The sequence below is a fragment of the Lissotriton vulgaris genome, chromosome 1_1 (genome assembly GCF_964263255.1).
Source record: "Lissotriton vulgaris chromosome 1_1, aLisVul1.2, whole genome shotgun sequence".
In the NCBI taxonomy this organism is placed as follows: domain Eukaryota; kingdom Metazoa; phylum Chordata; class Amphibia; order Caudata; family Salamandridae; genus Lissotriton; species Lissotriton vulgaris.
This window is the reverse complement of record NC_141685.1, coordinates 1650382242-1650526420: the sequence shown is the minus strand read 5'-3', so window position 1 is coordinate 1650526420 and position 144179 is coordinate 1650382242. Positions and strand designations below refer to the sequence as shown.

Sequence of the window (144179 nt, the reverse complement as noted above, 5' to 3'; positions counted from 1 at the left end):
CTTGGGGAGAGGTGACTGGTTCATCAACCCTGAGCTGACTAACAAGAAGGACTTGAATTGTAATAAGGTGGCTTTTTTTAAGCAGCAAGCAATGGCCAGGCAAGAGATGGATCTTTGGAAACCCAGTGTACGTCGTTTCATTTTGTTAAGAACCACTTTTTTGGTGGAGCTGTACTTACTGAGTTTTGTTAACTCATCTGATCGTTTCCTACTGACAAGGTTTCAGTTTGATCTTTCCCATCTCCTTCTCGCTAATCTAAGGGGGCAGTATAAGGACCAGAGTCAGCCACTCTGTGTCTGTGATGGTAATTCCCCAAAGGCTATCCATTCACGCCGCCTGAGGACGTCGAGCCAGACGAGGAGCTGTGTTGTGCACTCAGTGCTTACGAAAACTCTACGACGGTTTAACTCTGGATGGACCCGCCAATCTACTTTGAAGTTTTGTACCTGGGTTACTATTGTCAGCTATTCTCATAGCGTTTTAGGACGTTTGTTGTCCCGCGATCTGCTGGGGCATTTACTTCATCTTCAATCTCACTTTGGATACGTCTGTGATAGGTTCTGGCATTACACCTACCAAGATTTAGTTTTCAGGATTACGGTACCCAGTAAGACCAGTCTGTGTGGTACAAGCCTTTAAACTCTATATATTTTTGGATGGTAGCGAAACACATGATGATATTATCATGTTTGATACAAATTCAAGATTGAGCCCCCTTGTTGTTATTCGACTATTTGATTTATTTCGCAATACTTAAAGGACAAGTTACGTAATATAAGAACTTTATCTACTGCGCCCTGACAAAGGAACTGTGGACATGGATCCTTTTCCGAAACGCGCGTTGGCACCTTCCTTTTGATGTTATGTTGTATGTGTAAAATGTATGTAATTTTTCAATGTTAGGTTTTGTCTTAATTGTTTCACTGTGGTTTAGTTGTGCTTGGTAGTTGTGGATGAATGCTTGGATGCTTGGTGTGATTAGATGAATGAATGATATTTTTGCTTATTCTGTTTGGGGGTTATTGTATATACTATATTTGTATATTTGAAAATATTGTACATAGAGAATGAGTATATTGATAACATTACTGTGCTATGATTATACTTTTCATGTCAGAAAATGACTACAATAAAAAAGAGAATATGTTTTTCAAATAAGTTTTGCTGTGGGACAAAGTTAATATATATTCAATGAAGGATATATTACCAATATATTGATGTGATACCTAGGAAAGGTTTGTTCTTGTTCTTCTAGGTAATTCCCCAAAGGACATGGTTCATTTTATGACATTTTGCAGTTTTTACAAGAAACACCCAGAAAGACCTTTTTAGTTCGAATCCTGAAAAAAGGCAAATTTTAGTCAAGTGCAACCCGCTTTTATTTTTTTACAAATGCTCATGGGTAGCACTGTCTTTTACGTGCTTACTTTTTTTTATCTACTGTTAGGCTTATTTGCGATTAATTACACTGTACTTATAGTATGTCCATGGTTTTGTTTATCCTTGATCGGCAAATGTCTTTATCATTTGTCTTAATGTTAATATGAGCGTTTCTTTATTAGTTGGTTCTATCTGTGACACTTGGTGGCAGTTGATTTTGTATTTTTTGTGTTGGCTTAGGGTATTTTGTTTGGTTTTATGTGAAGTGTGTTTTATCTCATTTTATGTGTGCTTTAATGGTTTTATCTTTTGAAACTGAATACAGATTATCCTGACTCTTTTCAGACAGTGAGACTGAGGTACACCTGGACCAGTATCTTCTCAGTTTGAAGCATCTTTCTCATTGCTGCACTAATTAGGTAAAATAATTTGTGGGAGTGATATGAGTGTTGCACTGCAGCATGTCTTACAGTACATTTAACTGCATGCCTCATAGCACGTGAGTTAAAAACCTGAAATTTGGCAGGAAGGGATGTCATGCTACTAATAAAGAGCACAGAGAACAAATATCCTGAGACACTAGAGTACCACTTCGAAAGGTGGAAAGTACCCACCCTCAGGGCAGCTCTTTCATGCCCACCATGATTGTCTTTTCCCTGAAGTTCTACTGCATTTTGACCTTTTGAACAAAGCTTGTCAGCCCATGGTGCCACTTAATGCTTCAAACTGCACATCTGGTGCTATACATGGACATCATTGGTGTGCCTAAGATTGAGATCACCCTCCACTAATCTCCTCAACCTGCAGTTTGAGGGGCCAGCCCGCCCTACCTCTCCTGCACAAGCCCCGCCTGGTGGCAGCATTACACTGTTGTGTTGTCGCAGCTGCACCCAAAGGTGTTACGTCTGGAGCCCCCACCTCTGAAATAAGTCCATCTTCACATTTGATACTTTTCAATGAAGGTGAATGTTCATATGGATTATTTTAATTTAAATATAAATAGAATTTATATTGCACAGATCAAGTCATAAGGGCTAAAAGCGCTTTACTTACAACTAGAAAACTAATCCAGTGTCATCATTCCTTTACAAATCTGTTGCACCCACAAACAATGTCTGTTCAGAAAAAAACTCATACCTGCTATTTCAGCTCGCTTAGTCTCCGGGCCTTACAGTGCCAGGATGCCCTATGAGTAGCAGTAGCATTATTAAATCTAATTTAATTCAAGAGAACATGCAGCAGACATTGAAGAGATGGATGAATCCGATTATATATGGAATAAACAGTGTGAAGTAATGGGATTTTCGGTGCTTGTGGAAGAGATTTAGGTTCATTCTGATATGATTAAGGATGTAAATTCACATTCTAGGGGCTAGGTTTCCGCAAAAATGATATTCAATAATGAATGGTTTCTGCACTAATGTACATTAACGTTGTAAAATGAGTGCACCACAAATATTTCATAATCGTTTTTGTGCCCCGGTCATTAGAGTGAACATCTTTTTGTATGAAATGATGAGGTCAGGATGAAGGATGGCTGCTGTTCACAAAGAAATTAAAACAGCCCCAATCCACAGGTCTTCTACTTCTTCTGCCTATGTTGTCTCCAAGGTCTGTCTGAGGGTAATGCAAAGATTACCTATCAAAAGATGCCCATATAGTTTATACATGGCTAGTTGCACACAAACACGGGCCATCACAGTAGATTCTGGAAAGAAGGCAAGAGGTGCCACTCCCAGAAGCCCTCTAAAAAGAAAGAAACCTCCCCAAAACTAGTTGATTAATTGTATTTTGAAAACTGAAGAAGTGCTCTGACACTGCTTAACTACCAACAATTGAACGTTGTAGCTAACATTGAATAGACCTGCATGGACTCTACTTTGATGTTTCCAGATCCTTCAGTTGCATGTTGTCAGTTTCCTCTAATATTGAAAGAAATTTGAAGGCCCCACCCTGGCCCGCCCTGCTGCTTCTGACTGACTTCCCTTCATGGAAGACTCTGCCAGCCCAAAAGGCTCACGGTGACAGAATGAATCTCATTCTTCATCAGAATTCAGAGGAGGACTGCAACATTTGATAAACAGCCTCAAGTGCAGGTCACCTGAGTGGTGACTTCATAACTTATTTTGTAAAAGGAAGGATGCCAGTGCCAGAAACTGCTCAGAAGATGGCGACCAGTGCGATTAAATGTCTGTTCACAGAATTCCAGGGTAACCTTAAATTCAGCTCATATCTCTTTGAACTACTAACTGTGCACAGAATTCCAAAGTAGCCTTACAGTCAGCTCATATCTCTTTAACCCACTAAAACACACTTGTTGCCCCTTTATCTAACTTTTGCAGGTTCTTGCTTTCTCCCTTTGTGACTAATTTTCCATCATTCTCTTGCTCAATATTTTAGATTTGTGTATATTTCCATTACATCCTGTCTGCAAATATCTGATAGGGTCAAACAAGTGGCAGTCCCTAATAATATATGCCAGCAACCGCTGACTCTAGTTGAGCACTGGGTGACTCTGTCAAGCACACCCCCTCCCAACGTCACTGCTTCTTGTTTATGTCATTCTCTGATCCGGCAATTGTGTGCCGTGGTCCAGCACCTGGATGGTCTGGGTGCTAGCCAGGTCAATAAAGGCCTGAGTGATTCCAGTAAGTGACTCATATAATGTGGATATGTACCCTATTGTGCCCTCTGGTCAGACTGTTGTCTTCGTCCTTTCATCACTGAGGTTTGCCCCCAAACCCCTCCCTGAGAGTAGAGGTGCTGACACAGACCTTCTATAACCCTTTGGTGACAAGATATCTACATTGAAAGGGACTGACCATCACAAATTATAAACAAGAGATAAGCTAATCTTCCCACTCACTATAGTTCGGGAGAACTCTGCAACACTATTGGTTACCTTTGTATAGTAATGGTGTCACATGTGTATGACTTGCCACCAAGTATCTTTGGTTTTACTTGTTTTTGGTGCTTTTGGCCATTACTGTATAAGATGCTGATGCTAGACCAATACAAAGTAACCAGGTTTGTGTGTGAGGATTGCAAACCTACATCTCACCACACACAGGGGCATATTATCAAGGGGGTTTATCTCCGCTTTTTTGGCTTTAAAAGCCAAGAAAGCGGAGATAAAATTATCTCCCTATTACCTAGCTGTCGCTAACACCAGTTAGCGACAGCTAGTAGGAGATAGCGTCCATCTTGGGCCCCACTTTGCATGTCAGTGATATTTATCACTAATGACATGCAAAGTGGGCGTGCCAAGATGTTAGCGACTGAAAACAGTCGCTAACATCGCTATCTCCTATTACCAACTTTTGGAGATATTCGCGCTAAGCGCCAATGTCTCCAAAAGCTAACACCTGCCCTGAGCAGTTCTTACCCATGTTATCCAATGGGAGGTGGATAACATGGCTAAGAGCATTAGCTCGATAATGCATGAATATCGCTGACTTGAAGAAATAGAGATTTTATGTGGCCAATGTGTCCCCTACATGCACCCTATATATGTACATGTACCCTATGTATGTCCATGTCACCATGCACTTCCCCTCTCATGCCTGTAATAATAATGCCTCTGCATTTCCGTCCAATGTTAGCATGTCAGTTACCAAGCCCTCCATGAAAGAAACGTTAGTTCTGCACTGAGGCCTATGTTGCCAATGTATTTGCATGGTGCACGTTTAAAAGACGAGATTAACCCATTTTGTGGCTCAGCCGAGCCAGAACCCGAATTCAGGCTCCATGCCTCCTGACACTCTGAAAGCTGCAGTTTAGCTATGTATCCCTGACCTCTCACATACTTCCTGCTCAGCCGAGAGGTGCCCAGCCCGGCCTGCCAAGACAGTATTTTGCTTACAGTTATCTGTTCTGCTCCACAGAAATACATTCCTGCTTAATGAAGAAGGTAAACATAACCCGCCTGCAGAAGATAGGGCCTAGCCTTTCTGTCTCCATTCAAGTGATTTACAGAACTCGCATCCATAGAAGGCCCATGGCCCCACGCAATACACGAAGAAATATATGCATACACTAACATTTAGTGATAAACAACCTTTGCTCGAGCGACCTTTAATTCAGATAATACATCTTCCAAACTCAAGATATCAGATAATACCAGAAGTGCAGGTCGTTCTGACATCCAAGGTTTCTCTACTAGCACGAAAGTCAGCTCCCTCCAGCTTCCCCCAGTTACACGTCAATTCCACGTCATGACCAAGTTGCGCACACAAGTAGGGTAAAGGTTCCTGCTGACCATGTAGACCCCCCTCCATGTATCCACCCACCTATGACACACCTATGACTCCTCAAGTGAACACCCACGTGTACGCCTTCTTACACGCCCTTTTCACGCCCATGTGCTCTTATCTCTCTCTTTCGCTTGCTCCGCCTGGAGCGCTCCGCCTTCTCTATGCAAGTTAATGTATGTTTAAAGTATAAATCATGTACTCTGTGAATAAAGTTCAGATGACGATCCTTCCTGATCCTTAGTGGTGATGGAACCCGATTCTCCCTTAACTCGAGTTACTGAATTAAAGCCCTTTTGAATCGGACACCACGGACTCTGCCTCTCATTATATGCATGACCTTTTGGTTAAGTATAGAAATTCCGACAGGGTAATATTTTTATTTACCACATAATCTGGCGCCCGAATAGGGACCAGTCCCCTTCCCCACGCGCCGGAGATGTAGGTCCAGCCCCTGCCCCCTTCTACAGCCGTGACGGACTTCAAGTGTACACGACAGCGGGACTTCCTGCCTACTCCCTCAGGCCCATGGAGGAGACGGAGACTGCGACCAGGCATCCACACGAGGCGGTGAGGATTGCGGACCATCCCAACCAGAGCCCAAGCCGTGAGAGAGCAAGGTCCGAGGTATCCCGAGGCCCACCTGTTCCGAGGCGCATGCGCAGTAGCAGTAGCAGCACCACAGTCACGCAGTATCGAGTTTCCGAGGCCTTCAAGTTCTGCTTCCCGGTGAGTACCGTTTTTGGGAACGCATAAAGACGGGTTAATTTATTTGAGCTCGGTAAAGACGTGTCTGGGTACACAGGCACGGTAAAGACGTGTCCCTTTCGGTGGGCACGGTAAAGACGTGTCTCTTTATGAGACCGGTATGGTTGTACTGTAGTGCAGTACATAAAGTTAACAGTTTTCAAGTTCATGTTTTTCCCCATGTACTAGTTAAAATGTATCTGTTTTTAATGTTTTTAGTGTTGTAGTGTGAATGGTTGTTTTCAGTCTATTTTTTGTGTATATTGTGTTTTCGTTAAGTTAGTTCCAACATGCCACTGTTTTCGAAATTACGTCAGATAGGGACCAGGAAAGGGATACTCGAAGAGGCAGTTCCCGTCCCGCCTAGAGACACACCTGGTCATTTTATGTATCAGAAACACGGTCTAGATGCCATACTGTTTTTAGACTTATGGGTAGATTACACGAAGGATCTAGAAGAGAAGTATAGATGGCCTGCCTCAGGAACATGGAATACTGAATGCATTATGAAAGTAGAGGAAGCACTATGGAAAAAGAAAGTTAGACCGTCTCAGAAAGATGCCATTGAGTTATGGCGTAAAGAAGCGCATAGGAGAGCAGAGAAAGAATTCCACAAAGCAGAGAGAAGTAAGCAAGCAGCGGAAAAAGCCAGAGAAAAAGAGCTACAGGAAGAGGGGGAACGGGTCAAGGCAGAACAAGCAGATAGAGAAAGAAATGCCCTCATTGCAAGTATTTATCCCGTCCACACAGAAGAACTAGCTAAAGCGACCCCCTCAGAAGTACCCAGTAAGTTGCCACCACCACTAGTACCCTTTAGAGTACGTAGACAGAAGCCGACAGAAGCTGAGGCTTTTATTGCCTCCTATCTAGAAGAGCCCGCTCCGGACTATGTAAACGCAGAATTCCCTCCCTTCCCTCCGCCCCATCACAGGATCTGCTTCTACAAATGCGGCTTCCGCAGGTCGTGAAAGACGACGTAGGACAAGGGGCAGTGGGAGGGGGGCCACCAACAACGCCACGAACACCGCCAGCAACACGAGCACTGCTGGGGTTAGGGCTACCACGAACGCCACAAATGACAGCATCACCTTTTAAGCATAATGTAACTATTTCACGTTGTATATACGATCCAGTACCAGGTGAGGGTGCAATGCTCGTGTACTCACTAAGATTAAGACACGCTGTAGACTATTTGATCACACTACCAGGCATGAAGGAAAATTTAGATAAAATATACCATTTCATTAGAACGGGGGAGGGACCCGAGAGTATAGAAGAGGCCATGGAACAAAGAAAAGTGGAGGTTAAATGCATGATTTTACGTTTTTTGATTAACTGTCTGATCAGGGAACAAGACCAACCAGACAAAGGAGTAAAGAGAGGTCTGACTGATTGGAGTGACAACATAGCTACCGGTCGGCATGACAAACAGGGACAGACAGAATGTATGTACAGGAAAATACGAAAAGAGATCTTAAAGTTACACAGGAAAGAGTCTGACGGGAAAGATGAGTCACCATCAGAAGATGCTGAGCACGAAACCGAGGAAATGGATAAAATAAATTATGTAGGCAAAGCACGACAGTTTGACAGGCCCAAGTGCCTCGACTACCACAAACATTGACCTCCTATAAAAGAAAGATATTCCCTCGAAAATTTATTCCAAGCTACTGAGAACGCACTGAAAAGAAGGGTAGAGTGCGATAGACCCCACACCCCACACGAACAGGAATTAGCCCGGTCAGCCGTTCAATGGGTGTCTAATTCTAACATCTATAACAGTGATGTAGTGGCTCAGACCTTTTTGAGCCTTCCGCCGAACGAACAGCGTTTGGCTGGTATTTACATGGTTCAACATTTGATAACGTTGTACGAGAGTCAATATTCTGATCCCGGTCCCTTGTATAAATTACTGGACGATATACTTCTAGATAGATGGATAGACCTAGGTACTGAATTAATTAATGTCATTCTGGACCAACGACATAAGTACTTGACTTTTCTGACCACGTGCATGATTCCTGCCCCACACCACAACAGAAAGAGCTTACACATAGACAGACAGAACCCCCTACGAGAGGTACATCCCGTCAAAAATGCAGCGGGTAACCTTCAGCGAGTATACGTTTACACACCCTTGACGAAACTAGAAATACTGGAAATGAAAAAGATGTTGCCCTGCCATGATAAAGACCCGGGGGGGTTCCACCGTGAATTAAAAGACATTCTCCGCATAGGGGATTACACGTACGCTGACATTATAAAATTATTGAAAGTACTGTTGCCTGCTGGTATTTACGAAAAGCTTAAAGAGAAAGACTGGGAGGTGGGGGAGAAAAAGTTAAGTTGAGCAGAATTGGAAGCCGAGGATAAAGACAGGCACCCTGGTGTTGGTCTTGGGGACAAAGCTAAAGCCCTACCTGAACTCCTGATACAGGTTCTGCCGAGATTATTGATTACTAAAAAGGAAGATTGGGATGCTATTTCGGCCTGTAAACAGAAACAAGACGAGGACACCAGTGATTTTTATTCTAGATTCGAGAAATGTTTTTCTATTAATAGTGGCCTTAAGCCAAGTAGTGAATCATATCCACATCTTTTTGTGAGCAAATTAGTAGAGAATTCCTTACCCCCGATCAAGAATAGAGTACTGAAGGTTGAGAGTACCTGGCAAGCAAATAGCCCTTCCCAAATGTTGCAAATGTTACAATATCACCAGAACAGAATTAGAGAGGAACAGGATCATGAAAAGAGACGCTTGAAAGATACGAAAATGAAAGTGCTGGTTGCACAATCGGTACCAGCTAATGCAAATAAAAAGGGCACGACACCTGGTAAAGGGAACTGTAATTATTGCAAGCAACCAGGTCACTATGTAAATGAATGTGCTGTCCTGAAACACAATATAGCTACAGGCAAGACAAAAGAACGACCGCATCCTCCTAGACAGAATAGCACCCCACAGAACACGCAACAGACAGTAGCGACTTTTCCACCCCCACCACCAACTGCCACACAACAAGCCACACAACAGATGTACCAGTACACACAGTCGGACTATCCAGAATACCAACAGTTCTCATGAAACAGCCTAGAGAGGGAGGTTGGCTTGCCCCTTATTGAGGTTCCTGTAGATCAAGAGGGTCCCTATGTACATAGTCGTGTATTGGGAAAAGACAGAAAATTTTTGATTGACACAGGGGCAAGCAGAACTACCATCAGCCATGACGAGGCTCCAGGGGCACCCCTCTCAGGCTCACAGAATGTTTCCCTGGGATTTTCAGGAAAGCCTATTGTTAACGAAGTGGCTAGTTGCACACACACACGGGCCATCACAGTAGATTCTGGAAAGAAGGCAAGAGGTGCCACTCCCAGAAGCCCTCTAAAAAGAAAGAAACCTCCCCAAAACTAGTTGATTTATTGTATTTTGAAAACTGAAGAAGTGCTCTGACACTGCTTAACTACCAACAATTGAACGTTGTAGCTAACATTGAATAGACCTGCATGGACTCTACTTTGATGTTTCCAGATCCTTCAGTTACATGTTGTCAGTTTCCTCTAATATTGAAAGAAACTTGAAGGCCCCACCCTGGCCCGCCCTGCTGCTTCTGACTGACTTCCCTTCATGGAAGACTCTGCCAGCCCAAAAGGCTCACGGTGACAGAATGAATCTCATTCTTCATCAGAATTCAGAAGAGGAATGCAACATTTATTAAACAGCCTCAAGTGCAGGTCACCTGAGTGGTGACTTCATAACTTATTTTGTAAAAGAAAGGATGCCAGTGCCAGAAACTGCTCAGAAGCTGGCGATCAGTGCGATTAAATGTCTGTTCACAGAATTCCAGGGTAACCTTAAATTCAGCTCATATCTCTTTGAACTACTAACTGTGCACAGAATTCCAAAGTAGCCTTACAGTCAGCTCATATCTCTTTAACCCACTAAAACACACTTGTTGCCCCTTTATCTAACTTTTGCAGGTTCTTGCTTTCTCCCTTTGTGACTAATTTTCAATCATTCTCTTGCTCAATATTTTAGATTTGTGTATATTTCCATTACATCCTGTCTGCAAATATCTGATAGGGTCAAACAAGTGGCAGTCCCTAATAATATATGCCAGCAACCGCTGACTCTAGTTGAGCACTGGGTGACTCTGTCAAGCACACCCCCTCCCAACGTCACTGCTTCTTGTTTATGTAATTCTCTGATCCGGCAATTGTGTGCCGTGGTCCAGCACCTGGATGGTCTGGGTGCTAGCCAGGTCAATAAAGTCCTGAGTGATTCCAGTAAGTGACTTATATAATGTGGATATGTACCCTATTGTGCCCTCTGGTCAGACTGTTGTCTTCATCCTTTCATCACTGAGGTTTGCCCCCAAACCCCTCCCTGAGAGTAGAGGTGCTGACCAAGAGCTTCTCTAACCCTTTGGTGACAAGATATCTACATTGAAAGGGACTGACATCACAAAGTATAAACAAGAGATAGGCTAATCTTCCCACTCACCATAGTTCAGGAGAACTCTGCAACACTATTGGTTACCTTTGTATAGTAATGGTGTCACATGTGTATGACTTGCCACCAAGTATCTTTGGTTTTACTTGTTTTTGGTGGTTTTGACCATTACTGTATAAGATGCTGATGCTAGACCAATACAAAGTAACCAGGTTTGTGTGTGAGGATTGCAAACCTACATCTCACCACACACAGTTTCCACAGTTAGCTAGCAGTCACAAACGATATATATTTGTAAGAAATTACAATTGTGTTAAATTATTTCCTTTTGTTCACAGTGACTGAGTTACATGACATTTGTATTTGTTTTCATGTGTGTTAGAGTATTCACTATTTTCTAAGAATCTTAAACATTATACAATGTGTGCATCCAGAGACGCCATTGTCTATCTGTTTTTTAAGAATATTACTTTTTTATTGAATATTTAATTCATTTGCATGTTGCTTTTTGGACTTGTAGGAAATTGGGTCTATGATGGAGGGTGAAGACCCTTTTCAACATCAACCACAACCCCTGTCACTGTGAACCACAAAAGTCACTAAATTAACCTGTGGTTAATTCCCTGATAGCTTGGCATGAAAGCTGTCAGGCTTAATTTAGAGGCACTGTTTTAGGTATTTAGGCAGCACAAAAATAATAATAAAGTTAAAGCACAACATAAGAAAAATCCCACACCAACTTAGAAAAATAGAGGAAGATGTAATAAAAAATTGACATCACAATGAACCATATGAATTTTTTACGTTTTAAGTAAAAAATAACACCTAAAAGATAAAAGCTCAAACTGCAGGTATATAGTCGTGCGAGACTGGGGAGGAGAAAAAAGTTAAGGCTCACTGCATTGGTTAAGCTACATGTGGTGGATTGAGCTTGGTCTCGACGTAACTTTGGATGAGTAGAATTTAGAAGAAACGTCCCTGAAAAAGTAAAGTTCAGTTGGGCAAGGCAGCCTGTGGTGTCAAAGAAGAAGGCATCGTTGTTGGGGAGACGCTGGATGTAGTTGCAGTGAAGATTTCCAAGTTCGGACGATGCTACTTTTGGAAGTCAAAAATCTCAAGCGAGAGGAGGCTCAAGGCTGCACGAGGTCAGATGCCTTCAGTGAGAGATCCCACTGAAAAGGATTTTCTGCTGCGGAACATAGCAGGAGCAACCTCAGAGTCTGGCCAACTGACGAGCAGGTAGGTTGCAGTCTTCTGTCACTTATCAGGCTATTTTGGGGAGAAAATGATTTAATTCCCAGCTTTTAGGGTTAGTCAAGAGCAGCACCTTCAGCACCACCCTCAAGGATCCAGGACTGGAGAGGCACCCCTTGGGAGGTCAGGACTCACTCCAGCAGAGGCCAGCTATAGGATTCAATGTCTCTGGAGGTTGATATTTCCCTGTAGCTTACACTGGAGGCCTACCAACTAGCAATTGAAGTCATTTAGGTAGCCTGGGATGAAGAGAGCAGGTCCAGTCTTCATTCGTAGCATGCAGGTTCTGGAAAGCTCCTCCGTTCCCTGCCCAGGTTCCAAGTTCTCTGGGGTGACAAAAGACTGGTGTCATGTTCCTTTGGGAGTGTGCTGGAGGCAGCCTTTTGAAATGTAAGTGGGGCAGGGAATAGCTCCACCCCTCCGATCCTTGCAGGCTGGCCCATCCTGCCAACACTTTGGCCCCCTTTGATTCCTTGTTTAGGAGGAAAACACAAAGGCCAACTGCCAAGTTATTCACAACCATGTGACCCGAAACACAGGCTGCAGGCACCAAATGGTAAGGATAAGAAAATGACAACTTTCCAAAAGTGGAACTTTCAGATTTGTGACTTAAAATCCTACTTTACCATTAAAGAGGATTTTAAATTACATTGCATTTTAGACCAAACATGGTATTCCTAACTGTCCCCAATCAAAGGTTAGCACTTATTAAATAGAATAGGTTAACTCAATGTTTTTTTATGATAGAGATAGAGCTTACAGATGTGGGAGTTTTGCAGTACAAGGATATGTAACATGTAAAGCTTAAAAAAAACATGTCCTACTTTTTAAATCCAATGCATCCTACCCTGTGGGCTGTTTAGGGCCTACCTTATGGGTGAATTAAATGTATTAGAAAGGAAGGTTTAGGCTTGGCAAAAGGCTTATTGTGCCAGGTTAAATTGGCAGTTTAAAACTGCAAAAAGGCAGCAATGGCAGGCCATGAGACGGCGGGTGGCACAATAAGTGCTACAGTCCGACTAGCAGATTTAATTTACAAGCACTGGGTACATGTGGTACCACTTTAATAGGGAGTTAAAAGTAAATTAAATGTGCCCATTGGGTGTAAGACACTTTTACCAGATTTAAAGGAGAGAGCACAAACACTGTGGGGGAATACCACATCAAGGATGTCAGGTCTAACAGACCTTAATTCTTAATCTACATGTATTTATTGGTTTACCAATATTATTACGTATTGTATCATTACAAGACTCACAACCCTGGCTAGCCAGCAACATTTTTATTGCAACTATGATAAGTGTGCTGTGCTTTACCATGTCTCAGCCTCACAACACTTTGTATTAGCTACGCGTTGCCTGTTCTTTCAAGGTTCCCAGACAATCAAGGAGGCTTGAGTAGCCACCTTTCCATCTTTGAGGGAGCACCCATTGTTGTGCTGATGGGAAGCACCAGAACAATTCAGGGAAAATGCTTGACATTGGTGGCTCAGAGTTTGATCTCATTCTGAGCTTCAGGCGTATGCTATTGTAAAACAATAACATGAGGTTTTTACTATCTCCTACCTTCATATTTGATCAAGTAGCAGAAATCAATGAGAATGTGTTTGGTGTTATTAGACTTCATGTATTGAAAGCCCAATACTTCCAGTCAATCTCTTTACTCGATCTCTTGTCAAAAACAGTCCATAAAAGCAGCAATTCATCAGATAGGTCATAACACAATCCCATAAAAATCCATAAGAGAAGAAAGAAAGAAGAAAACCGCAATTTTAAAACATTTTAAATCATTACAAGTCATTAGTTTCACAAATGGGCTCTGCCAATAAAATGTATATTTAAACTTGTATATGGGAACAGCCAAACACCGTAGACTGTTCTAGTAACTAAGATCTCCATCATTAAGAAGCAGTCAATGTATCCCAGAATTTACAACAGTTTAAATCAGGGGAACCCGGTTCTTCCTCCTTCTCGTGCATGCCTACAAAAAATGTGCCACAGAGAGGCAAACAAAGGGTCATAGAGAGCCTTTAGGAAATACAGTGCCACCCTACATTTGGTGAAATTGTGTTGCCTTAAAATCAGGAAGATAAAAGCTTTCCTTTCGGAGTGATAAAACTATGTGTAAGTCTGATTGGGGAGAGTGGTTATCGAAGGGCAGGGAAGCAGATCTGAATGTTTAAACTTCCTCCCTGGGTGCGCTTGCATCAGAGGGATGTTATTCAGGTGGAAACGCCGTAGGATAAATCTGTGTTGAGTGTAACTAATACACGAGAGATAAGAAAATCCGTCACCCAGTCTTGGAGGAATATGATCATATGCAGACGTCGACCATTTTTTGTGTTTTTTTTTCCCTCCGAAGAAAACTCGCCCTTTGGAGATGCAGCTCGATGATTTGCCTCTTTGATACCTTCCCACACAATGAGGGATCCTTAAATAGATCTCCCTGCCCAATTGCGGTCAGTTCAGCCTCTACATAGTTAAGTTCAATACAAATTGAGATAACTATAAACAAATGTCTCACGCCTGAACAGTTAGAGTCCTGTATCTATAAGATTAGATCTTGTTTTAAAGAATGTAATGCATATGGCAACTCAAACCTCTACTGGTTCAGGGACTGAACTGGCCAATCCTCGATTCCCCTCAGGCAAGCACTTTTAGAGGTGAAAGCCCAGGATAAGTCTGGGCTAATACTTTGGCTCATGTATATGAAAACTTGGATCATAAATTGGGGCTACATCAAGCCTAGGATAATCCAGAGGAGAATAAGAAAGAAATATTGGGTATGCTGAAGACTAGATATTGGAATCAGATTAAAGATAAACGGCTGTCCAAGCCAGATCTGGACGGTTTCTTGATTTCAAATGTGATCTGGGATTTGAGTTGTGTCTGGGTAGAACTGAACCACCTCTAGCTAGATCCATGTTTTTAAAATTCAGGTACAGAATCCTGCCAGTAAACAAATATTGAAGTAATCATCATCATCGCTAATTATTATTATTATTATTTTATCAATTTATAGGGCGCAACAGCTACCCAAAAAGGGTTTCCCGGCGCCTAGACACAGCTAGAATGAGGACAGAAAAGGGAGGTGACTGTTAAGCGGTTATTGTTCATACAGCCAGGTCTTTACAAGCTTTCTGAACCTACAATAGTTTTCTTCCTTCCGGATACCTGGGGGAAGCGTGTTCCACAGGGAGGGTCCAAGATAGGCAAAAGATCTGCCCCCTGTTCTTGCACGTTTAAACCTTGGTATGCAGAAGCAAGCTGCTGTCTGAGACCGGAGGTTTCTCTTGGGCGTATAGAGGCAGGCAAGGGATTGGAGGTATTTTGGTGCTACTCCTGTTTTTATTCTGAACATGTAGTTCAGGGCCTTGAAACGAATTCTGCTCTCTATCCTAAGCCAATGAAGATCCCGACGATGGTTCGAGACTCCAGAGTTCTTTGGGATCTTGCATAGGAGTCTGACCGCAGCGTTTTGCGCTACCTGCAGTCGTCCGATGACAGATTTATTTGCGCCCAGATAGAGGATGTTGCCGTAGTCAAGCCTTGATGTGATAAGGGCATTGACTACGGTCTTTTGTGTTGACATTGGCAACATCCACAGGATCTTCCTCAACCATTTAGCTATGGTGAGACACAGGCCAGTTACTTTACTGGCCTGTTTGTCCATGGATAAGGCATTGTCCAATACAAAGCCCAGATTTCGAGCATGGGGCACCGGGGCAGGAAAAGTGCCCATCTGGTCCGGCCAATGCGCAGGGTTCCAGAGAGCTTTGTCCTTTCCCAAAATCAGTATTTCCGTCTTGTCGCCGTTCAGTTTTAACTGGTTTGTTGTCATCCAGTTCAGTATTTTTAATAGTCCTTCCTTGAGTGACGACGGGGAGTGGGGACAAGATTCAGATAGGGAAAAAATGATTTGGGTGTCATCGGCATAGTTCATAAGCGTTAGACCTAGCTTTTCAACAAGTTCTGCCAGAGGTTTGAGATAGATATTAAAAAACAGAGGGCTCAGGATGGACCCCTGAGGCACTCCATGAGATGCCGGTAGGGTGTCTGACACGGCTTGTGCAGATGCGATCTGAAAGGTTCTGTTTGCCAGGAAGGATTTGATCCAATCCAGAGCCTTTCCTCTTACACGATTTGTGTATAGCTCTTTAATAAGCGTTTCATGAGAGATGGTGTCGAACGCCGCACTTAGGTCCAATAACACAAGTGCGACCGTCTGGCCTTGGTCAAGAAGTTTTCTGATATGTTCAGTGACATCTAATAGGGCGGTTTCCGTCGAGAAACCAGCCCTAAAGCCAGATTGCGAAGGATGGAGTAAGGAGTTTTCTTCTGCAAAAGTGGCTAAAGTAGAGTGTACGTGTCTCTCAAGACACTTTGAAAAAGCAGGAAGTAGAGATATGGGTCTATAATTGGCCAATATTTCTGGGTTTGCATTTGGCTTTTTCAAAAGGGGTGTCACCATGGCATGCTTCCATAAGGCTGGGACAGTGGCGAGATCGAGGGATGAGTTTAAGAGATTGGCAATGATATCCAGAGACTGGTCATCCAATTTTTTAATAATTTTAATAGGGATGGGGTCCCTAGGGGAGCCGGATTTGACAGTTTTTAGGATTCCTTTCAAATTCTCTAATGAAAGAGTCGGCCAGGATTCCAGTAAGCTTTCACACAAAGCAGTGGGTTGAGGCAGAATAGGGTCAGAAGGAGGGGGTGGGTCGGAAACAGAAATTTTAGTCTTGATGTCTGAGATAATTTTATCGATTTTCTCAGTAAAGAAACAAGCTAACGCCTGACATTGTTGAGTGCTTAGGGGGGGTGCAGCAGCTGTGGTATGTGCGCCCGCCAATTCCTTAACTTTGGAGAAAAGAGTTTTAGGCATGTTAGTTGCTTCGATAATGGTTTTTGAGACGAAAGCAGCTCTTGCTTTTGTACAAGCAGCATGATAATGATTTCTGGCTTCATGATAGCTTTTTTTGGCATTGAGGTCGTACTTTTTACGCCATTTGCGTTCTAGTACTTTGCATTTTGATTTTTCAATTTTAAGGCTGTCGTTAAACCATGGGGCCGGAGGACGATGCCTACTCCCTTTGGTGCGAGTAGAGGGCAGACAGTTATTTGCTGCATTTGTTAGCCAGTTTTGTGTTTCAATTGCTACGTGGTCCATGTTGGAGTTAAGGCTTGGAGGGTTTTGTTTAAGTGCCGCATTTAAAGCATCGATGTCGACTGACTTCCAATTTTTTCTGTAAGTGGCATCAGTATTTTGTTTCACACTGGGGGAGGGAGGGAAAGTAATGCTAAAATTAATGAGATGATGGTCGGACCAGCCAGAAGGTACGGTGGCGATGTACGTGAGTTCCCTGATGTTAGATATTATGGGGTCCAGCAAATGGCCCGCTATGTGAGTAGGGCTAGAGTTTATTATGGGCAAATTTAGTGCAGCTAGGTCTTCCAACAGATTATAACATGAGGGGATGGTGGGATCTTCAAGGTGTAGATTTAGATCACCCAACAGGGAGAAATTGCTAGATGACATATAGTAGGGAGTGATAAGATTTGCAAAGTTTGATACCCATTGAGAAGGGTTACCTGGAGGTCGATAAATCAGAAGGCCTGACATTGTAAAGTTGGGGTTCAAAGAGATTTTGAAAAGACCCGCTTCACAGTCTGGAATTGGTACAGATTCCAAAGTACATTTGAATTCTCTGTTAAAAATGATAGCTATCCCGCCCCCTACCTGTTTTTCCCTGTCTATTCTGACAATGGCGTAGTTATCGGGGAGGGCAGTGGCAACATCAGGGCCGGCGCTGTCATGTAGCCATGTCTCGGTTAAGAAGACAGCGCTAGGACATTCTTCAGTAAGGAGATTAAAAATATCATGCTTATGCTTAGGCAATGATCGACAGTTAGTGCTGTAAAATACATATATTGGCTGCAAGTTTTTACGTAATATTTTGCATTTCCTGTGTCTCCTAGATGGGTTGGGGTGGGGTTGATATACGGTGGTAGATAGTTTACATTCGGAGCAAACATGAGTTCCGACTTTGTGAAGGTTGGACAGAGAGCAATTCGGATTGGGGGTAGGGCGCAACGCTTTCAGAGCGGATGATGTTCTTACCAGCCTGGGAGGAGCAGTGGGAGTGAGAGCCTCAGCCTCGTGCCCCGTCCTGGCACGGACGGGCACAGACGGGCTAGTCTTTGGCGTGTCTTCGGCGTGCTGAAGGTGTGCCCGCTGCGCTCGACCGCTGCGCTGTCGAGTAGTGAGCATAGTAATAGAGGGAGAGAGGAGTGGGCGTGGCTACGTGGGTGGGCGTGTCCCGGAGTCACGTGGTGCAGCTAATGAGATGCAAAGTAGGCGTTCCTCACATAACTTCATGGGAACACATCTCTAACGCAGCTTCGTGATATTTACAACAATGCCACGAAACCACATAGTGACAATTAAAATCGCGCTAAGCCCCCATTAATGCTGGAATCTAACTTCTGAAAAATTCCTGACTTAGCTATGTTATCCTATGGGAGGTGGATTGTTAGGCTAAGTGCACCATGTCCTATCATCAAGGAATTATCTATCGCTGAGTTTTTATCGCTGGACTTCATGTGATATTCCTGCATTTTCCCGCTATCGCTGGATTTATTATCGCCTTGGAGATAAGCGTTGATAATAACGCGCTATCTCAGTGATAACATTCAGGGATGGCCAGCAATAAGAAAAAACGCCCTAAACGCGCTTAGCGATAATCATGGCTGTTTGTTGATAATATGCTCCTTTGTAATTGCTTTGCTTGATGCGACAAATATTAACTCTTATTTTTATTGCACATGCACTTTGAAAAATGTTGACTGAAACTTTTCAATGACAAATTAATTTTTCTTTTTAAAATGACATCAAAACACTGTTATGATTATGGCTCATTTACTTTGTCTGTGAGCAGCTACTGATTATTTCATTCCAAATAGTTATCATGTACATGTATATTCATTATTGCACTTACAATGCTGATTGAATCTGCTTCATGTTTCATTCACTTCATATTATTAATTATAGCAAGTTGCTATGCACTTCTAAATATATTTATTGTTGTTTATATAAGTATGTTATGTACTTTTTGTGTTTCATTGCTAAAACCGAATAAAGGATTCTAATATTACTACTACTTTAAGATTCATATATTGAAAGACCAATCCCAATTGTGACCACTATAAACAAATGTCTCAAGCCTGAGCAGCTACAGTCCATGTTAGTGCGCCAGACTTTGCGTCACTGGGGAGAGCCCTCCTCCGACAGAACAGGTCACTGATGCTTCTGTGTCCTGCTCATAACTCCATCCCAGTCCCATGATCACTAGTCCCCAGATGCCAGATCAAATACATGAAACACAAGGTAGAAAAACAAGGTAGCGAAGGGAGAGAGCGAGAGCGAGGGTCTAAGACAAAAGATTAAAGAGAGACAGAGGCAGAGTGTTTGTAGACTGAGACTCTACCCATTTCCCTGCTTCAGTAGCTCTCACACCAGGTAATCCTTTCTCTCCTTACATGTGCATCATTAAGGACTTAGTGGAAATTTAATCAGTAAGCCAGAATATGCTAGCATTTTATTAATGTATTTGTGAAGCCTTCCAGAGGAAGTAGCAGCAAGTTCACTAAGCCATTTACCTCTCACTGAATTTGGGTGAAATATATATGGAAGCACGAAAGAGGTTTTCATTAGGTAGTTTGGAAAAATGCCTGTCCTATACAGGTATGGCAAGGTATGCAGAAGAAGATGGTAAAAGGATATATTTAAATGTATTTGAAGAGTATTGGCCCATTTGTGAGCTGGCGGTAGGGAATGTGTTGGCTAGATCATTGTTATCTTTTGCATGTTGAAACATTCAAAATGGTTGGCAAGGGGATGTGATCAACGGTTATATTCACTTGATACTCTATTTCGGTAATTAGCTTATTTTCTGAAGTGAACTTCCAGTTAATTACAGAGTTCCTAATAGTGGCCGGTACAGTTAACAGTACAGCCTGGGTCACAGAATTCAGAGATAATTTTGGTAGGACAAGATGAATTTCAAGGTATGTTAGGAGTACTGAGATATCTTGGCTTGATTGTTGGCTTCTTTGTAGATTCTATATTATCACTGGTGCTGGTTTTTCAATTTGCGATCATGCGTTTTTCTCCAGTGGTTTTGTGGGTTCTAGTTTTTTTTTACTGTGCATCCAGATTTAGTAAGCCAGTCATCCAGCTGGGTTGTTAATGTCATGATGATTTGAGAGGAACCAATTCGAAAACAGTCACCAAGAGGCATGGGTTGAGTCTATTTACATCATCAGTGTGTCCAGTGGCAGCGGTAGTAGAGTTCTGATCAAAAGAATTCAAGATAGAAATTCTTCTATTGCCTGGTTAACACATATGGTTCAAGGCTGTTTGAGTGGGGGTGTGAAATGGAGCTAAAGGATGAAGATAAAGATGAGGTAGTCACTCCAGGTGATGGTATTAGTTTCTTTAATTGAGATACATGCTAGCATCAAGAATATAGTCAGCACTGTGTGTGGACCTAGCAATTAGTTGCTGGAAATATTAATAAGGAACAATGAAGTTTGGCACATTTTAGGCTTGTCACACTGACCCGAACTGAGCAGCTAAAGCTGGGACATCTATTGAAAAGTCGAGCAGAAGGGCCAGACAGGACATAATTTTACAGAATGACTTTGTCCATTGTAACATAAGGACTAACAATCTTGGACCTTGCAAGCAGACTCGGATTTAAGGGTAATGAAGAAAAGAAAAATCAATGCCTCTTGTTAAAAACAATACTACACCCAATACAGGCACGTCCAAGACCTGATGAAATGTTAGGCACAACAGAGGACCAGGAAGGATTACCAGACAAAAGCCTCAACTATGAAAATAAATTGATCCAACTGATAACATACAATAAAGCACACCCCCTCTATTACCTAAGGAACATCTTTGGCTGGTATGAAACAGCTTAAGAAAGGAAGAAAGAGAGGCTGAAAGCCTACATACAAAGATCAGCTTAAGAACACCTCAGCTAGGCAGACCCCTTATGGAGATTTTCCATCGCAGCCCTGAACTCGATGGTACTACCTTCATACAGCAGTATCGGTCTGCTGGGCTGATATTGAATTAGAATCTCAAGCTGGTAAAGTAACAGACAAAGCAGACACAGCAAGACACAAACAAAAATCTACCTTCAGGATGGGGGTCCTGAGCCACCACCAGCTCAACCGCAGAATATTGGGAAAAAAGATAATCTGGAGTCTGAATCACAACATCCCAAAAAATAACGACATCAGAAGGGGTGTTATCATACCCAGCAATAGTGATGGTTACATCATAGGACAAGTAGGATAACCAATTTGAAATAATATGGGCAGCTGTATTCTGGGCACATGACAGATAAGCACAGTGACTATAAGCACAGAGTAGTGCCCTAGGGCAAATTCAAATCTTCAGTGAGGTCACCCCCAGCCATAGGATTCCCCTATTACTAGAAACACAGACATTATCATCCCCAAGGAATTCCCCAGACAAAACACAGCTTGGAAGCAGCAAAGCACAACACTATGAATGGAGAGGACACCAGAGTGCCTGGCACTGAACAAGAGGAAACACCAACACAAATTATCATTAGTAAGACATGCCTACCAAGAGTGTGTACAAATGATGGAAGCAAACTCACTTGGAAATTAGACAGATATGCAAAGCCTGTAGGAAGGAGAACCATTTTGTAACGGTTTGCAAAGCGGAGGAAAAAGTGCATCATAGCGCAAAGACAAAATGGCTGCCTGAATTTTCCAGATGCAACATTCGATGCACATCCAAAAGGCCAAGCAGGTACATCAGTTGAGGCAAATTGACACTGAGCAAAGTTGATCATTGTCTAAATCATCATCAAACAGTACTTCCACACAAAGTGAAAGTGAAGATGGTTGTGCCATGTTGATGTTTGCCTCAGAAAAGAGTCTGTATGTTGGACTGGCCGCATGTGAAGAGAAATGTCAGTCAAAGAAACGTCAACATATCAAAGCACAGGAGTCCTTCAAACATTGCCCGGAGATTACAGTGAAGAAAATGGTTGTTTGATGCCTTTTAATATTGACAATGGTGCATCGATAAACATTATGCCTGAAGAGAAATACAATGAATTGTTTACATCACCCTAACTTACGCCACTGAAAACTAAAGTGTATATCTGGGCCACATCAATACTGTTAAAAAGTCAAGGTTCATTTGTAGGGACAATTAAATATAAGAAAACGAAAGTGGAAGCACCCATGCATGTCCTTCAAGGTACAGTGTCAAGTGTCTGTTTACTCAGCATCAGTGGAGCTGCTGATATGGGGCTGATCTGTGTGAACTACAGTATGAATACTCACCATGAATTAGCAAGTCAGTTCCCTTCTTTTTTTGTGGTTTGGAAAAGCTTAATACTATGAAAGTAAAGTTGCAAATTAATGAGGATGTCGGTCATGTCACTCAAAGACACAGACTAATGGCTTTTCATTTACAAGTAGCTGTTGAAACTAAACTTGAATCGCTAATCAAGCAAGAGGTCATTGAGCGTTCCACTGGTCCAACACCATGTGTTTCTCTCATAGTGGTAGTGCCCATAAGGACAGTGAAGAAGCTGTACACATACGCGCTGACATGCATCGTTCCAAACAAGGCAAGGGAACGAGAACGACATCCAGGTTCACACATTGCTGGCATGATAATACAATTCAATGGTGCAAATGTTTTCTCTCACCTTGATTTGAATAAAGGTTATTGTTAGTTGGAACTCAAAGAATATTTCATGTACATTGAACCTTTTTATACATGTTGGTCTGTTTTGATGCAAAAGACTAAGGTGCTCATTAGGATGGCGGATGGACCTGCGTCCGTCCGCCACCCCAGAGGAGGAGGGACTGTCCACAGGGGCAGCGGCGGTCCCTCCAGTGCAATTAGGATGTGACCGCCACCCTGGCGGTCACATCCTCAATATTTAACATTGCGGCGGGTGCTGCTTGAAGCAGCACCCACAGCAAGGTTAAATATGCATGCTTCGCATTTGCATGCACAAAGCGGCAGGCACCGCGTGGTGCCTGCCACTTCATACACGCAAATGCAGGGAGGTACCATAGGTACCCCCATGTGCACCCCCCACCTTCCATCACCCTAGGGGCCCGCAACGGGACCCCAGAGAAATCACCGTATGCCTTTCCACGGCGGAGAAGCCACCGCGGAAAGGCATCTGTTTTCCCCCTTCCTAATATGGCTGGCGGTGTCTGTTAGACACCGCCTCCATATTAGAGCTTTTCCGCCGCGGTCGTAAGGCGACCGCGGCGGAAAAGCTGCGGACACTCTTCCTGACCCCCCAGCCCTCCTAATCTGGTGGGGGGTCTTTGAAGCCTCCGCAGCGCTTTTTACGCATCCTCGGGCCGGCGGACACTTCCGCCGGACCGGAGGATGCGGAAAAACTGCAATCCTAATGACCCCCAAAGTTTTGGTGTGTCATCAGCTGCAGAACTTTTTCAAGGCGTCGTCTAACGTATCATTCAGCCTGACAGGATTGCGTTGTATTAAAGCGATGACATATTGGTTTTCAAAGCTACACAAAAGGAGTGCAATAAAGCTCAAACACAAGTATGTTGTTTACTTGCTGATGCAGGTTTCACTTTGAATGCAGGTAAGTGTGAGTTCCAGAAGACAAAGCTACAATTATTTGGCCATATCTTTTCTGGTGTGGCTATGACACCTGATCCTGCTAAAGTACAAGCACTGTCAAATGGTGTTTTCCCACAAGATGTTTCTATGGTGCATTCATTTCTTGGCATGACCAGTTACTGTTCCAGGTACATACAAGACTATGCTACTGTAAGTGCTCTGTTAGACTTGATGAAAAAGAATGTTTCATTTCATTGATCACATGAATGCGTGAAATGTTTTAAGAAAGTCAAACAAGACTTTGAGAATGCTAATGAAATGGCATACTTCAATCCGCAGCTTCATACAGAAGTTGTTTTTGACGGTAGCGCAATCGGGTTAGCTGTTATCCTTGCACAGCACAGCGGACACCCGAATGCTCAAATGTGGCATATGCAATTAGAAGTTTGTCCCAAACAGAACTTGCTTGTTCAGAACCTGAAAAAAAAGCATAGCTGTGAAATGGGATTGTGCACATTTCCATGAATTTCTATACGGAAAGCTTTTTACTCTGGTAACTGATCATAAAGCTTTACTGACTATATTTGGCAAGCCAAAGGTCAAAATGCCTCCTTGCATTGGACGATGGAGACTACGATTACAAGAGCACAATTACATTTTTCCTAGTCCAGGGAGAGATCAGAACCCTGATGACTACTTTTCCAGAGTGCCTATTACAAGTTCATGATACTCCATCCAAGATGGCTGAAGCCAATGTTAATTTCATAGTAAAATCAAACAAAACAGCTGCTGTTTGATTTCCCCAAACTATCACTGCCATGAACCATGAGAGTGGCCTGCTAAAGTTGAAGGATATTACACTTTAGTCATGGAACCAACACACTCGACCACTCACCAGTGATGGTGAATATCAAAAGTACAAAAGTGTCAAAGATGAACTGTCCACAACTCAGGAAGGAGCTATACTGCAAGAGTCGAGAATACTGATTCCGGAGAGCTTGCAACAAAAAAAAATTTAAGTGGCCCATGAAGGACATTGTGGAATTGTTGCCACAAAACGAGCTCTGAGAGAGTGAGTCAGGTTTCCTTATCTCGATGAGAGGGTTGAAAAAGGATTAACTGCCTGTCATTTATGAAACTGCCTTTCTACAAAAACTACTCACCATACATTAAACATGCAGAACTCCCGAAGCATGCATGGGAGAGAGTAGCCATTCACGTTTTCGGCCCACTCGACAATGGTCATCACCTGATGAGTGTTGTGGACAAATGCTCATGATTTCCATTAATTGAAGATCTCTCATCTACCACTCAAGACCGAGTCATTGAGAGACTAGATGGCATATTTACGACATCAGGCGGTCCAGCCATAGTGAAATCTTCAATAGTCGAGAGTGCAAAGACTTTTTAGAGCACCAGAATATAAAGCATCAGACGACCACACCTCTGTGGCAGCAGGCCAATGGACTTGTTGAACACTTTATGAGTAAGCTAAAGAAAGTAGTGCAGCATGCTAATCTTGAGAAGCTCAATTTAAAAACTGTGAAACTCTATGTTAAGAGCTTATTATACAATACCTCACTCAACCACAGGTGAAGACCCTGCAATATTGATATTCGGCAGAGCCATGACAACCAAGTTGCCTCAATGTACCAACCAAAGAAAGAAAACACAATTTGTGAGAAAGACTTGGTGAATAAACAAAAGATGAAACCATATGCTGACGAAAGACGACGTGTGAAGAACCTCATATTTAGGAAAGGAGATCAAGTGCTTGCATGCCAAATGTAGAAATGAAAATCAGATGTTCCATTTGATGCAGAATCCATTCAAGTAGTATCTACAAAGGAACACATGGTGACTGCCTAGTGCCCTTGGAAGTCTATCATCAAATATGCTACTCATTGTAGGAATTTGGCTCATTGTTCATCCGAACTAGATGCTGAAAAATAGATTGGTTCTGTAGTCTCTGACACTGCTGTTGCTCCTACACTGTCAACACAGATCCTAACGGTGACAGTCCCCAGTTTCCAGTCACACAATACTGTTGAACAACTTGAGTGCCAATAAAATTGATTGAGGAGCTTTAATAATACATATCTATATATATTTTGAAAAAACATATATATTTTTTTATTTACCAGAGGGTGAATATGTAGTGTCTTGTGAGTTAACAATGATGGAACCCTTTTTGTTCCTGATGGCCTCCAGAACTGGAATGCATATGTTAGAAGGGAATGCACTAAAGGCTGGTTTAGAATGTTGAGTTTGCAGTTACACGAAGATGCTACAGGACCCAAAATCAAAGTAAAGGCTACGTAAATCTGCAAAACAGAGTGACCAAATCAATGAACAAACAAGTGCTTACAAACATCTCGGATCGACGGTGGCCAATCAGCTCGCCTGAGAAAATCACTTGGACGATGCCTTAGGAAAAGCACTAGGTGTGGTAAAAGGCATCATAAAATGTGTGAGGAGACCCAGCAATGTGGAGTTATGAAGCCTGTGAACAGTTGTTCAGGTCAAAGTTGGAGACATTTCGTTCTATGGAGCAGAAATCTCAGAAGCTGCAATTGACCTATCAGGAAGTGTACCATGACGTGAGAGGAGTATGTGCAAAAATAACAATCACTTCCCCACAATCGCCAACTGCTGCACTAGAAATAGACCAAGGGTTTGTGTCAATCGTAGAAAGAGCCACAAACGACCTACTCTGTATGCCATTATGTGTGTGTTTAGTGCATCAAACCACATGATTGGCAGAGCATGGAAGAAGCCATTAACTCCAGTAAACCAATTATGCTCAACATTCACAACGTCCTCTCAAGATTGTACAAAGAACAACCTCTAGGCCAACCGGTAAAAAAAGCAGCACCTACAAGACAGAAGAGTGCCACTAACCCTTCTACGGATAGAAGCAATGAACACTTATGATTATCTAACTGTGAACATCGCAAAAAAATTGCTTTTCATGGTACAGAGCCATACCGAACCACTTTATAAACATCTGGCCAGGGGACAGCAATTGATTCAGTGACGTACCAGCTGCAGTTAACACTTAGCCAAGGAGACATCAATTCGCTGACACACGGAACCGTTCATTCATTCTGTACTCTTATGAAGAACATGTCCTCATGTGCGCAAAAGGTCAATATGGCCACTGCTGAAGAACTGTGACTTGCAGAACATCATACCAGCAACGATCTTCCTTCTGTCTGAGAACTTAGAGGACATCATATTCCTTGTAAATTCACTTCCATTTTGATCTGTCATTTTATATTCTATCTCAGGGAAGGCCAATGACCCAAAAGTGTTCAATAAAAAAGTATATCACTGCATGCTTTCAGAACACCGTAAAAGAGAGGCATTCATGAAAAACGACACATGGGCTTCCCGGCCTTCAGGAATAAACAATTATGACCTCAGCACAGACCAGCATGCACGACACACGGGGCTGGGACCTGTTAGACCCTGCAGCAGCTAGAAACTCGTCGAATAGCAAACAAGTACTCCCTCGGGCGCCAGTGGAGGGAAGTGACCTGGGTACACAAGTTGTGCCATGGCTGCCATCTTATGAAACACCTGACCACATTTGTTTAGCAAAAACATCACGTGGGCATTACCCCCATAGATTCCTCTAAAGAGACTGGTGCCTCTGAGAAGGCCACATAATCGTCGATCATCACATGACTTTTAGCCCTGACGGGTTGTGAAAGGCAGCTCCCAACCCCCACATTATTACCTTTTGATTTAACGGGTAGTAATTACAAACCACGTCACAGGCGCAAATAAAATCCATTTGACATCATCCTCGATCTCCCGGGGGAAGCAAGGAGGAGAACGGCGTCGTATTCAGTCGTTTAATCATGGCCGGGATTCGATGTAGAACGATATTCCCCGCTGGGAATGGCTTGGGCCAATTAAAGATGCTGTTTAGAATGAAAAGATAACAGAAGCTTGACACAACACAGCCTGGGGACCATTAACTTTTATTCTTTTTTATGAGGAGAAAAAACGTAATTGGATTTTGTTTTCCCCGACACAAGGTCTAATCTAAACCTTGAAAGGGATCCGGTTGCAGATCTCTCTCTCTCTCTTTTCTCCCCTCGCCCCTCCCTCCATCTTCTGATTTCCCACCTTTTTCTGGTGTGATGGCAGACAGCGTGGCCGTAGCAGACAACAGTGTCTGTGCATCTTGCAGGTAGCATGTTTTTATTCCTGCAGATGAATATTAGCTTCTTGTAGATGCTTTAGGATTAGGTACAAGAGCACCGTGTGTGGTGCATTCTCCACTGCTGGGCCCTGTTTGCCACTATTTCTAATTTAATTTGCTGTGAAAAGTGCTCAGCAGCAGAGCTCTAAAAGGTTACAGCTGTCCTCCATCTTGCTCTTCAGGGATGGGGAACCTGTGCCATCCCAACATACAATCAATACCTTATTGGCTGATCTGTGTTCTCGCGAGATTAGGGCTATTGGGTGTCATTTCTGATCTCATGAGAAACCAAGAAAATAGAAAATTGTCGAGAAGAGCTCAATGACTTAACAAGATGGCTGAACTATATGTAGTTTTTAAAGCTACCTACTTTATAAACAAAATGAATGAAATACTTCAGTTTCAGGTAATTATATTTATGAATAGACTCTTCTCTAAGTCCTCAATCCATCTTGTGCCTAGTATAGCTTCTCACCTAGCGTGTCCCTGGTCGCTGGCATTTGAGAGATCTAAATGATGGGTGTATGGCTATATGGGAGCGGATGAGTCCCAGGCCCTTTGTTATAGGGATGCTGTTGGGATGCTGTGAGTACAGATTTTGTAGGCAGCTACTTTGGGATGAGGGCTGCTGTTGCACGAGGCATCGAGAGAGTCAACAAGGTGGATCTTAAGGTAGTGTGGTCGCTCCTGAACAATATTTAGGAGCAGTCTGCGGGACCAGAGACGTCTTACGGCATGGGTAAAGTGGGCTCTGGCCAGGGCCCTAGCCTTTGAGGGTACCCCCTGACAGTGCTGGCTCTGTTTTGTAGAGCATCGCCCTGATGACCTTGAATAATTCTTAAACAGATTGTTTTAAATACCGTTTTCCTTTCATTTGTTTTTAATGTGGGTGATGTGTGAGAGTCTATTACATACATTTTACAGAGAAATGTTGTCTTTATGGTTCATGCAACATCCATAAAAAAGTTTCTTTTAGATCACAATAGGACCTCACATGTAACAAATGGGAGGGTGTCACTGAGATTATTTGCAATAACAATAATATAAACTGTAGGGCAGGGAACACCTCCTACTCGTCGTTTGCCTAAGCACCGGGACACTCTCGCAGTAACTGTCAGGCTAAAAAAAAGCTTAATTCATTCATAATATTAGTGAGCTGCTGCTGTGTTACAATATTGAAAACACATGTCACTATCTGTGAACATTAGATGTAAACACATTTAGAATTTGGAGGAAAGAGCTGAAATTGAATCATAAATTCAAAGCTGTTCCACAGCGGGACTGAGGAGAATCAAATGACAGCACATAAAAAAAATATTTTATAAATAAGCTCTTGTTAAAGTTAGGGTTTGGTTTTTTAAATAACTAGGGGACCCAAGGCTTTCATAAGAGTCTGGTACCAACATTACATAATGCTGGAGTTGCTGAACTATAATACTGCAAGGCTTAATTTGAGCCAGTGTTAGCAGTTTGGGCGCACTCGATACTCATTTTTGGAATTTGTTAATTCATTAGACTTTGACGCATAGCAAGGGCGAGAAAGGCAGATGAGGGGGATAGAAGGAGGAACAGAACGACGAAAAAACAGTGACAAAGAAAGAATGCAGGGATGAAAAAGAACCTGCAAGAGAGAGATAAAGAGGCAGCAAGTGCATGGTGGTGGGTGGATGAGGAATAAAATGGAATAAAGACTAGACTTGTTATTCAAACCCTGACAGAGAGCAGCGCAGGTGCCGCCTTCTGAGATAAAGTTTAGACCCCAGCACTTACTCTTTTACAAATTAAGCTGGCAGGGCTGCTCAGTGTTCATTACTTCTACATGCTCAAGTCCTCGTTCCACTTCATTACTTATGACTTGAAGGCCTCTCATGAGACAGAAAAGAGAACAGAAAATGCCAGTACTTCCTAGAAAGTAGCCTTTAAGAGTACACAGTACCCAGCATTCCTCCTATCCGCTTTTTTGTCTTTTGATAGGTGACAGAAGACGCTAGGTCCTCTTTCACACAAGGGTAGCTGCTGCTTTGGGGATTGTTCTCTGAGGGTTCTCTGGATAGTTCTGGATCCTACAGGAAGGCAGTGAATGGCGCGCTTTTCAGCATTGCTGCTGGGGGGCTTGGGCCGTGTCAGTGATATGCATCATTTGGATGAGGGTGGAGCCGGGCATCCCAGGACTGCCTCTAGGACGGTGCGATCGGTGCCACCGCTCCACGTGCTGACTTCAGGGGGCGCAGATGTTGCAAGTTTATATTAGTTTTAAAAGCACCTGCTGCCACATTTCTGTACTCCAACCATTTCCAGGCAACGATAAAAATGTCAAGATAACTCCTGTGATTAATCTTCTTTCTGGAGAGAGATTGGCGTTTTGTCTAGTTGAGGTTTTGACTCACTGTAAGGTAGGACAGAAGGTTAATATGCCTGCTGCAATGAACGTGTACTATGCAGATCACAAAGTGCATATAATGTAAACAGGTCAGTGGGTTCCTGCTTTTCTAAGACACATCCTTTTGTTACTTGCTGTTTAAAAGTTGAAATCCTTAGAACAGTAAATTAACTGTCATCAATGAACTGCATGCACACACACTTCAAAGTATCGATTAGAACACAGATTAATGTTAAAAAAGTGTTAATTAAGTAGAAATCGATTCTTCTTATTATAGAGAAAACCCAATTCATGATGTTCCATTTTCAATTCTAAGTTTCTGCTTCTCCAGACCAAGCACACTTAAACCATTCTTGTACACTGATTTACACATGTATGAGTGATTGTCTCTGTAATGTGTGTGTGATGCAAAATGTTCTGACAATCTACACTCATATGAGTGACACTATATAACTAATTAAATGCATCTGAAAGAGAGTGGTTATGGAGACTTGAAGGTCACTGTTAAAAGGTGGTGGTGAGGGAATCTGTGGTGGAGTTGGTCACCAACTCCACCACAGATGGGGGGCGACAACAAACATTATCACACCGGAAGCCAACAGTGCTAAAGCTGGCCCTGGTGCGTCCATCCGCAGAGGGGCTGGTGATGGTCTCCTGCTGGGAGCATGCACGGAGCACAGAGAAGGACAGTTATGGCCCACATAGGCTCATCTACTTCCCAGTAACCCTGGGTGAAGTACTACGCTACATCTGCGTAGTTTGTGTAGTTTGCGCTACTTCACACTACGCAAATTGCACTTAGCACAGTGCAAACACGCGTAGCATAGCGGTCATTTTTTGCTTGCTCGCGGTCCTCAACGTCAAGTTGGCGATCGCAAGCGAGCAAAATGACATTCCGGCGAGACTTTTTCCTCGTTCACAATCAGCAACATCAAGTTGGCGATCGCGAGCGTGGAAAATAAACCTCCCAATGAGATTCTCAACGCGGGGAGGTCTGGTTTCTCATTGCGAGTGGTCGCATATGCTCGCGGCCCCTCGTGATGAGAAACTACCAATCCGCATTGAGAAAGCTGCTGCTCAAGTAGAGAACTACTCGAGCAGCAGAAAACGACCTTTTGCACTGTGCAAAATGCGGTTTGCACTGATTGCATAGTGCGGACAAGCATCCGGCACTGTGCAATCAGTGCGAACAGCATTTTGCACAGTGCACTACGCAGCTTGCGTAGCTCGCGTAGTTCAAAGTGCACTTCACGTAGCGCTACTGCGCAAACTACGCCCAGGGTTACTTCCTAGAAGAATGGAAAAAAGACAGGAGAGTATTTAGAGCAAGGCTGGAGAGAGGTAACTCCGCTTAGCAGATTGCATTTACTATTTGGCCACTTGTTCATGATAGGGAAAACCTCTCAAAAGGGCAGGCATTTGGAGTTCTATTTTTCCTCTTCAGATTCTTCTGCCTCCCCTCCTCCCAAGAAGGTTGCTAATGAGGGGGAGGATGAATGGGTGATGAGGCTGATTAAGGATCCCTTGCCGGAATTCCAGGTGGTGAAGTCTCCTGCTAAACCAGGATGGAGAGATGCCTCTCCAGATTATTCTTCTCTCTGGGAAGAAGAGCAAGGTCATTGCTGGAGGAGCAAAATGGGAAATACATTGTGATGGATTTTGCTGCCTGAGCAGCTGACACATGTTAAACACAATATGGGGTTTCAGTAGGACAAGCAAATAGTCATTCAGCAGGGAATCTAGACTTTGTCACTGAATGAGGTGATCTGGGAAGTTTCTCTGGCTTCCTGGAGTATGGGGTTTTATTCCATCATCTTCTTATTTATGAAGGCAACAGGAGGGTGTTGCCTTGCCTGGTTCTGGATCTCATAAGTCTGGACAGATTTGTGCAGACCCTTCCTTTCAAGATGAAAACCCAGCAACAGATAATCCCATTGGCATGCATAGAGCATTGGATGGTAACCCTGGATCTACAGGATGCTTATTAAACCCGTCCTAACAAGTTGCTGTGTTTTTGCATCAAGAAACATCACTTCCAATTTAATGTTCTCCCGTTTTGCCTCAAGACTGCTCCATGGATGGCCACCAAAGTTGTGGCCCCACTTGAAGCTTCTATACATCTGCAAGGCATTCGTCTATATCCTTACATGGATGATTGGTTTCTTCTTGCTCCCTTATACCAGCAGTTTCTCAGGGAATTGGAGGTAGTCCTGTCTCAGGTTCAGTATCATGGGTTTTCGTTGAATTGAGTGAAGTGCAAGCTGGAACCCATGCAGGACATGATATACATTGGAGCAAGATTCAGGACAGACGTCAAATGAGCTTTTCTTCCAGAGGCTGAGATGTTGACTCCGCTCAGGCATTACGAGCTCAGGGGCTTATTCATGGGATTTTATTGTACAGCAGTACAGCAAGACACCTTGCTGAATTGCCCTACACCAAAGTGAAAGGACAGAAATGCACTGTATATAAGCAATGTGGTGCATTCCTGTCCTTTCTCCCAGCGCTGATGCCGTTTCGGAGGCTTACCTCCAATGTAGGCAGCCTTGCATCATAGTGCAAGGGTGCCCCCGTTGCATGTAGGATCATTTTTGTACAGGAAGGAACACTATCCTGCACATAAACAATCCCAAGAGGTGCTTTCGTCTTTCTATGTGTGCTGCAGAATGCAGCACACATAGAAAGTAGAAAAACTAGAGGTAATAAACACATATTTCTCCCCTTTACGCCTCACCTCGGGATGTTTATGGATTTGGGGCTTCCCCAAGTTTACGTGTATTTGTTTATCTGGGGCAGTTTCAAATTCCCTGGGTGTTGTGTGGAAAAACCCATTGCAGCACCCATGGAATGCCTTCCGGGCACAGAGTAAGGCGATGCAGCATTTTGTCTTCTTACTCATGATTTATGAGGCTACCCAAAGCCATGCAGGGTGGCTTTGGGTGGCTTATAAATTGGATTGATAGACCTTTATGTGGTGCAAAAGTGACTCAGGGCTCTCATGAATAAGCCCATCAGTTTCTATCTGTACAGAAGTGGTTGAAGCTCCAGGGTCACAAGGTGGCTGTAGGCCTTAAAGTTCCTTGGGCCAGATTGAACCTTTATCACCTTTTGGGGCATATCTTTGTCGTTTGGGAACCAAAGTCAAAAAAGTTCTAGCAGTTGGTCCCAGTCTCTTCTTCAAACAAACATAAGCTCAATTGGTGGTGTCTTCCCAAGTCTCTGACCAGAGGAGTGGAACTCCGACCAAACTCTCCAAAAGTGTTAACAATGGATGCAAGTTCATTTGGATAGGGAGTTACTCTGGGCACTCTTTCCATGCTGGCTAGATGGAACTTACAGGAAAGCAGGCAATCCTTCAATTGGAGGGAGCTCTATGCTATCCTGAAGGCAATGCTGCATTTCCATGTGCCTACCTGAACAGTCAGAGGGGCACCAGGTCATAGTCTTTGAATATGATACCCAACTGCTGAATTGGGTGGAACCACCATCTCATGTCTCTTACATCTAGTTACATTAAGGGACGGACAATGTGATGACAGATTCCCTGAGGCAGGTATTTCCATCATCACAAGAAATGTCTCTGTTAATCCCAAATTTCCAGGAAATCTGCAAGATGTTTGGGGTTCCATTTCTGAATCTTTTTGCCACCAGGGGGAATGCCCAGGTCCAACGGTTTTGTTCCAGGACAGAGCAGGAGGGAGCTGCTTGGAGGCCGGATGCCCTGGCAGTCAGTTGGCCCAACCAGCTATTGTATGTTCCCCTCCTTTCCTCTGATCCCCAGACTTGTAACCAGTCTTCAGGGCAAGGACAGGGTGATGGTGGTGGCAGTTTGTTTATGGTCCAGGAGAGTGTGGGTCCCACTTCTCTTTTCTAATGCATTATTAACTGTTGTTCAATTGGCCAAAATACATTTTAACAGTTGCTTAATTTGCCTAAATTGTATTTTGAAAAAGAGAATTGGTATTTGGGGGCTATCAGTAGAAGGCGCATTTTAGAACGGGGAGTTGGGAGCAGCTAATAAACATAGTGGTAGAAGACCGCACAGCCATGTTTAGTCCCTTTGGACAGCTAGAGATGACATTTTCGGGCAGTGCAAGCTCTAGTGGTTACAGGGAGGATGTTTAAAAGGGAGCATGCTGCACGGATGCACGCAGCAGGTGTGCTGCTGGTGTGCTGAAGGCGCGGCTAAAGCAAGCCTGTCTACATCTTGAAGAGTCCCGTAGGACTCCAGTGCCAGTCGTGCAGGTCATCCCTCTCTAGCAGGTAATACACTCCAGTATTATAGTATAGATGTTTTATGTAGTCTCGCAGTGGCAGTTAAATGTGGAGCTCTACCATTTACAGTCTCTGACAAGACCAACTATACTTGCCTCCAAGGTAATCTGCACTGGACACAACCTCACTACTACAGAGAGCTAGCAAGCCCATTTACATACACAAGGAGGCTAAGACTTGTGTCCACTTCCAAATAATGCTGACCATATGTTTGATCTGCTGGAAGGGGGAGTCTTTTGACCTACTTTTTCTGGCAGAAACATGGTTAATCGATACCTCGTACCGAACCCTTGCCACGGCATCTCTAATGGTTTTAAGATTTATTAGAAAGACTAACCCACAGGAAGGGAGAAGGATTATCTTTGGTTGTAAATGAAGAATGGGATTGCCAAAACTTTGAAATTGAGGGCTTTGTCGAAGCAGAGGCAATGGGCTCCTGCATCACGTTATCCCATCAGCAATCAGTCACAGGTGTTCTAATTTATAGACCTCCCGGATCAGTTGGACCTTTAGCAGATTGCTAGAGATGGCACTAACTCGAGTAGCGGTGATATATACATATGGACAAAGTGAAAGCCGATGTGACAAGGGAGTTTTAGAGATATTATGGTCTTTCTGGATCTTAGCCAATTTATATTTAAACCTACACGCCAGGCTGAACATGTACTAGACCAAGTGTTCTCTAATAGATGGCTATTCACGGAGGATCCTATACCTATGGTCTTGATTGAACATTATCTTATCAAATTTTCATTGCAGGCTCAAAATAGAATTCATAGCTTGGATGTTAATTTAGAGGTAACAGATTGAGCATTCAATGTATACAGTCATGGGAACTGCCTTGGAAGCATCCTCTCCTTCTCTTTAAAGTAAGTTAGAGAAGGACGTAGAATTGGTTGACAATTGGATTAGGCGCGCCATTAATAAAGTGGCCCCATTGTTCTATGTCAGAACTAGCAGGAGTAGCTATCTTGTCCAAGGTTCTCAGACAGCCTTAATACTGAGGAAAAAAAGATTTAAAATTCTAGAAAGGCAGTGGAGAAAAGAGTTTAATTCAAATGCTCAAGAAATATATAATTCAGCCCTCAAGAAATATTATGCATAAATATGAGTAACTAACAAGTCTACTGAGAAATCAAAATTGAGAATGCAAAAAAGAAATCTGAAGAATGTTTGCTATTGTCAAACATTTTAAGTCACCAACGGCGAGCATTGGGATCCACGATCCTTCTATAGAATGGTGTGAACAACTACCCAGATATTTACGGACAAAAATGTAGCACATACAAACTAGTATGCACAATGGATCAAGGGCAGGTGCAGAAATAATTGACAAACTTCAGGCAAAATGGAGCCACTCAGCTAGTGTTACACTGTCTAACCTAGACCCGATAACTGTGGGGAGCTCGCTCCAAGTTCTGAGCACTTTAAAATCAGGCTCACCTTGAGATCCTGGTACACCTAAATTATTAGATGAGGGTCGTCCCTAATTAATCTTCTGGTAAACGGGATACTTAACATGTCCTTAACAACCACAACGGTACCCGCTTCCTGGAAGCAAGCATAGATTTACCCCTGATAAAAAAATGTTGGCTGTCCCCTGCACTCCCTCAAACTATAGGCGTATGTCCTTACTTCCAGCCGTTTTTAAGATTCTGGAAAAGCATGTACACCATCAGCTCTCAGGCTATTTGGAAGCCTATAATCTACTCCATTCTAGCCAGGCAGGCTTTTAGGTCTGGCTTTAGTAGAGAAACTGCGCTAGTGGAGGTTGCAGAATACATAAAAAGCATCCTTGACAAGGGGGAGCAAGGCGGTGCTGATAATACTATGTTAGATTTGTCTGCCACCTTTGACACGGTTCCTCATTCAAAACTTCTAGAACGTTTGCAAGTCATTGGGGTACATGACGAGTCTTGGATTGGTTTACTTCCTTTTTGGCCGGCTGGAAGTCAAAAATGTGGATCGCGCCGTACTCATCAAAACCATGTGCATTGTCAGTTGGAGTTCGTCAGGGCTCAGCCTTAAGTCCCACCTTATTTAATTTGTATTTGACTCCTTTAGCCTAGATTGCGGAAGCCCTTTGGGCAAAAATCATATTATACGCATATTTACACACAGTTGTTGTTTTCATGTGGTCAAGGCGAAGAATTATCAGGGGCTCAGAATAAAACTTAGTTGTCCTCTGCCTTCCAGTGGATGGCTACTCACCAGCTCAAGAATAATGCTGACAAAACTGAAATTAATTTTTTGGGCAAAACCCTGCCTGAATTCTGGACGCACCTCCCCCAGGCCAGCAAAAAGGCTCAGTAAAGAATCTAAGGTTTAAATTTGATGAAAGTCTGTCTTTCCAATGTCAAATTAGATCAGTAGCTAGCAAGTGCTTTGGAGTTTTATGCTCTCTAAGAAAATTTCTACACTTAGTCATTTTCAGGTAAAAATCAGAACGTGAATGTCTCCGCAGCTGCGAGTTCTTCCCTGACTCCCCATCAAAAAAATAAATCTGTTTAAAGCTCTAGTACTAGTACATTGGGCCCTGTACCATTCAGGAGTGGGTTATCTCAGAGCATGGTTTATTTTCTACATTCCTCAGAAAAATTTGAGGTTGGCAAACAAATTGCTAGTAACCATTCCCCAAATTCAATGTGCCAGGGCAGGAGGTAGATCTCTTGCCTACCAAGGTGCATTAGCAAGGAATAAACTTCCATTTCAGCTACGAAGTCTAAGAAATGCTGCAATCTTTTAAAGAAATCTTAAGACTTGGCTGTTTGTGCAGAACAAGCTTCCTCCAAGTCAGAGGGCAGACCTGTTGGTATGCGCCAGGACACTGTTGTGAGTAGCTCTCTATGCTACAAGCGCTTTATCATCAGCAGCAGCAAGTGAACGGCAATTCAGGAACTGTGGGTGCTTCCTCTTCTTCCATCACCTGCTATTGAGACAAGCTAAACTGTTTCAAGCACTTCGTTTAGAGCTATCTATTGCTAGTGCCTATTTAAGAGTTCTGACCAATGTAATCAGGTGGTCATTTAACCTTCTACATGCGGAAGAAGGCTCTTTAAGGGCCTTACTAAATTATGAAACCTATGAAGGCAGGAAAAAACTAATATACTTTTAACAAAAATCTTAATATAGCCCTAGAGTACTTCCAATGTACCGAAACTATCACCAGCTCATTTGAAGTTATTTAAAAAAAATATGACTGTGATTAAGCTTCGATCTCGATATGGCACACTGTTCTCAACTATCTCTTTATTAGTCTGTTGCATCTACTATTGAGTGCAAGACTCACCAAAAATATCTGAGATACACTTTTGACCATAGTGTCCGACAATGCATTATTATGCTTCGTCTAGGGATATTACCCCGAAATGCTTACACAAAGAGCTGGAGTGATGCAAGTGAAAGGACAGGAATATGCGATAAATGTAATAGAGGAGTCCAGGACTCGACCCATGTGCTTTACTTCTGTTCCAATAAAGATCTGGTAGAGGCTAGGAATCACTTCTTAAAACCCCTGTGTTTTATGTATAACCTCTCAGCTAATAACGACCTGATTGTCTTAATGAAATAGTAACACAAGAAGGGTACAAAGTTCCCCGGGAAGAGTGGAGAAGGTAGTGTGCGTGTACTAGAAAAAGGAGGAAGGGGGAATCCCCTTATTGGAACTAAAACCCTCACACACCCAGATAACTAGGTGTCATGCTTCATCATATGGGTTCTGCTCCTCGTCAGACTGGCGCTGCAATGTCTGACGGGCTCCCGAAACCGGGGCTCTTTATCGGAGATCTTTTGTTCCGGCCATATGGTGCATGCGTGTGAGAGGGCGGGGGAAGTGTAGTCGTGACGTGAAAGGTGAATTAAAAAAGGTGGGTCAGTCCACAATGTGATTTATTCGCGTGGTTGACTCCCTTGATTAAAAGGGTGGGACAGGAGATATATGCCCTGAACCTGTCCGTGCATATTATCTACTACCCTCTGGTCAGGTCGACATGTTTCTTGCTATAATGGCAATTCTTCAGGACCTCGGTGAATAGTACTACACAAAAAGAAGAAATTATAGAGTGTGGTATACAACCTTCTTTAGTAGGTTTTACAGGTGCGCAGGCCGATTGGTCCTGCTGAGGTATTGCGACCCCAGAGATTTCCCTAAGGTGCCCCGTAGACTGCTCCTGTGGGACCGGCTATCAAGGTATGGTACCTCCGGCGGCGCGCAGTCCTGGCTGTTGGAACCTACCCCCACGTGCAGCGTCCAGACAGGGCGCAGAACTGCAGGGCTGCACACTAGTACACGCACACTACCTTCTCCACTCTTCCCGGGGAACTTTGTACCCTTCTTGTGTTACTAGTTGTCGGACTCGTACACTGGACCCCGTTATTGTCCTACTCTATTCCCTCCTTTGTTCAAATGTCTGAATGAAATCTCTGCCGAATGAATTTGTTTGTTATAATGTGTATACATTTTTACATCTCTTTTATATATATTTTAATAGAAAAATCTCTACAATCATGTTTTTTTGTTGAATATCCTACATAAATTACATCGATTATGTATTTATCTTAAATTGCTGTTCTTTGCAGAGGTCTAAATCAATAAAAGTGAATTGGGGGTGGGGTACTTTACTAATACTCAGGTTTTAATGATAAAAAACTGGGGATTAATGGTTAAAGAAATAATAAATTAATAATATTTATTAAAATGTTTTTACATGAACTGAAACACTAACATTTAGGCACATGATGCAAGGGCTATAGGTGTATTGTGTGTGGGGGGTGTATCTATACTCAGGTATTAATTTAAATACCAGAGTATTACAAAAATATGCACTTTAATGTTTAAATATAAAGATCTAAAACATTTTTAATTAATTATTATTATTATTATTATTATGCTGTTTTAGAACGCGCTCCATTACTGCCAGAGTATCCTGGCGCGAAGAAGAAAAAAACAGAATAAACAGCCTACCCTACACAGAACAAAAACTAAAAGGCTAGTCGAAACAAATGGGTTTTCAACCCTTTTTTAAAAGAAATAAAGTTCACCGTAGCTCGCAAGGATAGAGGGAGCTCATTCCAAGCCAAAGCGGCCTTCACCGCCACTGATTGCCCTCCCAGCCGAGAAAGCCGGAAGAGCGGGACCTGAAGCAGATGTTGAGCGGCAGAGCGCAAAGGTCGCTTAGGAGAGTAGCGCCTAAATCGTTTCATCAGGTAGGCGGGGCCTTGTCCATAGATGGCTTTGTGGCCAGGGTCAAAATTTTAAAAGTAATCCTCTGGGAGATTGGCAGCCATTGCAGGCTCTGCAGGTGATTCCTAGCGCTGACCCGACTGGGGATATTACCCAACAGTCTGACGGTTGCGTTTTGGATCACCTGGAGACGTCTCACCATATAAGCCGGGGATCCACTCAGCAGGCCATTGGCATAGTCAAGTCGCGAGAGAATTAAAGCTCTAGCCACTGACTCTCTTGCTGAGGCAGGCAAATAGGGAAAAAACTTCCGCAACGCCTTATGGGTCCCGAAACAGCCTCCTGCCAGCTTCTTGATATGCCCCTCAAACCGGAGGTCTTCCCCGAACCAGACCCCTAGATTCTTGGCGAGGACATTGACTGAACCGGGCATCGGGAAACCGGCCGGCCAAAGTGCTTCTCTATTTGTAACACTAACTTACAGGCATAGATTGTAAAGTATGTAGGGGTATTGTGTGGGGAAGTGTATTATTACTCAGGTATTGATTATAATACCTGAGTATTATATTTCTAGATTTTACACTAATGACATTATTGGAAAAAAAAATGTTTAATTAATTGTAACACTAACTTTCAGGCATGGGATGCAGGGGATAGAGGGGTATATGGTGGGGAAGTGTGTTAATACTCAGATATTCACTTAAATACCCAAACAAACATTTTAAAATGAATTACACTACTCATTTTATAACCACATTAATTATTCAATGGATATTTTTTATTCCTAAAAATTCAAACATTTTCAAAAAAAATACTAAAGCATTAAAAAACATTTTAAAAATTAGACACATTTTCAATAATTTTATTTAGATTGATAAATAATCATACCATGTTTTTTTTCTAAGAAGAATTATGAAAACAATTATAAACATTCTGGGAAAATACATGATTCAAAATGTAATTTCATTTTGATTTTGTTTTTTTACATGTAACAAAACAAATTTGTAAGAATTTTTTAATCTTTTTTTCCCAAGCTTCTCTATTGACTTCAATGCGGGAAATTGTCCTTTTTACTTTCAGCCATGTCATACCCGGTTGTGCGTCTGTTTCTACAATCGGTGGAGTGTCGCTGATAAGATTGGAAGCAAGGAAGATCTTCTGTCAGGTAAGAACAAATTTCTTTACATTACTAAGTGTATATAAGTGTGAGGTTGTGATATGTTAGTAAGCACAGTATTGTACGTTTTTGCTGTGTTTACCACTTTTACATTCCCACGCAGGTTATGTTCATATGCCCACATCCAGATGGATGCCTTTCTTCAACATAGGTTTTTAAAAAGTTTAAAAAAATAATACTTTTTTACACCTATTTGAAATAAAACCAACATTTTTAATTTTGGTGACTTTTCCTGACAATTACTAAGGGCCCCATTATGAGTCTGGCGGTCCACGGACTGCCAAACTTGTGGGGTGCAATGGTGGCGGTCACCGACTGCCCTATTATGATTCAGGCAGTCGGACCGCCATAGCTCTGTCACACCTGTCAGGAAACCGCTGTTCCCTGGTGGTGTTGCGGCAGTCAGGAGGCTGCAATATGTTTGGCGGGACTGCGGCAGTCCCGCCAAGCATATTATGAGTTTCCTCTCTGCCGATGGTGTCATGGAGGTTACTACTCCATGAACACAGTGTCGGAGAGGAAACAAAGGGGGCCTGCAGGGCCCCCTGGGCCTTCTCAGCATGTGGATATACCCAGGGGGGGCACAACATACTGAGCTGGTACTGTTTTTGGTGTTCCCATTGCGGTGCACATTTTCTGAGGCACCACCATGGGAACGCCAAACAGCAGTCCGCCAGACAGGAGCCAACCCCTAATCTGGAGGGCAGTCTGACCATGGCTTTGGTGGTGTGGCAGAGGGGTGGACCAGGCGCTGCACCTCCAAAGTAGTAATCAGGCCCTATGTCGTTACTGGAGGAACTCTGGATTTTTGGATCGATTACTGCTGGATTTTTTCTTGGGAAATATATTTTTGTAGAGTGGATTTTTCTTTTCTGTGCGTTTTTTAAAAACATTGTTTTGCTTTGGGATTTCAATTTATGAGGATGCTGTTTTCTGACGAGGATTGATTTCTACTGGATTTTTGACTGGGAATTTAATTTTGGAGCACGTTTTTTTCTTTTTGCTATAGAAGAAGGGTTTCTTTTATTAAAATAAAGGATGTTTATGGAGTTGGCCTTTTTTTTGGATGATGGTTTTCCTGTTTGGATTAATAGAACACAGAAGACTCTTGATGAAAGGTAGTTTGAAAAAGTCAATGAGAGTTGAAGAAAGAAGACATCTACAGGTAGGAACCCTAAAAATCATTTATTGTGTAAAACATTATTTTAAAAATGCCAGTCTAATTAGAGTGTAGGTAAATAATGTTAGAGGTTGTTAGGGTGTATTAAAAGTGTAGGATGTAGGCAATGTAGTCCGGGCAGTCAGAAGCACCCATCAATGAAAAATCATTGAATTTAGCCAATTGTCTTTGGGACTTTTTTTTACTTTTTTTTTTGAAAACTCGGGGGTTCAGACTACCTGCAGAAGATTGCACTGTTCTCATTCCCTGGATACATTGCTCCTTCTTCAAAATTTCCAAGAAATTATAATTATAAATGTTTGGGTGAGGTCTGCCAATAGATTTATTGAAGGAGTTTTGCCAACCCTCAATGGTATTGTAAGTCTTTGCACCTCCCTCTAAGCAGGTTGTGTAACAGTTCCACCAGTCAATGGGGAATCTTGGTTTTCTCATGTGTCCCAACCTGCTTAGTAGGTCAATCAATGTGTCCTCAAAATAATTTAGTAGTGGGGCCAATTTGTAATTTCTTTGGGTAAAGTACTCTGTTTCAATAATTGGAGTGTAGAACTTGTCCACATACTCAGGAGGAACAAAGCATAATGCAATTAATTTTCTAAATTCAAATCGCAATTTACTGTTTAATTATGTATCCCTCAACTAAGTATGTTTTTTAATTTTTTCGCTCTTATGCCTGAGGATTTGGATGCTAGAGTAAATTTGGCAAACTGTGTTAATCATTGTCAAGTCGAAATCAATTATCACGTTCCTAGGCCTTTTATTCAATGTTTTGGTTTTTATCACTGTATTATTTATGATAGCATAAATAGTGTATATTTGGGTGAATGGATGGAGTGTTGACTTAAAAGTCCCACCTATCATCCAAATATCACTGTTGTCAAGGGTTACCAGGTTATGGGTTGTGCTAAATATTAGTACTCTTTTGTTGCCATGCAAAATAAAAGGTTCATTAATGAAAGAACTGTTAGTTCTGGGGTAATATTAATGTCAGAATAGGACTGACGGATTACATTTTGGGGATTACTTGCCTGTTTTTGGCTCTTTAGTACCATCTTCCTCAGATTGGAATTGTGGGCATTCTCCTAGATACATGCATGAAAATGTTTTGAGACACCTCCCGCAAAACTGAGCCACAAGGCACATTGGAGATGCATGCAAACATTTTTATTTTTGTATATTTTCACTCACTTCAATCTCTACTGCAGAGTGGTTATGCTCTGTGGTCCTTTCTACAGTGTCCCCTAGAGTTAGACTAGTAACTTCGCCCCCAGCCACTGTCCAGCAGCTACCCTGTGGTATGCCTCCGACGGAGTTAGAATAGTAATTTCGCCCCAAACCCACTGTCAAGCACCATCCCTGGGTATGCCCCCGGTGGAGTTAGACTCGTAATGTTGACTCCAGTCACTGTCCACCACCCACCCTGAGGTTTGCCCCGGCAGGAGTTAGAATACTAATTTTGTCCCCTCACAGTCCAGTTACTGACCTCTGGTAAGTAATGCATCCCAACTCATGTTTTATAGATTTTTTTAAAACATGTATTTAATTTTAAAGGACCAGTGTAAATCAGAGTTTAATTTCATTAACAATGCATACAAGAGTAACCTACATTGTTAAGACTCCAGTTAATCTGTCAAAATAAAGGCTGAAAATAATCAGCTGCTTTTTAAACAAAAATGCCATTAATATGTCTTACTCAGATTGTTGGGGTTAATACAAAATGTGCTTCTGTTATTACTGTGGTACTTACTAAAGTGTATAGATGGCACTGTGTGGAAACTAACTGTCGCTGGCCTCCTCTCTCTGTGGTGCATGTGGTCAAGAGCAAAGTCAGTGTACCACTGAGTACAAAATTGAGGACAGCTGAATTTATACATTTTATGATGGTATGCCATAATTGAAATGAAAAAATAATTTGGAAAGTATTTTTAAACGTGAATTAGATTCTGGTTAAACATTTATTCACCTTTCTAGCATACAATGACAGCCATTTTAATTTGGGTCAAGCTGCACTCAAAAGGCTTAAAATAAAGGAAGGACTAAAGCAGAAACTTGATAATTCGTAAAATGTTCATTTATGTAATAGCTTGTATTGTGATAGGCTTTATTCGTCACGTTCATAGGTAAAATATGTTTGAGACATAATTCTGCGCTGCCTTATTTTATTTTCTTCTCAGGATTAAATAAATGTTATAAACTTTTTTATGTCAAAGTATATTTTTAAACATACTGCAATGCCACATTGTAGCATTATGCGTTGTAATGGTGAGCCTTGCAAAGGTACGTTTAATGTAACCCTATGTATGTGCGTGGTAGTGACATGCATGGTAAAGATGTGTGTTGTACAGGCAGGTTCGTTGTTCAGACTGCATTGTATAGGCATGCATGGTAAAGGCATTCATTGTTCCGTCATACATCCGTCCAAACCTGGGCCAATGGCATGAACGTTGACTGCTTTGAATAACAACTTTCACTGAAAGACAAGTCAGTTAGCGCCATTCTGGACACGAGCCTCACTCTCAAGGAACACATTGCCAAAAAGCAAAGATGGCCTGGAATCATTTCTTCCAGCAAGTAACTTCAGAACTGCTGTTAAAGCCATCATTCTCTTGGATCTGGATGATGATAATTCCCAGTTCCATGGCCTCTCAGACTCCAGACTAGGACCCATTAGGAGCATCCTCCATTCTGCAACATGTCTCATCCAGGGCTGAAAAAACATGATAATAAAACCCTCATCATTATGCTGGTCTGCACCATCTTCAAAGCCAGCTGTATCATTTAAAGATCTGTTACAACTAGCTCCCCTGCTTATCTTGCAGACAAGTTCAATGTCTCTGGTGGACTGCAGACTACGAAGTGTTAAAAAAAACAGCAGACCATATCAATATGTCCACCCAGGATCTGGAACAACATCTCCATTCACATCAGGACCACCAATTGCTGCTCCAGTTTAGGAAAGAGTTGGACACTCATCTCTGATGTAGCGCAAATTTTGCTCCTTCATTTGTAGGGGTGCATCATAATCATGAATAGACTACACCCGCATATAATCCTTTGGCGTATTAACCAGGGACAGTAGAATGTATACTGTAATAACGGGAAAGGTGACGTGTTAGGGATAATTTCAATGTAGCTTGAAGGAATTAGCTTTGAAACTAGATGAGTTTAGCTGAAAACATGCATGTGTAGAATTCATACAGGCTGCTGACAATTATTCATGTATTTGGCGAGCTTAACTAACGTATTAATTTAGAAGTGCTCAGTAAAAGTGTTTATTCTATATGTAATTTTGTGAAGCTTGTGTGCTATTCTTTTATATTGGCTGATTTCTGTGGGCCTGAAATGCATTTTCCCAGGGAGCTCTCGCCTTAGATTTAATAGTTGAATTTCATGTGCATGTTGGATTTGTTCTTTCTCAAGTTTAGTTAGAATAATGTCTTTGTTTTTAGGAGTTAGGCTTTGGGAGAAGAGGATACATTGAACGTTGATACTGATAATGGAGAACTGTTGTATTTTCTCATCGGAGCCAGCCTGGGAATCAAGGTCACCTCGCCAAGGCCTGGGAGCATCTCTGCCTAATGGAAAATCGCCTTCAAGGAGGTGGCTTGACTGGATTGTGTGATGTTGTAATGCATTTTGGGATACTACCTGTGGCGTTGATGTATCACAGTTAGAGAAAGTGTCCGTAGACTTCTGCCTTGTCTTGAGAGAGAGAGAGCATCTTAGAACGAGCTATGTAGCTTTATGCTACTTGACATATCTAATGTGAAGAGACTTCTTAGGAAGGCTTCACACGCTGACACTTTAATGGATCTTGCCTTGGGAAATGCTATGTAGGGATGTCACACTAGTGCTAGTGTCGGGAGAGACTAATGCTTTATACCCACAAACTTCGAATGAAGGCAAATCTCGATGCCTGCTCAGTTATCTTTTGCATCCTGAATCTCGAACTGATCATCGTGGCCATGTTGCAGTGCCTTAACTTCATCCGTAGATTTGGCTTAGTATTAGTTCCAATGTATTTCTACATCCTCACCGTGACGTGCCTGTTTGTCCAGTTGTTCTTGGCTTTGTAATAAACTAACCAAACTTAATTGGGAGTCTGTGATTCTTAGGAGTCATGGTAAATTAGAACTGAAATGATTGATTGGCTAATAATTTCTCTCTTCTCCACGCTGTCATGCTGACAAAAAGTACCATTGACCTGAGGTTCCAGGGCAGCTCTGGAACAGGGAACCCGGCTCCACCATCTCTTTAAAGAGCATGGCATCACAATAAATGACCCACCTCAAACCAGCTCCATCTCCTCTCCCTGGTTGACTTTGATTGTCTTTGATGATGTACAGCACTTTGCTGCCTTTTGACCAGGTTATACTGTAGAATTACAACATACTTGTCTACTCATCTCCCCGCATAAACTGAATGCAGCGACCTTTGGCAAAAGAGGAACCTTTAACTTTCTTCTTCTTTTTTAAATGAGAATTGTCAAAAACTCCAAATGTATTGGTGTAGCAATGATGATTGTGAACATTGAAGGAGGGGCTGATGTAAAAATGATTGAGATGACCTTGGCTTTAGAGTTACTAAGGCAATGAAAAACATATTTTTGTATAAAATGTTATTGACCTGATGGAGGATGACCCATTGGCCATTTTTTCTTTCCCTCTCAGCTCCTCGTTTTATTTCAGTTCAGTCTGACAAAATACACATGGGTGGCAGCGAGGTCATTATTCCCATGGCCTGCACTTTTTGAGGATTCTGCTCTTATGCTACAGCATTTATTGATATATTTTAAGCTGGCCTGTTGATTAATGACGAGGAAGCTAATATGGCTAATAGAACTAGATGGTGCCATTTGTTGTATCATGCTTTGGTTTCTCATTCTCTTCAGGATAATTTCTTAAAATTTAAAATACATCCTCAGCCTGTGAAGGGAACACTTTAGTTTGTTGTCCCAGCCCCAGAAAAACCTCTGATATACCTCAAAATAGGTGCTTGGTGATTTCAATTTCCCGGAAATGTGTAGGAACCCCACGAGTAGGGCTAGACCTGCCAATCCAAGCAACCCCTCTCCGAGGTGAGAGATGCTGCCTCTACTTGGCTGGTTATGATTTTGCAACAGCACTGATTGGCTGTGAATATAGGCTGCAGTCCCCCTCAATTTATTGAATATCTCTATCAATACCGACATACACTTACACTCGTTTTGTGCATCCTGAATGTGTAATTACATGCTGCCCATTTCTTCAAGATTTATACTAAGGGGCTGATTATGATGTCGGTTGTAAAGCCTCCAACCTTAGGTCGGAGGCTTTATGACCAACATCTTTAGTTTCAATTCCCACCCGCTGATTATGATACAGCCTGTCAGAATTGAAACTGGCTGGTCATTCCGGCTGGCTTCCACCGGGCTCAAAGAGTACGTTGGCCAGTTGGAACTGGCCTGTAATCAATTCAGTTTATGATGCATGGTTTTCGGCAGGGTTTCCATGGTGGCCTTTCCGACATGGAAATCATGCCAGAAAGCGAGTTTGGGGCCCTCTAGCAGGGCTCCCTTTCCTTTGCGGCCTCCGGTTGGGGGCAGAGGGAGCCCCTATGGTGCCCCCCTGTTAATCCCTGTATCCTGTGACAGGCACCTTGAGGTGCCTGCCACGGGGTGCAGGGATCAACACAATCTCCCATTTCTCTTTTAGAGAACCATGTGTGGTAGATCATAATTAGGCAGTCAAGACCCCCGACCGGAGGTTGGTCGGTCCCATTTCTGCCATGGTATCGGTCGGAGGAAATTCTGACCGACATTGTAATAGGCCCCTTAATCTGATGTGAAGCTGTAGTTCCACTGGCATGCCCAGATGCTTCTGATCCAGCTACTTTTGCCTGCATGGAAAACATCAGTCAATGGAATCCAAAAATAAGAATTTCTCTCTAGCCCTCACTAGGAAACCGAAGAAACATTCCCAAGAACCATTCATCAAGTGAAGGTGAGCTGAGGGTTGACTCTGTCTAGTAAGCACAGTCTCTCCCTGTGCCATCATTTTGCTTTTTTTTGGTTGACATTGTGGGACCCCTTATCTCCCCACTTGACAATTTCTGATACTCACAAAGCTTCAGTAGATGTCATGGACACGAGCCTTGTGGCATTGGTGATGGAAGAATTGGCACAGGCTGCGCACTGGGGTTCACAGATGTTACTTTTCTGTGCAGATACCCTGAACCTAGTTGACCTGTGTGCAAGATGGTACCAGGCACCTCAAAGATGAATAGTCCAAGTGAGTGCTCATGTGCCTGTATGCCCATATTTATTGCTTCTCTGTGTCAGACAGCCACCTTCCCCTGTCCATAACAAAATCTATCCCCCTGATTGTTGAGCCATTTACACATAGTCCCTAAGGCCCCCACATCACACAATATCTATCTTGCAGTTGGATAAAAGATGTACTGGCACATGCATCAAGGTATGATTTTGCGAGACCTTAATTGCGATAATTAAGGAATCCCTATTAAGGACTCGCAAAAGCCTATGCATGTAGGAATCGCTATAAAAATAGAGATTCCCACAAATTCCTTATTTGCTACTCGCAAATTGCGAGTCGCAAATAAGGAATGGCCTCCCATTTGGCCCATAGGAAGGAATGGGAAATTGCATGCGCAATTTGTGAGTACCAAAAAGTCCTTGCAAATTGTGCATGCAATTTCAGGGTGCAAGGGTGTCCACAGGACACCCTGTTGCACACCCCTGAAATTGATCTGTGCACATATGTTGCACACACACATGTCATAAGGGCATGAATGTGCGCAACATGAAACTTTAAAAAATGCACAAAAGTGTATTTTTCAAAGTTTTTGCAAATTACCATGAAGTTCAACTTCATGGTAATTTGCACCCCCTATTAGCGAAATCTCTATTCTTTTTACTTTATTGCATTGTATTTAAGGAATCGCAAATTGTGATTCCTTAAATGCAATCGCAATTTAAGAAATTTCAAAAAATTGCAATTTCTTAAATTGCGAGGGGCAAGTTCTTTCATGCATTGCAAAAGCTAATTTTGCAATCACAAACGGCCCGTTTTTGCGAATTGCACCGCTTGCAATCGCAAAAAGCTTTTATGCATGTGCCTGGTAGCCTTAAGGCAGTGGCTAAACATCTGTTTTGGCATCAGTCTTCTTGACAGTGAACACTGAGGCACTTGATTCAACTCTGTAAGGATCAAACTTTTTCTCCCTTGCTGCTCTGCCTTTTGTATTCTTTGGTTTTATACGTTTTATGTTGTTCTTAAACAATTATCAGCCACAACTATGGCCATGTGCGATAATTAAGGAATTCCTATTAAGGACTCGCAAAAGCCTATGCATGTAGGAATCGCTATAAAAATAGAGATTCCTACAAATTCCTTATTTGCTACTCGCAAATTGCGAGTCGCAAATGAGGAATGGCTTCCCATTTGGCCCATAGGAAGGAATGGGAAATTGCATGCGCAGTTTGTGAGTACCAAAAAGTCCTTGCAAATTCTGCATGCAATTTCAGGGTGCAAGGGTGTCCACAGGACACCCTGTTGCACACCCCTGAAATTGATCTGTGCACATATGTTGCACACACACATGTCATAAGGGCATGTATGTGCGCAACATGAAACTTTAAAAAATGCACAAAAGTGTATTTTTCAAAGTTTTTGCAAATTACCATGAAGTTCAACTTCATGGTAATTTGCACCCCCTATTAGTGAAATCTCTATTCTTTTTACTTTATTGCATTGTATTTAAGGATTCGCAAATTGTGATTCCTTAAATGCAATCGCAATTTAAGAAATTTCAAAAAATTGCAATTTCTTAAATTGCGAGGGGCAGGTTCTTTCATGCATTGCAAAAGCTAATTTTGCGATCACAAACGGCCCGTTTTTGTGAATCGCACCGTTTGCAATCGCAAAAAGCTTTTATGCATGTGCCTGGTAGCCTTAAGCCAGTGGCTAAACATCTGTTTTGGCATCAGTCTTCTTGACAGTGAATACTGAGGCACTTGATTCCACTCTTTAAGGATCTTATTTTTTCTCCCTTGCTGCTCTACCTTTTGTATTCTTTGGTTTTATACGTTTTATGTTGTTCTTAAACGATTATCAGCCACAAATATGGCCTTGTGCTCTGGCAAGAGTATGTCGATCATACATGTTCCAGCTGCATTTATTTGAGTTGTTTTGCTGCATTATGCGATTTGTGTAATTTACATTATTTGATTAATATTCCTAGTGTTGCCATTTTTATTATATATTTTGAAGTATTATTCTAAAGTGGTGCACTATTATATAAAACAACAACTTTGACTGAAAATCTCCATCTTCATTGAAACCGCGATGATCATGTTGTACCGAAGCTCGACTCGGGCTTTAAACCGCCTCCTTTGAGCTAAAGCTTGACTACTCTGACAGGCTAAAGAGAGACAGGAAACTGGGGTGGTCACCTTTCTGTCGCCATCCAGGTAGCAGAGTTCTGGTTAGTGGGGATCACCTGCAATTCCATTCCTTGAAACATACTTCTCAGCTGTCTCTGCATCTATAAGGATCGAAAATAACCTGACAGTAGTATGAGATTCTGAGTTACGCTTCACTTTTCGGTAAAGGCCAGGTTTAGTGTTAGGGTCATGCTTAACTTTACGTTAAGGTAAAGGTTAGGGCTTTGGCCAGCTTGAGGGCAAGGGTTACCAACAACACTTGGAGTTGGTTATGTTTGGGGTGGAATCAAAGAAGATATTTATGGGCCGATTCCGATCTGGGTCGGAAATCACTTCGACCCAGCCGGATCTGGGGTGTTTTCCGACCGATCCGGACTCCTGCAGTCTGACCGAGCGAGTATGATGCGGCCGTATGCTGTCAGGCTCGTTTCGGTCGGACTCCCATTGAAGTCAATGGGAGCCAGTCGTACAACGCGTACATGGGCTCCCATTGACTGAATGGGTACGTTCCGGACAAGTTCGCCCCCTACAGTGTGTACGCGTCAGTGCTATCCGCACCGTACATGCCTGTGTTGGGGAGACACATGGGTCTCCCCCTGTGTCTGAGCCGTAAGGCTGCGGGTAACAGGGGATCTGATGCGGACCCCCAAATTCCAGCTCCGGTAGCTATTGCAAGCCGGAAGCTCCGACTCAATCCGGCTGTCCGAATTGCGTATCGTACGGAGCGGTTCGGACCCGGAAACGATTCGGCCAGAGATCTCGTGCTTGTTCGCATCGTACTTCGTCGTCCGGACCCGTGTACGAACCGGACGGAAATTCAGCCTCCGAATCTGACCCGCTAATCCCGAACCCGATTCGGAGCGCTTCCGACCGAGATCGGAATCGGCCCCTAAGTGTTGAACTAGGCATATTGTTACGTATACAGACAATCATATTATTAAAGAATGTTGAAGTTTCATCAAAATGTTTTTTTTCAGTGAAACGCTTTTCAGCAAAATAATTTTCAAGGATATGTCTATTTGACATAAAGGAAAATCTCATATTTCAATTAACACGATTTCCAATGAGCATTTTCAATTAAATAGAATTTATCTTAAACATGCTTCCAAGAAATGACAGTGTAAAAATATCTTAATAGCAATGTGGGATAATAGAGTGGCAAAGTATTAATCTCAGCATTTTTTATAAACTGTACATCATTTAGCACGACAGTTACGTATATTAAATCTTTAATTGTATAACCGAGGGCAAGTAGTATGGCTGGTCAGAGGTTAGTAAGTGCATTTTCAGGTTAATTTAATCATGATTTAAAATAAAGCGTTCCAAACATAGATTCATAGAACTAATGAGCCCACTTCCACTTGCCTTCCAATTCCCCTTAGGCTTCAAGGCGACCGATGACACAATCATTTTGTAAAGTAGTTCACCTCCACACGGCCGCACACTTCTGGGCACAGGCAGGTACTAAAAGGATTGTGACTTTATTGGTGCAGGTAAGTAGCAAGCAGTAGGCATGTGCCACACCAGAAGCCGGTGGTAATTTGTAAAAAAGAAAAAATAAGTGACGGCTCTCATCACGATGCAGCTTGCACCAGCCCATTTCTCTTTTTAGCGCAGCTTGAAACAGAACCAACTACTAACCATGAAAATGGGGAAAGGATGTGGCATAATGGCCAGAGCTGCCGACTTCGAACCAGGTTCGAGTTTCAAGGTCGGCGGTGATTTTAGGCAGAACAATTAATCTCCCCAGATGTGTCCTGAACTGGAGTTCATGAAAATATTGATGATTAAGTGCTGGTGCTGAGCACTGAAAACCATAGGCTCAAATTAAGCACGGCCAGAAGCACAGGTAATAATTCAACTGAGCCCCGTGATCGAATGACCATTCACCCATGTCTCAACTTTCTGAGGAACAGAATCCTCCACAGAACAGTGTGACAAAGAAGCTCCCTAACACACACACGGAAATATATGAAAGGATTTACTGTAAAATGAAGCGCTGCTAAATAAAGGCACATAAGTGTCGCCTTCTGTCAGTTTTGCATTCAATGGAGTTCTAGCTGGAAGTAAGACATGGGAGATTTGGTTTTCGAATAGAAATAAGGGATGAGAGTGAAACGAGGCAGCACATCGGTCAAATTACACACCCCAAGGATTAAGGACATGATTGTCATCCAAAAAATGGAAATACCTGCTTCTGAAAGGTCTTCAACGCTCCTAAGTAACTTCCAGATAAGGGAACATTTGCCTGTAGGATATCCAGCCAATCAATTCCTGCAATAATAAAAACTAAATGTGTTGACTGCACTAAGTAACATACGATGCTTGAGAATGAATGAAACAATGTATGCCTCTGTCTACTAGAGATGGAGAATAGAGAATGGAGAAGCAGGGTCTCATGTACAAAGCACTTGATCGCAAAGTAGTTGGTATTTTTCGAGAGTGTCGTAGTTTATGACTACTGGAAGCAATTTTTAGGATCTGCATCTCAACACAATGCAAACAAGGATTTGCAATGCAATATGTTTCACATTTACAAGAGTTTGAGCTATTGGCATTGTAAAATGACAGTGCTATTATTCATGTGTTGTTTTTAAAACAGATAAATTAGAGGCATTGTCATTTACAATGCAATGGCTTAAACTCTCACAGATGCCAGACCTATTGCATTGCAAGTGCGTTTGGCGTCCGTGCTATAATTATTTTTTAAAGCGTTAGTAGAGAGTGTTACCTGCCTGCAAGAGCAGACAGGACAAAGCTATTTGAGAAAATAGTGCCCGGATACTGCAATTAAAGTCTACCAAGTAACAACACTTTTAAGAGGAGGTGTCCTCATTGGGGTTTACAAAATGAGACAAGGTGGTACTAGGGGGGACTACTAAGCCTATTGATCAATGAAAATCCACAGTTTACAGTGTACAATGACACAAGCCAATGGAAAATATGGGTGGAGAGTGGGGTGAGCTTCACGCCCATACCTGAATACAGCATGCCTCAGAAGGTTGGAATGTTTCAACATTTTGTTTTATTTTTGAAAGACAGAAGTATGAAGGATACTAGCTTATCATGTTGTCTTTTTTGTTCCGAATGTATGATCTCTTTTTGCCTGTGTATACCAGTGCTTCAATTGAGGTCCCTAATCATCCATACTAGATTCTTTTTGATGTACTTGTGCTGATATCATGCATCAAGTTAAGGATACCTAGTTAATTTTTAGCCTCCAATTTCAATTTCCTTCACATTCACAGAATGTTTTAAAATGTTCAATTTTGCTATTTTTTAAAGTATATATGCTTAATTGATCTGCTAATAATATTGCATTTTCATCACAGTTTTGGACACCCTGAGTAGGCGTCGTGGACACCCAGGGGACTGCAGATCACATGTTCACATGTTAAGAAACACTGACATGGAGTACAATAAAATATCTTCCATTTTGTAAGCTGCGATAATAGGAAGGGAAAATACATCAGCATAATTAATAAGCTGTACATGATTTGAGGCAACAGTTAGGACAATTAGGTCTTCATTGTGAGTGGCCCAGTAAATGGGCCAGATTTTCTTCATTCTTGGAGTTATTGATACTAAAGAACCTTGAGGGTCCACTAAAAATGAGAAATTACCAGGGGAATCTGTAAATCTCCATACAATTTCCCCAGTAATTCTTAATTTTGGGCTGAGCTTTCATCCTAGATTTTGGCTGCTTTCAGCTTTCCGCAGCAAAATTCTCCAGGTGCAAGTAAAGAGATCCGCTGTGTTCCTACGTATCTAATATTTCCGATGGTGCTGGTACATCGTAGTAACGAGGGCCTTGGACATTTTATTATATACTTGTTGGCTAATTTTATGCAAAATCAAAGGTTACTAATTGCATTTTCAGGTCACTGTAATTTTAAAGAAAAATAACGCGTTTCATTGTGACAATCTTAGGGCTATTAAGATGATTTCTAGGTGTGTTCTAATCTCCTTCCTCTGGCTTGAGAGCTTACTGAAGCCACAAACGTTTTGTAATGCCCCGGTTACTTACCGGTAATCTTCATTACTCCGAGTATAGTCTTCCTCGCCACATGATTTACATAGTGAGCTTTAGCTCCACAACAGAACCCTCCAAAGCAAAAGAAAACACCTCCCACCCCCTCCCAACATGGCCGACCAGTCCCACCTGACCTCTATAAGAGGCGGACCGGCCCAACCAACAGCCTGATCTACCAAGCAAACAATGAAGCCGATAGCCAGACAGGGAGGGGGGGAGGGAACTCATGTGGCGAGGAAGACTATACTCGGAGTAATGAAGATTACCGGTAAGTAACCGGGGCATTACCTCCTCGTTAGTCTTCCTCGCCACATGATTTACATAGTGAGCAAATACCCAAGCCAACAAGGCTTCATTGACCACCATAAAAACAACACCACACGGTGATGCAGAGAAACCAACCCAAGGTTGAAGTAGAATCAATGACAAGAAAACAGGGATCACAGGAAACCTGAAATCAAGATAAAAAGGAAAAGTAGGCCAGCCAGGAGCCGCAGCACCTGCCTTCCGAACGGCCCCAGCGAAGACCCCCGGGACCGAAAGAGTCCCATGAACAAGGCGGGGGACGACTCCGCCGACGCCCGACAAATCTCCACAGAGGAGACAACCTGAAGGGGGCCCAGGACACCGGGCCACACCCCGTGGACCGACCCTGGACCCCCACCGGATCCACCGAACCCAGCGAAGCGCAGGTAGGGATGATAGCCTGTGGAAGCCAGCGAACCAAGGTGGAAAGAGGGCGAGTGGCCCGAACGAACCGGGCCAACAGACACAAACAGGCCATCCCACCGGGAAAGGAAAGACGTGCGGCCAAGAGAAGCCAAAACAGCACGCCGTAAACCAGCCCGGACAAGAGAGGAACCTCGTCGGCAGGGCAAAAAGGCGGTAAAGATACCCCCCGAGCCCGGGACCCCAGGGAAGGAACCCCGGGAAGGACACGGGGGACATGTCGGAGGAACAACCATGTCCGGCAAAACCCGCAAGAATGGAGGGGAGCGGAGGTACGACCCCCGCACGCCCATCCGCCCAGCAGCCACCACTGCCACCAGGGAACAACCACCTAAAAGGTGAGGAACCGTAAAGCCACCGAGGGCAGGGGCCCAAAGGGGCGGACCCCGAAGAGCTCGTAGAACGAGAGAGAGAACTCATATGGAAGCAACACGAATTTGCGTGACACCCTTGCGCAGGGGCCATGCTAATCTACCCTGTATCGTTCCAATTTTAGTATATGTGCTGCCGAAGCGAGCACCCAAGGGGGAGCCCGGCAGAGCGTCCGTGGGCGAAGGAGAAACAACACCGGAGCCAAGCGAGCCACCAGGGAAACCAGCCCGTCGAACACCGGACTGTGGAAGGCCCGCAAGGCCGCCCACTGGGCCCACAGGGAAGAAGGGGCCACGTATATGGGATGCCTCACGAATCTGCGTGACCTCCTTGCGCAGGGGTCAAACGAAACCGCTCTGGATAGGTCCAAATTAAGAATATGTGCTGCCGAAGCGAGCACCGGGACCACGGATGCGGGGACAGCACCCAGCCGACCGCGCCAACGCGAGAAGGCCGCCCCGTGCTGGGCACAGGAAGAGAACGCGGAAGACCCGCGGGAACCCAGCAGTGAAACCATCACCCCAGAAGAGCAACCCCGAGCAAGCAGCGACATCCGCTCAAGAACCAGGCCTGCCGAAGGAGACAGGCCCGCCGAAAAGAGCCGGCTCAACACCGACTCCGAGAGCGGGGGACCCAACCACGGTACGGGAAGATCCGGGATCGGCCAGGAGGCCCGAACCGCCAGCTCGTAAAAGGCGAGGGCACCCGGGGCGGCGGACCCCGCCGGGAACCAAAATCAGGAACGCACCACGACTTGCGTGTCAACCACGCGCGGGTGCCAGGCACCTCTACACTGCCACGTTCCAAACTAAGTCCATGCGCTGCCGAGGCGAGCACCCAGGAGCACCCTGGCCCTGCCCAAGCGGATCCAGCCGAGGACCCGCGATATCAGAGGGCACGGGGGAAACGCGTACCACAGACCGAAAAGGCCACGCGACAGGCCGGGCAACCACAAGGACCCGGAAGGAGGAGTAGAACCCGGGAAGGAGGGCCGAGTCCCCCTCCGTGAACAGAGGCACCGGAGGCAGCCCGAGCCGAGGCCCCAGGCGTCGAAACACCACCGGGGCAGGACGAGACCAGGCAACGAAGGAATAGATCCGACTCCTTTGAACCGCCTTCACCTAGCCGGACCCCGGGGGAACGCCCACATCACCCGGTCGCCTGACCCGACCAAGACCTGGGGACCCAAAGCACCCCAAATATAGTAAGTGTGCGGCCGAAGCGAGCACAGCCAAACGGCGGCAGGCCAGGAGGACATACAGCAATCCCCGAAGCACGAGGAGTTGTGTGACCGCAGGAGATCCCACCGACCCCCAAACGACCCGGCGCCAAAGGATGCTTCCCCCCCGCCCCCCTCTGAATGAACCAGAGGGAAGTACCGGGGCCAGGCACACGCCCCCCGAAGGAGGACAAGCCCGATACGAGGACCGAAGGGACCACCGTACATAGGTCAGGGAGCCGACGGGTGAGAGACACCGCCAGACGTGAAGCCACACCCACGGGGGAAGAAGAGAAACGAGGCCGAGAGGTAGTGAGAGTGGGGCCCCCCCCTTCGTAGGCCGGCCCCACAGGCCACCTCACGGTCCCCGAGCCCAAGGACCGGGACAGCCACGTCCCAGGACGGGTCGGGAAGAGCCGACACTCGGGCCCGGAAGCCAACCCCGAAAGCACTGAAGACTGACTTCGGGTGGAAAGGCCGAAGGGCCCCACCCCTGCAAGGGCGGGACGTCCACACCCACAGGTGGACGGGGAGTCCGAAGGAAGGCCGCGCCCGGGGGAGCGGGCCCCAAATGAAAAGACCGGAGACAGCCCGAGTGGGACATTCGCCAATACCGCCGACAAGGACGCAGCCAGACCAGACGGCCGAGCCAGCCTTGCGGCCAACCGAGTGGGAAAGGTGACAAAGCCCCCCCCCCACGCCCCTCACAACGGACGCCGGCAGAGGAAGGGAGTCAGGAGACCTGCGCAGAGACCCTACCCCGAGAAACCCCGGGAAACACCACTGCCGCCGGCAGAGGGAAAGTCACGCCCAACGCGGAACGAATCACGCACTTGCGTGACCTCCCTGCGCAGGGGCCATCTCGACCTGCACCGAAGCGCAACACGCCACAGCACACAACACATCCGCAAGGGCCCAAGGCGCTCGCACGAACGCCGATGTGGACCCCCTCCTGGCCAATTCCCCGAGGCGTCCCACCCCGGACACCTCCAAGGTGGAGGCCAGGCCTCTGAAGCCTGGAGGGGGCCGTTGCGGAAAAAAGACAAGCCATTGCCCAGAGCCGCAGGACGCGACACCAGGAGTGGAATAGGCACCGAGGCGAGAAACACCAGGACCGGGGACGCACACGACCCCCTGGGCGAGAGGCAGACGAGGCGAGGAGGGGTCCAGGGCCCCCGCCGCGCCCGGTCAGAAGGGCTAGCGCCGCCAAACAGGGAGACCCCGCCGATGGCGCAGAAGGAATCCCCCGCCTCCCCAAGGAGACCAGAAGGCACAGCCACCCAGCCCTCCAAACACACACGAGTCCGGAGCAACCAGACGGCCCAGGGCGAGCCAGGGCGCCAGAGGGGAAAAAAAAACAGACCAAAGCGATCCGAAAGTGGAGGCCAGGCATCCACAGCGTCGTGGAGTTGAAAAGTGTGACTCCCTCAATGGAATAGGCACCGAGCCGAGAATTATCAGGTCCGGTGAATTTTTGAGCCCAAGGCCCGCCGAGGCGGGGACTAGAACTCTGGTCCCGGGCTAGACCTTTGCCTCAGGGTCTGCCGCCCTAACCATTGAGCCACCCTTCTCCACTTCACAACCTCGGCATGGCTCAGTGCAAGTACTGCTGTATAAGTACCGCGCGCAATCGATTGCGCCATGGGACTCACTGTCCAGGGGGTGTACAGAGAAGCCGGCCAAGATACAAGTGCATATAGTAATATCCACAGTAACAACACGAACACTACACCCTGTGTTGCACGCTACAGTCAGCCAATACGGGGCCGGACACAACACAACATTTGCGAAACGGTACTGACCTCGCGCCAGCGTAGCCCCCAAAAAATGGAAAAAGCCCTCACCGAGGATTGAGCCGCGCCGTGCATGCTGCGTCCAAACCTGCCGGAAAATGCCGTGCCAGACCGATGACAGAATCATCGGACACACCTGGTGGCCCTCAAACCCCGCCCCCGAGGGGCGGGGAGCGTTTGGAGCAAACACCCGCACGGCCAACCGCCGCGGCCCGTAGGGGCCCAATTTTTACGGAGGGAGGCGGCAGCGCCCAGCGCCGCGCACCAGAGAATCCCGAGGAGAGCCTCCGGACCCGGACCGCGGAGCCCCCGCCGACATGCGAGGTAAGACTGAGTCAGCTGTCCTGGGGGCCCCATATTGCACCCGGGATCGAAACCAGGCGTTTCGAAAGTTACCGACGAACGCACTAACTCACAGCAGGGTATGTGCGGAGCTCCAGCGACTCCCAGCTCAGAAGCTGGGAACCACACGCTGTGAGACTCTCGTCCTGCCGAAGCGCCGCCGCCCCAGGCCAGGCCAGCCCGTCGCGCTCTACCACTGAGCTATGCAGTGAAAGCCCAGCGCCGGCTATGCAGCCAGCGCACACGCTTGTAGTTAAAAGAGCATGCAATTGATATACATTTTCTTTAACCAAGCCGCCTACTGACTGAGCTATCCCAGCTCTTCCACCACCCGTGGAAAGAAGGCAGAGCGCCATCTGCACAAAACACAGCAGATAGAGGCGGAACTGACCTGATAAGCCAGCCCAACCGTCAATTTGTATACAAACACACGCAACTGCATTACCCCACCGGGTCACAAAACGCACCGCAGTCAGAATACACGGTGAGAATTAAAAACTGCAGGCAGACCGGCCGTAACAGGGCAGCAGCTCGAGCCCAGGGGTTATTCACACGATGGGCGTCTGCTGCGCTGGACCCAAAAGCCCACAGAGTGGCCAGGGCCCATCAGTAACGACCTGGGGATACAAGGGAATGACCAAACACCCCACATCCCCGGCCGCCCCCCCCCCCCCCTGTAAACCCCTGGCACGCTAGAGCAGCACCTAACCGGCCCCATAGGACCGGGGGAAGGAAGAGGGGGGGGGATTTTTTAGGCATAAGGCACCAGAGACCGCTAGAGCAGGTCCTCCACCCTAAACCCCAAGGGCCAGCTCACGCCGGCCCATCTTACCTGAACAGCGCCTCTGGAGAGAATCGCGCAGAACAAAAAAAACAGGCTGTTGGTTGGGCCGGTCCGCCTCTTATAGAGGTCAGGTGGGACTGGTCGGCCATGTTGGGAGGGGGTGGGAGGTGTTTTCTTTTGCTTTGGAGGGTTCTGTTGTGGAGCTAAAGCTCACTATGTAAATCATGTGGCGAGGAAGACTAACGAGGAGGTAATGATGTGCCCCAGAGTACCACTGGACAATTCTGAATGTAGGTTGATACAGACAGGCCTGTTTTTATAGTTACTTGCTATTGGCAGGATCAATGGGACTGTGTGATTCTGCAGCGCAGCATTTTCCACGGAAATACAGTTTTCCCATGCTTGCCAGTAATCTACCATTTCAATAATGCGCAGATTTCAAGAAAAAAAACTTCTTCTAGCGAAAATGGATGTAAGGCTACGAAATAAACATGGCACATGCGTGCATTATGCAAAAAGTCAGCTTTGCGCTGTTCTCTGCTGTTATTAAAGATGTGAAGTTGCTGCCAAGATAATTTCAATCAAAAATTTAAATACACTGGAGTAAGCAGTAATTTCACGGTATTATTTTGACACTGAATTACTGAAAATTACATGATTTCCCCAATTCTCGAAAAAATCCTACCGCAGGAACCCAGGAACCGCAGAGGCTGCCCCCGCGAAGGGGGGGCTCAAGAGCCGGCGCCATAGCGGTCGCTGTGCTCCTCTCCTCCCCCCCCCCCCCAGGAACAAGCCAGCGCGCCAAAATTTGGCACGCTGGCAGGCAAGGGCGCGAAAACAGCCTTGGCTCTTTGTAACACCCCCGCCCTCGCAACCCCTTCACCCCGACCTGGACCGTCCGGGCCAATGCGCGGGGGGGGAGCGGGTTTCAAACTAGCCAGTTGGGGCTTGGCAGTGGGCAAGCCCCTCAGGGTACCAAAGGAAAGGGGGATATAAGGCTGCTCCCCCAGGTGAGCTCCAAGTACACGATTGGAGCAGGGGGAGCAGCGCCGGGGGCTTGAGTTTTTGTCTTCTTACCGGATCGAAGAAGTCCACCGGATCGGGGAAGCGGAGAAGGACGAAGTGCTAGCCAGCAGTCCGCGGGCAGGCGTAGCTGGAGCCCAACCGGCAGGAGAAAGGGAGGCCAACACCAGGAGGACGGCGGAACTCACGGCAACTTCGCAGCAAAACACCAGAGCCTTCACCCGGCAAGCGCGAAGAGGAGGACGCCGGAGCCCACCCGGACGGACGATGGTGAGCGGCGGCAGCAGGTAGCATACGACACCGGTGCCCACCCAGCAAGCAGCGGAGAGAGCGCGGGTAAGCAGGGGACCGGAGCCCACCCGGCCGACGAGCAGCGTGCCCGGAACCGCCGCCGCACAGCCCGAGACTCCAGCCGGAAACGCTGGGGGCGGAGCGGCGGTACAGCCCGGGTGAGCAACACGAACGCATCGCCCCTCGAGCCCGCGCCAGCTGATCGGTTGGATCGGGCTGCGGCCGAGAGGGCGGGAAGCCCCTCCTCACTCGCGCAGGTAGCTCCCCCGAGGCAGCCAGAAGAGCGGGGGGATCACCGAGGGAACTGCGTGGCAGAGGTCATCATGTGAGGGGGCAGACAGTGACAAGCGGCATAGAAAGCTCGGCCGTGCAAACAGCAGGCAATGTGGACAGTAAAGCATTTTGGTGCAAGGATTAGGCGGCAGCACCCCGCCACGACTGCGCAGTCAGGCACACGCCGGTGAATTCAAGCCCAAAGGAGCAGCTCAGGCACTGTTGGTGCATTAACGCCGCGGCAGCACCCAGCCAGAACAAAAAAGTGGGCACAGCACACCATGGGGGGCCCAGTCAAACCCAGGAGATCGCTCGGTGGCACGAGTGCGCAGGCAGAGGCACGCAAGCGAGCACAAGGGGCAAGCATCAAGCAGCATGGCAAAGAGGGGAAGAGGCAAGAGGCAGCAGGAGGACCTCACCGACCTGCTGCAAAGGATCAGGGAAGCTTCGGTGGTCCATGGGAGCGAGTGGCTGCAGCCCCACCTATGGGAGAACTGAGAAGAGGGGCCCAGCGGCCGCGGTCAGGAGGAAGCCGGCGCTCCACCAGGCAAGAGGCAGAAAAAGGTGCCAGCCAGGTTCGCAGGAGCAACGACCCACAAGAAGGCAACCCCAAAGATGGCACTGCCACCTAGACCTAACACGGCGGCGGCTGGACCGGACAAGAGGGGCTTGGACACTCCGGCAGCGGGTGAGCATATCAGCGCGATAGTAGCGGAATGTTTTAAGACTATGGCACCAATGTTTATGAATGCAAATGTACAGGGTGGGGGGCTCCCATTAGGGGGACGTCAGACAGGATGGAGAGGGGCTGCGGCAACAGAGGACGCAGAAGAAGAGGAGGAATCATCAGGGCTGCCCTGGCACCTACTCGATCCGGGGTTTGCGCGTAGGGCGGCACTAACAGGTACCGGGGCCACAAGCAATAGACTAGGGGACGAGTCACCAGTGGTAGCATGGGGGGCAGGCGTTGACCCCAGGCCAACAGCACCGGGGCTAGAGCCATATGCACGGCCCTCACCGGGGCCGGCACCACTGACCACCAGAGCCACAGGGCTCGCGAGCTTAATTCCACTTGCAGTAAAGGAGAGAATTTGGAGGAAGGAATTTGTAGATATCTTCTCGCTATTAGAAATACAGCTAGAAGGGTTGGACTTCACAACATGCGATAAGAAAGAGGAGGAGAGAAGGGAAAGGCCTAAAGAGCGGAAGGAGCCGAACTTTGATAATTGGCTGGACGCATTTCGTATTATGGCATGCATAATTATTGAAAAATTCCCGCGCTGCGCAGCAGATCTGTGGCTCTACGAAGCAAGCATTCACAACGCGCAAAGGCAATTCCCATGCGAGGCGTGGCTCGAGTATGATAAAGGTTTTAGACAAAAAATGCAGACCCACCCAGAATGGAGTAGAACGAGGAAGATGTGTCCGGCTTCATCCATAAGATGATGGTAGCGAAGGGGGCGAAGACTTGGTATGGCAGGCAGGAGCAGTCCTTCTGGTGGGCAATCCCACAAGGGGAGGGGGTAAACCATTTCAGAGGCACAGGCAATTCAGCACGGGAAAACCCTCGCACGGCACTGGTACACCAGCAATATGCTGGAAGTTTGAATCTAACGAATGTACATATGGGGCTGCATGTAAATTCCAACACATATGCACCACATGCGGGGGGGACACCCGGCGGCGGGATGCCGGCGCCAGAAGGAACAGAAGGGAGACAGGAAGGATAGGAAGAAATAAGGGAGCAGGAGGGGAAGAAGGGGGCTCAGCGGGGCACGTGGATTTGAGCCTAGCATGGTCCCCCATCAAAGTGCCAGAACTGAACAGGCTAGCCAACGGGTACCACAATAAGACAGATGCAACAATCCTGGTGCAAGGTTTCACAGAAGGCTTGCCCATCCCCTTCAAGGGCCCCCTCCCCATTGGCAGCAGGACAAACCTAAAATCCTCCACAGAGCACCCGGAGTTGGTAACCAAGCAAATTGAGAAGGAAGTGAGGCTAGGGAGAATCCAGAGCCCCCTCCCCGCCGAGCTGACGGAGGGATTAGTGATCTGCCCGTTAGGGGTGGTCCCCAAAAAGGAAAAAGGTCAGTTCCGCCTAATCCACCACTTATCCTTCCCAGAGTGAACTTCTGTGAACAATGGGATCAGCTCAGAGATATGCTCAGTGAGCTATTCCACGATTGAAGATGCCATTGACCTAGTGAGTCAAGTTATGATGGGTTGGAGAACTCATCTAGTTGCGCACTGTGCACTTGGTGTTTTCCTACACCTTAAACATTTTTACTCATAAACCAATATGTTCACAATTATTTATCAGTTATTTATTTTCATAATCTGATTATTCAAAACACCGTAACCATGTTCATTGCTTGTACTTTTGTTCACTTTCAATTACATGTATACAGTACATTATTTGTTGATGCCAACATTTTAAATTTTAACCATTTGTTATATTTCACAATTTTCACTGCCATGCCCAATGCATTTCGGTACCACAAGGTACCTTCATCAGGGGAGGATCTGTAAAGATATAAAATAAACTGTATAAGTGTTTTGTACGTTATTGCCCATCGGTGTATCATCTCTCGAATGTTGTGGTGTCATACCTGTTTCTCGTGTGTTTGTGATCAGTCAACTGTAAAACAAAACCACAATAACCTTATGTCACCTCTAGTTCATGAAATAAGAGTAATAACCTTGTTATCTGCATGACTAAGCTTACCGCGTGTTCTCTGTAAACTGGGACTTGTTAATCTGTCAAAAAAATCCACAAGAGCACTGTGGTTAGTACCACTTGTTCCTATCCACCAATAAACACCACTTGGCTTGAAAAGCCAAAAAACAATATTTAAATAGTCAGGTCCTACCTGATCTTCAATGGTTGAGGTAACCTGTCAATACATAATAGGATACTTCAAACATAGCTCGAGGTCACATTATTAAACGTGTCCCAGCTTAATGCTATTCCGACATACCTGTGGGATTATACTCTGTCAATCTAAAATGACAAAAACGTATAACATATGTTGTGTTATATCGTTCAAAACGTCTAAGTTCCATTTTCTAAGATTACGCTTGTTCTGGCTGAATACCTGTCTGTTAGTCCGTCGATGCTCGTAAAAACCGCTACTCTGTGCACTCGCCGTGTTTGTAAAACGCTGAACTGGCGCCATGCTCAGTTCTTCCATATACTCGCTACCGCTGTGCGATGAACACAAACGATGTACTACTGTCCAAATGTACCTCTGTGAACTGCTTTCAACCGCCGCCATCTTGTAATGTGTACCGGTACATTGTTGTCTCGTATGCGCAAACAACTTTCTGACTATATCAAGTTATGCCAAAATATGTATTTCATGAGTATTCTATTTTACCTGCCATTTCATCACGACGAATGTTGTCGATTTAGGATAATGAAACAACGATATTGCTGACTAATTCTTCTAATCACTATGTTCGTATTATTGTGCTAGCTGTCATTCTAACTCTTTGGTTACGCCCGATATATATAAATTTTAAAGTAGTGCGCATGAAATGCACTCTACCTGTTTATGTTTATTAGTCTGTCATTCTTCGTATTCCCGCGTCAGTCTTGTGTGTGGTGAATATGTCAGTGTGTGTTAAACTGAATCTATATTCATAATTACTCAAATATATGCATTGCTAGGTATAATATGGCATGCTTAATCATCTTTTCTGAGCTTGTGTACTCGCAATAAAGAATTCTGCTATATACAAATATACATCATAATCACATATTCCTCTATTACCATACACCTAAATGCGAGCATTTTTAACATTTAAACAACTTTCTCCAATCAAGTGATGTTCTCTCAATCTTAAAACCATCGTATTGCATTGTCAGATTAACTCAACGCTATTCATATGTCATAACCTCATTCTACTTGATGGGGAACTTGAGTTACTGCTGTCTATTTACTATAGATAACATGAGAGGTCATATTTGTCATTCAGCCCAGTTGGGTGCATTGTGTGGAGGTATTTAATCCAGTATAACTCATGTTGTAGAAGTCTCTGTCGGTTATCAATCCCTATTTTTATCGCCACTTTTTCTATGATCAGAAAACGTAACTGAGACATCATATGGTTGGCTTCCTTCCAATGAGTGGCTAATGGTGATGATAAATGCAAGTTCCGTATCCTACTTTTGTGCTCCGTTAATCTAATTTTGATTTTCCGCTCTGTTTTTCCCACATACATCATCCCACATGGGCACTTGATTCCATATACCACATTCTGGGTATTACAGTCACTGGTATGTTTGAGTTTATTCATTTTGCCCGTTGTTGGGTGTGTAAAGGTGTTCCCTGTTATTTCGTTGTTGCAATGTGTGCAATTCTGACACCGAACGGTGCCCTTGTATTCAATTCGTCGGTCATCCAATCTGGTTCGCTTTAATATTTGTCTGATGTTTTGGCCCCTAGTGTAAGCATGCATCGGTGGTTGCTGAAATATACCATTAAAGTCTTTCTCTGTAGATAAAAGTTCCCACCTTTGGTTGATAATCCGTTTTATTGCTGTGGATTGTGTGGTGCACTTAGAAACAAATACCAGTCTGTCTTGTTTGACTTTTTGTTTAGTTTGAAGCAGGATTTGTCTGTCCATCTGCTTGACTCTCTCCTTGTTCTCCTCCACTTCTTCCATAGGATATCCTCGGTCCTTGTATTTTTGAACATACTGGTGGGGGACCTAGTGAGGGCATCGGGGCGGGGGACCCTAATGGCGAAAGCGGACATTGAGTCCGCTTTCCGCCTCCTCCTGGTACACCCGGGGAGTTTCCATTTGTTAGGCTTCCAGTGGGAAGGGAGCATCTACACAGATAAGGCCATGCTGATGGGATGCTCAGTATCATGTGCGTATTTTGAAATTTTTAGCACCTTTGTACAGTGGGCACTGCACGACAGGCACCCAGCGGGCGGAAAACTCCACTACTTGGATGACTTTCTGTTCACCGGCCCGGCAGAGTCTACCGAGTGCGGAAGCACCCTGGTGGCGTTCAGAGCATTGGCGAAAGAGCTAGGGATACCCCTATCAGAAGAAAAGACAGAGGGGCCGGCCACAAGGATCACCTTCCTGGGATAGAGCTGGATTCAGTAACAGGAACTTCCAAGCTCCCACCAGAAAAAGTAGAAGATTTCAGGAGAGAGATCAGGGGTTTGTGCGGGAAAGAGAAGGCAACATTGCAGGAACTCCAGAGACTAATAGGCAAGTTGAACTTTGCAACCAGGGTTATCCCAGCGGGCAGGGTCTTTGCGAGGAGACTAACACAGCTGACACGCGGACTCACGCTGAAACACCACCACGTCAGGTAAGGAACAGAAGTAAAAAAGGATTTGCTGATGTTGGACTCCTTTCTGGCTAACTTTAATGGCACATTAATTTGGCGGGAGGGAAGGCTAACCAACAAACAGTTCGAGTTGTACACAGACGCATCAGGTAGCACAGGCTTTGGGGCCATCCTAGGCGACAGGTGGTGTGCAGGGAAATGGCCTCCCAAATGGCACAGACAAGGCGTCACGAAGAACATCACCTTCCTAGAACTGTTTCCCATCATAGTGGCACTGACAGTATGGGGCGAGCACATGCGGGACATGAAAATAACTTTATGGTCAGACAACAAGCGGGTAGTGCAGACCATCAACAGGGGATCAGCTAGGTGCCCAGACACGCTAAGGCTAATGCGGAGGCTGGTTGCATTACAGCTGCTGGGCAACATGGAGGTGTGAGCACACCACATCCCGGGGGTGGAGAACTAAGTGGCAGACGCCTTGTCCAGACATCAGAAAGACAGGTTCAGGAGGCTGGCACCCGGGGCGGAGCAGAGCATGACCCCCTTTCCAGAACAGCTGTGGGAACTGGCAGGACAGACCTAACTGAGCTGGTGCATCAGACACTCACACATGAAGCGGCCAAGAGGTACAAGAAATACACAGACACAGTGATGAGGTAGGCGGAATCAATTCACTGGGCAACATAGGGGCGATGCGCAGGGCAGAGGAGCAGTTTATTCAATGGGCATTCAAGGCATGTAAATCCAGGTCCTGGGCCCAAGCCCACTTAGCCGATGTGGCCCACTTTTCAAGAATAGAGACAGGGGTTGACCCGGTGGCATCCCACTATATCAGGGCGGCAATGAAGGGGTGGCAAAGGAAGGAAGGTCCTAGAAAGGACACAAGGTGTCCCATCGTTTTTACACGACTCCGGGTACTGCTCGGCGCCCTCGCGGGAGTGGTAACAGACACAAGTTCGAGGTAGTACTGTTCAAAGCGGCATTCTCCACCTCCTTCTTTGGGGCATTCTGCCTCAGTGAGCTGGTAGCCCCAACCAAGTGGGGAGCAGCAGGGAGATGCATACAGGTGGGCGATGTCACACCCACGGCAAATGGGGTCGAAATTTTACTAAAATGGTCAAAAACCGACCAGGCGGGTAAAGGAACCAAGATAAAGCTGCATTGCATGTAGGATCAGGGGTGCTGCGCGGTATGTTGCCTACTCGCCTTCATGTCAGTGCGTCTGGCGGGGGAAGGCCCCTTATTCATGCGCAGGGACGGTACGCATTTAAGCCGGTTCCAATTCACAGCAGTCATGCACAACGCACTTGGTAAGGAAGGACTACGTTCAGCAGCCTTTGGGTCCCACTCATTTAGGATAGGGGCAGCCACGACGGCAGCACTGCCCAGGATGACTGAAGCAGGCATTAAAGAGGTGGGAAGATGGAGGTCACAGGCCTACAAAACTTATGTGAGTCCTCAGCTGCTTTAACCCAAGGACATGCAAACCCATAGCGTACCGAACCACGAGTGACGCATTTCTCCTTACTTTAACAGGAAGGAGACCACGCTTGGTATGGGTGGTAGGGCACTCATTCGTATCCCTGATGCAAACATGGTGGCGCGAGGGGGGCAATAAGACCGATGGGGTACCAACGGACACTTGCATCCAGTGGTTCGGCCGGCCGGGGGGATGAGGTGGGACCAGCTGCCGGCGACCCTTGAGGAATTGAGGGCCGACACGGCATGGCACCCGGACATACTGATAATACACCTGGGCGGCAACAACCTGGCGCAGCTCGGGAGGAGGACGCTGCTGCACAGCATTCAGAGAGGGCTCACGGAAATAGCCAAGACATTCAGGGACTCGGCGGTAGTGTGGTTTGAGGTAATCAGCCGGCACGAATGGCGTGGGGCGGATCAGCAAAAGGCAGTCGATAATTCACGCAAAAAATTGAATCTGGCGGTGAGCAAATATTGCAGGGCCAAAGGCCTGACGTCAGTAAGGCATGGGCTCATCCACACGGGTCGCCCGGAGCTATTTGCCAAAGACTGCGTACACATGACGAGCGAGGGCATGGGCCTGTTCTGGAGCAACCTCTGGGGCGCCATGGCGTTAGCAGGTTGCAAGTAGCGGGACACACTGCGTAGTAGGAGGGGGAGCCGAAGGGAGACAGAAGCCTCCCAGTCAGTGTGGCGGAGAACTATGCGGATTAGGGTTGGTAACAAGGCACACCGGAGGGCGGTGTGCCAGGATGGGACCACTAACCTTGGGATGCCTCACAGCTGGGAGAGCTGGCCAGAGGGTAAGACCACCCACCTTCAGATGCCTCACGGCTGGGTGAGGCGGCTTACCGAAAAACGGGGTAGCAAAAATGGAGATGGCGCTCGCAGCCCATCCCCCGCCGGAAGGCAGGGCACAACCAGAACCGGAAAGGTAGCGAGTCACAGCCTAACTCCTGGGACAAAAGCTACCCCCCTCCTCCCAAAAAGTGGAGCACAGAAATCCAACCTACGAAAAGGAAGAGAGAAAGTGAAACCAACAAATGAAGAAGTTATGTATGTTGTATCTGTATTCCAAATAAAAACTGCGGCCAGTAAATGACCACAACAAGAAAGAAGCGTGATTGGTTATTTGATTGGCAAAAGGGGAATGCAGTACAGTGAATGTGACCAGAGGGGGAGGAGGGAGCAAGTGCGAAGGTTATCGCAGAGGCTGCCCCCGCGAAGGGGGGGGGCTCAAGAGCCGGCGCCATAGCGGTCACCGTGCTCCTCTTCTCCCCCCCAGGAACAAGTCAGCGCGCCAAAATTTAGCACGCTGGCAGGCAAGGGTGTGAAAACAGCCTAGGCTCCACATAACACCCCCCACCCTCGCACCCCCTCCACCCCCCACCTGGACCGTCCGGGCCAATTTTACAAACTAGCCAGTAGGGGCTCGGCCAGCGAGCAAGCCCCTCGGGGTACCAAAGGAAAGGGGGGGATATAAGGCTGCTCCCCCAGGTGAGCTCAAAGTACACGATCGGAGCAGGGGGAGCAGCGCCGGGGGCTTGAGTTTTCCCACCCACCCACACCAAAGCATAGCAATGTCGCAGACTGAGGATTAGGGGCAGGCGTGGCCGGAGAACTACGCGGATTAGGGTTGGTAACAAGGCACACCAGAGGGCGGTTTGCCAGGATGGGACCACTAACCTTGGGATGCCTCACGGCTGGGAGAGCTGGCCAGAGGGTAAGACCACCCACCTTCAGATGCCTCACTGGGTGAGGCGGCTTACCGAAAAAGGGGGGTAGCAAAAACAGAGACGGCGCTCGCAGCCCAGCCACCGCCGGATGGCAGGGCACAACCAGAACCGGAAAGGTAGCGAGTCACGGCCTAACTCCTGGGACAGAAGCTACCCCCCTACTCCAAAAAAGTGGAGCACAGAAATCCAACCTACGAAAAGGAAGAGAGACAGTGAAACCAACAAATGCAGAAGTTATGTATGTTGTAACTGAATTCCAAATAAAAACTTCGGCCAATAAATGACCACAACAAGAAAGAAGCGTGATTGGTTATTTGTTTGGCAAAAGGGGAATGCAGTATGGTGGATGTGACCAGAGGGGGAGGTGGGAGAAAGTGCGAAGGTTATAACTAATGAAGCTAGCACGAGCAGCTACTGGTGGTTAATGTTTGTGTTCTGTTGCGTTTAGTTTAAAATGCATCCTTTGATGCATTTTGGACATGAGTGTGCATGTTAAAGTAATTAAATAGCTCTTGATGATGGGTTACACTCCTCGCATAATCTTAAATAACTTAGCTGAAATATAGCGTAATTACACTAGAGCAATTCACACGTGTTACTCCAACCCTTAGCATCAATCTCCCCAGTGGCGAAGATATTTTACGTGCAGCATTAAAAAAATCATTTCAAATTTAAAATAAATTCAATACATTTAATGATTCCTTCTTTGTCCCGAAAATGTATTTGCCCAAATTCATACTATACACAAATACTATGCCAACGCATGTCAGTTGGGCTCCTAGGGCCTGATTACGATGTCAGACGTCGCCCCGGTCTTGGGACCGACAAAACTCCGGTCCGTGGTCCTCACACCGCCATTACAAGGCTACCGCAAATGCTGCGGTTGCATACTCCTACTTCTCTATAGTAGCTTGTGCTGAAACCATTAACCGGCCGTGGCACAAGCTTCCATGGAGAAATGGGAGATTGTGTTAATCCCTGCACCACGTGAAAGGCATCTCAAGGTGCCTGTCACACAGTGTAGGGATTAACAGGAGGGCACCATAGGTGCCCCTCGGCCCCCAACCGGAGGCCGTTGAGAAATGAGGGCCCTGCTAGTGGCCCCCAAAATTGCTTTCTGACAAGCTTTCCATGTCAGAAAACCCGTTGGAAACCAACATCATAATCCCGATGGCGGAAACGCCGTCTTCAGGGATTACTTTGGGGCCTCTAACTGGCCGACAAGCTCCTTGAGCCGTCGAAATCCAGCCAGAATGACAAATCAGTTTCACTTTCGACTGCCAGCATTGTAATGCGGCTGTTGAAAGAGAAACTGAAAATGCCGGTTGGAAAATCTCCGACCGCAGATTGGAGACTTTCTGACCCACATCAAAATAGGGCCCTTCGTGTGTAAAAAACCACAAAACAGTTTACAAGCATGATTTACAAAGGTAATTTACACTTTTAAGTAACTTTACACTCTAAATATGTTTTCTACTTTTCAATAATCACAAACTGTACTTTTGAAGTATCTTTCACTTTTGTAGTAAATCCAGCACTACAAATGGGCATCCACTGGTACTGCAAAACCTTCCAATAGAATGTAAGGTACGTAGGGGCTTAATGCAAAAATATAAGTTACTATAAAAGTGCAGTTAGTAAATATTGAAAAGTAGTAAACTCACTCAAAAGTGTAAGTTGCTGTTACAAAGGTTCTGTTTGTGACTAGCACTTTCTAGTAACTTTTTTAATACTACTGTAGTACTTAAAAATGTACTAAAAGTGAAGTTTGTTAACCAGATCCAATTTCTCTTCATAAGGTACGATATTTTGAATATTAGTTCTCTTTCCAAAGGGATGCATTCATTAAATATTCGTATTTGACAATATTATTTCTTAATGGTAGGAGCTGCTTCCAGCTATTTTTTGCATGGGTGCAGAATAAACCTAAAACTGAAGATCACTTCAAAACATAAACTTGTGGGTTTCTTTTCTGTTAAATATAATATTGTATTTTAAATAACAACTGTTGTACTCTGTGAGTTAGAGTGTTCAGTGTTTCAATGAATGTAACCACAAAATTATTATATGTTGGTGAATACATTTTCAATTGGCTCTGCTAAAGGCATGGACATCTTAAGGATTTTTATGGGCCTTGGGCCAAACAGATTTTGGGTGTCCCTTTTCAGAAAAGCTTTGAATTTATGATCCAATTTCAGCTCTTTCATCCTCTCTTTGGCCAGGTCACTGATGATGCACAGACACACTCCTCCAAATTTTAATTGTGTTTACATCTAATATTCAGGGATAGTGACTTGTGTTTTTAATAATGTAACACAGCAGCAGCTCGATAATATTACTGCAATCAATCTCTGTGATGCCTACCTGTTTCTCATATATGAGACCCTGTTTTGATTTAAAAGCAACATTTTATGGATGTTGCATGAAACATACATAAACACAACATTTCTCTGCAATATTTCTGTAATAGGAGCTCACACATCACCGACATTAAAAGACAAATTAAAGGAAAACAGTATTTAAAACAGTTTTTTAAGAGTTATTTAAGGTCATTAGGGCAAGACTCTGACAGAGCTGGACCTGTAAGGAGGCCCCCTGAAAGCCTGGAGCCCTGGGCCATAGCTCACTTTGCCCATGCCTTAAAACGCCTCTGGCTAAATGTGTAGCTTTCATTCTTAAGAAACGTTTGTATTTCCTGTAATGTTGTGATCCCTCTGTTATTGCCGTGTGTTAACATGTCAAAGAAAATGTCTCATATTTTGTCTTTTCTTTCCACATAATTCTGTTAAAACAATTTGGTCCTCCATTCCCTCATTATTCTAATGGCCCTGGGTATAGCTATGTAACTGGCTGTTGGTATCTGTCCAACCAGGAGCCTATGCGATAATTTAGCTAAGCCGAGTGGTGCTTTTTATACTATTCTTGACATATGTTTGATGATTTATTCATCTGTCTTTTTTTACTATGCCAAATGTTTGTTTTATATCCCTCAATTTCATTTTTCATATATGTCACAACAATGTAGTTACATCCCTTTGAGCCATGTAATTGGACACTATATTTTAGCTAACAGTTAAGTGGACCAAAGATCTCAAGCTCTATTCAGTTAGCCAGATCTTCGTTTGAGATACAATTGGGCAGGCATATTTGGATTAATAGGTATCCTGTTGATGATCATCTACATGATATCCTAGATAGTTTATGATTACCTGAATCCTGAGTAACTAAGGGATCTCTTGACTTGCCTTTACATATTTGGATCAACCATCAGTTGGAAAGCTACTCTATAACACAATTCCTTAATGTGAATGAATGTTGATATAGTGCTGTCTTCTATCAACTATTATTACATCACAGACCAGCTACAATAACTCAAAAAATACCAATAGTTCATTGGTGTTAGGTTTGTTCCCTTTTCACTGATAACATCTGTAGTCACGCTGATGCATACAAACTGTAATAAGATACTACACATCCTAAGCTTCCCTTTCTGCTAATCTGTTGTAGGAAACATTCTTTAATCAGATCCATGCAAACCTCTAATCTTTGTATGGATCTGTTTCCACACGAGGAGAGGGACAGAATTTAATTTGCTCTATTCCCTTGGTGACTTGCAATTCTTGATGAATCATGGCGGTGTTGCTCCCACTGATTTAGTTAGACATGTTGAGGGTGTTCTACATTGTTGATTAGTCCATGCTCCTTTATGGCCTTGAGACAGGTTCCAATAGATCTGTTTTCACTATATATATTCAAAGGCATCGTCAGCTGCCTCTCAATGTATCTCTGTTGGGATAAACACATCTCAAGAACAGTCTAAAACAATCTCCCTTAATTTTGTGCATTCACGCGACCCCCATGTTTTCCCTTTTATAGCCTTAAATTGTGAGGCCATTGGCAGACACTCCACAAAGTGTTTGCTGTTCTCACAGCAGAGTGCTAATTCTGCTGAAGATAAACCAAATTGTATCGACTTCCGTAGTGAGCCCCATGGCAAGCCATGGAGAGACTGGTACTTGAATAAGAGGTATGGGAACTGACCTTTACCTGATAGCGTTCTCTACTATACATCTCATTAAATCTGTTTACTTCCACATACTTGGGCACCTCACAGCCTTATCAATGTGCACTGTGTAACTATGCCTGTGTGTGGGCTGCATGGGCCCCATGGGCCCGATGGTATTATGACTTGTACTTACTATTCCATGCAGTGAAAATTGTGGTTTGCTATACATTTGTAAGGCCATTCTGGTTTCCTTATTGTTGGAGCATCACCTAGGGCTGTACATCAGAGACCCTGTTGCAGTTTGAGCATTGATTGGTTTTCAGGATGTACACAAGATCCAGTTCAAAGCTCTACCTGAAAGAAAAAGGCTGACCTCAAATGTTTTAAAGGATTAGCATGATTACTTCCAGAAATGCTTGGTGATAACAGTGTTCTGTGAAGCGGCCCTGCCTAGTTTATGGCAAATCGGCATTTGTTGGGGTCAATCACCTTCTTCTTCTTCACCTTTGTGAACCTAACTGTTTGAGGTGAGATGAGACACTCTTTGGGAAGTTTACCATATTTAGTTCAGGATTTTCTCCAGTGTACCCCAAAAAAAGATAACTGATACCAAGAGCCAATCCATTTTATTTGTTTTAAATTTGAAAGAAGTTCTGCAGCTTGTTTAAGACAAGGCTTTTGAACAGGAGTAGGACATCCGATTTTGCTGTTTTCGCAAAGCTGAAACAAAGCCCATTGTTACCCTACTGTCATAACTGCTGGGTGAGGAGAAGAGCAACGGTAAAGTGGGACAAAGAGCCAACTAACTATATACATCTGCATGAAAAGGCCTCAATAAAGATAGGTGGCAAGGAGACCTGAGAACCTTGGAACCCAGCTGATTGCGACCAAATAAAAACACATCTAAATATATGCACATTTTATTGAGTACTATTTTGAGATCAGTTCTCGAGCTATCTTTTTTTATTAGTTGTGTATCCAATTTCACTTTTAGGCTTGGGGTTTCTGGGCTGTGTAAGGTTTATGACTAAATTTCAGATACATTGGCTTCAATTCACTGGGTAGCTCTCCTTATGAAAAGTGATGACAAAAGTTAGGCATCATAACACCTTAGATACTTTGTAATATTCAGGCTTGAACCTTCAGTCACAGAGTAAATTTCCCAGTAGGAAATAACTGAGAGCACAAGCCATCTGGAAGTTTCTAAGGAAACGAGTTCTCCAGACCATAAAAACTAAGATTATTGTCTAATGAATTGTTAGTTTATTTTGAAATGTAGTCATTTACTGGGTAAAATGTATACAACTGCTTGGTGCTGTACCTCTAACTAGGACCATCCTCTTGTTTGAAGTGGGGGTCCTTATCCCTCACCGCTGCCACCAAATGCTGGCAGTGGGAGTCCCTGACCCCTCGTTTCAACGTTAGGCTAAGTAAGGACACTGTCTGAGATAGTCCTCCTTACCCCCTTAGTAGCTTGGCACGAACAGCCAAGCTTATCTCCAAGGCAGGAGTGTACAATATGTGCAACTACACTCACAGCAACAAATACACTCTACACAAGTTTTTATAAAATGAGTATAATCTTTATATAAGAAGTTATACGATATGACCACACGATACAAACTCTGCATATAAGAATGGGTAGTGTTCCTTTCGGTGGGTTGGTAGGTTCTAATCCCAACCACCTCTTCTAACCAACAGTTAAGCTCACTTCTAACCATTTCCAAAAGGTAAGGCAAGTCGTATTGCTAGAACCACACATGTTGAAAAAGAAAAGAAATACTGCAGTGCGTAACAATATTGTCTTGCACTATGCAACAGAGAAACAATGCTCTATGTTGCGCCACAGTCATGTACTTTGAAATAGAAGGAATAATGCATTATGTACCACTACCAGCATGCCCTGTACCAGGAAGAAACAAATCAATGCGTCACGCTACAATCATGTACTGTGCAATGAAGAAATAATGCGCTGCGCCATGTTATAATCAAGTACTGTGCAATGAAGAAATAATGCAATGCGCCACGTTACAATCATGTACTCTGCAAGGGAAAAATAACACAGTGCGTAGAACACCAAGCATGTGCAGTTCGTCAGGCAAAAATGAGGTTAGGCATCATATGACAGTTCGATAGTTCGTTAGCAGCAATAATGCAAAGTGTAATATGACAGTTTAGGTGGTCCGTTAACAGTGCCCCCAATATGAATAAAAAGTACTGCTTCTCACTCCGACCCCAGTACTGCCCCTCCTTGGGCCAGCACGGGCCTAGATCTGAGCCGAAGCAGCAGGTTTACTGGCTGCACCACAAGATGCACCCTGCGTGTCCGAGACTCACTTCTTCACTCGGTGCACACGATTACCAGGCGCTTCTCACTAATGCCCTAGCTGCACCACGACACGCACCCTGCACGTCCGAGACTCAGCTTACTCCTGCGTGACCATGATCACAAGGCACAACTTCTAAGGGTCTCATGCTGCAAAAGCATGTGCACACCACGTTGCTTGGGACTTCTCCGGAAACTTTTATGTTCCTGTGTTTCCAAACAGGGAGCCAGCTCATCTCGGGCCCTTGAGGTAACTAGACACAGCACAAAACACAGTCTTCTTCCAGCAGGGGGACCCATCGCCTCCAAGCACAGTCCCAACAGCCTCTCCCTTGGTTAGAACAGCAAACTGCAGACCAGCCCCAGATCACGAAGCAAGGATTGGTCTTTCCACAGCAGTCTCTTCAGTTGCTCCTTCTTTAGCAGAGGTTCCTCTTGACCACAGAATGGGTCCAAGCCTTCTCAGTATCAATCCATCTCTGTTTCATTCCAACATTCAGGGGTTTCAGCTCTCATATTTATACCGGTAACATCGTTTACCACGAAGATTTAACAACACGGTACCTTTAGCACGCATCCCTTACAACGCAAGTCGTTACCACGACTTGCGCTGGAGGGCGCTAAAGGATTGCAAATAGTAAATTTACTATCCCAACACCTTCCCTAGGGTCCACGGGGACTGGTGTTAGAATAGTAAATTATACTATTCGAAATCCGCACCCCCAACGCAAGTCGTGGTAACGACTTGCGTTGTAAGGGATGCGTGGTAAAGGGATGCGTTGTGACGGTATGCGTTGTACCGTCATACATCCATTTATACCCCTTAATGTCTTTGAAGTTCGTTTGTGCTCAGGGGTCCCTGATCCCTCCCTAAATCAGTTCTGGGTGTCTCCCTCCAAGTCTCACCTTTCTCCCTTTGATACCGGGGGGGTGGGGGGAGGGAAGGGATCTGGATCCTTAATCACTCAGCAGGAGATTGGTCAATTGGTTTATAGCACCAGCCCAGGCCTTTTCACCTCCCAGGCTTCTCCTTCCCCTAGTCTCCAGATGCAGGGCAGCCTGGTGCCATCTCAACTCCTCCCTGGGTCAAGACCTCTCCCAGCTCCTCTCACCTTTCGGATCCACACAGACAATCCAAATTTCAGCAGAGACACACATAAATGTCTAAAGCACAAAACACAGCCACTTTCTAAAATAGTGGTTTCTGAACACACAGTGACAAAACCACCTTTCACAGAAAGATATGTTATGACACTGTGAGTTCCTACATACTAAACTTCACCTCTCCATTATAAACCTACAGGAAGGAAACTAGGCTAACAAACACACCCAGCCTCCCCCATTCTGTCCTACGGGCAGGATGGCCTTTCAGCAGTGAAAAACGAAATGGAGTGTTTTTCACTGTCAGTACATAACACACACCTTAGTATATGTCCTGCCTTTTACCAACACTGCACCCTGCCCAGGGATTTCCCGGGACCTACCACAGAGGTGCCCAATGTGTATGCAATAGGGAAAGTGTGGCCTGACAAGTGGTTGCACTTGTCAGGACAACATGCTAACTTAGAAAACTGCGTGCAGGCCCTACACTGCAGGCCTGAGTTCCCTTCTCCAAGCGCCTTTGCATTACTAGCTCTGGCATACACAGTGCACATCACTAGGGACTTTACTAGTAAGGCAAACATACCAATCATGGCCAACCAATTACCATTATACTTTACATAGGGTACACTTGTACGTTGACACTGATCAGCAGTGGCAAAGTACCCAAATCATCTAAATTGGCAACTCTATGTCAGGAAAATGGTCTAGGGGGAAACCAAAAAGTTTAGGGAACTTTAACAAAAAAAGGCCAAGTCCTACACCTCTCTTTGTCTAGCGTAATTGTTTCTGCTCTACAGTCTGCTGCTGTAAATGTAAACACAATTTTCAAAGGAACGTCTCTGAACTGTGACTTTCTTTGGTTATTACTGCTGTGAGCTACACTGTATGGGAGTGACAAACCCTCATCTCCTTCTAATCTAAGCATTGACTGTTCAAGTCCACAAAGAGTCAAGCTCCAGATAGGAATAATTGGCACATGTGCTGAAGTAGCATAATAATTAGGGTTGCTATGGGCCTGGAGAAAAGGTTGTCTGACAGTCCGTCAGGGCTCGGCCTTCCTACATTTATCTTTAAATGTTTATCATTTTCCCTTCACTAACTTGATCAGATCCTCTAGCTTCATTTTCATAAATTATGCATATGTTACAAAGGTCATTCTGGGATGGAAACAAATATAACAGCCTTTTCATCCAGTCTTCGGACAGGGCTTCTGCTATAAATGACTAAATTAGCAAAAGCCTCCTAATGCCAAAGCCAATGAAAACAGGGAAGTTGTTTGCAGGCAAATCTGCCTCTGGAAGCAATGATATCTGGCTTTTCAGTCAAGGACCAATCATCCCTACATCAGTTATTAAAATGTACTTTATCCATTGCTTGGAGTCCCATGAAGCATTCATGGGGTAACTTTATTTAACATGGAATATACTTAACTCAGGGGTGTAATGCATGCCCCCTGCACACCCGACCCCACAGCACAGGGGGGAGGAATCCTTCAGGCCCCCTCAAGCCCTTCATTCAGCCCAATGCCTGTGAATTTATATGAGATATGGGGGACTCAGGGGCTCCTCTTCGCATTCTGCAGGGAGACCCATAACTTTGTATACTACAACTGACAAAACTATTACTTACAATTTTTAGATAAGTTAACAACGTACACTTTTGCAACAGCAAGGAAGTTAGAGTCCACACCCAATGATCCTCAATAGTAACTTGAAATCTCAGGATAATGCAGTTGGTCCCGAAGTATTATAAGGTCAACAATGTCCCAAGCTGTGGAGAGGTCATTCAGTATAATGACTGTTTTCTTATCTTCATCCTAGCACAGGAGGCTCCCTATATTGGTTTGATCTGTCTTGAGTCCCTCAGAAGGTCCAAATCCTGATTCACACTCATGGAGAACATGATTTATTTTAACAGGTTTTTGACATTTTCTCATCTCGTTTCCATGATTATGCTGGAAAAGGGAACATTAGAGATTGGTGAGGTTCCGTGAGAATCGTAATGACATTTTTGGGCTTGTTCGAATATGGACGAGTTTGGTATCTGTGAACCGCAAATGACGAGTTTAGTGGGTGTACCCATTTTCGCTACACTACTTTGCACCGTTCATCTTATTCGTGGGTTTCGTCATCTGAACCCACGGGTTCCATTTTAGATACGGCATCCATTTTGTTTCTAGCCCTCAAGTAGCCAGCGAACGGACACTGTCCGCTTCGTGACCCTGGGGTTCCCAAACTCTTGCGGAAGACACATGTTCCTTTGAGGGTATCTTTTTGACGAGGGGGATGACACGGCAAAGGCAGATGGCTCCGCTCGAGGCTCATCTTGCCGTGCCGGTCTATTGTTTCAGCCGTGCATGCATAAGGCACGAATCCTTTGATCCTGCAATCATGCTTTCCATATTGCCCCCCTACACTCTTTTTCAATCTGTTGTCTGTCTTTATCTTCCTTGCACCTGTTTCTGTCTCTTCTCTTAGTTCGTTTACAGCCAGAATGGAATGTGCCTAATGGTAGGATAACGTGCTTTTACAGTTGGGAACCGGTGATGTTACTGTAATTATGTTCCGGGCTCTTGAATACATGAAAGCAACCCTTTTGAAGTTTACTGTGGGAACTGAGTTGTAACCTTTTGTTCGCCACGTTGTGCAATGACGAAAATGTGTATAAAAGGAGCGATCCACTTTTGCAATTTGAAGCCGTCTCTCAGAACCTACACATTGTGTACTTCTTGCGATCTCTGTATCCCTGCAGTAAATAAACGCTGATCTTTGACGCCGAAGGAAGTGTCCCGTGTCTCTGTGATTTGTACGCCGGAACAGGTAACCCACGAAGGTTTCAGGTGTTGTTCCCTGGCACCGCTGGGCCTTAGAATAGCCCAGTCCTTCAGTTGGCGCCCCACGTGGGGCGACATCAGCGGTACCGGTCCAAAGCCCGACGATCGTGAGGAACTTCGTGTGAAATCTCCGAGGGAAGGTGCACCCCGCTTCATCGATCCTGTTGTCGAAATAAGTGGTCCGAAGACTTTTCCCGCGAAGATTCCCGCCTCCTGACGGCTGCGACGGACTGATGCCCTGACTGTCGACCTGTTTTGGCGCCTGGTGTAGTCCTTTGTACGGCGAGACGATAGACGGGCCTTCCTGGTGACGCCATTGTTCACTCAGTTAAGTATTTGTGGGTCGCTCCCAGAAACCTTGGTTGTTGTTGTTGAAATTTGGTTGTTTGCCTGGTTCCATTACATTTGTGATTCTTAGTTGTTGGTTCTTAGTTGTTTAGTTTTTATTTGACGATTGCAATTGCCAAAAACTGAGGGTCTTGCATTTTTGCGAGGATATCGTAATTCGATAACCCTTGAAGTTTGTAAACTCGGTTAGTGTGCACGATGCCTGCCCGTAGTACTTTGTTTGGTTTCCTAAAATGTTGCGGTACGGATTCCCGGTTGGAGGACTCATGTCCGATACCTCCAGTTGGAACTCCAATTTATGAGCTCTATAGTCGCCACGGAGTGGGTCCTATCGTATATAATGACTATTGGATCCGCTATACTAAAGATGATGGTGTCCTTAGTTGGCCACCCCATGGTAGTTTCGAAACTGCAATTTTGGATAATCTTGAAGCAAAATTGTTTAAAAAGAAAGCTAGGCCGGCCATGTCTGATTCCTTTCGGTTATGGCGCAAAGAGGCCAAGCAGAAAGAAATCAAACAGATTAAGAAAAATAAGAGAGAAGGTATCATTACGGTGATGCGAAATGCAGAACAGTATCAGCGAGACAAAGATGAGAAGGAAAAGGAAGTTTTTGCTAGACTGCATCATATGGCGGTGGATAAATGTTATCCGGTTTTACCGTCGAGTTCTGATAAGAAGGGAGAAGAAGCGGTAGAGGACCCTTTGCTGTCCTATCTACTGAAATCGCCACCTCCATATGCACAGGATACTACAGCCCCTGTGGTTCCTCCTGTTCCTCAACCTGTTGTTCCGGCAGCTGCTGGTCAGCCTGCCGTTGGTCCTGTCCTTCCAAATCCCCTTGTTCCTCAAGCTGTCCCTGCTCCCTTACCTGCCCTTCTTCCTACTGCTCCACTGCCTATACCTTCTCAGTCTATTGTTCCTGCTAATTCTGCTCTTTTGGTTACTCCTACTGCTCCTACGTTCAGTCCTCATGTTGTTGCCCCTGTACTTCTCTCCTCTTCTCCTTCTGTCCGTAGTCGCATACCTAATGCTGTGGCTAATCTTTACTCTCCACTGTTCGGACCGATACTTGGGTCCGATGTTTCTGATGTCTCTCAGAGACGAAGTCAAATTCCTGGTGGTAGGGAGAGTGAGACGTTAGTAAAAATGACGCGTAAATGGATTAGGCATCCTGCTAAATACACCCCTCGCATAGTTTTCGACACGTTCTCTCAGTTTAATGAGCCCACACAAAGATTCGTATTTGAGGAAATGTGTAAATCCTTAAGAGAGGAGTGGGATAATGATGAGGTAGACAATGTACCGCCCGAAATTACTGAATTCCAGAATCAGTTTTCGAAAGGTATGATTGTGGGTGGCAATGTCCGACGTGCTTTAGAGCGTCTGTTAGCTTTTCGATCTACAGTGCATCCTCGAGCATTGTTTAATGATGACACTGATGATTGGGAAGCACAACCTGGTCAGTATCCCATGTGAGAAGTTCCTCCGGTGTGGATGCCAGGTAATCCCGCTGCTAACCCCGCAATTTTGCCACACTTCCAGAGAGTTTGGATACACCTCCCATGGAAGCGATCAGAAGTATTGCAAGTGAAATAGTCTTTGCCTGACCCCCGTAAAAATCCGGCAGGTTATTATAAGGAGTTATCCCAATTAGTGGATGCTACTATTATGAACCTCGCCGTTATTGACATGTTGTTCGGTAACGTAGTACCTCAACCAATTTGGGCAAAAAACCGTCAAGAAAATCACGTAGCAGAGTTAGGTGGTGATTGGGCTGCTCTTGCGGCGACTGATGGACGACAAGTTGGTGGGGCTAAGCCTGAACAGATCATTACGGATCTGCCCCAGAGGATCATTACGCTTATGAAGACACTTATGCCAGCAATGAGAGTTAACTGGGATAAACTGTCTGCGCGCAAGCAAAAGAAAGACGAGAGTGTCTCCGATTTCTTTACCAGATTTGAGGAGGCATTCATCGATCATAGTGGTCAGGATATGAGCACTGAGGGAGGTCAGCGATTGTTCGTTGATAAATTTGTGTCAAATTTGTTGCCTGAACTAAGCAACAAATTGAAAAACTCCGAAAGTTCATAGGCTGTTTCAACCACTGCTCAAATATTGGCAACGGCTCAATATTATGAAAATAGAGAAAAGGAAGAAAGTGATCGTGCAGATAAGAAAACGAAGGAGCTTAAAACTAAGGTTTTGTTGCAGCAAGCGTATCCTCAGCGCTCGAATCAAAATGATTCACAACAGCAAAATCGATCGCAATCACAGTACTCTAGGACGCAGTCGCCTACTGACTCCTCTACACCAAGATCTATGCTAGGGTATAATCAATGCGCATATTGTAGGGGTGAGGGTCATTTGAAGTTTAATTGTCCGGTTTTACGTGATCGAAATAATGGCGTTTCGGCTCGAGGAGGTCGTAGTGGTCCTCGACAGGCATCTCGTGGTAGAGGTCGCGGTACCTCTCAAAATCAGAATGAGCGTTCTACTACCTCATCGGATTCGAACAATTGTTTTGATCGACGCGATTCATCATCTGGTAGATCTGCACAGTATCATGTGGATGACTATTACGTCGAGCATGACATTGATGCTGATGGTAACTACTAGGACAGCCACAGACAAAGAGAGGGAGTGGTATCAGTTCCGGTTGATCAGAGAGGGCCTTACGTCGCAGTTGCCACATCGGGCGTAGTTGAGCCTTTTCTGTTGGACACTGGTGCAGCGAAAAGTTCCATCATGCATTCGAAACTCCCTGGCGCACCTTTGTCTGGCTTAACGAATGTTTCTGTTGGATTCTCTGGCGCCCCTGTTAGCAATCCAGTTTCTAGCCCTTTGCCCCTTACAATTGGGCCGCGTGAGCTAGAAGCTCCTTTGATTTTAACTACTGGTTGTGAAGGACTGGGTTCTTTAAGACCCAGCGGTGCCAGGGCACAACACCTGAAACCTTCGTGGGTAACCTGCTCCGGCGTACGAATCACAGAGACACGGGACACTTCCTTCGACGTCAAAGATTCAAGGTTTATTTGCTGCAGGGAACACAGAGATCACGGCAAGTACACAGCGTGCAACTTGGGGAGACTGCTTCAAATTGGTTCTGTGGATCGCTCCTTTTATACAGTTTTTACCCATGGGATTACATTGAACACAAAAGTTTACAACCCAGTTCCCACCATTATCCCCCAGAGGGGTCGCTTTGAAACATTTGGCGGTTCCCAACTGTAAAAACCATCTTCCCATTAGCAAATTCCAATCAGCAGTAAAACAGATCGAAATAGGAACAAAAACAGGTGCAAAAGGAAGACGGAGACAGTGGGGAGATCGGAAAGGGTGTAAAAGGGGAGGTATCGGGAAACACGAGATACAGGCATCAAAGGGACGTGCCTAATGAGATGCACGGCTGAGACAATAAGTCCGTGCGGCAAGATGAGCCTTGAGCGGCGCCATCTGCCTTACAGTAGCAACCCCCTCGTCATAAAGACACTCACAAAGAACATGTGTCTTCCGCAAATATCTTTGGAGTCCCAGGGTCGCGAAGCGGACAACGTCCGTTCGCTGGCTACTTGAGGGCAAGAGACAAAATGGATGCCGTATCTAAGATGGAACCCGTGGGTACAGATGAAAAACCCACATAACAAACGAACGGTTTAAGTTAGCACAGCGAAACTGCGCACACTTACTAAACTCGTCATTTGCGGTTCATAGATACCAGACTCGACCATATTCGTGCGAGTCAAAAACACCACTTACAATTGTCACGGAACCTCAGACGCTCCTTTTGCCCTCATGTAGGCAAGCACTAGTCGGAATCATATTCGATATTCATCAGACCATCGAGATGTTGCTGTAGCATAGCTCTGTCCAACCGAGTCCCCTTGGTAACAGGTGGTTGTCTTATACACGTTGTAGCACAGAGGCCACATAAGGCAGGACCACACTGTACACAAAGGCAACACGTGAACAGGAACACTACAACGACTCCGATGATCATCAGAATCTTCCAACCCCAAGTCGACATCAGGCCCCAAAACCATCCAAGTAGCGTCCAATCCCCTACATCCACGTGTATGGATTCGGAGATCTTATGCAACCTCGAGATGGCTTGATAGACAGTAGGAGCATTATCTGGGATGAAAATGCAGCAGCTCGAATGGATCACCTTACATACCCCACCTCGATCTGCTAAGATGACATCTAAAACCATACGGTTTTGTAACGTCATAAGTCTCTCCGCCTGAAGTTCTGTGGTGATATTACCAAGGGCACTGGCAGTAATATTAGCTGTCGATTCTACCACTCGAGTCAACTGTCTCAGGTTCCTACTATTGACCATAGGTCCCCAAAACGGGAGGAAACCCTTGAAAAAGTCTCCTGCCTCTTGACCGGCGGTATCCTCTTCACTAATTACGCCTCGCACAACTCTAGTCTTATGATAATCGGCATCTACAGTGAACGTCGGAGGCAACAGATTTGCAATAAAACATGAGCCCATGAAGTCTGCGGGCAACCATGTGTATGCACGATCATAACAGATAAAGTATGTACCCTTGGCAGCCAGAAACACAGGGGACGAAGACATCGGCAGAATGTAATTTTCAGTGCAAGCACTTGCTCCAAGTCGGGCTTGCGATCTTCGGCCACGACCCATAAGACAAAAATTACCAGTGTGGGGTACGACCCATATTGGAGGCGAACTTTTAGGCTGCTTTTCACTAGTGAACACACTATATTCACCTCTACTTAGGACTCTATAGGCTTGTACCTCTTCTTCGGGAATAAGCGAGGGATCATAGATCTCACTATCTAAATCCTCTATTGCTATCGACAAAGGTTTTTGATACGAGGTAGGACCAGAGTAGGGGGAACGTGGTTCTCGAATGGGGTGGAAACCCAGTGCGCTTCGAAACATTGTTTGAAATGCTCGAGCTGACCCTTGGGAACTATACGGTAACACCAGATATGGAATTCCCTTATCCGTAGTATGTGGCATCAACCCACACACCCAACAATTAGTAGTGTTAACCACTAACTGATGCTGATGGAGGAGCTGAATAAAGGAATTGTTGCGGAATTCTACACGTCTAGCCTGCTCGTGTTCCGGTAACATGTGAAAGGAATGGGGGGAAGCAGTAGAGGTAAGATTAGGGTAAGAAGTAGGGGTAGGTGTAGCAGGTAAGAAGTAAGACATCGTGTAATACACTCTACCCGTCAATAATGCAGAAGCAGTCAAGAACAATACAAACAGTTGGAATATGAAACATTTGGTACGACTGAGTTGCTGCAGCTTGAATCTGTGGACTTGAGCTCCCTCCAAATCATTCAGCTTCGAGAATGCCATTCCCTACGACCGTCCGCAACGTTTCTTGACGCACTTCGTTCTGTGCAGCAATAGTCAATCCCTAGGAGTTCCTAGGAACTGACGGCCTTTAACCTAGCGTCAAGACCTACTATCCAGAAGGAAGTACGCGCGCGGCCCTACGGCCTTCAATGCACAATATATACGTATGCAAAAACAAAGTCTCTCAGCTGTAAAGGCAAAAAGGTACAAGGAGTGAAACTCAAAATATGTACAAAAATAATTACAGTAATACGAAAGTTCAAAACTGAACACGGAAAACGGGATAATACAGTTGTCAATACAGCAAGGCAAGATCTTTTTATTTGTCCTTAGTGCGAGATCGCAAAAAGTATCGAGTTTTCCCGGGACGTGTCTGCTCGTCGAACAGAGGATCCGTTGAAGAGACAGCGTCCTGCTGATCAGTTGAGTGTTCTGGTCTTGAGTCTTTTGATGCCAATTGTTCAACAGTGTCTTTCTGCTGCGCTGAGGATTCTTCAACAAGCTGTGCGTCGCTAAAAGGCACAAACGCCGGCAATGTTTCTGTTTCAGATGACGCAATGCCTCTCCTTACCCACGGGTCTGCCGGCAAAGGGATGGGGACTCGCTTGGTGTGCGTAGCATGCACCCAATTTTTGCGTCCCTCAAGACGAACGGCAGTCCTCGTGGCCAGGAGCACTTGATAGGGTCCGGTAAATCTCGGGTCCAGGTTATTTTTGCGTGAAAAGTTCCTTGTCACCACCCAGTCTCCGGGCTGGAGCTGGTGGCCTGGACCCTCTGTCTGCGTCGGCAATGCGTCGTAAACCTGTTGGTGAATTAACCTCAGTTTAGCAGTCAAGTCATGTAGATAATCGATCAACATTGGGTACTCAAGATCAGAAAACATTCCTGGCCTAGGAACCCCCCACACATTCGCAGGACGGCCGAACACTATTTCATAGGGACTAAGCCCTACTCGGGAGTGTACAGTCGCCCTAGTTGACAGTAATGCTAAAGGCAAAGCGTCAGGCCACGAAAGACCAGTCGTAGCCTGAATCTTCGCTAACTTTAGTTTAAGGGTGCCGTTGTACCCTTCAACCAATCCAGCTGACTGGGGATGATTGGCGCTATGGAATTTCTGATTAATTCCAAGGCCCTTACACACACTCTTCATCACACTTCCAACAAACTCACTTCCGTTATCTGACCACACGACTCTAGGCATTCCATACCGAGGAAAGTATTCCTTCAGTAGGATTTTCGCAGTAGACAAAGCAGTATTGTCTTTGAGGGGATAGGCCTCGATCCATCGGGAGAATGCGCAAACCACAACTAAAACGTATTTCAGGTTATTGCATCGCTCCATATGGATGAAGTCCAATTGAATCACCTCAAAGGGATACGAAGGGGGAGCAAAACTGCCAGGAGGAGTTGGGGTTCCTTTGCCAGGATTGTACATTATACACACCATACAATTCTTCACCAGACGTTCAGCACATTTCGTAATGCCATCATTCTTCCACACAGGAGATAGCAACTTACAAATACCTTTCGCGCTAATATGTGCTAACCCATGCGCCATTGTCACAACGGCCAGCACATACGCATCAGGCAACAACCATCTTTTCTGATCCGACAAATCAATCCAACAACCATTCGCATCCAACTTTCCCGTACTTTCTTTCCACTTCGTCCGTTCAGTCTCGGTGGCCTCATTCTGAATTGCTTTCACACTCTCGATAGTGTCTTCACACATACTCGATTCTGTAGGCCACCTAACCGAACTTGTCACATACATTCGAGTGCTAAGGTTCCGGGCAGTCTCCTTAGCAGTCTCGTCCGCAAACGCATTACCACGACCAACATCATCCGTCACCTTACGATGCGCACTACACTTAACAATCGCAACTTGCGTAGGCAAAGTCAATGCATCCAAAAGATCATTCACAAGCTGGCCATGCTGTATCTTCGTACCGTGCGACGTCAAGAAACCTCTCTCTCTCCACAATCGTCCAAAGCTATGAGCAACACCAAACGCGTATTGACTGTCGGTAAAAACATTCACACGTTTCCCTTTCGCCAACACACACGCTCTAGTAAGAGCAATCAGCTCCGCAGCTTGGGCAGAATTCTGATTCAACCTTGCAGTCTCAACAACAGTATTCAATGTTACAACAGCATAAGCAGTAGTCACATCGCCATTCGGCAACTTAAAACATGACCCATCCACATACAAAGTGCCATCCGGGTCTTCCAATGGGGTGTTTTTAAGGTCCACTCGACCTTTCGTTTCCTCTTCAGTCCTCAAGTAGCAGTCATGTTCTGCTACTTCATCTGACTCTGTGCTAATTGGTAACAAAGTTGCCGGGTTCAGAACGTTACAACGTTTTATCTGAATGTGGCTTGCCAAGAGCGTCAATTCGTACCCAGACAACCTCGCACTCGTCAAGTGCTGAGTTTTCGTTTGATTCAAAAGAGTATCGACTGCATGCGGAACCATCACCGTAAGCATATTATCCATGACCAATCCTGCTGATTGTCGGATGGAGACCGCAGCTGCCGCTGTTGCTCGTAAACAACTCGGCAATGCTCTAGCTACTGGGTCTAAGGTCGAGGAAAAATATGCACATGGACGTTGCTTACCACCAAAAGGTTGCGTTAGAACACTCAAAGCACAACCTTCCCTCTCGTGAACATATAACGTGAACGGCTTACTGTAGTCAGGAGTACCTAACACAGGAGCCGAACACAATGAATCACGCAGTTCAGAAAAACTTTTCTGACATTCTTCCGTCCATGGTAAAGGAGTTGAAACATCCTTGCACGTAAGAGCCACCAATGGTTTCGCTAGCAATGAAAAATTAGGAATCCATTGCCTGCAGTACGACGTGATACCTAGAAAGGCACGCACATCTCTTTGGGTTTGTGGCACAGCCATTCGCGCAATCGCTGCAATTCTCTCTGGGGTCAATCTCCTTCCCTCCTTTGACAATAAGTGACCTAGATAGGTTACTTCTTGACAACAATATTGGAGTTTAGAAGGTGACACCTTATGATTCAACCCACAGAGATGTTGCAGCAACGACACCGTAGCAATTTTGCAAATGTCCTGAGTGTCAGCAGCCACCAATAAGTCGTCGACGTATTGGATCAAGGCCGCACCAACCGGCAACCTAAATGCGTCCAGTTGACCCTTCAAGGCTTGACTGTAAATAGATGGACTTTCACAGTAGCCCTGAGGAGCGCGTTTGAACCGGAAGCTACGTCCACCGAGAGAGAAACCGAAAAGGTCCCTGCTCTCTTCGGCAATCGGGATGCTGAAAAACGCATTTTTCAAGTCAATCACCGAAAACCATGATGCAGAAGCTGGAATCAGAGTCAGTAGCGCCGTGATGTCAGGCACAACAGGAAATTGAGGAACCACAATTTTATTTACCTCCCGTAAATCGATAACAAAACGATAAACGGGCGGTTTCGAAGGATCAGTACGTTTAAGAATGGGCAGCACAGGGCTGTTGCACACGTTTCCCCGAGTCTCCTCAATAACATCTTTCTCGATCAAATCATAGATGATTGCCAACAGTGCTCGTTCACCATCAAGAGAGATACGATACTGGGGAATACGTGGCAACCGCACATTGGATTTCAGCTGTACAACATAAGGGGAGATATCAAGCAGGCCCACGTCATTTGGACCTGTTGCCCACAAAGACGCAGGAAGAGAACTCAATTCCGGTGGGAGCTTATCGAGGGACAAATACATAGGAGAGACAACCCTCTCTCCGAGCGTAAGCTTTACACCCGCAGGAGAACAATACAAAGTTGCGTACAAACGTTTAAGCAAATCCAGGCCCAAAAGATTTTCACCACAACCCGTAGTCAAAATCAACGGAGCTTCTAGCTCACAAGGCCCTATTTGAAGGGGCAAAGGGCGCGAAACTGGATTGCTAACAGGGGCGCCAGAGAATCCAACGGAAACATTTGTTAAGCCAGACAAAGGTGCGCCAGGGAGTTTCGAATACATGATAGAACTTTTCGCTGCACCAGTGTCCAACAGAAAAGGCTCAACGACGCCCGATGTAGCAACTGCGACGTAAGGCCCTCTCTGATCAACCGGAACTGATACCACTCCCTCTCCTCGTCTTCGGCTGTCCTAGTAATTACTGTCGTCAGTTCCCTGATCGACGTAATAATCGTCTACATTGTACTGCGCAGATCGTCCTTGCGATGATCCACGTTGATCGAAACAATTATTAGAATTGGATGAGTTGTCTGAACGATCGTTCTGAGCACCACGACCTCTACCACGTGATGTTTGCTGTGGACCACCACAACCTCCTCTAGATGAATTACCACTATTACGTTCGTTTAAAACAGGGCAATTGAATTTAATGTGTCCCTCCTGTCTACAATAAGCACATTGATTGTACCCTAACGAGGATCTTTGGGAGGAGGAATCATTACGGGTTTGGGATCTGTTCGATTGTGGCTGTGACCTATTCTGTTGCGAATTAGTCTGATTTGAACGTGGAGGATACGCTTGTTGCAACAACACTTTAGTTTTGAGCTCTTTCGTCTTTTTATCAGCACGGTCGTTCTCTTCTTTCTCTCTATTCTCATAGTATTGTGCCGTAGCCAATATCTGAGCCGACGTAGAAACGGCCCATGCACTTTCCGAATTTCTCAATTTATTGCTCAAATCGGGTAATAAATTCGAAACAAATTTATCCACAAACAATCTCTGACCACCCTCGGTACCCATATCCTGACCACTATGGTCGATGAATGCTTCCTCAAACCTCGTAAAGAAGTCGGAAACACTCTCATCTTTCTTCTGCTTACAGGCTGACAACTTGTCCCAATTCACTCTCATAGCTGGCATAAGAGTTTTCATTAGCGTAATAATTCTTTGAGGAAGGTCAAGAATCAACTGGTCGGGTTTAGTAGCAGCTACTTGTCCGGCGTCTGCCGCTACAATGGCAGCCCAAGCACCACCTAATTCAGCCGGGTGATTCTCCTGTCGAATCTTTGCCCATACCGGTTGCGGTACGACATTGCCGAACAACATATCGATATCGGCAAGATTCATTACCGTAGCATTTACAAGCTGTGATAATTCTTTATAATACCCTGTAGGATTCTTGCGTGGGTCAGGCAAAGATTGCTTCACCTGTAATACTTCCGAGCGTTTCCATGGGAGATGTATCCATATCCTCTGGAAGTGCGCCAATGTCGGAGGTTGAGCATTTGGATTCGCTGGTATCCAAACTGGCGGAACTTCACGCATAGGATATTGGCCAGACTCGTCTGGCTGTTTTTCAATATCCTCAACAAACAATGCATGAGGTATCGGAGCGGGACGAAGAGATAGCAGTCGTTCAACGGCACGTCGAACATTAGTATCCACTATCAGCCCATTTGCGAACTGAAGCTGGAGATCAGACAGAGCGGTGAGCACCTCGTCAGGCGCATCAACCGCTATCTGATCATAAAGGAACTTACACATTTCATTAAACACATATCTCTGGGTTGGCACATTGAATTGACAGAATGTTTCGAGGACAACACGGGGTGGACTTCTCTGCGGATTCACCATCCAACCCATCGCCATATTATATAGCGCAACGCGTTCTCTGTTTCCAGGAAGCTGACTTCGTCTCTGAGGACCATCGGAACCAGCGGACCCATGAACAGGTCCGAGCGAATGAAAGAAGCTAGCCGCAAGAGGAGAATTGCGACTACGAGTAGAGGGAGAAGAATAAGACACAGGGCTAACAAGAGAAGGAGTAGAAACAGTAGCAACAGCAGGGGTTAACAAAACAGGAGCAGTAGCAAGAGCAGTAGCGGGAACAGGAGTATATGGAAGCGGAGGAGCAGTAGGAATAGAAACAGACAAGGGAACAGGAACAGTCGGAAGAACGGGTGCAGGTTGAGGAACAGGCGGAGGAGGAATAGGCGGAAGAATAGGTACGGCAGGGACCACAGGAGCTGCGGTACCCTGTACGTACGGAGGTGGCGACTTCATAAGATAAGACATTAAGGGATCCTCAACTGACTCTTCCTTCTTTTCCGACTCCGTTGGTAAAGCGGGGTAACATTTATCTACAGTCATATGCTGTAATCGGTCAAACACTTCCTTATCCTTAACCTCCTTATCTCGCTGAAATTGCTCTGCCTTCTTCACTATGGTAGCAACATTATCTCGCTGATTTCGTTTAGTCTGTCTGATTTCTTTCTGTCGGGCTTCTTTGCGCCACAACCGAAAGGCATCAAACATGGCCGGCCTTGACTTTCTTTCGAACAATTTAATCTCTAGATTATCTAAGATCGGAGCCTCGAAGCTACCATGAGGTGGCCAACGAAGGTCGCCGTCCTTCTTTGTGTATTTAATCCAATAATCGTTAAAGGTAACTGGGCCTAGCCCATGCTTACTATAGAGCTCATACGTGGGAGTTCCAACCGGAGGTATCGGACATGAGTCCTCCAATCGGGAATCCATACCACAAGGCTTGAAACAACTAAACAAAGTACTACGACCAGGCATCTTGCACACTAGCCGAGTTTCACAAACTTCAAGGGTTACGGGATTTACCAAGTCCCAGCAAAGAACAAAACCCTCGGTTTTTGGCGGCTGCAGTCGTCAAACAACACAACAAAGTACGCTAGCAAAGTGTCACCGACAAAAACACTCACACAGCGCTAACAACAAAGACACTCGCTAAAGTGTCAACAACCAAGAACTATGGGAGCGACCCACAAATACTTAACTCAAAAATCGATGGCGTCTCCAGGAAGGCCCGTCAATCGTCTCGCTATACCAAGGTCTACGCCAGGCGCCAAAACAGGTCTACAGTCAGGGCAGCAGTCCGTCGCAGCCGTCCGGAGGCGGGAATCTTCGCGGGAAAAGTCTTCGGGCCACCTATTTCGACAACAGGATCGATGAAGCGGAGTGCACCTTCCCTCGGAGATTTCACACGAAGTTCCTCACGATCGTCGGGCTTGGACCGGTACCACTGATGCAGCCCTACGTTGGGCGCCAACTGAAGGACTGGGTTCTTTAAGACCCAGCGGTGCCAGGGCACAACACCTGAAACCTTCGTGGGTAACCTGCTCCGGCGTACGAATCACAGAGACACGGGACACTTCCTTCGACGTCAAAGATTCAAGGTTTATTTGCTGCAGGGAACACAGAGATCACGGCAAGTACACAGCGTGCAACTTGGGGAGACTGCTTCAAATTGGTTCTGTGGATCGCTCCTTTTATACAGTTTTTACCCATGGGATTACATTGAACACAAAAGTTTACAACCCAGTTCCCACCATTATCCCCCAGAGGGGTCGCTTTGAAACATTTGGCGGTTCCCAACTGTAAAAACCATCTTCCCATTAGCAAATTCCAATCAGCAGTAAAACAGATCGAAATAGGAACAAAAACAGGTGCAAAAGGAAGACGGAGACAGTGGGGAGATCGGAAAGGGTGTAAAAGGGGAGGTATCGGGAAACACGAGATACAGGCATCAAAGGGACGTGCCTAATGAGATGCACGGCTGAGACAATAAGTCCGTGCGGCAAGATGAGCCTTGAGCGGCGCCATCTGCCTTACAGTAGCAACCCCCTCGTCATAAAGACACTCACAAAGAACATGTGTCTTCCGCAAATATCTTTGGAGTCCCAGGGTCGCGAAGCGGACAACGTCCGTTCGCTGGCTACTTGAGGGCAAGAGACAAAATGGATGCCGTATCTAAGATGGAACCCGTGGGTACAGATGAAAAACCCACATAACAAACGAACGGTTTAAGTTAGCACAGCGAAACTGCGCACACTTACTAAACTCGTCATTTGCGGTTCATAGATACCAGACTCGACCATATTCGTGCGAGTCAAAAACACCACTTACAATTGTCACGGAACCTCAGTTGTGGTGAGAATCTTTTGGGCCTGGATTTGTTGAAGCGGTTATATGCGACCCTGTATTGTTCTCCTGCGGGAGTGGAGCTTACATTGGGTCAGAGAGTGATCTCTCCTATGTACTTGTCGACTGACAAGCTCCCACCGGAATTGAGTTCTCTTCCTGAGTCTTTGTGGGCAACAGGTCCCAATGATGTGGGCCTGTTGGACATACCACCTTATGTTGTACAATTGAAATCGAATGTGCGGTTACCACGTATTCCCTAGTATCGTATCTCTCTTGATGGTGAACGAGCGCTATTAGCGATCATCTATGATTTGATCAAGAAGGATGTTATAGAGGAAACTCGGGGTAATGTGTGTAATAGTCCTGTGTTACCCATTTTGAAACGAACCGATCCTTCCAAGCCTCCTGTGTACCGTTTTGTTAATGATTTGAGAGAGGTAAATAAAATTGTGATTCCACAATTTCCTGTGGTGCCTGACATTACAGCTTTACTGACTCTGATTCCAGCCTCTGCCTCTTGGTTCTCGGTAATCGATCTGAAGAATGCTTTCTTTAGCATTCCGATCGCTGAGGAAAGCAGAGATCTATCCGGCTTCTCATTAGGTGGTCGCAGCTTCAGGTTTAAACGCGCTCCTCAGGGCTACTGTGAGAGTCCATCGATCTACAGTCATGCCCTTAAGAGTCAACTTGATGCATTTGTGTTACCAGCTGGTGCGGCCCTGATTCAGTACGTCGATGATTTGCTAGTGGCTGCTGACACTAAGCAGATTTGCAAAACTGCTACGGTATCGCTGTTACAGCATCTATGTGACTTACATCACAAGGTGTCGCCTTCTAAGCTACAATATTGTTGTCAAGAAGTAACCTATTTAGGTCTCTTATTGTCAAAGGAGGGAAGAAGGTTGACCCCAGAAAGAATTGCAGCGATTGCTCGAATGACTGTGCCAACGACTCAGAGAGATGTGCGTGCCTTTCTAGGTATCACGTCATACTGCAGGCAATGGATTCCAAATTTTTCATTGCTAGCGAAGCCATTGTTAGCTCTCACGTGCAAGGATGTTCCGACTCCTTTGCCATGGACTGAAGAGTGTCAGAAAAGTTTTTCTGAATTACGTGATGCGTTGTGTTCGGCTCCTGTGTTAGGTACTCCTGACTACAGTAAACCGTTTACACTATACGTTCACGAGAGAGAAGGTTGTGCGTTAAGTGTCCTAACGCAACAATTTGGCGGTAAGCAGCGTCCATGTGCATATTTTTCCGCAACCTTGGACCCAGTAGCTAGAGCATTGCCGAGTTGTCTAAGAGCGATAGCGGCAGCTACGGTGTCCATCCGACAATCCGCAGGCCTGGTCATGGATAATATGCTTACGGTGATGGTTCCGCATGCAGTTGACACTCTCTTGAATCGAACAAAAACTCAACACCTGACGAGCGCAAGGTTGTCCGGTTATGAGTTGACACTTTTGGCAAGTCATATACAAATAAAGCGTTGTAATGTGCTGAATCCGGCGACATTGTTGCCGACTAATATGGAATCAGATGATGTACCACCACATGATTGTTATCTAAGAACTGAAGAAGAAACGAAGGGTCGTGTTGACCTAAAAAACACTCCGTTGGTAGATCCCGATGGTACTTTGTATGTTGATGGTTCATGTTTTAAGTTGCTGAATGGTGATGTGACGACTGCGTATGCTGTGGTGACGTTGAGTACGGTTGTGGAAACTGCGAGATTGAGTCAGAATTCAGCACAAGCGGCAGAGTTGATTGCGTTGACGAGAGCGTGTGTTTTGTCTGAAGGGAAGCGAGTGAATGTGTTTACTGATAGCCAATATGCATTTGGCGTTGCACATAGCTTTGGTCGATTGTGGAGAGAAAGAGGATTTATGACATCGCATGGTACGAAGATCCAACACGGACAGCTCGTGAACTATCTTTTGGACGCACTTACATTACCTAAGCAGCTGGCAATCATTAAATGCAGCGCCCACCGAAAGGTTACGGATGATGTTGGTCGTGGTAATGCGTTTGCGGATGAGATTGCTAAGGAAACAGCTAAGAATCTTGCAACCCGAATGTACGTTACGAGTTCAGTAAGGTGGCCGATGGAGACTGGTATGTGTGAGGACACTGTTGAGAGCGTGAAAGCGATTCAGAATGAGGCTACCGAGATTGAAAAGACTAAGTGGAAAGAAAGCACGGGAAAGTTAGACGTGAATGGATGTTGGGTTGATTTGTCGGAATGTCAGAGGTGGATGTTACCGGATGCATATGTGCTAGCCGTTGTGACTATGGCTCACGGCTTGTCACATATTAGTGCGAAAGGCATATGTAAGTTGTTGTCTCCTGTATGGAAGAATGATGGTATTTCTAAGTGTGCTGAGAGAGTGGTTAAGAATTGTATGGTATGTATGATGTATAATCCTGGCAAGGGCACCCCCACTCCACCTGGTCATTTTGCTCCTCCTACATGTCCCTTTGAGGTTATCCAGTTGGACTTTATCCATATGGAGAGATGCAATAACCTGAAATATGTTTTGGTTGTGGTTTGCGCGTTCTCCAGATGGATTGAGGCCTATCCTCTTAAGGATAATACTGCCCTGTCCACAGCGAAAATCCTACTGAAGGAATACTTTCCTCGGTATGCAATGCCACGGATTGTGTGGTCGGATAATGGAAGTGAGTTTGTGGGGAGTGTGATGAAGAGTGTGTGTAAGGGCCTTGGAATATCTCAGAAATTCCATAGCGCCAATCATCCCCAGTCAGCAGGTTTAGTGAAAGGGTACAATGGCACTATGAAACTGAAACTTGCTAAGATTCAAGCGACGACTGGTCTGTCATGGCCCGATGCCCTGCCTCTAGCTCTCTTATCGACCAGGGCGACTGTGCACTCTCGAGTAGGGCTTAGCCCATATGAGATTGTGTTCGGCCGTCCTGCGAATATTTGGGGAGTTCCAAGGCCTAAGGCATTCGATAGTCTCGAATATCCAATGTTGATTGATTATCTTTATGATCTGACTGCTAAATTGAGGTTAATTCCTCAACAGGTTTTTGAAGCTCTGCCGGCACAGACAGAGGGTCCTAGACATCGGCTCCAACCGGGTGAATGGGTAGTCACCCGCAACTTTGGGAGAAAGCGTAATCTGGAGCCAAGATTTGTGGGACCCTTTCAAGTTCTGCTGGCGACAAGGACTGCAGTTCGGTTGGAAGGCAGGAAGAATTGGGTGCATGCCACCCATACAAAGAAAGTCCCTATTCCTTTGCCAGCAGATAACTGGGTCAGAACTGGAATTGCCGCAACGGAAACTGAGACCCCTCTACGATATGTGCCGTTTAGTGATGCTCAACCTGTAGGAAACAATTCAGCGCAGCCAGATACATCTGTTGAATCGTCAGCATTGGAGAATTCAAGGTCTGAACTGTCATCTGATCGATTGAACACTGTTTCGCAATCTGAACAGTTATTTGAAGAGCAAACTCGACCTGGAAGAAGTCGATATTTTCTTCGTTCACGTGACAAAGACTAATAAAAAATCCTTTTTTTTGTTTTTGAATTCATATTACCCCTCTACTGTTGCTACGAACATTATGAACAATTGCATCGTTTATTGATTATTGAGTTCTTTTTCACGTGTATTCCTCTTTTTGTACAGCTAGGAGACTTGTATTAAATTGAATGTTTGTTTAAGAAAACCTGTCATCCGGGTTGACCGTAGGGCCGTGCGGGTACTTCCTTCTGTTTAGCAGGTTCCTGACAGTAGGTCGGTTACTTTTGTCGATTCCTGGGAACTCCTGGGAATTGATAATCGCTACTCAGAACGAAGTGCGTCAAGAACGTTACGGACGGTTTTTAGAGGATGGAGTTCTCTAAGCTGTCGGAAGTAGAGAGGATGTTGGCGTCAAGATCAAAATTGCATAAGGTTGTAAGAACAAAATGTTTTCTGTTTCAGGTATTCCTGTTGTTTCTGACTGTTTCTATACTACTGGTGGGTGGAGTGTATTTTGGAATACAGTCGTTTTTGCCTTCCACTTCACCTACTTCTTCTCTTAAACTGAATTCTATTCCCACTGTTTCTCCACATTCCTTTCATCCTTTGCCCCAACATGAACAGGTTAGACGTGCGGAATTCATGAACAACTCCTTTGTCCAGCTCCTACATCAGCATCAGTTGGTGATGAATACTACTAACTGTTGGGTGTGTGGGTTAATGCCACATACCATGGATAAGGGTATTCCGTATTTGGTCCTTCCTTTCAGCTCCCAGGGGTCAGCTCGGGCATTCCAAACTATGTTCCGTAGTGCACTAGATTCCTACCCCCATCGAGAGCCACGCTCTGCAGACCGTGGTCCCGGCCCGTACCACAAGACTTTGGCAATAGCGATTGCTGACTTAGATAGAGATATTTTTGATGCGTCGCTTATTCCGAATGAAGAAGTGTGAGCATACAGGGATCTGAGTGAGGCTGAGTATAGCATGTCAGTGGGTGATAGACAGCTTAAGAGCTCGTCTCCGATTTGGATCGTACCCCACCTCGGTAATTTTTGCTTGCAAGGTCTTGGTCGAAATCCGAGAGCTCAGCTTGGGAAGAGTGCTTGTACTGAAATGTATGTTTTTCCAATGCTCTCTTCCCCTGTTTTCCTGACTGCCAAGGGTACCTATTTTGTATGTTATGATCGCGCATATACGTGGCTGCCCCGTGACTTCTCGGGCACCTGTTATATTGCGAATCTTTTGCCACCGACTTTCACAGTTGCCTCGGACTATCATAAGACTAGAGTTGTGAGAGGCGTTATTAGCAAAGAGGATACTGCCGGTCAAGAAGCAGGAGACTTCTTTAAGGGTTTCCTGCTGTTTTGGGGACCTATGGTTAATAGTAGGAACCTGAGACAGTTGACTCGTGTGGTAGAATCGACTGCTAACATAACTGCAAGTGCTCTTGGTAATCTGACAGCAGAGCTTCAGGCGGATAGACTTATGACGTTGCAGAACCGTATTGTTCTAGACGTTGTTCTTGCAGATAGAGGTGGTGTATGCAAGGTGATCCATTCGAGTTGCTGTATTTTCATCCCTGATAACGTTCCAACCGTATATCAAGCCATCTCAAAGTTGCATAAGATCTCCGAGTCCATACACGTGGACGTAGGTGATTGGACGCTACTAGGATGGTTTTGGGGCCTGATGTCGACTTGGGGTTGGAAAATTCTGATGATCGTAGGGGTTGTTGTGGCGTTTCTGTTCACGTGTTGTCTTTGCTTGCAGTGTGGTCCTGCCTTATGTGGCCTCTGTGCTACAACGTGTATAAGACGGCCATCTGTTTCAGAAGAAGCATTGATGGATAGAATAATGTTGCAGCAACATCTGAACGACCTGATGAATATCGAGATCGATTCTGATATCGACTAGTGCTTGCCTACATGAGGGCAAAAGGAGCGTCTGAGGTTCCGTGAGAATCATAATGACGTTTTTGTGCTTGTTCGAATATGGACGAGTTTGGTATTTGTGAACCGCAAATGACGAGTTTAGTGGGTGTACGCATTTTCGCTACACTACTTTGCACCGTTCATCTTATTCATGGGTTTCGTCATCTGAACCCACGGGTTCCATTTTAGATACGGCATCCATTTTGTTTCTTGCCCTCAAGTAGCCAGCGAACGGACACTGTCCGCTTCGTAACCCTGGGGTTCCCAAACTCTTGCGGAAGACACATGTTCCTTTGAGGGTGTCTTTATGACGAGGGGGATGACACGGCAAAGGCAGATGGCTCCGCTCGAGGCTCATCTTGCCGTGCCGGTCTATTGTTTCAGCCGTGCATGCAAAAGGCACAAATCCTTTGATCCTGCAATCGTGCTTTCGATATTGCCCCCATACACTCTTTTTCAATCTGTTGTCTGTCTTTATCTTCCTTGCACCTGTTTCTGTCTCTTCTCTTAGTTCGTTTACAGCCAGAATGGAATGTGCCTAATGGTAGGATAACGTGCTTTTACAGTTGGGAACCGGTGATGTTACTGTAATTATGTTCCGGGCTCTTGAATACATGAAAGCAACCCTTTTGAAGTTTACTGTGGGAACTGAGTTGTAACCTTTTGTTCGCCACGTTGTGCAATGACGAAAATGTGTATAAAAGGAGCGATCCACTTTTGCAATTTGAAGCAGTCTCTCAGAACCTACACATTGTGTACTTCTTGAGATCTCTGTATCCCTGCAGTAAATAAACGCTGATCTTTGACGCCGAAGGAAGTGTCCCGTGTCTCTGTGATTTGTACGCCAGAACATGTAACCCACAAAGGTTTCAGGTGTTGTTCCCTGGCACCGCTGGGCCTCAGAATAGCCCAGTCCTTCATTGGTGTATTTAGCTAAGACCCTAAGATCTCCGGTTGATTAATTAGGTGTAAGCATGGGCGAATTTTGCGAATCTGGCGTTCGCGAATTAGCGTATTTGCGAACTCGCAATCCGCAAAATCCGCGAATTCTCGCGAATTTGCAGATTTTCTTTTTTTTTGTGTTCGCAAGGGTTTCTGCCAGTTTTCGAGGGTTTGGTACCAGTTCGCAATTGCGAACTTACTTGTCGGCTCGCAACGGTCGCGACTATGTTGTTTCTACATCTGGTTCATCATCACAGGTTCCCAGCACCCTCTGTTTAACCACTGCCACCCTCTGTTTCACCCATGCCACCCTCTGGTACATCAATGCCACCCTCTGGTTCATCATCACTGTAGATTATGGGGGGGGAAAGCAAGCACACCTGCCCTGCTTCAACTGACACAAATTAATTTGGGGTTGGTTTACTAATGTGTCACTGTTTTAAAATTCCAGTCTGGCACTTGCTTCCTTATCTGTAATTTGCTTTCTGTTGCAGTGCAATTTTTTTTTCCAGGACCTTTGTGGCCTACTTGTAGCTATTCTATGAGCCTGCTGTGAGGGTCAGAGCAGGGTCATAGCATTGTTGCAACTAGCAACTGAACTCTGGAGGGGCCCCAGTCAGGAAGCACTACAGGGAATGGTTACTATTACTAATGATGAGTTTGAACTTTTGCACCTGCTGAGTGCTTTAATTTTTGAAAATTCGTTTTTCTGCAGAGCAGCAACTGTAATGCCCCAAACAAACATAGGCAACTGAACTCTGGAGGGGGCCCTCAGGAAGTACTACAGGGAATGGTTACTAATGATGAGTGAACTTTTGCACCTGCTGAGTGCTTTCTGCAGAACAGCAACTGCCATGCCCCAAACAAACTTACTTCTGAAAGTTTATTTCTAATCCAAAAGTGATCCAAAGAGAGTCAAAAGGCCTCAAATCCCAAAAAGTGCAGGCAAATGTCAACCTGAGGAGTTATTCTGATAAAAATCATCATTTTCAGAAGGTCTATGCTGCTTGCTAGTGGATTTCTTGTGCAGAATTGCAAATTTTGTAATTTCGCGAGCGCGAGATTGTTGCTGCCCGCCGCACCTACATGTTCGCAATTGCGAACTCTCACGATGCGTCGCCAAACTCCCGCGGGATCCCGCAGCAAGATCCAAAATGGCGCAGCACTCGCAAAAATATAGAGAAAAACAACTTGGCAAACGCTGAATGACAGCAAGTGAACACCGCACGCCGCAAAATTGTACCACCAAGAAAAAAAAAATCAGCTGCGTGCGAATTTGCGGACTTTGCGGGAAATTCGCGAATCTCGCGGATCGCGAATTTACAGAAAATCCGCAAAATTCGCGAGCGGAACGGATTTTCCGCCCATGCTTAATTAGGTGTATGGATAATGATGGTATGTTTGAGATGGTCAGGCACAACTCCAGGCTCAAGGGAAGCATTTATCAGATTGTAGTGTTTGTTGCAAAAGTATAGAGGAATTGACTGATATAAGAGATCGAGCAAGTGGTAATAGACAAGCTTGAAACTGTGGCTTAACGCTAGCCCCCGCAGCCCCTCAGTATGGGGGGCCCCAAACTCCAGGGGCCCCCCCTCAGCACAATACTCTGGCTGGCGAGCTCCAGATTGAGTCCGGAGGGGGCCCTTCCACGTAACTTGAAGGGGGGTCCATCAAGTTTCCTTACGCCCTTGGTTGGAATCTTTATTTTGTTGGCCAGACTGAGCAGCTTGACAGTGGCAGACATTTAAATGAGGAGAAAGCAGATTGCAGCTACACTGAAAACATTGGTGGGAAGAGAGAATGATGCAATATTTTGGTGACTGAATTTTGATTTTGGCATATTTTGATCTAAAGAACTCTAGTAGCTCTTAGCAGTGATGTTGGGAAGCAAAGGGGTTGCTTTTTAGTGGATTAGGATTGGACCATTTCTGATAAATGTTGAAGCTTTTTCTTATTTGATTTGGGAACTTGGTTTATTTGTGACATTTTGGATCCCTTTGTTTCTCTGTAGTTCCCGCTTGTTGGGAGCTGGTTTTAACAGTTTGGATGGAGCTAAAATATCAAGGGCAGACATTACATGGTGATAGAGTTCTGTTATGTAAAGTGTATTTGTAAAGCTCACTGGTACCCACAAATATCCTGGTGCTGAGCAGGTGTATGAGCCTAGCCCTACTCATCATAGGTTGATTAATTAAAAAGCCAGTTCTTCAGCTACTTGCAGAATTTAAGAAGAGAGGAGGAGGCTATGATGTGGAGTGTGAGGCCCACCTGTGCTTTGTGAGTGAGAAAACACTCCTCCTCTTGATATGGTACTTGCAGAGTGGAGATGTATGGCTGGCTAATCTAACATATTTATTTGGTCTAATTGCTAAGCCATTATGGGGCAGAAGTATCAACAATCTGTTTTGCGAGGCCTTAATTGCGATTTTTTGAGAATCGCAATTTCGGAATCGCAAAATGGGATGTATGTATATTTTTGCGAGAAATTAGCGATTTCTTAAAAATCGCAGAATAATTAGCGATTTTTCTGCGATTTCCTATTTTGCGAATATAGCAAATTAAGAAATCGCAAAAACAGGAATCTGAAATGCAGGAACAGGCTGATGACATCACAACCAGGAAGTTTCAGTGATTACTTGCACCTGCTTGCCTGAGCCACACCCAGTGGCAGTTGGAAGAGTGTTGTGAGGTAGAGCAGACCTGTTTGGAGAGCAATGGCGTCCCAAAGCACACAGGAGGAATTGTCTGCAGAAAAGAGGAAACGGAACCAAAAATTCTCTGAAAAAGAACAAGAAATCCTCATTGAAGAAATGGTTTGTAACCATGAGGTTCTTTTTGGAAAGAAAGCACTTAAAGTTCCTGATTCAAGAAAAAGAAAAATCTGGTTGGAAATCCAGGACAAAGTAAATTCAGTTGGAGTTACCACTCGCTCCATAGATGAAATAAAGAAGAGATGGTACGACATGCGTCTAAGATCCAAAGAGAGGCTTGTAGAAAGGATTAAAGAGGCGAATAAAACTGGTGGTAGTACATCATCTGCAGACCAGCCTACACCCCATGAGGAATTAATAGAATCAACCCTGCTTCCAGAGAGTGTGAGTGGAGTGGCTAACATTGATAGCTCAGACCCTACACCAACTACACAAGGTAAGATGCATGCAAAGAAGTCCATAGTATGTGTGTAATGCATGTGTGTGTGTGCTGTGCATATACTCAGTTTGATAAAGGTGGAAGTCTAGTGAGACTGTTAAACCTGTAGAAAGCAATGCATCATGGGAGTTGTAGTGCAATAATGATTGTCACACATATCATCATAGGAATTCATGAGGTGTTTGCAATTGATAATGAAGGTAGAAAAACAGTGTAGTCCAAGTAATTGTCATCACTGAAAATACTTTATTTGTAAGAAACACAAACTCATTTATCACGCTCTACATCCACAGAACAATCAAGGGAATCCAGGGAAGAAAGTGATTTGGATAATTCACCTCCACATGTCACAACTGATACAGAAGAAGGAGGCACTGAGGCCACGGCCCTCAATCCAAATATGCACAGAAAGCGCAGACATGTTGCCCCTCTACCACCAATGGAAGATGATGATAATGTACATGGAGGTACAGTGGCCAGTGAGACTGACACAGTGTTCCCTCAAGACTCACAAGACCAACCACAAATACCAAGGAGGCCATGGTCATTCAGGTTGGAGACATGTAGGAGCAGCAGTGGGCAAATTGAAGGTGGCACTGTTTTTGCTGGCCTGGAGCAGGATATGCTTCATGTTCAGTGCCTGCAACACAAGGCCCTCAGGTCAATCAATAGGCAGCTTTTGAAATTAAATAACAAACAAGAAGGCATGGCTGTATCAATAGAAAAACTCTGCCTGACCCTTGAACGCACAGAAAGTGCTTGCAACAGGGCTGCACAGACAGCACATGTGAGGATGCAAGGGTATACAAAGGCAATTAACAGGCTTTGTTCTGTCACTAGCAATTTCACCAGGCGCAGCATTAACATGCAGCGTGAGATGAGCGACTGCACACGTGACATGGCTAAAAGTTTGGACAAAATGACCTCTGTGTTAGAAATAATGCAAACATCAAACTCTGGCGCAAGCGCTCTTCTTAGCTCAGCTGATAGTGAGGACACCTCCAGTAGGAGCAGTAGGAACCCCACTCCAACAACTCAATTGACCCAGCGCAGGAGTAGAAGGCGTGCTAGTACAGTACCTGAACAAGAAGGCATGCAATCACAGAAACAACCTGCTTCCAGCCGCCTGCGCAAGAAATAACTTTTTGAATGGCAATTTATTCATCATTACTGAATTGTGGAAGCTGTCTTTTGTTCCACTTATTGACATTTTCGTTTCCTTCTTTTTTAATTTAACATTTCAGCACAATGCACTATGGTTTGTCTGTTGTGGATTAAAACAACAATTGCAAACATGAGTCTGTAGTTTGGCTTTTCTTACCTAAGAATAATTTTGTGTAATCTCTGTCCTTCTTTGATGGCCTGCCATTGCTCCAGCTCCTGCTACAGCCATTCTAGGTGGAGGTATGTCATCATCATCAGAGGAGTCAGACTCACTCACTTCAATGTCTGTGCCTTTGCGCATGGCCATGTTGTGGAGCATTGTACAAGTTGTAACAATTTTACAACAGGTTTCAGGACTATATCGCAATGCTCCTCCACTTTTGTGTATGCATCTGAAACGGCTTTTTAAAATTCCAAATGTACGTTCAATGACCCCACGTGTCGACAGGTGTGCCCTGCTGTACCGTCTTTCACTTGCATTTGTAGCATTCAAGTATGGAGTTAGGATGAAATCACGCACTGCATAGGCACTATCACCTGCATGTGAAAAAAATATATTAACTGCATGTTACATTTCCAAATGATGGATGGATGGATGGAGGTTTGCATGAGTGTTACTCACCTAGCAGGTATCCGTCTCCAAACTGACCAGCACTCAGACGTCTATGAATTGCGCTATGTCTGAAGATAAAGGAGTCATGTGTGCTCCCTGGATATTTGGCCACAATGTCACTGATAATGTATTTGGCATTCATTATGATTTGGATGTTGAGAGAGTGGTAGCTTTTTCTATTACGAAATACATATTCAGTGGCTGCAGGTGGAGTGATAGCAATATGTGTTCCGTCAAGGCATCCAATCACATGTGGAAAGCGTGTGATTTGATAGAAATCCAACTTTGTTTCCTGTATGGCTTGTTGTGTATTAGAGAAATATATATGATGTTGGAGTCTCCTCAGCATTGCATCGAGGAACACATGAAAGAAGCGTGATAGGGCACTCTGTGACACTCCACCAACCTCTGCAATGACACTTTGAGAAGACCCTGAAGCCAAAAGGTGCAGTGAGCACAATACCTGGACATGTGTTGGAATTGATTGTGTCCTGGCTGTAGGATGTTCCAAAAAAGGTTCCAATTCATTAATGAGGTCCAAAATGGTGTGTGGATGAAGTCTGTATTTGTCATATATCTCCTCCTGAGTCTGCTGGACCAGCGTAATGCGTATTCTAAAGATTCTCTCCTGTCTCTGTCTCCTCTGGGCAAGAGCTTGAATGCGTAGCCTCCTGGCAATCAGGTATAGTGCAGCCATTTTGGAATTTAAAATAATGCATTCTTGGTCCCTTTTTATACTTTTTTTTCTTTTATCACCTGCTTGTATTTGGTGTTCATTGCGATTTCTTATTTTGCGATTTTTTGAAATTCGGAAATTTACATACATCCTGTTGCGATTTCTTAAGCTGCGATTTCTTGTTTGTGATTTTCGCAAAACTCAAGACATGCAAAATAAGGAATAGGAAAAAAATTCGCAGAAATACACTTCTCGCACACTAAGAAATCGCAAATATTGCGATTTCCTAAAGCTGCGATGCGATTTTTTCATACATGCCAGTTCCAATTTATTTTGTCGCAAACGCTAGGAAATTGCGATACGCAGCGTTTGCGACAAAAAAAAAACCTTGATACATCTGCCCCTATGGCACTATAGGCAGCTTGAGATGATTAGTGTAAAGTGCCTGAACGATAGGAGGGGGGTGTTGCTATTACAGCTGATGGGTTTATAGTGCTGGTTTGATAGGTTGGTGTAGAATAAGTAGCATTAGAATCATTCCTGAGGTAGCACTGACAAGTTAAATGTTTCAAGGTTGTGTGGGGGTTAGGTTGAGTGTGTTCCCTGGAGTGTACATTAGGCCCTTCATCACCTGTTGGAAGGTCTGCATATTTTTAGGAATTAATGCAGGAGTGCACTACTATGCACTCTAATGATGTGTAGGATATTGCAAGTAGACTGGTGTAGACTAGGTCTGAAGTGTATGGAATTGCTACCCCTCCTTCTGTCTTGCCTACTCTACTCCTCAGAATTATTTTAAAACTTTGTGGGAAGAGGTTGTTTAGAGCAGTTATGGAGTTTCCCTTGAACCATGTTTCAATATGACAATTGGAATCGGGTAAAAGATTGTGCGGCGGGTTGACTGGGTGAGATTGGTATTGCAGGGGAACAAATTTAGGGAAAAGGAGTTTTGTGTTGATGTGCTCTGAATGGTGTGGGGGTATATTAGAGAGTGGTGATTATTTTAAGAATATGGTGCTGATATGTGGCTGAAGCCAGGTAAGTAGTAGGGTACAGTGATGTGTATAAAGTATATGGTGCCTCAGTCAGGCCCCACATCTGCCATGATAATTAAAGGTGTGACAGTCCTAGAAATATATCAGGTGCAGTATTACTTCAGCAAATGCTGAGGTCGTAAAAGGGCCTTTTCTGATGTATTGCACGCATTGCCAAAAACGTGCTGCAAGCATCTGATGGCACGGAGAGTATTCAGAAGTGGGGCCTGACTGAGGAACCATATACTTTGGACTGCCACACTTTTAAGTAATATGCAAGAAGCCGGGTTAGAATTATCACAGGCAATGAGCTAAATATGAAGATTGCATCACTCCTTGCAAGATATTGTTTAAGTGCAGACATTGTTCTTTCTTATATCGGATACATCATTACCAGCCTGGTTGGAATTGTCACCACCAGCGCATTCGTACCTGGACTATCACCACCGGTCTTAAGCCCTGAGGATGTCGCGGGATCACTCCCATTGGCGACGAAACACGTTCGGCTGGTTTTCGTATGTTCCATTGAACAATAAAAGCAAGAATGAATACACTGGAGATTGAACATTGATACTTTTTTAAACTTTACAAACCACCAGTTGTCTAATAGCTTGTTCACATGTGCCTTGGACTCGCATTGCAATATCTGCAACGGTGTCCACAGAGTGTCTTGGGAGTCTTGTACACAGCAGAAACAATTTGTTAATTGTCTGTGGGAAGGCAAAAATGTGGATTAATGTTTCTGAAATGGGGATATAGTTGTTACATCATAAAGTTATTTAGATGTTGTTCTTGATATGAGATGAAAGTTCCTGCCTATCACGTAGAGGTGGCTTTGTTTTACTGTTTTTCAGTGGGAGCAGCAGGTCTTTCGGGACTAGAACAGTCGTCAATGCGTCAAGACTCTTCAGCAAGCAGTATTTCCGGGCTGCCTGTGTATGGTGGGTGGAATATCTGATGTTTAGAAGGATGCAAAGGGATGCAGGCACTTTTCCATGATGAGATGCTGGGTGTACGACATCCATTATGATGAAGGGTGTGTGAGACCGGAAGCAGATAAATATCTTGCCAAAGAGCGTGTGGTTGGGAGTGAGAAGGCGGGATTTTCGATCTCGCATTTGATTACTCTAGATCTAAATCCCCACTTAGGTCAACTGAATCTTTGTTGCCTGTCATAGAGTAAAAAGCAATCCACTACTAGGTTAAGCAAACCAAAAATTGGCACGACTCTGAAGAACCACTTACCACGAATAAATTTTAAAGTTTTATTATAAAGCCAAAGATAACTGGAGATACAAACATCTCAATATAAGGTTCAAAAGATATACTGGCACTAACACAAACATGAATTCTCTGAACGATCTTAGGCGACAGAAGAATACCACCAAAGTCAGTTCAAGTATTAACAGGTTTGCAAGAATAGACACAAGATGTAACTTAAGCGTCATTTACAAAAAGAGAAAAATCAGGTTAGACTGTCCCTACACTAGACTAAGTGACATCCCTACTTAACAGAATCTTAACCTAAAAAGGTGTCAGCCGTGGTGACTTCCAAAGAAGTTCACTCACTTTCCCTTAGTCTCTGATGTAAGTCTGTGCATTGCAGTCATGCCCTCTCTGCCTATCCATCCGCTCTCTAAGGGTCCTCAGGCCATCTGCTCTAACTCCACCCCAGGGTGCTGTCCCTAATACAAAATCACAAGTACAGTTGAAACGCCCCTCAGAGACGCCCCTCACGTACACCTCTCACGTGGTTTCGGTTCTGGCTTTTTCCATACTGATACTCCTCTGGGCCTCTTGTTAGCGTTGACCTTGCTTCCCAGGCATCTTCTCGGCGCGCCGGTACCCCCTAGTAAATTCCTGGAGCCTCCTCCAGGCCTGTGCCTGTCTCCCCGGACAGAGCTCTATTCATCACTCTCTTGATTGGAACCCCTCGCACCTGCAAACAGACACCCATGAATTGGGCCCCAAATTCCGACCTCCAGTTTATCTCTCAAGTCGTAAAACTTCGAACATGGTCGGCAATTTATGCTTAACAAGACCTGAATTTAACTAGCACATGCAGATCAAAGAAGCAACTTTATCTTTCCAGGACTACTAAATTACTTTGCAAGAAGCTTGAACTCTGTGAACCTTTATTTCTTAAGCTAAAACTAATTCTACTTAATACTCTCTGATTATATGAAACACTTCTATAAAACATGGTTTCTAACGCATGATCAATAATATTCTAAATAATAACAATAATAATAATAATCCATCTTATGTGAACTGCAAAGGCACGTTTTCGTTCTTCATACATTGCCATGAGGCCTGCACATTTCTACGTTTAACAGCATTAGATCCTCTTCTGCAACAGCCACATATCATGGAGTCTTAACAGCACTCTAGCATTTCTAAACATTACTACATTAGCTTCACACTCTAAGATATGCATTCTACATTGATTAAACACTCATAGGTATATGTATTTCTATATATTTTCGACACTTCTAAATGCTTTAACTAAATTCATGCATCTAAATTGTAAATATGGTGCACTTATACATTTTTCTCAAATTGCGCTCTCTCAGGAGCATGAGTGGCACCATAATGAAAGCTCCTGTAAGCTCCTGAGCCAGCACCCTCCTGCCAGCTCAGAGGACCCCAGCCAGGCCGCCGACAACCTCACGAAGTGGATCAGCAGCTGCGCGGATGAGCTCGCCCCGCTGAGGACCCCGCCCAGCAGACCCGGCAGCAAGAAAGCCCCATGGTTCACCGACGAACTCAAGAGCTCCAAGAAGAACTGCCGAGCCCTCGAGAAAGTCTGGAGAAGGGAACTTACACCGGACAACAGGACCTCCTTCAAGCTTGCCACCCGGAAGCACCACCAGCTGATCCACGCCACCAAGAAAACAGCATTCAAGGAACGGCTGATCAACAACGCACACAACTGCAAGGAACTCTTCAACATCATGAAAGAGCTTTCCAACCCCAGCGCAGGAAACAACGACATCACCCCATCGCAAGACCTCTGCAACTCACTCGCTTCATACTTCCACAACAAGATCGCGGACATACACAACAGCTTCAACAACCAACCAACGCACACCATGACCGAACAATCACCCCCCACCACCACCCTCCACGCCTGGACCCCGATCAGCACCGAAGACACCATCCGCACGATGAACTCCATCCACTCCGGATCACCGACCGACCCCTGCCCTCACCACGTCTTCAACAAGGCCGACGCTGTCATCGCTCCCCACCTGCGAGACATCATCAACACATCCTTCAACACCGCCACCTTCCCTGAGAGCTGGAAACACGCCGAACTCAGCGCTCTACTCAAGAAACCAACAGCGGACCCCACCGAACTCAAGAACTACTGCCCCATCTCGCTCCTCCCGTTTCCAGCCAAAGTCATCGAGAAGACCGTCAACAAGCAGATGGCCGCCTTCCTCGAGACGAACGGATCCCTCGACCCCTCACAGTCCGGCTTCCGAGCCAATCACAGCACCGAGACCGCCCTCATCGCCGCCACCGATGACATCCGAGCCCTGATGGACAATGGAGAAACAGCGGCCCTCATCCTCCTAGACCTCTCCGCGGCATTCGACACGGTCTGCCACCGCACCCTAGTACAGCGCCTCAGCAACATCGGAATCCAGGACAAGGCGCTGGAATGGATCACCTCCTTCCTCGACGGAAGAACACAGAGAGTCCGCCTACCACCGTACAAGTCAGAGGCCTCCGAAGTCATCTGCGGCCTCCCTCAAGGATCATCTCTGAGCCCCACCCTCTTCAACGTCTACATGAGCCCCCTCGCGGCCATCGTACGCAAACACAACCTCAGCATAATCTCCTACGCCGACGACACCCAGCTGATCCTCTCCCTGACCAACGACCCCGCCTCCGCCAGAGCCAACCTGCACGAAGGGATGAAAGAGGTAGCCGAGTGGATGACGACCAGCCGCCTGAAACTGAACTCAGACAAGACGGAGGTCCTCATCCTGGGCTCTTCCCCCTCCGCCTGGGACGACTCCTGGTGGCCTCCCGCCCTGGGCACCGCACCCAAACCGACAGACCATGCACGCAACCTGGGCTTCATCCTGGACTCCTCCCTCTCCATGACCAGGCAGGTCAACAACGTCTCCTCGGCGTGCTTCAACATCCTACGCATGCTACGGAAGATCTTCCGGTGGATCCCCACCGAGACCAGGAAGACCGTCACCCAGGCCCTTGTCACCAGCCGACTGGACTACGGCAACGCCCTCTGCGCCGGTACCACCGCCAAGCTCCAGAAGAGACTCCAGCGGATCCAGAATGCCTCAGCCAGACTCATCCTCGACATCCCACGAACCAGCCACATCACCCGACATCTGAGAGACCTTCACTGGCTCCCCGTCAACAAAAGAATCACCTTCCGCCTCCTCACCCACGCACACAAAGCCCTACACGACCAAGGCCCGCGCTACCTCAACAGCCGGATCAACTTCTACGCTCCCAAACGCCACCTCCGATCAGCCAACCACGCCCTCGCCGCCGTCCCCCGCATCCGAAGAGCGACTACAGGAGGAAGGTCCTTCTCCCACCTGGCCGCCAAGACCTGGAACTCCCTCCCGACCGACCTGCGCCTGACCCAAGACCACCTCTCCTTCAGGAAGAAGCTGAAGACCTGGCTGTTCGAGCAGTAGCGGCACCCCCCCCCCCCAGCGCCTTGAGACCCTACGGGTATGTAGCGCGCTCTATAAATGTCATCGATTGATCGATTGAGTATTTGTTTAAAGGGTGCTCTGGGGGCAAGAGTGGGCATAGCCCGAGTGAAGGCAATGCATGCGTTTGCGGAGTGTCTTGATTTTGCTGGTTTGTCTTTGTCTTTGGTAACACGGTCACTGACATGACGATGGTGGGCGACCCTCTGGGGTTATCCTGCTTCAGTGGGAAGAGTGAAGTCCTGAAGGAGGAATGATATGACACTAGTTGAGCTGAGGATGTTTGAAACAGGGATTAGATCATACAGTCTGAAGGGGGCCCATTATTCTTTCGGCACAGAAATGCGTTTTTTGTGGTGCTCTAAGTGCCGAGCCTGCTGCAGATACAGGCAGGCTGGCCAGGTAGGGTTGGCAGTCCTTTGCTGTAGATGTGGCAGCATTACAGGGAGATTTGCCCTCACAGGCGTGAGGATGCTGTTTTGGGGTGATAACAGATATATTCAGGCACATCCTGCACTCCATGCCCACTGACATCAAGACCTGGCTCTTCAAATGAACCTCCACACCCTGTCAGCTCAGCAGCCCCCTTCCCCTTAGCGCCTTGAGACCGTCAGGGGTGGGTAGCCGCGCTATGAAACCTCCTGATTGATTGATTAATCATAAATACATACCACAGAAATGAATTGAAGGCAAAAAAATTACTCTGTAACAACACCTCACATTACCCATGGCACTAGAGGTTTTAATGACCGCCCTGCACTGCCTTCCCAGGGCAGCCCTTCAGTCGTGTCTCAAAGCACCTTTGAGCCGGTGGATTGTCATGCCACATAATTCTGCAATCCGTCTGCCACAAGTTAGCTCGGCGGCTGGCAGGTTGAGCAAGGTTGATGAGGACAGAAATGAGCTGCAAACAAGCCTTTCACCTCTGCACACGGTGGATGCACTTTGGCAAGGGGTGGTTAAAAGCTGGCTTTGCTGTGGTGGGCCTCATTTCCAATTCGCTCAAGCCAGCACCTATCACAGGCGCCTGCAGGTCATTCGGTTGCTACCGTGCACCACATTTAAGATATATCCAAGCATTTGTGAAAACGTAATTTTGAGCATCTTTACAAATTAGGATCATAGTTCAAAAGAAGAAATGTATTTTTAGGTTCTTTAAGAGAGAACTGCAGCACATAATAGCAAATTATACCAGATTCACTTGGATTCCACAACACCATCAGATGTGAAGATGAAGAAATGGTAAATATATAGACTCGGGAGTGTCGAGTGAATCCTTGTTTGAAAGACAATGCAGTGCAAAGAGGCTTCTGTCAATGTGGTTCTGTACAAAATTGCTATACTCTCCTAAACTATTGATGTGTCACTACAATAGCTTCTATCTTAAATTGATTTCCAACAAACCGGAGCATTGCTGGACACACAAATTGACGAAATATATCATGTGCACCGTGTGACAATAGATAATTTCTTTTATACTAAATTGATCGTTCAGAGACACATTGCTCATCTTTGAGAGAAAACCCCATTGTTCCTACTCTGCCATTGGATCTCATGGGAATTCTAATGAAAGTAAAAAAGAGCGCCATATTGTCTAACGTGTCCCAGCTACATTGTTATCGTTGTTCTTTATGAGCATCACAGTCTTCTCTGCCATCGACATATGTATAAGAAGGGCTCTAGTTTCCATCATTCTTCAAACAGTGGGGCCACAGAGGACTAAATATTCTAAGCAGTCAGATGCCATCATCTAGGTCCACATCAATGAAACAAACTGCCTTCCCCACTTTTTTCGTGACAGGCAAAGGCCCGCCCCTTAGGTATTGTGGTCAAGTGACAACCTGATGTCTCTTTAACCCCTTTAATGCCAAGCCTTTTCCCACTAGAATGCTAAGCCCTTTTTGGCTATTTGGGGTATTTTGCATTTAGGCCTCAATAACTTTTTTCCTCATAGGGTACCCATTGCAAATTTGCGTCATTTTATTCCAATATCATGGGGATTCTAAAGGTACCAAGGGTTTGTGGATTCCCATGGAGGAAAACGAGAAAATTGCCAAAGTACAACTACATTGTCATTTTTAGGGGGGAGAAAAATAGGAAAAAGTGCTCTTCAAGAAAGTGTCTGTTTTTTTTCTCCTGAAAATGGCATCAATGAAAGGTTTGCTGAGCTTCTCAACTTTAAGATCATAGAGCTGAATCAAAATTCCTATTTTTTAACCACAGTTTTGGCATTTTTCAAAGAGGCAGCCTATTTTTTCTAATTTATGTGCTTTGCACCTACTTCCAGTTTGTGGTGGAGACTGGTATAGAACCCTTGGGTGATCCTAGACAGCTATAGATATCTAAAAAGTAGATGAAATTCTGAATTCAGTGAGGGATCATTTGCGCAGGTCCCTTAAAATTTTCCTAATAAACGATTGCTAAAATAAAAAAACAAATTGAGAATGAGTAGGAAAAAGTTTTTGACATTTAAGTCTGTACATTCTTGTCATGCTCACAGAGTTACAAAAGCAATTTACCATTATTTCTGCAACACCAGACCAGATACTAAGTTCAGGAGCAATGGTCATTTGTACATCTCTGAATTTGTGGGTACACATACTAGCATATCATTCAGAGGGCATTTTTCAAAATGTTTTCGTTCATACATACACATTTGGAAGGCACAAATGCAGAACAAGCCAGTTGGTAATAAAATAGTTTCTACTACGCTGTGTTCTCTCAAATCTCCAGAATAAAATGTTACTCACTTATGTGGGTGGACTAAATGCCCACACAGTAAAGGGCCCAAAACGCACCATCGACATATCATATTTTTCCACTGAAAGCAGACTCTTTCCTTGCAACATGGGTAGCTGTGGACTTTGAGCCATAGCTCAGTCAGTACATAGAGAGACCTAACAATCGCAGACCTTTTTGAAAAGCAGACACCCTGGGAAATCCAGGGTGGGGTGACTTGCATATATCCCACCCGGTTTTCTTACCTAGAAGCGTTTGCTAACCTGAAAATGTAACTACAAATCACATTCTCCTCACATTTCAGTGATGAAACATTCTGGAATCTGCAGGGAGCCACACATTTTTGACCACCTTGTGTTTCCCCTGTTTCCCAATAAAAATAGTACCTCACTTGTGAGAGTAGGCCTAGTGCCCAAGTCAGGAAAGTCCCCAAAATTCAACATGGATACATCACATTTTTTTCACTGAAAATTTACTCTTTTTTGCAATCTGTTAAGTTATGTTATAATATGTTAATAAAATGTATTGAGCGCACCAATACCCAGAGGTCTCTTGGCACTAGGAATACGGTTAGCCCAGGAAGGAGCATCTAGTTCTGAAATAGCCATGTTTTTAGCCCTTTTCTAAAGGAGGTAAGGGAGCTTGCACTTCTGAGATCCATTGGAAGCGTGTTCCATAGTTTTGCTGTGCCATACGAGAGGCTTCAGCCTCCCCAGCTTGAGGTCCAGATCCTCAGAACCTTCATAAGTCTGGCAGCTGTGGAGCGATTTTGTCTGACCGGTCTGTACCGGGAGACGAGGTTTCTAAGAAATATTGGTCCAGTGTTGTTCAGGGCCTTGTATGCTAGGCATAACGACTTGAATTTAATATGATATGGGTGTCAGAACCTGGACTTAAGGCACTCAGGTGTTACTGGACCCATCCATTGTGGCTGAGGTCTTTTACTTCTGATGTCCCAGTGCCCAACCTACTATCGATCCTGCTCAACTGGGCCAAGTACTCCTTCTGAGCTCGAATCTCAGTGGTAGCTGGGGTCGAGCAGCCAAGGCTTCCTTGAGGGGTAGGTGGGTGATGTAGATACAGGTCAGTGAACATGACTCATAACTTAAAGTGCAGACAGTAGGAACTATAAATCAATGTCTAGCTAAATGCTTGCTTTTTAAAGAAAACATTGTATTTTATTTCTAAGTTTAATCAGGCAAAGAAATATGACATTCAGAAACAGCAACATATTACCCCTAGAGGTCGAGAATCTAGTCAGGCCAATCCTGTCCCATTCGACTTTGTGTAACGTGTTCACGGATATTCCCCATGCACTGGTGGCTGCATAAGGGAATCCAAACTATTATGCTGTACTCAAGAGTTCCCTTTTGATTCTTCAGAGTTTCAGTCAAAAATGTCAATAGTGCTGCAGCACCTTCAGCAATGAATCTCCTGAGGCCCCAGCGGCTTGGTGTCAGTCTTACCTGCTCCAGTGATGTGGCAATTCTTAGTGGTGCAGGGAGTGCCCCTCATTGGGTGTCTTGAAAGCCCATGACTTGTGCGGTGAAGAAGGGCCTCTTGTGATTGACGTGGAAGCACCCAGCAGTGCAGACTCTCCCTGTCAAGCAGTGCTGCCGGCCAGGTTCCGGGACTTGAGCGGCTCCCACTTCACAGACAAAAATGGTAAGTTGCTATCCTCCTAACAAAAGGGAGGGGGGATTCTCCTTCTCCCAACAGGAGCTCTGATGAGGGTGCAGCATCCTCAGCAGCATCCACGATCCTCAGGGGAATAGCCAGGTGCAGCTGATGGACTAGACCTGTTGGCCACAGCAGTAATGCTCTCATCCAGGCCATGACCTGAACAGTTGGCCACAGTGATACAGAGAGACCCTTCTTGCCTGCAGGGTTGCCATGCTGCTCACTGTAAGACGCAGGGTGTGATCACCCTAATCACTGCAGACAAAAGTCTCCTGATCCAACCCAATTATGTTCCCTGTTGTCCCCTTCTGGCACAGAGGAACACTGCAGCCAAGCAGTGCAGGCCTGGTGCTTCCCATACAGTGCACTTCTCGCTCCTGAGATCAGAGCAGCCCTCTCCTGGCATACAGGGGTCATTGGACAATTCTCGCACAGGGAAACAACCTTGTTGAGGAGGAGGGAGTGTAGGTAATTCACAGATTACCCCCTTAAGGCTCAAGATGGAGTGGCTGCTCGTCCCATATGTTTGACCTACTTAATACCGTCGTACTTAATCTAATACATGCGCACACCAACTATGTGGTGTGACGCCTCCAACCTCGCTGTTGGATTTGAATACTGCTACCACTGGGTCATTTGCAATTTACCTGCACTCCCGCCTCCTCGAAAACCAGCCAACCCCTGGCTCCTGGAGCACCTTCACTAAATCGCTGCAACGATGTTGCCCAGGTCCGGATGGACTCCGAGCCCTTCCCTGGATTTGCACCTATGTGTGCTGAATACCGGCTTCACTCGGTTCGCCCGATAAATTCCTCATGCTCACAATTTCGTCCTGATGATGTTCTCAAATTATTGAGATCGAAATGCAGTTGACCTTTATACAACGAAAAAAACTCTCTTACTGTTTAAAATGTATCTGCATGGAGTTTTTTGCTACTGTTGTCAATGTGATATATATATTTTAATGTCACCTTCACTTGTCTCATCACGGTTTTTTCACTATTTTGTGAGCATGTGAACTATCCCTTTAAAAACTTTTGATATAATGTTTATGAAATAAATAAGTATTTATCCAATAAGGCGCATTCCTGTCCTTTTCCCTTGTACTGGCACCATTTTGCCAGCCTAGCGCCAAAGCAGACACCCTCACACCATGGTGCAAAGGTGTCTGTGTTGTAGAGAGAACTGTTAGTGTGCAGGAAGTACCATCTGCCTGAACAAAAGCAATCCTTTGCTGCCTTTTCTTCTTTCTATGTACTGCATATTGCAGCACACATAGAAAGAGGGAAAAACGACGAGAAATAAAGCTATTTCTCCTCATTGTGTCTCTCCTTCCAAGGTGTACGTCTTTGGTGCATTCCCAGGTTTACAAGAGATTTGCACTGTGTTGCACTACTTCAGATGTATGAAAACACTCAGAGCAATGCAAAGTGGCTTTGCATGGCTTCATAAATCTGACTTAGAGGTTTTAATCGCACTTGTACCACATTGTGTGGTGCAAATGTGAAACAAGCCTCCCATAAATATGCCCCCAGGTATCTATAGTAATATAGACCACAGTCAGCTCTCTTTTACTCTCCTGGGCACTATCAATACTTGGGATGTGTATGGTACAATTTAAAACACATGGGCGCATAAAGGCCATGATTAGAAGGACACTTGAGGCACTAATACAACTCACCTTTCATACTTTCGAGTCTCTGCATCTCCAGCAAGAAAATATTTTTTGTGTATTGGAGGAATGTATTCAGTAAAGTTGTGATCTTTCAATCAAGCCACATCCTCCACCAATCTGATTCTAGGAACACTTGCCTGCTGGACTGCAACAAGGCCACCTCTACAGACTGCCGAGAAGGTACCCAAGTCATCTTGAAATCTGAAAAAAACAATCTTTGAAAAAACATAAGAATTGAAGGATTCGAAATCAAACAAATGAACAGCCAACTTTCTGTACCAGATGTATGACTTTTGAGCAGCATTCTTAAATCTCCAACCAGTGAACTACTCCATCCACACCTCCCATGTGCTTATTGTAGTCTAAATACACACAAGTTTGCACATTTCTGGCACCTGACCCCAAAGAGTCACACGTAAAGTGCTTTCATTGTGAATAGTTGTGAGCATGTGAACATCTCTTCTTTCTGAAAATGTCAAATCAAAACGTTTATTACTATGCAAAGCACAGCTCTGTCCCTTTTCACGTTTTTACACAAAAACTCATTTGGGTAACATGAGATAGTCAATGGTCCATTGAAAAATCCCTGCCAGTGTACACCCTGAAATTATATTCGTATATGGTGGCACTTTCACACAACATAAACAGCTTAATTTAGCTTGAACTCTTGCTGGGAATGTATCGTCTGAAAACCAAATGGCCCTTGAGCAGGATCAGAGACTCATCCACAGATATGTTCTTCCCTGGAACATAGATTTGTGAGAAACAATCTACTATATGTTCGAGGACAGGCCAAATCTTGAAGAGATGGTCACAGTCAGGGTGATCTTGTGGCAATTCTGTTGCGATGTTCACAAAATGCAGCATCTGCTACAGAAGCAAATACCCATCTTGACTCGTGGTTGTTGGAAATATAGCAGTTGCTATCAAGGTACTAATAGGCCAATATAAAGACACTGAGGACTTCCATCTCAATCGTATCAGCAAGTTAAACCTCAGAACTGCTTAATCTCACATAGGTTTGTGGGAGGTCACAGCAAAGCTCTCGAGTGGGTCTTAAGTGTGGCGCTGTTGTCCCTCAAAAAAAGTTTTATTATAATTAGTCTGCTGAACATTATCAACAAAAAACACAAACTACTGAACAATATTGTCCAAAAATTATAACAAAAACAGCTGGAATAAATTGATAGGCAAAACGTTGTCTGTATTGACTCTTTACCCTGCAACATCACTAAAGACTGGCAAAACAGGCTAACCCATCTCAGGGTCAATCCAGGGTTCAACACTTCCAAAGGGAAGCCTTCAAGCCCCCGGCTGCAATTCAGTGTGCTCTTGCTGCACTAGCATCATATGAGTCTCCTCCTCTAAAAGAAGTACTTCATCAGTACTAATAGTGGATTGATCGTCAGACGATTCGTCTCAGACAGAAAAGTCACTGTCAGCATCATCATCTTGGTCTTCTGCCTCAGATGCAGATGAGTTTCAGAGCCATGTTGAGAGGTAGATTGAAAAAGCAAACCTACAACTTGCTGGGAGGTCAGGCTGTGGCCAGCATTAAAGCAAAAAATCTTGCGATGAGACCAATCGCGGTGCAAAAAGCAGCGAAAACCAGCAACAGGCCTGCAAATCCCACGCATCCGGTGGGAAAATGCAGTATAAAAACTACAGAAACAACACACCAGCAACAATCCAAAGTGTGTAGCAACATGGATGCACCCTGACCGAGCACAGAGTCCAACGCGAATCTCACAACCCCCACAGACCACCAGCAAGGACAACGGGAACAGGGACGGCCAAGGAGAAGAGGGAGAGGAAGACAGGGTGCAGTTCGCAGCAAAACCAGATCTGCGTCACGGAGGAGACAGAACACTACCATCAACTGACCCACAAGTAGACCACCAGGAATGCAGTCGGAGTGTCGAGGAGGCCAATTGAGGAGGCCTAGAGACGCTGGCATGACGTAAAAACCTAAACCAGGCACAAACCGGCTGCCAACAGGAAGGCAGCAACAGGAGGTGGGAGTTCTGCGCCACAGGAGGAACTGGAGGAAACCGAGGTCACATTCATCAGTGGGGAGAGGGTGCAAGAAGTAGGGAGTACGGACAAAGCTCGGGAGGACCTGACACAACATCAACAGGGTGAGTAACGACCAGGGACTGAGGGTACGGGGGGAGATGGGTACAATGGCACACATGCACAATGAGGTGTAGCACACTGCACACCCACAATGACCCTGGATCACATCCCTGATCCCCGTGGCACACTGCAGCACACACACCTAGCATTAACAGCACACCCACATTGACGACAATGTGGTACAATGCGCATACATGCAGAATAGAGGACACAACTGGCTCCGCACACGTGCAGAAACAGGCCTACTACATCTGACAGAGCTGAAAACTGTGAAATGGATATGTACGCGTACAACCAAGCATCCAAATCCTGCACCTCCCAAACAGTCACAATGTACATTGTCATACAATCTTCATGTAAACAAGAACAATGCGCCAACATACATGTCAACACAATGTCAACATGCATCTCCCCTTCACATTGCAGAGGGACACACAACACCTCCAGCTGAGCACAGAAGACCACACATCTGTGATGCCGGAGAGAACCACCACACCTTCGACACCGATGCCCTAGAACAGCCCATGGACATCCCACGTAACCCACCACTAGGTCCCAGGCAGCCAAGCTACTTAGAGGAGAACACAGCCCTACAACAGACCACACAGCAGGAAGCACCCACAAGCACGGCTGGCTCACGACACTTCACCGACCCAGAAATGGCACCCCAATGCCAGGTGTCAGAACGCCAAACGGACCTGACTGAACAGGTGCGGGTGGGGTCCAACCCCATGGAAGGTGAACTAGATCACATACGTGGGTGTCTATTATACTTCAGAGACCACCTACACCCCACAAAGGAGACCCATATTGCCATAGAGACACATGCAGATGCACATTCACAGTACAGAACCACGCCCAGGGGCACGTAATTGGCAGTCACACACATACGTTGGCTCTGCATACGACGGCCCGGGCCACTTCCCTTACGAATTGAGTGGGTGACGACAAAGCTACATGTCCAAGCTCCAACCCGCTGCCTGTGTTGACATGTCTCTGCCCGCTATACACAGCACAATGTAATGTTGTAGGGCCCAAGGCCCTCATGCACACAGCAAGACCACGGGGACACACACAGATATTATGTGGAACTGGCTATGGGCACGTGCGCCCGGCCCCTTTATTGGCAGGGCCACATTTACAGTGGCGCCTGTGCTGGATGTGTGTGGGGTGAGTGTAAGCCAGCCCGCACAGAGTGCTTGGTGCTGGTAACAACTTGAACAGTGGACACCAGTGCAACATAAACTGAAAACACCTGTATAACAGAGTCAACTCCTGAGCAACATGGAGGGAGCCGGAGCAAGTACAGAGGTCGGGGCACTAGAGCTGAGTGCGCTCATGTGATGAAAATGACTAGGCTTGTGTCCATTCGGGATATTCCTGATGCAGATACAGTGGAGTGTGTTAGACCTGCAATATCTTCCTCACCAACGTCCCAGGTCTCCCAAGCTGCCTGAGGTGACATTGCTATGATAGAACTAAAATGGGAGTGGCTCTAATCAGTAAGGCTGAGCCCATCAATAACCAAAACAAAACCAAATGTCAATACTAATACTTATTGAAATACCTTTTCGAAGCACAAAAAGCTACTCATCTAAATGTGCCGTGTTTTATCAATGAACTTTATTTCCTTCCAAATTTCTTTCGTTTTCTTTTTCCACAATTTTACTAAAGAAAGAACACCGTCACAAATGAAAACAACATTACACAAGCAAAAACTTTCTCTCATACAAAGTAATACAGCCATTCAAACATCTTTATACATTCAAACCACAACACTTCAGTGAGTATCAGTATTGGCATTTGGTTTTGTTTTGGTGGTTGGTGAGGTGACATTGCAGCGCAACCTCTCCACAGCACAGAACTCAATCAGCAATGGTCCATGGGTTACGGTGCACTGAGTCAGTGGCACGTGGCGTGCTGAGCAGGGGATCAGGCAGATGATGGCACCACAACAGGTGTGAGTAACTCCGTCAGTCTGCCAGTACCACTGTTTCGACTCTGGCAGATTGTGGTTGGAGGTGGTCCTGGCGATGGTGGCGTGTGCCTCCTGCGGTGATGCCACGTCCGGGCCGGTCAGGACTCGATTGGATGTGTGAGCCCTGATGGACCGAAGTTGATGCCGGAAGCAGCGGACAGCACGGGGCACATACACATGGTGTCGAAGACCCCAAGACCATCTCAGAGGTCATCCAATATAACAGAAGAAAGGGTCCCTGACTTGACCAGCACAGAGTTAGTGGCCCCGTATAAACAGCGGCTGGCACAGGCACCCCACCATGTAACGGTAACTTGTCCACCGAGCTAAGGCCATGCAGACTGAGCGGGTACTCGTCGATGTTGAAGGTGAATGTGGTGCAGGGTTGCGGGGGACAGTGGAAGGTGTCCTACAGGGCATGATGCAGAGGTCTGATGTTATCCGGAAGCAGCAAATGGAGGAGTGGAAAGCGACAGCCTCATTGCCACCACCAATTCAGTATCAGCTACATGAGGATAAAAACTACCCCCTAATCCATAGACTCAGACAGCACCAATATACGACCGGAGAGTGTCCATGAATGTCGGGGAAAAGACTTAGTGGCACCGGGGCTGAGAAGGGATGCAGTCTGCGATGATGCCTGTACTCTAATATGAACTCCGTCATTGCTAAATATAGGCTCTGTGACCCACTGGACCGCAGTGTAGGCAGGAGGCAGCGGTCAGCAGTTGCCCACAGCCACGTGTCGTTGGCTCGTGATGCACAGAGTTAATGATACCAGGGCAGTCGTCGGTAGTGTTCGGTCTTGGAGACTGCACCGACACGTGGTGGGCCCTCTTCGACACACACCAGTTTCAGCAGGTGGGCATTGAGGCCTGGGTGCGCAGGGGCGGGTAGCACTTGTTCGGGGACCAGCGTCCTGGGGTGCAGCAGGCGCACAGGATCGCTGGCAACCCGCTCACGGCGATGGCGTCTGCCTCGTGGTGGGGTGAGAGGCACCGCCCTAGCAGAGACGTTGGGCATTCTTGAAGAGGACCACGCCCAGAGTTACATGTCTTTTATTCACACCCCTACGCTGGCATGGCGTATGCCGGGCCAGCCCACACCGCTCATGCTTTTAGAGGAGACGTAACAAGCTACATTTCCACGATGTTCCCCACTGGCTGGGGTGACATGGATATGTTGTGGTCTGCATCCTGCAATCTGTCCAGCACAACCACACCACACTTGGTATTGTGTACATTCATATTCATCAGTCACATACCTCCATCGCACAAGCCTGGTCCCCACCTCTTCCCACATCCTGCTATTGTGTGGCTGAGGTGTCATGCTGTTGATGGCTAATGTACATGGCTGGCCCAGGTTCCCACAGTAAGTTGTTTTGTTGTGTGAGTTGCATGATTGTGCAGTTGAGCTGTGTGGTATGTTGATTTGGAATTGGCCAACGAGCAGTGCATTTCCGTGGGTGCCATACTGGCAGCGCAGGTTGATGATGGACTGTCGGAAGGTAAAGGACTCATGCACACTGCCTGGGGGGTTGGCGACATCATTGGCGGAGATTCCTTGGTGGTCCTGTAGATGCCTTGCTTGCTCTCTGGCTGTTCCTGCGCAGTGTTTGGGAAGTACAGGTGGTGGGGTACCAAGCTGATGGTGTCATCCATAAACATTGTGAGGGACTTGGATTGGCCTGGCTGTGTCACTCCTCCGTCTCAGGCGGTTGTTGGTTGGAGGGTACCAGAGGCCAACAGGTGCAGCACGGCCAGCAGCTTGGTCTGAGGTGGGATGTTGGTTGTCCGCTGTGTTGCTACCATTGACCTGTGGACAATGGTGGTCAGGATTCGGAGGAGGGTTTTCCCTTTTAGCATGAATGGGCAATGACATACTTTGGTGTTGGGTCGGTGAGGTTGGTGCATTTTCTGAGGGTTGCTGTCTTTGTCTGCGCTGCCTCAGTGTTGGTCCGATCGGGGCGGTGGGGGTCTGGGAGGTAGAGGGGGGTACTGGGGGGTGGTGGCGGTGTGTGTTGTGGCCCTCTTGGTTGTCCAGCCCGTATGTTCAGTTGCTCCATGGTATCTGTTCTTCTTCAGGTGTGGCTCTGGGCTGGCCTCCCTTTTGTGGTGCAGGCTTCGTCTGACTTTGCATCAGGTCAGAGCAGGTGTTAGTTTCCTACTGCTAACGCGCCCTATCACATGTTCCGTGGTCTTTTTGCCGATCTGGCTAATCGTTGAGAGTGGTGTTGTTGTGGCTTTTTGCACAGAAACGTCTACTCTTCATCTCATTAGCGATAGTTGCCCGAGTCGTCTCTGGCAATGTTTTTTTGCGGCTGCTATCACGGGTAAACTGGTGCTTTGGGCTGTTAGCACCAACTTGTGAATGGGGTGATAACTTTATCGTGACTTTGGCTGTGATAAAGTGCCGTTAGCTCAGCGATAACTTCTTAAGAATATGCCCCACTGTGTCAAATTAGAACTCAACAAACTGTGGCTGTATCAAACAGTAAATATAACTATTGACATGGGACTATCTGGAAAAAAAAATTCAATTCAAGCCACACAAACAACTTTATGCTCTACCTTTCACTTGCTGCAGATAGCTAGACTGAGGATCAACTTCAAATGTTCTGCACCGATACAGTAAACACCAAAGATATCCCACTAGAAAGTAAAAACAGAAAATAAAATACACAAAAGAAAACACAATGAGCATCTTACACAAATCTAAACGTGAATTTGAAACACAATAAAGCATAAGCTAAAGATGATCAATCTGCCCCAGGGAGATGGGGGAAAGGGCCAAAACATATTGCAATATATTTGGGGAGCAACTCTTAATCAAAGGGCCACTGCCTGGTGTCTAGAGGTTTTCTGCACACCCACCCCCTTGGGAGGCAGCTCAGCTAAAAAAAGGGCTGATATGGTCCAAAGGGTGGGGATGGGGGCAGAAAACAGATAAAACATTTGCCAGTATATTTGGGGAGCAACCCAACGGCCCGGTCCCCTAGCATGCATCAAAACAAATGCCTGCTATCTATTGATTTTCCATCACCCTTTGGCTCAGATATGCATACAAAGAGCATATCTGCCCTCAAGGGGGGTGGAAAACAGCAAAAACATTGTGGCTCAAAAATGGGAGGTGACTCTTGTCCTAGGGGCCCCTCCCCGCACTCAAAAGGCATCCCTGGTGTCTAGTGGGCGTATTCCAGCTGTGTGATCACCATCCAACTTGCGATCCTGCCGCAGAAATGCACTGAAGAGAGACACCAGGGGAAGAGGGTGCAGTCCTGACTGATGTGGTATAGCCATATATTAATGGGCAGATTTACTAACTTTTCAAGCAACGTAGGAACCCAAGTTGTTACACTATGGTGCATGAAAGGAAGCAAGAAGAACAGTGCCATATCTAATAAGATATGGTGCTGTTTCCTCTCTACCTGGTGCTGTTTTTTCTCTACCTGGCGCACTTCAGGCTGCCATGCATCAACATACCCTCTCTTGCACCATAGTGCACAGTTGTGGTTGTTCTATCAAGCATAGTTTAGTACTGGAAGAGGACCCTTCAAGCACAAAAAATGTTTTAACATGTTACCCACTTAGTATGTGAGCTGTACTTTGCCGCAGACATGCAAAGTTGGATAAATGTTAAGAGTTTTTAAATGCTCCACAGTTATGGTTGCCTCAAGGAAGTGTATGTTTTTGGTGCAAATCCCTCACTAGAGATGCAAGTAGATAGGGATTTGTGTCAAAATCAATGAACGCCCCCTTGATGCAAAGCTGGTTTCCATTACTTTGCTTATTTTCCTGTGCAAATCCTGATTTAACATGCAACCTTTTAAAACCTCCTTCCACTTAGTTCAAACAAAAGTTGATATTTAGTTAAAAGAAACCCATTACTTGCACATTTTGCCCAGCATAGTGACAACTTCATAAAATATGTCCCAATAGCCTATAATCAGATGCAGTGGTGTAACAAATTGTCTCTAACACATGCAAAGAAATTGCTTCCCTGCCTCCTGGTTGAATATTAAAGGGAAGCTTAAATGGAGTGGTACCTTCCTGCTCCTGGTCACCAGCAGCATTGCTCCTGCTGCACTAATAACAGTTATCCCCCTGACAAGATCACTAGTGCATCCAAGGAATACTCTTCCATAATTCACTCTACTGACTATAGAACAGACACACACTAAAGACTTCATTAGCCACATTAGCATCAGGCGAAGTGGAGTGACACTCATACAAGGATCATTCCTCAAACAAGTAGAGCCTAGAGCCAGTGGCCCAAAACGTGCACTTCTTGAATGCCCAGATAGCCGCCATAGAAGTCCCTTGTTAATGCATCTTTAATGAGCAACAACCTATATTCTCAAACACACACTTGCATCCTAACTATGATAGTACTGTTTCAGATATTTTAATTCAGTTTATAAAGAAGACAATCAGATCAGATTTTTTAAGAAGTTATTCAATCATTTAGTTACAACCAGCACGCTACTAATATTTTATGCATTTTTATCTCTTGTCTGTCATTTAAATTGTTGCTCTGCTCCAATTGTTTCTAGTTGAGCGTCTACTTGCCTTGTCTGATAATCAATAGCTTCTGCTCCTGTGTTTCGATTTTGTTCTTGAATAATGTATTGTCATTACCTATTTATAGAGCATTTCAGAGTTGGAGATAATGCAGATTTAGCATAGAAAGGCTCTGTTTTCTTATTCCATCCTGACAAATACTAGGTCCTCCAGTGCATGCATTCTCAGCAAGGGGCCCAGGAATGCAAATGTTTGAGAAGCTGCAGTTGAAAGAGGGCAAGCATTACTATTCTGGATAATTGGGCTTCCAAGAACAGTTGAGTATCACTTATTTTCCTAAGGTTCTCATCCTTAGCAAAAAGTGTTGGCAAGTCACTCAATGTTTTTGGTCATATGTGAGAAGAGCACCCAGAAGCACACGCTCAAGCCATCAGAATCTTAATTTTAGTGGGATTACATTTCAACGTATTTTTTTTAACAATATATTTTATTGAGTTTACGGAGGATACATTTTGATGGAAATATGTCACAATGCATACTTCTAATTGCGATTTCAAACAAATTTGCAAATACAATAAAAACAACATTGTGCAGTTTATCTCAGACGCCACCAAGTTATACTTAAACAATTGAATATACCATCCGGAGGTTTTGAATGGAGTTTATGGTTGTACGATGATCATACACATCAGGGATGCACAGCTCATTAGGGGTCTTGAGTAACAGGGGGGGGGGGGGGTTAGGGGGGTAGTTCTATGCCCCGGTAATCCACCCAATGCAGCCATATTTTCCTAGTTTTTTAGGGCAATCACAAGCTTGAAACACAGTAATCTCTCTCTGCATTCATACACTCATCAATGGCCTTTTTCCACCTGCCGATCGTCGGAGGGGACACACTTTTCCACTGCTGGGCAATGTCCCCTTTTGCAATGGTGATAGCTAAAAACAATAGGTGCTGCTTATGCCTGTCCCCACCTATACCGTCAGTACTATGCAGTAACAGTAGTATCAATCGGCTGCAATAGGGGAGTAAGTGCATGCCTGAGTTAGAAATATTTATACAATTGAGACTTATGTAGTTCAAACTTTGCCTGGAGCTATTGGAATGACATTCAGGAAATTCTGTAGCCTATAGAGTATTCTAGGCAGTGAGACCATTTTAAAAATTGCCAAGCGCCCGTATAATGAAAGCGGAAGAGAAGACCAAACTGCAGTCTCATCTTTGAGCCTTTTGAGGAGTGGATTAATATTGTGGGCCCAACATTTCAACTTATTTTGGTTCATCCAGCAATCAACTTCTAAACCACACTTTGAGAAGGTATCTCACTCCTACATGGAAGCTTAAAATCTCAAGGTAAATCAGTAACTTGTGAGCATGACTAAAACATTCAACTCAACATGCATTAATTCGGTTTACCAAGAGTTGTAAGCATATGTTAAAGTAGAAGGGGGAAAGATGGGCCTTATGGAATTCAGGAACCATCACTATCCTAAATTTGCTTCAACTTCATTGATGAGTTATTTGAAGCCTTTTATGAATGCACTTCTTACCACCACAAATGGGAGGCTCTACCTGTAGTTGTTTTGTCCAGTGGTTAAAAAGCTTCTTTGAATATTGAGCTTGTGTTTTACCATTACCTCAATGGGTTATTCTTTGTGTTTTTACATAAGTAATTCGTTTTTGTTCATTGACTTCTTGTTAAATATTTCACATCTTTAGAGCAGTACTCAATCTAATGCAACTGGCATCTTTGCTTTGAAGAGCACACACACTGAACCTTACTCACAAAGGCAAGCTGCATTAAGTTGTGTCATTTATTTCGGTAGGATCACGTTTACATTTGAAGCCAATTTTATTCTTTTTGCGGATTCACAAAAAATCCAAAGAGTGTTTAGTGAAATCCATATTAGTAGATTTTCTTCAGTACGCCAATGTGTAACATTTGCATATGCAGAATTTCCACATGGTGAAAAATTATTTATGGATATATATGAAAAAAACTTGTATTTCTCTGTGTTGATACCCCTTCTACTAAAAACCTCATTGTAAGGAAATGCCTTTTTCATGATCACCCCCAGGTTTTTTCACTAAATCCTTCGAAAAGGTATCTGTCTAATTGGCTCTCCCACAATTGGCGTATGTTACCTTAATTAAAAGTCCTTAATACATAGTACCAGGGGTAGTGAGGGCCTGTAAGTTAAAGTCTCTCTCATGGACTGCAGCATTTCTTGTGTTACCACGAGCGTGGGAAAGTAAAGCATAACTCCCAGCCTGTCATTACCGTCTGGCAGAGCATTTTTTGACTGCTAACTCGACTTTGCCATCTTAAGCCATGACCAAGCCAAGACATTCCTTTTTAATGTATATGTCACCTCTAAGGCAAGCCTAGTGAGCCCTACGGTAGGGTAATGTACAGTAAAAATCCCACATTATGACTTTTCTGTAGAAAAGCTACTGAGCCCATTCTTGAGCACAGGGTTACATGATGACAACTCAGTAGTATTAACTTCTGAATGAGCCTACTAAATATGATACTTCAAACCCAATTTTTAGCTTGAGTCGAATTTAATGTAACTTATACAAATAGCAACTTTAGAAAGTCGCCACTATGTTGCTCCAGGTTTTTCAGTGATCATTTAGGGTTGCACACAAGCTGCTGAGCTTGAGACAGCCTTCTGTCCTCCTGAAGGGCAATAGAAGTCACACATGAGAGGGGATTTTCTTTTGTTTTAGCAGACAAGCTGGCATCTTGGCCAGAGAGAGGTAATCCATTCCGTATAGCCCCCAGTTAGCCATACCTCCCAAATAGGCTAAGGAACTCCACACACTGAGAGGATTTCCACCATTTTGGGTGCATTCTGGGCTACCTAGATTTATAAGAATTTGGTACTAGGGGGGCGTTGTGCAGGTGCATGGTAGCCCCTTGACTAGAAGTCGTCACATCCCTGAGGGCAACATGCACTCATAAAAGTAGCTCCCCTAGCATCCAGATCTCATATTGCATCTATACTAGAGAGCGGACTGAAGAAGGAGTGCAGTGCTGTTCCTTAGAGACAGCAAAAAGAGGCTGCACCAAAGACTAGACAGCACCTGCTCAACCTTTGGCTACCAGGGAAAGGACTGTGCCTGTGGTGTCCCACTTGAGAAAATGACCTCCCTAAGCCACAGACAGAGCAAGTGACTCAAAGAATCGATTGGCTGACTCCCTGTTACAGCTACAGGACCATAAAAGCTTAAGAATCCTGCCTTGGTGAATTGGTAGCTAAGAATGCCTGATCACTGCTGACCACCAAAGTTCAGCTTGGGAGACCGAGTCTTGACCCTCAAAAGTTGCACCCAAGTCTGCTTGACCTGGGGGACTTATTGGAGTGCTATTTGGTCACCAAGGAAGGAATTGATTGCCAGTTAAAGGGAACCACTGGTTTTGCAGTGACCAGAGGTCAGTGCCAAGCGTTTTTTGACTGGACTACATCCGGATATCGAGGGGCACCAACCCCTGTGCCAAATTTGTCCCACCCTGTTTGTAGACCCAGAGATGGCCCCAGGGAAGCCCCCGACACCGGAGCATTTTAAGCATCCTGCATCCCTTGCATCAGGACAATTCCTTTGATTCCTATGGCGGCACGCTTATGGGCCCTGGAACTGGACTGGAGACTGCTATAACTGAGATTTAACTGTTCAACTGGACCTTATTAGCCCCTGTGACTGGCTCTCTCCCAGAGCCAATCACCAATAAAGTGTCTTTATAGTGTTTAACCCTAGATCACAAATCATAGTAGCTTACAATGATTTATTGCTCTAGTGATTTACTGTTTCATTAAAACTTCATATCTCCAAAACCCTTCAGTGGATTTTTGTAATTGAGATGTCTTTTTAAAGATAAAAATATAACCTATCGTTATAAATTGGAATCAGATTGTTATTGTGTTGTGTTGTCTTCTTATTCAACTGTTTCAGTACTTCTAAATGCGTTGCACTTGTTCCTTTGATAAATCCTAACTGCTCTGAGCCACAACTACACAGGACTGAGCTAGGGTTTTACAAATGAACCCTACTGATACTGAATTTTGCTTTTATCACCTTCAGCGCGGCACAAATTTTCGCGCTGTGCTGAAGGTTCTAATAATCCAAGGGGTCTTGAAGGAACGGTTCCGTCATGAGCACAGGCCAACCGACGCTCATGACGGAACCGTTCCGTCATGAGCATCGAAGGGGTTATTACACGTTAATGTCGCCCAACCACACCATATAATAAACTACTTGTTTCACACTCATTGAATATTGTAAACATGAGAGATATTCTTCTGCAACCCACAATGAAAACACACCTTTGTATGCCTGCAATTGGAGCAAATAGGATGTGTTTCCAGTTTGGGAACTTACTTAAATACTGGGGTGGCCCAGTTAGACATGCAAATAAGGCTGCCCAACTTTAAACTTATGAATACAATAATTCTGTAACAATTGCCGCATAGAGTATAACCTGTTTGTTTTTTTCAAATTGCTAATTTTGCACAACTTTGATGAGAATTCGATCCTGAGTGTTCCCTAACTCATGCTTGATTTTCTAAACACGAATAGCCTATGAACAGTTTTACCACCTTTCGATGAAACGCACCAAGCTTATCAATACCATCTCCAACCAGCTTTCAAATATTCTTGAGGGCATATTTATGTAGCTTTAACGCAGCGCAGGAGCCACCTTGCTACACTGTGCTGCCTGAAAGGGAATGCGAAAGGGCAGTAATGCACAGTATTTAACATAGTACAATGCATACTTGACCTTTTCTTGTGCTGGTGCCCTTTTGACTGCCTAGTGCCAACACAGGCACACTTGCGTCATGGTGCAAGTGTGCCTGCATTGCAGACAGGATTGTTTCTGTGCAGGAAAGAACATCTTCCACCTTCCGTCATGGTGCAAGGGTGTCTACGTGCAGACAGGGTTGGTTTTGGGCAGTCAGGGACACATTCCCGTACAAAAACAATCCTCTGAGTCTTTTTTCTCTTTCTATGTGTGCTGCAGCAGCACACATAGAAAGAGGAAAATAGGAGGTGAAATAAAGATATTTCTCCTTGTTACACCTGGCCATTTTGATGCAATTCCCAGGTTTACCAGTAATTCTAAACATGGTTATACACCAAATTCCTGGGGTGAATGCGTGTGAACACCCATGCTCAACTCATGAAATACCTCCCTGGGGCAGAGTAACGCAATGCAATGATTTGTTCTGTGTTGCTTCACACTGGATTTGTCAGGTCATGTAGGGCCACACAAGGGGACCTTGTGCGGCTTGATACATTTGACTTGGGTTTTGTGTTCCTCTTGCTCCCCCTTGCATGTTGCAAGGGTGAAGCAAAACTTTTATAAAAAAGCCCCTCAGTGTTTTGAATCATGCTTTGTCCTCAGTATACAAAGACTCATTATCATAATCCGGGTCATCAATATAACCTAAAAATGAATGGACCAGGGCAAAATGTCTATTACATAGATGGAGTCCGTGAAATTCAAGATTTTCTTGTGGGAGGCTGGTTTGAACTGAAATGTGAAGTGGGATACAGGTAACTGCAAAACTGGAGCAGACAGGCATATTTTTCTCAAACATCGGTCAAGTACATTTCACATTGCAAGCTCACATCAGTTTCAGAAAAATAGCCCTTTTTTCACACAAAAGAGTCACAATTTCGCCCCCATACTAATAATAAACCAATGTATAAAAACCAATTTTGAGGTTGCACCCCCAGTGGAGATTGACCACAGATATCAATGATCAGTAATAAGCAAATGATGCCGGAGATTACAGCGGCTTGATCCACACAAACCTTCAGAGCAATGAAAACGCCTGGCAGAGAGGACGAAAAGGGGCATTTTTAAACTGCAGGCATCTGTGCAGAATAAAAGGTAATCCTCTTTGCTTTCTTGAACATGATTAGTTTTGTTCCATATGAGAGGATTTTACCTTGGAGAACAAGGGTGACCGATCAAATCAACAGCGCTCCACCTAAATCTCCCAAACATGAAATTGCTTATTTCTCTGCTCTTCTTGTCCCTCTTTTGGCCTTAATCGCTGTCGGGTTTTCTGTCCTCAGTACAGCAGATTATGCTTCCCAACTTGACATATTTTTGGCAAAAAAAGCTGAACACCAGGGGCTGCGTTAGAGAAAGTGCGCACTGTCCTTCTGTGGGTGGTGCCAGGTGCAGACTGGGACAGTTCACCATATTGAGATGAAAGTGCTCTTCAGGGTTCAGGTGCAAGCTTGTTCCTGCACTGTGAGGAGAGCCCCAGTGAAAGGCAGACCTGCTGCCACTGCTCCACCTTTCCTGCAGGAAGAAGCCAGACCAGCGTTGCAAAAGAGGGTGGGGCAGAGATGCAGGTGCAGGTAGGTGCAGCAAATGACGCACCCACCTGCAGGTGATAAGCATTGGAGGATCCCTGAAACTCCTGTGCCACACTCCCAGTGGATGCTCTTGGGGAGTAAGGTCTGTGGGGCATATTTATGTAGAAGCCACACAGCATTGCATGACAGGGAAAAGGCAGGAATGAGCTGCATTTAACACAATAAGGCACATTCCTGCCTTTTCCCAGCGCTGGCGGACAATGTTCTGCCAGGTTACAATGCAGGTACCCTTGCACCATGGTGAAAGGGTGCTGCGTTGTAAGCAGGATTCCTGCACAAAAACAACCCCCTGAGGCATTATCCTCTTTCTATGTGTGCTGCATAATACAGCACACATAGAAAGAGGAAAAAGTGTATTTCCTTTGTTACACCTCCCCTGGGAATGCGTACCATTTTGGTGCATTTCCAGTTCTACCAGTAATAATAAATCTGGTAATGCATCAAAATCAATAGGTGTTGCATGGGAACACCCACGCTCCACCGATGGAATGCCTTCTTAAGGTAGAGTTATGCAATAAAGTGGTTTGCGCTGTGTTGCATTTCTCTGGATCTATCAGGCGACTCAGGGCCATGCACAGTGACCTACTCCACTATGCCTTCCACTGCCTTTTTTAATTCTATTCCAAGCCAGCTGAAGGCATAGTGGAGTAGTCTAACTTCCGTTAGATGAGATGTTTCCTGCTGAAACTGGCTCCCTGCATTTGGAGAGCACTGATTGTTATTAAGACTCAGGTGCCAGCATGGCCTTTGCCCAGGTCTCTAGCCATGATGGCCACTGCCAATTTTCAGCCTAATTTAGGAATTAGGCTTTTAGGCAAATTAGAAGCAAACATCCTTTCTGTAATATTGCACCGGCTGTGGTCCACAAAGTAGCTATTAAAGCCCACCTGACAGATTTCCGAGTGTTGGCCAGTGGCAACAGGATGAGGCACACCCCTTACTACCAATGATCCTCCATGAACTTGCTATGGCTAGTTTTGATCTGATGGTGGCCACTATTTCCTTATCAGTCTTAACCACTGGCTTCCTAATAGGATTGGAGGAATCACTGAACTATCATAAAGTGTTATGTGCAAGGTGTCTGCAATGCCTGGCTTTTGATTCCATCATAAATTTGGCAGGACAGCATCTTTTCTTTGAGCCAAAAAATCAACAGATTTGAAAAGGGAGAAGTTAGTTTCATGGAAGGTAGCAATAACCTTTGACCATCTAACTTTAAATCCAGCCCTTTCTTAGAAAACTATCCCTTTCTTACTCCAGGGTCTTCTCCAACAAGTCTTACATCTAGACTGACACAGACATCGAAGTATGTTTTGATTGTATATGCACCCACTAATATCTTTCTGCTCCATAATTCAACCACCCTTACATGCAATATAATGCAATGGAAGGGAAAACACAGTGTACACCTCTTTTGGAGCAGCTTGTGTTGTTCTGTAGTCTATGCTAGTGGACTTACGTGGGTTTAAAGCAATGGCTGACATGAGGATTTCTAGTCTATATCGCACAATATAGCGGGCTTGAATAATTCAAGCAATTCACCCTTTTATTGATGGATGAGGTGGTGAAGGGAAGATGGATTCATTTAAAGTTAATTCTAGTCATCCTCATCTTCCAGCCGGCTAACAGTATGCCATGGTTCATATTGCAGCAAGCTGCCAAGTGGCTAAATTATGTAATTGCTCCTTTGTTGTTTTTCTTTAGGAGTCTCAGGAGGTCTTCCAATACAAATGTAGTTTCAGCTCTGCTCATTGGTCTGACACTCTTTCAAGAATATTCGTTTCATACATCAGATTCAACACTGGCCACTAGGTATCAGCTGTCTTATTCTGCAGGGTTTGTACGTAGCTTGGTAGCAAATGGTGGGGTCAGGGATCCTCAACATTTCCTTTTGAATGGATGCATTCACCAGACGTGTGATTTCATGGACAGACATGAGGCAGAAGGCCATGATGAAGGATGATTGGCAAGATTCAAATGGTAGGTAAAACACCATGGTTTTGTAAAGAGGTTTCATTATCTCTTCCCTGCTGTGTCTCTTTAACATGTAAGGTAGGTAGACTGGTCCGTAGGATGATGTTTTGTTGTTGTTTGTTATGGACTCACATTTATTCATGCCTTTAACTGGATGAAGAGAAGCTGGTCCTGCAAGAGTTTATGAGCTGAGCAGTGGGCAAGATATATTTTTTGCCTCTATTAGTTAACTGCTCTTTAATATACTTTGGGAGAGAATCTCAAACATATGGCTCTGGGTTAGCGTGACAAAATTGTCACTAACCAGCACAAAATGTTTTTTTCTTGATTCATTTTCCAGTGTAAAACTTACTTTGCACTGGAAAGTTCCTAAAAGTAATCAAGGGGACGTTACATGGGTGGTACATGGGCTTTCCCAAGCAACAGTGTAGTATGTCAATTATACTTGAAGTAGATCACAGGATACAAGGCAGATGAATTCAAGTTATGTTTATTCACCCATGCTTTTTTATGCTAAACCCTATCTACTAACATTAGTAGACAGGATTTAGTGCTAAACATGAACACGGCAGAAAAGCAGGCATTAAAAAGGGAAATGTTTTCATTTGTTCTTTTATCTGAATTTGCATATGTGCTGCACTGTGCAGCACACATATAAAGTAGGGAATCACATCTATCACATCAAGGATGGGGGCATAATCATTGCATTCAATGTGCAAGTTATGATTTTCAAGGCAGTTGTGCAAGTTATCGATTGTGGAGCTAAGCTTAACCTGCGAATTGGAGTGTTTTTTGGTGTTAGTCTATAACATAACTGTAACTTAACAGTAGTGTGCAGATGAGCAGAGTACAATATGTTATTTACTAACATTGTTGCATGTGGGCCAGGCCATGACGCAAGAGATGGGAATCCTCAAATAAATCATCATGCCCATGCACTGGTGGTTTATGATGTGCTATTTCATGAGTATTTGTTTTAACAAAGGGTGTTTGACAAAAAAATGATATAAGAGGTTACATTTCTACAGAAAGGTGAGCATCATAGTGAGAGTTGTATCCCTGTGTAAAGTGATGCAATTTGCGAGGCAATGAAAACTTTGCTGAACTGTTGTAATTAATGTGTGAATGTAATGTAAAAATTACTTTTAAAGCGCAGCTAACACCTAGCGGTTTCTTGGCGCTCGAGCAAACAGGGGGGAAACCATTAGCAACACATGGGTATTAGCAGAAGGCATTACAAAAAAAATAGGTTTTAAGAAAAGATCTAAAATTTTTGTCTAATAGTTTAGTTGCTCTAAATAAAATGTTTTATTGACCCATATACATAGAGAATCACTGAACCCCCCCCCCCAAACTGATGTTCTAATTATTTTTGGCGATATTTTCTTACTGTGTGTTAAAAACATTAGAAATTCATTGAAAAAGTCAAATGTTAAAGTGACATTATAGATAGTTGGCAATGGCAGTTGAAAAATATAATTTGAAACTAAAAGAACATTGAAATTCAGCAGTTATAGTCCAGTCCCTGCGCCAACCCTCTGTAAATGCCCAATTACCTGCCGGCACCAAATCCCCCAAGTTGGTGGCAAGGCTGGATCCTGCACCCAACTCCCACTTCTGCACATGCCTGACTGTGTCATACACAATATAAATGGTGTCATTTGAAGTATGTGCAAAGAAATTGAACAGGTCCCTACTTTGAATTATTTGTGGATCATATGTTGTGGTGTGTTGTGCTCCAAAGAATACAATATTAATACTAATCCAGCAATCGTTCCAACCCCGGTTGCAAAGGAATTACAATGATGCAAACACAATGAAAGTACAATGGTGAATCAAAACAGGAAGAGCTAATAAAATAATTCATTTTTTTTTTTTTTTTAAGTTTTAAAAAATACCACTCAGAGAGTTTAGTACTGTTGGAATTCATAAATTGACAAGTTTTTATTCGAGTACACAGTCACAATTTCATAAAGTTAAAACACATGATATGAATAAAACCAGAGAAAACTACAAAACAGTCAACACAGCGTTTTGGCAAGACTTGGATCAACCACCTTTTTCAGGACAGAGTTTTCTAAAAGCAATATTATATAATAGAACAGTATATTAGCTTCTACAACCATAGTCACAGTGTTCATATTTTTTCACTTGCATTGCCTATTTTACGCAAAAATCATTGTTATTTAATTTCCCTTTGCAACCTTTTTACAAATCAAATCATTGTTATCTAATTTCCCTTCGTAACCTCAACCGTGATGCCCCATTACATCAATGACTACAACAACACATGATCCATATATTCTCTAGACCTACCAATTATGGTATCAACGACATAAAAAACACCAGTCCCTTTTTCAATTGGGAGGTTTAACGTTCTTCTTGTGAAGACTATAGGCAGAGATATCCTACAGACATAATCACATAGGTACACATTTTAACCTAATTTTGACATGGTGATACCTTGACATGATCTAGATATAATAGATCTACAATTTATTTTTAGTTACATACATCATACCTTGCTATCTGGTACTATTCCAAGATAGTTGCGTTTGTAGGAGCCACCGATGTGGTAAGAAGTAAAATTTTATAATCTTAAAAAATGGAAATAGAAAAGGAAATAAAACTGTTGGTGTTACGGTTACTCATTAACTTACTACCAGTAATGTAATGGTTAAATGACTAAATGTACCTTAAAAAAACAGTTTAGTTTTGCAGCCAGTACAGGTGAGCCGTGACCGTGCCTGTCGTTTATGTTCTTACGTATATCATATAACAATCAACTAACTGGAAAGAAAAGGGTTGTAGATATTGTTGTAACCTTGTAGAGGAGAGGAGATAGCTATAGTATACACTCCTGCTATACGGTAATGAATGATGCATACCTGTTTATGTTGCTGTTTTGAAATTGCAACAAAGTAAAAGAAGTAGAGGAAATCTGTGAGAAACATAATAGGAGAGAACATTAGTTGTCCTTGTTGTCAGTAGCACTTAAATATGCATTTATTTTGAATGCAGGATCTAATACTATATGCACTACTCACTGGATTTTTTAATAATATTAACTATTTACATTTTTGGATAACGGCTGATAATGTATGAATCGCTCCCTGGATTTGATTTCTGTATCCATTTAGCAATAGAGTCTACTGTTTGCTAGGACATAATGCTGATTTGTTGCTAAAACATGATTTCTATATGGTCTCTTTTTACATATGGCGTAATACACACTGTTCAATAAGAATCGCAATGAAAAGACCATTATGTAGCATAATTTCTAGAGGGCCTCTTTTTATATATGGCGTGATACCCATTGTTAATTTTAGATTTGTATTTAAAAAACCTTTATTGTGCCAACCATAAGCTATGTTTAGCCAGTTCTATTTGAAGGATTGTACTTGTGTCTCTAAATATCCAATAATTCCTTTATATTTATATATTTATATATCAGAGAGTCAGGAGGATAGCCTCCTCGGGCGGCGGATCCAGACCCCTATAGTCTGCCCACCTCTTTCAAATGTTATAATGCTTTCGAGGACATAAATATGGGCTGTTCCAGTCCCATACAGAAGTCCATCCCGTTCTTCCAGGTGGCTAGTGACGGGGCCTGGGACGCCTTCCACGCTCTGGCTATATCGCATTTTGCCAATGTAAAGCCTAGTAACAGTAAGTGGTGTTTTACCTGTTGCCCCCTACCCCAGCCATGACATGCAATAGAGTTAACTTAGGGTCCCTCTGGAGCTTCCAGGCCAGAACCTCACCCAGGCATCGATGCACCCCATCCCAGAATCTCCGCAGCGCTGAGCACTCCCATATGGTGTGCAGCAGTGTACCTACTTCCGATCCGCACCGGAGAAATTCGGGGGACGCCACCATGCCCGCCCTCCACAAGCGCTGTCGGGTAAAGTAAGTGCAGTGTAAGTAGCGGAATTGAATCAGTCGCAGGCGCGTGGAGATTGCCGCCCCCCTGGGACTCTCTAGGGCCTCTACCCAGTCCTCCTCATCCAGGTCCCCCACGTCCTGTTCCCATGCAGCCTTATGTCTAAGCAGGTCAGAGGAGCAATGACGTACAAGTGTCTGGTAGATACGCGATAGATTCTTATCGGGCAGTTCCCCCATAAAGAGTTTGGCTTCCAGAGGGCTGAACTCAGGGAGCTGCTCCAGACCCGCCAGATAGGGTGTCAGAGCATGGCGAAACTGGAGATACTTGAAGAACTGGGTGCGGGGCATCCCAAATACCTCCCGTAAATCTTCAAAAGATTTGAGGGCGCACCCTGACATAACATCGCCGAGGGTAGAGATGCCTATCACATCCCATCCCCGAAAGCCCATCAACCTATCCATCTGGGGCATTCGACCGTTGTGCCAAAGGGGGGTTTCTTGGGTAAGCACATGTTTTCTCTGGTTTTATTCATATAATGTGTTTTAACTTTATGAAATTGTGACTGTGTACTCAAGACTAAAAACTTGTCAATGTATGAATTCCAACAGTACTAAACCCTCTGAGTGGTATTTCAAATTTAAAATAAAAAATTAAAAACTGAATTATTTTATTAGCTTTTCCAGTTTTACTTCTATTGTTGATTCAGCATTGTACTTTCATTGTGTTTGAAGCATTGTAATTCCTTTGCAACCGGGGTTGGAACGATTGCTGGATTAGTATTAATATTGTATTCTCTGGAGCACAACAATCGACAGCATATGATCCACAAATAGTTCGAGGTAGGGACCTGTTCATTTTTTTGCACCTGATTACCTTGTCCCTACTACGGTCAGTAAGGTTTCTCCTCTATTTTCCAGTCATTTTAAGTATGGCAGACTCATTGGCTTTGTTAAAGGGTCAGAGCAGCAAAATATAAAAAGCGGGCCTATCTGCTTTATCAAGGGGTCAGCAAACATAAATCAGACCGATTGGCTTTGTCAAAAAGCCACTAATAACTTTAATCAAATGTATATTTTATAAAAGCACATGTAGCAATATTTAATGATAGTGATTGTCATGAAATATTGTCAAAACAGCATTTAAAAAAAGTGTTATCCTGTCTTTGCGCCTTTCTAAACATTTTTTCAGGCCACAAGTTGCATCCATAGAACCAATCACAAGGGGTCCATCCACTCCAGCTGAAGAGCATGCAAATACAGCTCAGAGTGTTTAAAAAATAATGGCAAGCTCTCCTAAACTCATGCATTCAATGACGCAGGAGATTTACTGTGTTTTTGTTTTAATGTTCTGAGGGTACAGAGCAGGAATATCGTCGTAAAAATATCGGCTAACATAAATATCGCTGCAAAAATATCTACAGGAAGAAATATCGATGACAAAAATATCGTCTGACCAGAATATCGACACACAGGTAAGTAATATCGTTAACATTAATATAGTTGTAATAAATATCGTTTACAAAAACATAGTTTACAATAATATCGTTTTTTAAATAATTATAAGTAATGTAGTGTTTTTAATGATTATTTTTAGTCAAAGTAGTATTTTTAGTAGTATATTATTATTTAATAATGTATTTTCAGTTGAATTTAGTATTAATAGTTCCATAGCGGGTTGTGGGTTTATAGGGGAGTAGGGTGGGAAGTAATTTAAATATAATGAAATAATACATTAATTAATGTTTTAAATGAATATAAATAGTGTAATAAATAATAGTTAATTAATTTCAATTAGTTAATTGAATAATAATTATGTAATTAATTATGTTAATTTTTTAATTATTTTTAGGTGTGTGTACAGGATTTTTTTAGTGAAAATGGTTTTGGGTAAAGGGGTATTTTTAGGGTTCAGGGTCAGTTTTCAGTTTTTGGGTAAAGGGGTATTTTTTGGGTTCAGGGTCAGTTTTCAGTTTTTGGGTAAAGGGGTATTTTTAGGGTTCAGGGTCAGTTTTCAGTTTTTGGGTAAAGGGGTATTTTTAGGGTTCAGGGTCAGTTTTTAGTTTTTGGGTAAAGGGGTATTTTTTGGGTTCAGGGTCAGTTTTCAGTTTTTGGGTAAAAGGGTATTTTTAGGGTTCAGGGTCAGTTTTCAGTTTTTGGGTAAAGGGGTATTTTTAGGGTTCAGGGTCAGTTTTCAGTTTTTGGGTAAAGGGGTATTTTTTTTGGGTTCAGGGGCAGTTTTCAGTTTTTGGGTAAAGGGGTATTTTTAGGGTGCAGGGTCAGTTTTCAGTTTTTGGGTAAAGGGGTATTTTTAGGGTTCAGGGTCAGTTTTTAGTTTTTGGGTAAAGGGGTATTTTTAGGGTTCAGGGTCAGTTTTTAGTTTTTGGGTAAAGGGGTATTTTTTGGGTTCAGGGTCAGTTTTCAGTTTTTGGGTAAAAGGGTATTTTTAGGGTTCAGGGTCAGTTTTCAGTTTTTGGGTAAAGGGGTATTTTTAGGGTTCAGGGTCAGTTTTGGGTTTTTGGGTAAAGGGGTATTTTAATTATATATATGTATTATTGTTGTTATATAAAGTAATGTGTAAAATTAATTTATATGTCCACATTTATTAAGTTTATAATTAAAAAGTGTAGTAAATTTTTTTAAAATAGTTAAAAAATAAAAGTAATGTAATGTATTTTGTTAATAGTACTTATATTTATTTATTATTTAATGTAATTTTAATTATTTTAAAAAGTCGATATTTTTTACATCTATATTAATTACAACGATATTTTGGAGTCGATATTTATGTACTTACCTGTTTAAGTATAGGGTGTCGATATTTTTGTAAACTATATTTTTGCAACGATATTTATGTCAGCTATATTTTTGTTATCGATATTTTAACACCCTACCGTTCTGAGGGGGGGTTGTGTTCAATGGAGACTGCCAACATTAAATGAAATGTTTGGTGTTGCCCCACCCCTTCTAGGGGCACAGCCAAGATAAAAAATATATCACTGGCCCCTGCCAGTTCCTCAGCCAGCAGCCACACTTTGTGCCGGCGAGAGCCAGTCAATATTTTACTGTGGGTGTCTGGGCAATCTACAACATGCTCATTATTGGGGTTTCAGGTGAGCTCCAGTGCCTCCACAGCCCCTGCCGGAGCCCCAGACAGCACCCATCCTGGGTGGTAGTGGGAGTTTGTTCTGTAGCTTCGCTCCTGTCCGGGCAGGAGCAGCTTTTAAATATTTGTTATGTATTCATTGCCTCCAATCCACTAGGAAGGGAACAACTAAATGTCTCTTAGGATGGGGTCCCGAGACATTGCTTTCTCGAGGCCCTCTGGGATGGAGCTCCAAGTCCCTCCTAAGAGCTTGGTGGATGCCACACGCCTTACTCCTGTGAATGTAAAAACAGCTCTGAGTGATGGGTCCCCAGGTCTCCTAAAGGCTCAGAGAAGACGGTCCCACATCCCTCGCCCCCCAAAAAATATTTCCAGCCCGCAGCTCTTGGTCCACCCCAGGGTGCATATTCATAAAAAGGACAGGCACCCACTCTTCCATTTTTTTAATAGGACCGTTGATCCCCCACGGATTTGCAGTACCGCTCAAAATCAAATTTAATGTTTAGCCCCAAAGGACCTCTCTGAGTCTATCCCTACCCTACTCCATTATATGTTTTCTTAAATTATTTTTATAGTACAGGGGACTGAACCCCGAGTCCTAAAATGGCTGCTGACACATCTTTGTTGATGTGGTGGTAGCTGATCATATCTTATCTTTTGTTCTGTTGAACCAGTGAATGCTCTTCCTCTCTATATATACATACATTGTAATTTCTCAAAAACTACTGAATGAATTTACACCAAATCACAAAACACATGCTGTCAGGAACATGTTCTTTCTGCCAAATTTGGTGTCATTCTGTTCGCCTTTTTGGCTATAGCTGTGTCTAATTTTCCTATAGAAATGGCATGGGGAAATCAGGTTTTGGGAGCCCCCTTTTTTCTCAACCCCCACTTGACAGATCACTCCACATAAGTTGGGATGGAGAGAAGGAGAGAAACGTTAAGAGATAGATAGATAGATAGATAGATAGATAGATAGATAGATAGATAGATAGATAGATAGATAAGATAGATAAGATAGATAAGATAAATAAGATAGATAAGATAGATAAGATAAGATAGATAAGATAGATAGATAGATAGATAGATAGATAGATAGATAGATAGATAGATAGATAGATAGATAGATAGATAGATAGATAGATAGATAGATAGATAGATAGAAAGATAGGTGGGGATAGTGAAAGATTATGCCCATTAGTACTACAGCAGAAATTGGGTCTGAGTTGTAGCTCACTAAATATCTTCTAGTATAAAAAAGTGTACAGCAAACTATCACATTCAATGGATGATGTCATCAGTGATTTCATGAGTCTGAGCAGCGAAAAGTGTTGTTCACCGAATCATAAGCGCCAGGATGCCCTTTGGGTGACAGGACCGCGCTCTATAAGTACACCTACAAATACAAATACAAATGAATGATGTTATTTGAGATGCCTTCAGTGATGTCATCAATGATGTCATTTACCATCTCATAAGTGATTTAATATCTGAGGTCTTAAACTGTGCTACGCTGCAAGTAAAAGTTAAGATCTTGTTATTATACCTAACCGTATCACCACTTAAACTTTGTGTTTTTTCAGTGAATTTCAGTTTAAAAAATAATACTTTTCAGCCAACTCCCCGGGTGAGTACAGCTTTTAGCCACGCACAGTGGGGTGGTGGGGGTTGGTTGCATGCCCTTTCTTCCATGTATGCCCTTCGCCAAACACCCTACTGGTGCCAAAACCCCTGCTGTGTACCACCTAGGGCAGTATACAGCATGGTATTGTAGTGTAGTTCCTAGTTTCCCACTAGGCCCTGCGCATTGGAATAACATAAACAGTAGTATCGACGTGGAACTGCTTATATTCCAGGCCTCCACTGACTATGCTAAACTTAATTGGGTTGTGTTACCAACTAGCTCAGAGGTCACTGGAAACTTTCTTCTCTGCATAGGAAGTGATCAGCTTCCTTGGCACAGACAAGAAGGGATTCAGTTTTCCAACAACCGTGCAACATGACAACTTTGCTCCTCAGATCAAGAGTCGATCTCTAGGGTCGTGTGAAACAATAGACATAGATTTCACTCAGTCAGTCTAGTGCAGTTTACTTTCACGGTATGTAGAGAATAGAGAGACGGGCGTGTATCAATAAAGGTTAACATTTATTGAACAGTCTTTCTTCTCGTACAAGAGAAATGTATTGCCACAATTGCAATAATTGTTATTATAAAAAGTACGTACAGTAAGATAAGTATTGCGAAATAGAACTGTAAAAGCATTGATATGGTTTCTTAGCCATACAATGGTTTAAAAGTAATAAAACATATATACAGTCATATGTACATTAGGCTAACATACTCAACTGGTGCTTCTAACTAAGCCTACCCCAGTGTGCCTGACCTAAGCCTAACACGTGAGAAGGGGAGCAAGTAAGTAGCTTTAAGTTAAGTTGGTTTTGCCAAGGTTTGTTTCAAGAATTCTCGTCTAAGGGTTTAGTCAACACCATACCTCTAAATAGAATGATGGAGGATTGGTATCTCCTTCAGGGGTCTCTCTCGATATCCC

General features: G+C 44.7%; 2 non-coding genes across 2 annotated transcripts; both read right to left on the bottom strand.

Moving 5' to 3' along the window:
• Positions 1–55768: 55768 nt before the first annotated feature.
• On the bottom strand, positions 55769–55875 carry LOC147750981 (U6 spliceosomal RNA). The gene has a single exon (XR_015300337.1). It is a non-coding gene; the product is annotated as a U6 spliceosomal RNA (small nuclear RNA).
• Positions 55876–56020: 145 nt separating this feature from the next.
• On the bottom strand, positions 56021–56127 carry LOC147750980 (U6 spliceosomal RNA). The gene has a single exon (XR_015300366.1). It is a non-coding gene; the product is annotated as a U6 spliceosomal RNA (small nuclear RNA).
• Between the last annotated feature and the right edge of the window lie 88052 nt (positions 56128–144179).